The sequence below is a fragment of the Polistes dominula genome, unplaced genomic scaffold, assembly GCF_049000335.1.
Source record: "Polistes dominula isolate Pdom_NZ unplaced genomic scaffold, Pdom_raw_medaka contig_78, whole genome shotgun sequence".
NCBI lineage: Eukaryota > Metazoa > Arthropoda > Insecta > Hymenoptera > Vespidae > Polistes > Polistes dominula.
In genome coordinates, this window is record NW_028301042.1 from 1937182 (window position 1) to 2081360 (window position 144179).

The window sequence follows — 144179 nt, forward strand, 5'->3', positions numbered from 1 at the left end:
TAAGATGAGTGTATGCTAACTTACAAACTCATCTTTTCTCAAAATAACCTCGATATATTTCAACCTACGTTATAATTCGTACACACACATATACACATACATAAAAAAAATACAATTACCAAAATTTATCAAGAAAAGAACTTTTTTTTTTTTTCTCAAATTTACGACAACGATATGCAAATACTTTAAAAGGAAATGTGGTGGTGGTGGTGGTGGTGATGAGAAATAAAAAATGAAAATAATATATTCTTCACTTAATCAAAAGATAGTTTAATATTATTACCCCTATCTTTTCTTCCACGTAATAAAAAAAAAAAGAAAAAAGGGTTGAAGTAGGAAAAAAAAAAGAGTAGGTAAAAGAAACGATTCGATGAAATCATTCCAAGCTACGAAGTCATAAAATATTCGCGAGAAAGCAGAGCCAGCTAACTTTATATAGTCGTTGAAAGCTCGAAAAATGGATATATATAAAAAAAAAAAGAAAAGAAAAAAAAATTAAAATTGTCAACGTATTCTTCAATCATCTTTCACACTAATTGTCTAATCACAATTTTACTTGTATTTATACAAATTATGAACAATTGTTTTCCTTACGTATTATAACATTCACGACATTTATTATTAATTTATTATTAATTTTATTATATTTATTTATTATTTATTATTAAATTTTGTTATATATATAATTATAATTAATAATAATAATAATATTAATAATAATACTCACTATTATAAGTAATTGTAATATTATTTATTATTAAATTTATTAAATTTATTTTTTAATTATTATTACATTTACTATATTTATCTCTTATTTATTATTATATTTATTATATATATATATATATATATATAGAATAATATATATTTTTAAACGTATATATATAAATTATATTAATATAAAATAATTTGTAATAAAATAATCGAATTTGGTGTTTTATTCTTAAAATTAATTGTAATTCTTTATACACGTTTACTTTTGCAATATATTATAATATTTAATATATATATATTTATTTATTTATTTATTTGTAAATTAAAATGAATATAATTTGTTATTGAAAAATGAAGTATTTAAAAAAACAAAAAACAAAAAAAATACGTTGTATCGATCAATTAATCGGATATTCAAATTTGTCTCATTTTATATTATGTCACCTACGTTATTTCAGTAATCGCAATATATTTCAATTAACATCGTAACATAAATTATAAATAATCTCTTACGTGTGTGTACGTGCACGTGTGTATGTTAAAAGAATATGAAATTAAATGAAGATACATTAATCTCTGTTTGTTTCAAAAGATTTCTATTTTAAACGTTAAATGCACTTTATATGCACACATAACTTTATGTAATCATATTATAAATGCATATTTTAAAAATATTTATTACACCTATATATTATAAATCTGTCATGAGTGTATAAAAATTGTAAATTGATGTAATGATTTTTTAGATTTCAATTTAAAAAAAAAACCTTTTCTCATGTAAATAAACCTTTTTTTTTTTCAATGTTTTATTCGAGTGGGTTTAAATATTTGATATATACATATATATATATTTTTTTGGTGGATCATAAATTTGATTAGAATCGAGACTTATTTAACGTCAACCCTAAAACTTACGAAGAAGAATGAAAAATAAAAAAAAAAAGAAGGAAAAAAAAATAAGGAAGGGTGGATATACACGCTAAGGGTATATCCGTTGGATGAATTCCAGTAGGGATGCCCGTGGCAGCAGCTTTCGGTAGAGCTTTCAAAATGGTAGTACGATCGTGAGCTTGGTATTACAGATATTAGCGTCGCCAGTAACTCTTACGAAACGGCCTTGGCACGTTAACCGAACGAACCTACCACCCCCACTAACTTTACTACCTTCAATTTTCTTATCTTTTTTTTTTTTTTTTATTTTCTTCTATTTTTTCTTTTTACGAGCAAAATCTCTTTAAACAAATATCGTCGATCGTAACGCGTATAAATAAATAAATGATTCCTGTTTAACCGTGATTTTTCTGAGTTTCAAAACACCTAACTTTCACATTGAACTATTATTCATTTAAGTATATAAAAATGGATTGAAAGTTTGTGAAAATGATTAATTAATAATATGTTTATTGTCAGCATGAAAAAAATTAAATATCTAGTCACTGATAGAGTTCAGAATGTGTCTAATATTGGAACATTGGTCGTCCGAGATAAAATTTTGGAATTGGTCAGCAACTTTAGTTATTTATGATCGATCATAAATCAGACGAACGAAATAAACGAACAACTTAAGAAAAGAATCAATTTTAGGCAATGTGTGCTTTTATTCGATCAATAAATTACTCAGCTTTTAGTTTCTATCTAGGCGTTTCAAAATCAGGATATACAGGACAATCATCCTACCGGTAGTCCTTTATAGTAGCAAAACGTGGTCACTTACGTTACGGGCCCAAAAGAAATTTATGATTTTTAAAAATAAAATTGTTCGTAAAATCTTCGGTGTATAACGCGATGAGGAAACAGGTGAATGGAGGAAACCCCATAACGTAGAAGTACACCGACTGTATAACAAAACCGGACATCATTAACGTCGTAAAATCACGCCGAATAACATGGGCAGGTGTCACGTGGCGCGTATGGGGGAGGATCGAACGGTGCATAAAATACTGGTCGGTATAACCAATGGGAAAAGACCACTGGGTAGACTGGGACGTAGATGGGAAGACAATATTATTTCAGAATCTTAAAGAAATGGGCTACGAAAACTGCGAATGGAAGGGTCAAGCTTAGGGACGAGAACACTGACGGGATTTGGTATCTGCTGCAATGAACTTTCTAATTCCTACTGCTAATTAATAATAATAATAATAATAATAATATTATGGGTATTGTCATATGTAAATCATACGTGTTATTGTACTTTTGTTTTAAAATAATATTCTTGTAAATTATTTATGAAAAATTATTTGAATATATTGATGAATATATTGTATGCAAAAAATGTATTTTATAAAAACTATGTTTAACATTGGATAAAAATAATAAAAATTCTAGATAATTAATAAAACATTTAACTTTGAAACTAATACATTTTCAAAGTTAGAAATTTGAAAGTACAAAGAAAGTATAGAAAAGAAAAATTGAAACAATAGATTATTGACATATTAATCATCACAAATAAATCATACTGTATTTCATAAATTGTATGAAAAATCTATAAAATAATTTGTATATTTAAAATAATAAAATAAAATTACATGTATATAGTAACACGTGTAATACTCATAAATAATTAACAATATATTTAAATCTAAATAATAACACGAATCAAATTTAAGTATTAAATTTACAATTAAAGTATTAACTATAATTTTCAATTTTCTTTTTCATTTTATTTATATAACAATTATTTCGTCTAACTAAAATCAATGTTTAGATATCATAGATCAAATCCGTTTATAACGTTTATATATATATATATATATATAACACGTAGAAGAGAAGAAATCAATCCAAGAAAAAAGGTCTATGCCTTTTTCTCAACAATATTGACAAACCCGATCGGGATTTAAGGGAGAATAAAAGGTAAAGAAAAAAAAGAAACGGAAGAAAATAGAACGAGAAAAGAAGAAGAAGAACAAGAAGAAGAAGAAGAAGAAGAAAAATAGAAATAGGATAACTATAGATAAAGAAGAGATAAAAAAGAAGGTAAGATAGATAAAATAAAATAAAATAAAATAAGAAGAAAAAGAAAAATAAAAGTAAAGTAAAGTAAAGGTAAAGAAAGAGATAAAATAAGACGAGTAAGTATAGAATACTTCAATGAAGTTTCACCTTAGAGAAAGATAGAGATAGTTACATAGATAGATAGATATAGATATATATATACAGTCAAAGTAAAAGATAGAAAGAGAAACAGAAAACTAGAGAAATGAAGATCCCATCTAAATCTCACGTCTATCTTATAGTTTTAAAGAGAATTTCTAGACCAAGATCTTTACTACTTTGTAACTTCATCTACCAAGTTTAATGGTGTCGTGTATTGTGATTTTACTTCTTTTTGTGTGTACTAAACTAAAAGAGAAATGAAATGAAGACCAACAAAAAATGTGTAAACAAACAAATGTACGAACATACGAATGAAACAACCAACCTACGAGCGTACGAACGAACAGAAAACCAAAACCAAAACAAAAAACAAAAACAAAAAACCAAAACAAAAATATAAAGAAAGAAAGAGAATAATTTATTAACTAGCGAGTTTATTCCGACAGATTAATTGATATCTACTGTTCTGTTATATCCACCTACCTGACTCATACTCACACACACACATACATATAAACATACACGTGTACATACATAAATAGATACGTACATAAATAAATGGTTGATATACGAGTATATGAACGTATGGTATAAACATATGTGTTCACATATATATACATTATATAAATAAATATTTAAATGAATGAAAAAGTAAGAGCAAAAAGAAAAGGGTTGTTTATAGTAATATATGAGACACAATTTAAAATGGTTTAGTCATATAGTATAATAATCGATCTTTGAACAATTGTTACGTGAAACAATTCGTTGCACCCGCTGAGCAATAATCTCCTACGAGCAATCTCGTAATTCAGCGTAAAATAACAGATGCGAATAACAGCAGAGCTTTCGGTAAACGTGATTATTTGGTAAACGTCAGTAACGTAGAAAAGAGGGGGAAAAGGGTGAATGTAGGACGAAGGAGGTTGGGTTGGCAGCAACGATGACGACGAATTCGCGAAACCCATAAATCGAACTGAAATTTAATGTTACAAATATGGGGATCGTCAACTAAATCAAATCCTATTTTATATTGTTTAATGCAACATATTCAATTTCATTGTTAAATTAATTCAATTAATTGTACAAACACAACTCACCAAGCTCGTTCCACTTGTCAACTTTCAATGTTCCTTCCTTCCTTCCTTCCTTCCTTCCTTCCTACCCTTTCTTTTGTCCCTTCCGTTCTTTCTTCTGTCCTTTACCTTTGCTTTCGTACAACGTGAATTTTAAATATCCAAAATTGTTTTTTTTTTTTTTTTTATATTTGTTTCATTTTTTCATGTTCACTGGTTAAACAATAAACAAAAGATTAAAAGATACTTGAAAGTTTGATCGTATCTGTGTATCAGATAATTGGCCAATTGATCCATCGACTAATCAATCAATCAATCAATCAATCAATCAAGCAATCAATCAATCAATCAGACAAATCATTCGGTTTCAGTCTGAATAGTTAATCCCGAAATATAACAAAAATCGAAAAGTTCAACACACAATCACTTTGTGACATCCAAATTAATGCACTACACATATCCTCGTACTCGTTCAAACATCACTATAGTTCTACGTGTATACTTCAAATAACTATTTCAATTATTCACTAAAATCCAATTCAAAAAAAAAAGAAAAAAACAAACAAACAAAACCAACAAAAAATTAAAATTCACTTCTCGCAGTAGAATTGGATGTAAAATTGTGTCAAATAAAAAACCACCACACCCTTACAACGTCATTCAATTCTAAAAACAATCTTTACGATGTATGATGATCAAAAATATTAACAAAAGTGAATAAAAAACACTTTTACAAACAAAATTGAACAAAGAATAAAAAGAAATAAATCAAATTAGTGAATGATAATTGTCGTTAAAGTTAGAAATGAAATTGTGAAAGATATTTCTATTTAAATGACAGTGAAGTGTACTACTACTACTACTACTACTAGTACTCGTTAAATTAATTAATCACTCGGTATACGAGCGTAGCAGCCAATTTTCCTGCTGTTAAATGCAACCCTTTTCCTTTTCCAACCTCCCCCAACCCCTTACTCTCTACTTCCTATTTTTTATTTCTTTTTTTTCAACTACCCCTCAGTGGACCCGAAGTCTCTCTCGGCGTGGTTGCACTTTCACGAACCAATTCATCAACCATCACCACCACCACCACCACGAATAACTGCACACACACAAATGTCGAGTGCCTACTTTAATTGCGAATTATCGCCTTGTTGCAAAATTCTATCGCCCTTTACCAAACCCTTCAAAATAATTTACATCCAATATATACACCTATACACACATGGTTACATATACATACTAATACTTATGCATTACATTACTTGCATCTATATTCACGTAAAACCAATGATGCAAATGCAATTCATGTCTGGTAACGTCGTTCTTTGTTATCTTCTGATAAGAGGAAAATAGTAGAAGAAAGTAATAGTAGTAGTAGTAGTAGTTGTTGTTGTTGTAGTTGTATTAGTAGCAGAAAAAAATAAAAGAAGACAAAAAATACAGCAGGGGTTGCAGCATTCTTTATCCGAGTTTTACATTCGAAAAAAAATAGACAAGTTGAATACTCGATTTTTTCAAGCACTGTAAAAAAAACAAAAAAAATATACAGAAAGAGTACCACTATACACTCTTCTTCTTCTTCTCTATTCCACCATTATTCTATACAAGAATGCTCGAAGTCGATAATTAACGCTATTTTTCTTTTCGTGTATTTTTTTGTTTTTGTTTTTTTGTTAATCAAACACATACGAAGCAACGTAAAAATATTCTACTCGATTTAACGGAAGAATTTTTTATTTTTATTTTAGTTATTATCCTCATGATGAACACACCCTCGTTTTATAATGAAAACAAATGAACTGAATGATTTTTCAAAATCAATTTTACGTTGCGTTATAATTTTTTCCGAATATTGACGAAAATATGAGAGGAGAAAAACAAGTTTTTATTTAATAATTAAAAATAAACTTTATCCGAATTTATGAAAATGTGAATTTAATTAAATGAAAATAATCAATTGCTATTATAAATTCATTTAGAAAAGAAATATGAATTGAAAATGTGACTCAACACAAATTGCAAAGATTATATTCTAAAGAAATTATTGTTTAAATAAAAAAAACAATGAACATTTAATTGATAAGATTAATTAAATTTACTACCGTACGAAAACTGTACTACGAAACCGGATTTGAATTTGCGCGCGTAAATTGTAACTACGTTTCACTCAACTTAAATAGGAAATATCATACAATTCAAAACACACCCACCCTTATTTCCAACCCTTGATATAATAACAGTAAAAATGTTGAATAAAACACAAAGATTAATATGCAATAAATAATATAAAAGTGAAATGAAATAAATGATAATTAAAATGTACACGTACACATATATAAATCACTTGAATTCTTGTTAAACAACACTGACACAATGAAGTTACACTGTCATATTAAAACAAGCGCACACACAGGTTGATTTCCATCCTTGTTTTCAATATCTTCTTGTTTAAAAATCACTCCTGAAATTGTTTAACGAAATAAAATTTAAAAAAAAAAAAAACAAAAAAACCAAAGATGACCGTACAATTAAAACAAATACACTGACACACTTTGACGAGATTTGCATTTGAAAATAAAAATATTCATTTCGATCGATTTGAAATCACATAGACACACGCGTGCACACTTGTCCGTATTTATTTTTATTAAATATATTTTATTAGAATGAAATATTTAAAAAAAAAAAAAAAAAACTATTTGAAAACGTTGCTCGCTTTCGAATATTCGTATGAAATTCGAAACAAATGAATACGCGCACTGACACGAGGTAAACGCGGCGAATGCGGAGCGAGCAATGGTGGGAAGGAACGAATTCGCAACTCTCGAATCTCCCCACCACGTAGCGAGGATTGGCGAACTGAACCGAACGGTACCGACGTCAAACGAAGGTCAATGCACGCTAGGAGAAGAAGGGTCTCTCTCTCTCTCTTTCAGTCAGTACAGTACCAGACAATTAATCGCGGGAAATATAATGCTCGATCGATAACTTCCAAATGTTTCTCTTTTTATCCTTTCAGCAATAATCAAAGAATACATCCTGTATCCCTTTTTCTTTTCCTTTTTTTTTTTTTTTTATTATTATTTATAATATTCAATTTAATCTTATATAACCCATTCGTATTTTTTCTTTTTTATATAACTTAGCAATACGATCCTAAATTGGTTTTAAATAATTATCAGATTATTTTAACAATTGTTTTTATAGTATTAATTCTATTTTTTTTTGGTTTATAATTGTTTCTATTTTATTTTATAGATGATAATAGATCTATATACAGATGGTATGTAGAAAATATAAAAAAGCTTGAAAATAATAAGAAATATAATGGTTTTCGAAGACTCGACCAAAAAAAAATGTTAGGTTATAACGTATCGAAAGTATCTACGCATGAGTTCTGCGCAATTTTTTAAAATGGCCCTTTACTTGAGTTCTCAATACAGTTTTAAAATATCAAAACTTTAGAAATGTAATAATTAAAGATAAAAATGATCAAAACAGATAATTTTTTATCTCAAATTATGATATAATATGATTAATAAAGCTCGACAAAAAAAATGAAATCAATTCCACAGATTATTACATGAACTATAATTATGTAAAAAAATTTACTTTCATTGCATATATCTTTTATTCACTATATTCTTGTAATATGCAAACGAAATTCCGTATAAATTATACATTTGATAATTGACTTATATGCAGGTAGAAAAGTATAATTAATAAGTCCACTTTATTTTAAAGCTTTTCGTGACAAAAATTAAAATTAAATATTCTTTACACAGACGTAACTAAAAAAAATATAATAAAAACTTTAGATTCGATTAAAGATTTTATTAAAAAACAAAACAACAAAAAAACTCGTACAAATCTACTTCACCTTCGAGTAATAACTTGAAATTACTAATTAAGAGAAACACAAAGGGTGAAATGAAAAAAAGAAAAAGAGTCTTTCAAATGAAATTAGTACGATTTTCTATGTTCGAACAATTAAAAATACACCTGAATTTATGTACCAACACTTTGATCCTTTCAATCAGCATCCTTACTCGTACCAGACAAAACTACAAATACTTTTTACATTTTAAAATAATCCTTCTCTACAGTATCTAAAGAAAACAACGAAAAAATATTTACTGAATATTTGAAACGTCCGATTATCTAACAAACTGTTACAATTTTACAATTTAACTGTAACCAAAGAAAAAAAACTAAATATCCTTTTTACATTAACAAATCTTATTATAATAAATACAAATATATCGAAACAAACTTAAATCAAAAATTCTTACTGAATATAAAAAAAAACATTTTAATTCAACTTCATAGTAAAAACTAAAGTCACAAATAAAAAGAACCAAATGAAAGGAACAAGAATCCTAATTAATAATAAAAGAAAGAAAAGGAATATATTGATACTGGAGATAAAAATGTTTCGAAAAGGATGTATTCGCATTGGAATGACTCTCTCGAACAAGATGATCCTCTTCCCCCACTCCTACCCCATTTCCTTCGTTCTGCTCAACAACTGAGATACTACTCCCGTTGGTTGCCTGGCACCAGCATCCTCCAAAGTAAATATTTGACGAGTAGCTCCCGCTATCGCGGCAATACCCGTTGCTGATGAGGGTTGTGCAGTGTGCACCCTTGCTCCTATCCTTTCATCCACTAGCGTACTAGCGTCGAGTGTTGGTACGTCACTTTGTAAAATTACAGTTCCTAGGGTAGTTTGAAATCGTTCGTTTCACTCCATCTATCTATCTATCTCTCTCTTATTTTCTGAACGTAAAACTCCTCGAACTGGACCAATACGATCGAAATTCATATAAGCTGATCGTTTCAAACGTTTACATTCGATTCAAATCGAGACGGTTAGGTTCAATTTAACTTTGTGTCTACACCTATCTGAAAACATTCAACAATGTTTACAAATAAATCGTACAAAATTATATACATTTAATAACACACACACATAAATATGTAGATACATGTACAGATACATAGATAGAGTAACATATGCAACTATACCTGAGTAAGTCGATTTACAAGAGAAAAAAAAAAAAAAAGAGACCACAACGCTTAGGGGTATATTGCGTTCATACTGAAAGCAAGTTACATCTCGTATCCGGAAACTCTTTCTTAAGTGCGAAACAAGAAAAGTGCATTCTCGATGGTAAGTGTGGAAATCTTCAAAACCACTTCTCGGTTCGATCCTATAGAATTTTCTGGATAACATTTAAAACGTACTCACATAACTTGGTATATATTACATTCTTATATTATTAAATGTGTATTTTCACTTTATATATTTTATTTATTTTAAAGTATTATCAATGTATGATAAAAGTATTATTTACATGATTAAGTCAATTAATCATTTTCACTTATGTAAAAAGTTGAAAGTATATGAAAGTATATGAAATTCAATTGTTTCAATAATAATTATAAAAAACTAAGTATATATTTTAATTTTATATTATTATTATTATTATTATATTTTTGAATAATGAAATTTATTCTTTGACGTAATAAAAACTGTCCTAATATCAGTGTACGAATAAACAACGAAGATGTTTTCAAGCGTTCCCATTGAAATGCACTAGCCTGGATGCAACTACGATATAAACGAAAGATAGTATATATGTATATATGTATATATATATATATACCTTAGTTGGTTTTGCTCGAATCTATAAAACATAAGCATTATACTTTCTAATCTTGTAGGCTAGCGGCGAGTCTGGTATACAGCATTAACTCTCAAGGCAAATGATGCGTGGCTCATCGCCAACCAAGCAACTCTCCTAGCTATGCTTTTGGTAACTTGAACAACATTGTTTGTTCCTTACCGCTATCGACCAAAACCAACAACCATTTTCCATTGGTTGGTTTGACAATCGATCCTAAACGAAATATCTTTCGATTTGGAATTCTGCAATCTAAGATAAATACAATTGTTGTTTTGTTTTCTTTCTATTTACAAATTACAAATATCAACCATGTGTGATATTTCAAATTATGGGTTTTCTGTTAAAAAAAAAAAAAAATAATAAAAAATAAACATGCGATAAAATTTGCAACATTAGTAATTTATAAAAATATTATAAAGTATTTCGTTTGTTATTCAATTGATTCATATTTTATTTATATAAAAATAGGTATGCATGAAGTGTGTGTGTTGTTAGGTTTAATATTCTAATATTATTTATTATTATTATTAATTAATATATAACAAAAATCAAATATGAGTTTACCAATTGAAGTATCAATTTCAAATACCTGTCCAATTAACTTTTGTCCTAGATTGTATATACATTCTCCACAGATTATACACCAACATATATATATATATTCATAAACAATTTGATCGAGGAAGGAACACTGTAATTCAACTGGCAATTAAAACGATATAATCGAGAATATAGAAGGAGAAATCATAAGTAAAGGATGAGAGGGTGGTTGGAGGAGGAGGAGGAGGGATGACTAACTCACCAGAATCCAAATGTTTACCGCAAGTATAATAATTCATTGATATCTATGAATTTGACCTAATGCATCTATCTTCCTCTCTCTCTCTCTCTCTCATGATCATGGAATTCTGTTACATGGTAAAATCTCGTTTACGGAATTAAATGCACTGATGCAAACGTGATTACAGTGGTTTCCAATCGAGTACTGGAAGCTAATTCTGCTTAAGATTAGCTATGGAATTCCACACGGGTTGAAAAGAGATTTGGTATGAGGATGGGGGTGTTGGGATGAGTGGTGGCAAGAGGGTGGAGAGGGTGGTTTAAAGAGAAACGAGAGGTGGGTGGGAGGGAGAGGAAGCCCGCCATTATCACTCCCACGAAGCCACACTGAAACTTTGCTCTTATTCGTCATTAGTGTACAATGCATCGAGTCGCATAGCATGTATTTACTCTGCGGCCTAAAACTTTCCAGCAATCCACTTGAACGTTACTCGTAAAGCGTTCTGAAAGCATACACGCGCAAACACAAACACACACACACACATACATATGAATATATATGTATTTATAAATATAAGTAGTTTATTCATTTATACTTTGTTTCAATCTTCTCATTTCATTTCTTTTTTATTGTTCCTAACATAAGTCGTTAATTAATCAAACTTGACTACAACTAATGTAGTAATTATACAGGTACTTCTCCTATAATATAGTAGATAGGTTTCTATTCTATCCTATTTATTTGATCCTAGGATCAGAAATTACCATAACTTGATTATAACTTATATAAAATACTCATATGTGTGTGTGTAATAATTATACAGGTAACTCTCCTGTAATATTGTAGATAGGTTTCTATTCTATTTTATTTATTTGATGTGTGTTAAGATCAAAAATTAACCTAACTTGTTAATTAACCATACCTGAGTAATATATATGTAATACTAATGTAATAATTATACAGCTAACTTTCTTATTACATGCTAGATAGGTTCCTATTCTACCCAATTTATATTATCCTAGGATCAAAAATTAATAAAACCATAACACAAATGTATAAATACAATTACTATACAGTTAATTCTCTTATAACATTGTAGATAGGTTCCTAGAAAATGTTATGTTGAGTGAAACTATTTTAGATAAAACCCAAAATTAATTATTCATTTGCATTATTATTATAACCTAATTTAGTTTTGAAATAAACTAAGTAACCCCATTGTATTATCAAGTGCTGTAAAAATACAATGTTGCACCCAAGATGTTCACAATTTTTGTATCCCATTACAGAATCCCATATTGTAAAAGTATTACCTGTATATATATATATTAACTTATTAATTATATAAATATATAAAAAATATAAAAGGTTCTATATTTTCTAAGACCTAAAAATTGAAGGATCAAAATTGCACCAAAGTTGCACCCAAGTTTTTCACAATTCTTGTATCATATTAGAAAATCCCATATTGTAAAAATACTCTACTTGTATTTATATATTATATATTATATTATATTATATAAATATATAATATAACAAGATCTATTTTCTAAAACCTAAAAATCGAACAATCAAAATATGAATAACGATGAATAATATATGATAGTAGAAACTCATGACAATTGCAACGAAGGTGTCATTAGCAGGATGATAGCAAAGGGTAGTGGTAGTAGTATCCAACTGGTTGATATTCCTTTTGTCCCCCTCCTCCTCCACCTCCTCCTCCCCCTTCCCTTTCCACCTCACCTGTTCTTCTCTCTCTCTCTCATCCTTTAGCTACCTAACCATGACAGAGAATCGAGAGCAAGCGTATGGCTCTAGGGGTTAATAGATGGCCGATGTCACTGCACCGAGGTCAGACACTGTGTCACCTTCCACGTTCGTCATTACGAATGCAGATTGGACCTCCTGCCATTACCCTGGGCTCGGTTCTATCTAATCGTAGTCGTGGCTGACCACGAAACTTCTCGTCCGGTCAGAGAAAATTGCCCATTGTCGAACGTCAAGCATCAACGATTCTCTCTCTCTTTCTCCCTTTTTGCCCTATTCCTCTCTTCTGTCTCTCTCTTTCTCTTTCTCTTTGTCAACTTTGTGTTAGTTCATGTCATCTATTTCTATTTTCATCTTTTTTTTTTATCGTTTTTTTCTTTTGGTTAAATTGAGAACAGAATGAAATATTGGATGATATCGAAGACCATAAACTCAAATTTTATGCAATTAGTTCTATCTTTATTCCTAATCCTATTTCTGATCTCTCTTCTTCTTCTAACCTTTTTGTAGTCACTTTTTCTCTTTCACTTTAGTTCTTCAATGCTCGATCAAGATTTTATTGACCGAATGTAATATGTGTTAACGTTCTAGCAATGTTAGAAAGAAAATGACACTAGGTGGTTAACCACTTCACTGTTATTGTTTCAATTCGTTCAAATTGAATGAAATTAAGGATGTTTTAAAAGGTAGAATATTGAAAGTTAACTAGATACTTTTGATGTTTTGTAGACTTTTTTCTTATTCAACTTTAATTATATTTGTTGTCAGGTACATACATTTCTAACGAACAAACATTTTTTACTTTTTTCTACAATGTGACTCAGTTTTAACTTTCTTTACGTTTACTTATTCTTATTCTTCTTGTTGAAAAAAAAAAAAAAAGAATGGACAAGTAGTATAGAGTACAAATTGACATTTTCTTGTTCCCAAAAGAGAAAGAAAGAAAAAGGGTTAGGAAAGATAATAGTACCACTCATTGTTTCATTCAGTTTCAGTAATAGAACAGTTCGCATGATCCTACTTCAACAAATGTCACCCTCGTTATGTTTTATTCTGCGGAAGTCATATCGCAAATTGTCTCTCTTATTTCTCGAATTTTCTCCATATTACGTATTGCTATCTCTTATTATCTTTTTCCTTTATTTTTCTCTCTCACGTACATTGTTCCCATCGATTTTTGAAATATACCTGTCGTCGATATCATCTTTCTCTCTTTTTCTAATTCACTCTTACGTCATTTGAAGTATTCATCGTCATACTTTTTTTAATTGCAATACTAATTTAAAATTGAAACAATATAATTCTATATTGTTATTATAAAATATAATATTCATATTTATTACAATAATAAATCAAACATAAATTTATCAAAGTGTCCATTTTTAATAACTGTCTCAACTTATATTCTTTTTTTCCATTTATGTTACACTCAAAAGTGTTAATAATTGAAAGAACTGACAAAAATAAGAAAAAATAAAACAATTGTTGATATTACAAGCTGTTAACAATAACGCATTATAGAACACACACACACACACACACATGAGAATTATTATTTTAATTTTTTTGATTATTTCATAAAGTGGGTAACTATAATTGGCCCCACACGAAAATCGTATCTACCATGAAGAACACGTGGTATTTTCTTCCTTCCATTCTTCCTATCCATGGTGGTGGCCGAAACGATGAAAAAACGTTATGCTTCAGCAACCTTCATAACGCTTTTAACGTTTACAACGGATATTATATCGTTCTTAATTAAGTTGCTTATACAGAGAAAAAACCAAGTTGCAAGAAAACGAGTTCTTATTTTAACTTTTACCTCGATCACAAAATCGTTTTTAAACTTTGTTATTCACAATATTAATATCTTTTTTTCTTTTTTATTAACTAAAAAAATGTTCTTTCAGTCTCGTTGTTAACTTCAAATTCGAATAATATAATCGATCAAAATTATTGCAGCATCAAAGTTGCATCAGGATTTTCATTCGAATTCATTTTCAGAAATATCTCATATATTTCTGTATTTATATTAGTAGAATCTTTTTTATCAGACTAAAATATGTTTTCCATTAACATCGTTATCTAAAAAATTTTTAAATCAAATCAATCAAATCATTCAAACACAATGTTGCATATGTGCTTGACACAATGATCTAAAAGAAAGAAAAAGAATACACCAAAGAATATTTTCTACTTTTTGACCAAAAATAAAAACCACAAAATTGAACAAAATATGATAAAATCGATGCTGCATAAGCAAAAGATTGTTGAAGGGTTTTGGGTGGTGGTAGTGGGAGTATGGTTGGAGAGGGGGATGAAGGATAAATGTATTACAAGGGTAAGTTTCCGATGTAAATCCACGTAGAAACGAGATTCCAAGTAGTTTCCGGCTAAGGTATTAAAGGACTCCCCCCACGCACTCTTTGTCTCCCCCCACTCACAATAGTCCCCCTCCCCCTTCTTTCTCTCTTGGAAGAAGACGAAAGTAGCCCTTTTGAAGCGCTTGCGCGAACAAGTTACGCGTCTAGGAGGTGCCGTAATGGCCGGTTATAAGCATGAATATGTAGATGACATTTAGGGCGCAAACGGTCGCTAGGGCTGTTCAAGCACGAACTCGTACTTCTGCCCTTTTTCATATTACCGCAAAAACCCCCACCCAATACCCTCCCTACACATTGCCTTTCTAGCAACGTAACGCGTGCTTTCCTATAATATTTCTTTATCATCTCATCTATGATCTAACACAGTAACTCACACGATTTTCTATTAAATTTGTCTTCGTTGTTTTTATTGTTTTATTATTTTTATTAACAATATACCACTATGACTGATCTAATGTAAATTATAATAATATATGGTAATTTTTAAAAACACAAAATAATTTATTTAAAATCTATTAAATGTAAATTATTTCTTTTTTTTTTTTCTAAATAAAATTAGGTATATTGTTAGGTATAAAATTAGTTTTAAAATAAATAAATCATATTTTATATTAATATATATATATTTTTTGTACAACTTATGGTAAAAAATAGGTGTATATATTATATTAAATTTTTATAAGTTTAAATGTTAATTAACAAAATATATTATATTATTAATTATGTTATTATAAAATTGTGGTGTTATATTTTTAATGTTAATTAATTTATTAATTATTTGTTATTATTAATTATATTTTTGACTATCTTAATTAATTATTATTTTTCAAATCAATTATTATCTTTGTTTTCTTTTAATTTTTTATGAAACTACTTGACCTTTGATTCAATGATCAAAAAATGGATGAAAAATAACAAAAAAGGGTATAATTGAAAAGAGTGGAAACATTTAATTGCTAACTCCGACGAACCGTCCAAATAAAATAATAGAAAACGTTAAAGTGCAACGTTGACAAAGAATAATTAGCGTAACATCAAAGAACACCGCAGGCTCGTACGGTTCGTTGAAGCTTTTATGCGAACTGCAACACAGTTGCAGAGGCTCGAATTAAAATGACGTTTTCAAATTTACATCGTCATAGAAATCTCAGCTGAAGGGTTGCTGGAAATGAGAGTGGGAGTTGGTGTGGGAGGAGAGAAGGGATTTTAGTGTGCGTTTCACGCGTTTATTATTATTTTTTCAAAAGATGTCTACGAAAAACGTATCGTATTTTTTTGATATATACGTACGAGACTTGTATTTTTCTATTTTCTAAAATTCAAACAAAAGAACCTCTCGTCTAGCGAGACAACGAATTTAAATTTTAATACGAGATAGTGATGAAATAAAATGATGAATCAGATTTGCATTTTGATCGAATATAATTCAAACAATTATTACGACAAAAAATCAATCAATTTTAATATTATATTAGAAGTAATGAAATTGTTATAATGAAAAAAAAAAAAAACTAAGTTTATATTATCAGGTAAATATTCAAAGAAATAAAAAAAAAAAAGAATTTGAGTAAAAATGAAAATTGTACTAACCGATATAGAATTCAAACAATTATTACAAACTCAATTAATATTATATACAATAATTAAATAATATTTAATTATAAAAACGATAAATATTAAAAAATTAAAATAAAATACAACATTGAATCAAATAATTAAAAAAACAACGATATAAAAAAAGAAAATTAACAAATAAAACACAGAAAAGTGAACTATTGCAAAAATTGTTAAAATTTCGAGAGAAAAAAAACGAAATATATAAATTGTACCTAGAAGGTTCGATTAAATTGGCAAATCAATTTTGTTTATTTCTATTTTCACAACTTATTTTTTTTTTTTGTACAAGTTCAAGGTACGCGTTGTTCATTTTGCTAGCATTATATTGCATTAGCATAATTTCTCCAGTTTTTTTCATTACAGAAAAATCCTCGTCTCTCTTTACCGGTAGAAATAGGGGGGGTGGTGGTGGGAGATTCAGAGGGGTGGTAAAAGAGGATGAAGGGACTAAAGGGTTTAAAAAAAAAAATACGGAGAAAAGGAAGAGGAAGAGGGGGTGGGGGAGGTTTATAATCCTTCTCTCCCACGTTAAACTCTCACTTCTCGAAACAACTTTCTATACCGAACTAAAACCATTCTCCTCGACAATGCTGCCATAAATGGATTTTTCTTTTGCAATATCTATTAGCATAGTTTTTACATAATTGCAAACGATAATACCAACGAGAACTATACTACCTAACTACCTACCTACCTACCTATCTACCAACGTATATACAAAGGTTATACTTTACTCAAAGCATAAATCCTCTCCTGTCACTTAGCCAATCAAAAATAATATTATACTAAGTAATAAAAGAAAATAACAAAATGAAGTAATAAGAAAATATTAAAACGTTTTAATGAAAAAAATAACAAAATATTAATGGAATTTAATATAATGAGAAAGAAAAAGTAATTATATGAATTATTATTTAGTATGATTTTCAATGGAAATTGTATTATTGGTTATATATCATTTAATAAAGAATAATAAGAACATTATTATTACTATTATTATTATTTTTAATAATTGGCACTATAGGAACTTGAAAGTTCATTACCACAAATACCAAATACCCAAATAAGAAAATAATATTCGAAATATTTAATAGACACCCATCTAATTTTACAATTAAAATACATATAATTCCATTTAGATGTTTCTAATTTATTAATAAATTTAATATTAATAAATAATACCACAACTACAAAATGGAATACCTAAAATAATAATACTCAAAAATATATAAAAAGTAAGTTTAGGTTATGTCACATATAAACCTGAAAACAACGTGAAATAATTGAATTGTAATACAGTGTCATCTATTGAAAACTTACAGAACCTATCGACTTATATAACCTCCAAATAATAATTCCTTCAATTAGTAATAAAATTAAACTAAATAATTACAATAAAAAGTATCCTATGTATTAAATTAAAACAAATCGGTTCAGTAATTTTGAAATTCATTGAAAATCAACAATGTTGTACTGAAATTTTATATATAAAGATATACTTATTTTAGTATACTATTACATTATTATATAATACATCCATTTTGAAATATATATATATATAATTATATTATATATATTTAAATAAATTTTGTGTAATATTCTCATTCATCGTGTTTTGGATACAACATATCAAAGAGTTGTTAGACTTATATTTTTCTAGAAATGTTACTATTCGGTTGACACTTTACTAGGGTGGGAAAGGAGGGGGGAGGGGGAGAGAGAGGGTGGGGATATATATAATACCGTGTTAGATTCCGAAAGAATTATTATGGTATATAACTTTTCATTGTATGCTTTGAAAATGATAATTTACAAGCACTCTATTTATGGTTTAATAAATCTCAACATTGTTCTCTTTGTATGTGTGTGTTATATGTATTTTATAGAAAGAATGTATAAGAAAATATTCGTAAGACAATTTGAAAAGAAACATTAGTAATAAAATATTAATACAATAAGTGCAATTTAAATAATCATGTGTATTGTTATAAAACATTTGAAAAATGACAACATCTTATCTTAGATACTTTATATATTATTTTATTATTATTATTATTATTATTATTATTACTATTATTAATAACAACGATTGATTAATGTATACTTAAATTCTTCTTTGTAGATAAAATGAAAATTTGTCATAAAAATTTCATTTAATAATAAAATGTTCATTTTAACGCATGGCATAACAAACCATAGCGTAAGATAATGATTTTTGCATCAACTTTAAAATATAAATTACATACATTAACGTACGAATATATACAAATAATAATATTATTATTATTAGTATTATTAATAATATTGTTAAAATTATACTAACCTCGGAAAAGAAATAATGGGAACAAGTGAATAAACCACCGATTGATAATTTACTTGGTTTTGTACTCCTTAATATTAATAATATTATTCCTTTTTGACATTTCACTGATATTTTATAAAATGGAATGCTACTTCTGTAAAAACATTTATATTATTTACTGAACAATATAATTTTCAATATTAAAATTTAATAATTGTATTATAATATATATATAATATTATATAATAAATATAATATTATTTATATATAAAAAATCCATATTTATTTATAAATATAAATATATAAATGATGTACTTATTTTATTACAAATTTATTTTATTTTATATATATTTATATATTATATTATATATTAATATAATTATATTATAATTAAATTATATTAAATAATTAATTATATTGTATTATTTTTTATATTAATGTAATTTATAATATTTATAATTAATTACATAATATATTAATAACTATATTATTATATTATATATTAATTAATTGAATTATATTATATATTAAAAATATAATATATAAATACAAATACATTTATATTTATTCTATAATAATATTTATATATAAATATTATATATATGGATTAATTATACAAATAATATATTTATATTCATGAATGATTTTAACTTTAAACAAAATTATTATTAAAATTACGATTATGCTTACGTAGTTTGTAATATTTCTTCACTATGATCTATCAAACGTTGTCCAACGTAACATTGAAGATAAAGTATTAATATTGATCCAGGAATATAAACAAAATACACCAATGATCCACTAATATTATCCATCATAGATGATATTTGAAACATCTAAATTAAAAAACAAAAAAACAAAAATCAAAATAATATTTTAATATCAAAACATTTAACATTTTTTTCTTATTACATATATTAAAATTACTCACGTGTAAAAAATCTATTCCAATAAATAACAATGCTAATAACATTTCAATCACGTAAACTTTTTCCGACAAAGAATTGATCAAATCAACGAAACTAAAAAATATTACAAACAAATAATAAATAATTTATTCAATTAATAAATATTTTATTAATTTATCGTAAAAAAGAAATTGTTAATTAATTATAATTAAAATATAAAAATATTATTAACTGTATAGCATAAATATAACGTTTGGTTATATCCTTTAACCAATCATATTGATCATTAATTTTATCAGGAAGTAAAATATCTTCGTTTTCTTCGAATGGTCGAATCATCCTGTTACTATAAAAAAATAAAAAAAATAAAAACATCATAATCATTATGCATAAACAATATTATATTAAATATCTTATTTTAATTTAAGTTTCAATTTTTTTGTTCATTTGTTTATCACACTTACGTTATAATTTTAAACAACGTGCATGCGTGTTGTACGAATAAAATATATGTCGAGTATGATGTTATTCCAATAATTATTATACAAAATAAAACGATAATTTCGATGAAAAATATTGAAGAAAATGTCCAACCATTTGTCACATGTATGCAACATTTTATGGGTAAGGTGTATGGGAAATCACTTCTTTTATTAATTGCGTATAAAAATATACGTATGAATGTTGGTGATAGTAAAAAAATTGCATAAGAAACAAACACAACTATAATGAAAATAAAATCAATCAAAAATTACTATTATATGTATCGTATTATTAATTATAAATAATAGATGAAACAAATTTTGTTTATTAATTTACTAACAAGTGAAAATGATCGTAACCAATCTGCTTTCGTTGGCATATTTTTTCATAACAATTAAATCATTGGAATCAGTTGATTCTTGCCAATCACATTTAATGCAATCACAAACTTTTTTCAACTATAAACAAAAGAGAAAAAAGCAGAAATAACAAATTTAGAATGAATAAAGTATTAATTTTTTAATAGAGAGTAATAAAAACTAACGTTGTTAAAATTATACAGATAACCATAGTAACAAACAGCATAGCATAAACATGGTATTAAAGTATGCATCACGTCGATGATTATTTCCAATTTTGTATCAAATAGAAACAACAAATGTCCCTATAAAAAAAAAAAAAACCAAGTAAATATAAGATATATGTATTAAATATAAAATTATTGTTAATACTAAATAGCAAGACTTTTTAATATATATATATAATATAAGTTGAATATCGAAAGTATAGTTTTAAAATAATAAAATTTAATTTTAATAAAAAATTGTATATCTAATAAATTTTTAAATATATATATTATAATATATTATAATTATTTTATATATTATATTATTCGTATATTATAATATGAGCACGGTATGGCTCAGTCGGTAGAGCGCTCGATTCCCGCTCGGAATTCGCGGGTTCGAGTCCCCGCTCTCCGACATCGAACGAAAGGGGGACATGCATGCCCTGTGCTCGTCGTCGTGGCTTTTTTGGGCTCGCGGGCGTCAGAAATGATGCCATTGGGACCACCGCCACAACATTCGATGTGATGATGGGCTTTGGGGGGACCGGACTTGTGTGGCTGCACTTCGCACGAAGGACGTGGCTGCCCACGGGGACCAACCACCCAATGGATAGGTGCTCCCCGCAAGGGGCCTGGGCACACAATGGTTCAAGGACTTGTGAGCGCCCGGGATAACAAACCACACGAAAAAAAAAATTATAATATAATATATATTATTTTAATAATATAATTAATAATTATATATTATATATTTAATATAATTTATATAATATAAATATATATAAAAAAAATAATAATATATAAAATAAATTTATATATAATATAATTATTAATATATTTTAATAATATAATTAAAATAATTTATAATATTATAATAAATATAATACCCATATATTATACTATTTATTATTAAAATTATTCTACAAATATTATATTCATATTTATATAATCAATAAAATTGTTATAAATGAGTAAAATTGATGATATCATCCAGCAATTTAGTATTAAATATTAATAATAATAATATAACATTAAAAATTACCTGAGTATAAGTAGCGATGAATATAAACAAGCTAACAACAAAAATACGAACATTTCTTTTCATTTTCGATTTTTCATAAGGCCACATTCCAATCAGTGACATAAGTTGTTGATTAAACAAATAATAACGTTCCTCGAATATGTCCATGCTTTGCAAAGGTTCAACAATGATTGCAATAACATTTTTCTTTCTAAATCATTGGTAACACAACACCCTTCCTCTCTTTTTACTCAAACTTGATCAAATATTCTCAATGTTTCCATTAATAAATCAACCATTTGAAAACTATTCAGTTATTATGTTGTTTTTCTTCTTTTTTATAAAACATGAAAGGGGAACAAGAAAATAATACTCTAATCAAAATCTAATAAAAAATGAACAAGAACAAATATAAGTAAATTGAACTTAACGTTGTGAATTATCACCCCCTTTCCACCCCCATCCCCACAACTTTACACCCCTACTCGTGTATCTCTTATTACAAACTATTATAATATTCAAACATACTTTATTTCTCAAGCAATTATATACGAGGGGTTGTTCTATGTACAAGTGTATGTGTATGCAAGTTTTATTCCTTTTTGTTTTCTTTCTTTCTTCTTCTTCCTGACTAACACACTTGGTTTCTATCAAAACAGAACATGCGCAGTAAGGTTTACCATTTGTCTATAGAAAACGTTTAGATATACCTCATTCTCGATATAACTTTCAATCCTAACGTTAGTAACAGTGTTTGCTTTTTTTTTTATTATTTTCTTTGATATTTATTTAGAAATTGGACAAAGAAGAAAAGAAAAAGAAAACGAAAAATGTGGGAACATAAATATTATCATACAAGGATTATATAACATGATTTATCATCCACATCAAGAATATATGTGTATATATGTTATATTATATGCATGTAAGTATATTATTATTTATTAATTGTTAGAATAATAATTATTATTATATAATATATCAATTTTGATGTGAGTATAATGATTAATATGATTAAAATGTATCTGACATGTTTGTGTTTGATTCAATGCATGTTATAAAATTGTTATATAATATATTATATAATATTATTTTTTGAATCTTTACGATGATAATATTTATTGTATATTAATTTTGATATGTATAGAATGTATAATGATTAATATGATTGTTTATTTCAAATATTTGTGATTCAATGCATGTTACAATATTATTATATAATATATCATATAAGTACAATATAATTGTTTAATTATTATAATAATTATAATAATTATTATATATCAATTTTGATGTGTATATAATATTTAATGATTAATATGACGATTCGTTCACAATATTTGCAATTTAACACATATTATAATATACCATAACGTATGACAATGACGTGTGCATAAGCTATAAAAAAAACAAATATTATTTAAATATATAATATAAAAAATGTTGTAAAGCTTATTTAACAGAAAAAAAAATAAAAAACCAAATAATTATACTTACACGTGCTAAAAAATTTAATGAAAGTACGAATACACCATTGATTAAAATAGTACATGGTTTAACGCTTCTCATTAATAACATTATTATAGCTTTCTGATATTTCGTTGGTAATTCGTAAAATGAAACTTGATGTCTGCAGATATAATTCAATAATTATAATAATTTTATTTTTTTGTAAATGCATAACATTAAAGAAATACAATATTTCTTATCGAATATACTCACAAACTTTCTAAAACTTTTGTACTATGATCTATCAATATTTGTCCAAAATAACAATTATTAATAAGTATTAAAAAATATCCAAGGATAAAAATAACAAATAAAATAGTATCTTTCATGTTTTCCATCAAATCAGATTTATGCAATATCTAAAAATCCGTCTCATCCCACCGAAAAAATAAACCCCCAAAACAAACAAACAAACAAACAAACAATTTTAATAAATAAACAGAAAATGTTGAAAATATTTTTCTTTCTTTTTTTCTTTTTTGTCTAATATTTTCATTAATTTATTTACTTACATAAATGCTGCTTGCCATTAGTGACATAACAGAGAAAATTATTATCAGCATAGATACTTTGTCACTCATGGCGTTTATCAAATCTACCAACCTTGAAACGAAAACAAAACAAAAAAATTTCAAATCTAATAAAATGTATATTTCTAAACGGAAAAAAAATTTTTTGTTTAAAAAAATTACTTTATAACATTAACATGATATCTGACAATATCTTTGACCCAATTATATGCATCACACATTGTTGCATATGACGACCAATCATAGTCAAGATCTTTCGTATTTTTCTTCAATGGTTGATCAATTTTAAATCTATATATATATATATGTATATAAATAACATTATATAATAATTATTAAAATTAATATTAATTAATATATTATTAATTCTTAGGTAGAGTCATAAATAACTTCCTTTTTTTATGAAACAAATAATGACGTTTCTAAGACTGATAAGTGCAGCAAGACACCTTTCATGGAGTTGTTTTTTCTTTTTTGCACTCTTTGCAATTGTTCAACGTATCTATTGAATTTTGCTCCAATATTACCTTTAAAAGGTTCATCAAAGTTGGAAAGACGTCGCTGCACTCGAGGTTCATCTTTTAAGATCGTATCTCCAGAACGGAATTTTACAAAACCAATTTCTGACTGCCCTATCAATTATCAGTCCTGCACTGTATGCGCTGCATATTTTTGAAGTGAAAATTTCTTTAGAATAGGGAGTGATTTGAAAAAAATGAAACGCTTGGTTCAGGCAACGAACCGGCAGATGGCGAGGTAACGGAGCCTGTATACGGATAAGCAACGGAGCGACGGGCCGCTATGCAAGAGCCACGATTTTTATTGCTTGAATTTGAAAAAGTGTAATTTTTATCAGCTATTCAACCCAGAGACCATACCGGTGACCTTTATTATATATAGCAATAATATTATAATAAATTAATCCTACAATAATCTTACTCTTGAAACTGTGCATTCGTCTCATTCTCTCGAAACTTAGATTTTTGAAGGTTTCACTTCTAACACGTGTAATCTGCACACATGTTTTTGTATGGCTATTTTTTGAAGTAAAAATCTCTTTAGAATGGGTGTGATTTGAAAAAATGAAACGCAGTGATGCAGCGGGAAAACGAAACCGGGATGTAGTGGGGGAAAAGAAACGGACGATGTAGTGGGGGAAAGAAACGGCCTTAATACTAAGTAAGAATTCGTTTCATTCTCTCGAAACTTAGTTTTTTGAAGGTTTCACTTCAAACACGTGTGATCTGCACAAATGTTTTTTTTTTTTTCAGTTGCCACCTTAATGCTATTGCCTTGTTTCAATTTCTAAAGCATCCTACATGTCGAATATGCACTTTTTACTATCCATTTCAGTGGTTAAGAAAAACGGTTAAATGTAACATTGACTACATAAAAAATTTGACAGAAGGCTAACTGAATTCTTATCTATGTAGTGATATCGAAAATCCGTTTGTTTCGGTGACCTATAGTAGGTAAATAGAAAAAATAGATTCTATATAACCGCATCGGAAGTTACTTATGACTAGACCTAATAGAGTTAATAATACAAATAAAATGTCTACTTACATTATAATACTTAATATGGCACATGCGTGGCTTATGCATAAGAAAAATGACGTAAGTGCTACTATAGTTACCGTACTTAGAATAATTATTGCACAAATTTCTAATATTACGATAATATATAGAAATTGTTTTTTTTTATCGACTAACGATGGATCTACGGGAAATGGTAATTGAGCCAATTGTTTATCGCTAATATCGTCTGTATTGTATGATAATATGTGTAATACGAGTGGAAACAATAAAGTTATACCATACAAAAAAGTAATTGCTGAAAAAAAAAGAAACCAGAAAAAACAAAAAAGGAACAATCAACGAGATAAAGAGAGAGAGAGAGAGAGAGAGAGAGAGAGAAAGAGAGAGAAAGAGAGAAGTAAATAAAATCATTATAATCATTTTATATAATAATTAATTAATGAAATATATGTATATTATATTTATTTGTTACATTTAAAAATACTTACATATAACACCTAAAATTATTCGTTTATTTATATTAGCATATTTTTGCATTATAATAAATTCATTCTCGTTTGACAATTGATTGCAATCTGATGCAACGTGATTGACAATATTTTTCATCTGAAACATTCGAAATATTATATATATAATAAATAAAATATAATTTTATATATTATCAATCATAAATATCATTGAATAAAATTAATATATTTATTAATATTAATATATGTATGTAAAAGAATTTTAAAAAAATATATTTTATCAATATTAAATATAATAATAATAATAATAATAATAATAATAATAATAATAATAATAATATAAGGTACATACCGATTTTAATTGAAAGAGCAGACTATAATAAATAGCAAAACTATTTATAAGTGGTATGAATATTTGAAAATTTTGTACAATTGTTTCAATATTAAATTCACTCCGGTAAAAGTCATACAACTAAATTAAATGTAAAAAAAAAGAAAACAATAATATTTTAATGATGGACAAATTTCATAATATTTATCATTTAAAAAAAAAAATTAATAAAATTACAATACAATACAATATTCTATAAAATTTATTATAATTCCTAATTCTCACAATAGTTTATACTTTTATAAAATTCAAAATAATTCATAATAATTCCTAATTCACTAAAATTCATAATAATTCATAATAATTCTTAATATTTTAAAATTCAAAATAATTCATAATAATTCCTAATTCACTAAAATTCATAATAATTCATAATAATTTTTAATTCTTTGAAATTCAAAATAATTCCTAATTCTTTAAAATTCATAATAATTAATAATCCATTAAACTTCATAATGATTCCTAATTCATTAAAATTCATAATAATAATTCATAATTCACTAAAATTCCGTAATACTAGCTTATAATTCACTAAAATCCATAATAATTCATAATTCTCATACATAAATATAATTAAATGAATATAATAAAAATATACCTCAAGTATGATGCAACAAATAAAACAAAGACTAATAACAATAACACGACAAAATATTTCCAATCGTTCTTGATAAGGCCATAAACCGGTAAGTAATAATAATCGATGATTCAATTCGTAAAACATACAAAAACTAGTTGTTACAGTTTCCGATGACATGGCTACGTTGCTAAAATGTAACTGACAATGTTATTCTTCAAAAACACTGGTATAAGTATCTTATTATATATTCCACAATTATCTAATTATTTGTAAAAAAAAATGAAAATAACAAAAATTATTTCAAACTGTCAATCATATAAAGAATACTATATATATAATAAATCAAAATCGATATGGAAAATTATACGTCTATTCACATAATGACTATTAAAATGACTATAAGTATGAGAACAGGTGTTTGGTTTTCACACGAACACTGAGTTAAGATACTTTTATTCGTTTATATTTTTTATTTCAAACGAAGCATGCGCAATTGATTCGAAACCTTTCTCATTTGGTTGTAAACAACCATTATGGAATAATCCTCGTGCAAAAAGGTTCATCATTTTTATACTTGATCAAGTGTTTTAGAAAACTGATAAGTTTGTTAGAAAACAAAAATAATAAAGATGAAACATAATAATCTGGTATGTATTATATATAATCAATTCAATTATTAATTTATTTATAAATGATAATATAAAATATAATAATTATAAAATATTAATATAAAATAATCATGTAATGTAATCATGTACAGTAATAATTCTTGTGCAAAAAGGTTCATCATTTTTATACTTGATTTAAGTGTATTAGAAAAATGATTAATTTGATTTAAATAAAATAAAATTATAACAATAATTCAATAATGAATTAAATTATACAAATGATAATAATTATAAAATAATAATTAAAATATAAATATAATAATTGAAAAATTAATCATCAAATTATACGTTCATAATTTGAATAAGAGAACAAATATTTCAATAATTTTCAAATACTATTCTTACATGTGTATAAACATAATAATTAATTAATAACATAATATATTTGAACGATAAATCTTTTTATTGCACTTAAGATAAGATAAAAGATAAATTATTTAATTGGTCAAATTTCATTTATATAGCAGTCAATTATAATTTCATTAAAAGTTTGTGTTCATGACCTGATGCTGTAAAATACTGTTGCAAAAGAAAATGCCCTTTGTAGTAACTAAAATAATTAACAAATTAATTATTAATTAAAAAAAAAAAAAGACGTTTGTTAACGATAATCTGTTTTTTAATTTTTGTATTAATTATTGTTAATTACCGCAGCAAAAGATTCGTTAGATGATACAAACAAACCACCTATAGAAATGTAACATGGTTTCATGCTTCTCGACATCAAAAATAAGAACAAATTTTGTGTTTCTACAGATAATAGATAAAATGGTACTTGACACCTAAAATATAAATTAAATATATATATATATATTTTTTTTTGATATTTAAATTAACAAATATATAATTGTTGAAATATTTAATATTCTTACAATTCTTCGAAAACATTACTACTGTGATTCAACAATTCTTGTCCAATGTAAAAATAAATATAAACAATGAAAAGTGAACCAATTACAAACATAATTATTTCAATATCTTGAATCATTTGTTTGAAATCCGTGGTTAATTGAAGTACCTAAAATGACAAAAAAAAAAAAGAAAGAAACAAAATTCAAAATGAATTTATTCAATTAATAAAATTATTAGAATAATTTAAAATAAATTTAAAATAAAATAATTCAATTAATACAATTAATAAAATAATTTAAAATAAACTCCAAATAAAATAATTCAATTAATAAAATTAATAAAATTAATAAAATAATACAAAATAAATTCAAAATTCAAAATAAAATAATTCAATTATTAAGATTAATAAAATAATTTCAAATAAATTCCAAAATTCAAAATTCAAAATAAAATAATTCAATAAGTAAAATTAATAAAATAAATTCAAAATAAATTGAAAATAAAATAGACAATCATAAATAAACATTCAAATATTATATAATTATTATACAATATATGAAATAATAAAATTACTTACACAAACGAAATTTAAAATGATTATTAAAGAGAATAAAAATGTTGTCAACAATAATAACATTTTGGTAATAGCATTAAGAAAATCCATTAGCCTTGAAAAAAAAAATAAAATAAAATAAAGAAACAAAAGAAAAAATTTAAAAATTAAATTCCTCTCCTTTCACAACCTATTTTAATAAAAAAAAAAAAAATTATAATAAATTATATTAACTTGGTAGCCCTTTTATAACGTCTGATAATATCAACTATCCAATCATATTCATTTAAAGATTTTTCATGACAAAAGTCATCCTTGATAAATGGTCGTCGTATTTTCATTCTAAAAAAAAAAAAAAAAGAACAAAAAAACCATCATATAAAATTAAAATAAATCCATGTAATTTAATGAACAATTAATTTAATTGACAGGTTAGAAAAAAAGAGATAATTTATGAATTGTTTATAATTAAAATACGTACATTACTATACTGAATTGACCAGAGATGTGAAATATAAATGACAAATACGTTGACATACATATCATTGTTATTGTTAATACTATATATAATATTAATATTTGATAAATAAGTAAACAATAAGATAACGAGCCAATTTCAGTAATATTATCCAAGGATAAAGGTAATGTTAAACGTGGATTATCAAGTGAACCTAAATGATACAAAATAATTGTTAAAATTGATGGAAATGTTAATAACACGAACTGCAGATTGAAGAAAACTGCAACAATCGAAAATACAAATAAAAAAATGTAAAAAAAAATTTTATCTATTTTTTTTTTTTTTTTTTTAATAAAAATTCAAATAATTCTTACCAATAAAAAATATTGTACAATATTTGCCCAGTTTAGTATATTTATTTATAATATTAAGTTCCTCGTCATCCAAAATGGATTTGTAATCTTCTTTGATGTGTTCATAAATTAATGTTCTCTGAAAATAATATCTAATTATAAAAACGTATACATATGTAAATCGATTAAAAATTAAACTAAAGTTTAGAAAAAAAAAAAATAACAAAAATAAAACAAATGATACCAACTATTTCGACGTTAAAATAAACGGACCAAAATATGGAAAAAAATGATAATCCGCATAATATTCTTTGTAACAATTTGATCAGCAACTCCAATTTATAATTCATCGTGATCAATCGATAAAACTGCAATTAATACAAAAAATCATAAATACGAAATATAATAAACTTTAATATTAATACTTAATAATTAATTTTAAATATATATATATATATATATATATATATATATATATATATATATTTTATTATATAATAATATTTATATTATATATAATAAAATATATAATATTATTAATTAAAATTAAATATTATTACAATAATAATTAATTTAATTTATATTATAATTTTAATATAAATTATATTACACAATTTGATTATTATAATTATAATATTATACTATTAGTTAAATTATATATTATTATTCATTATAATTAAATATTATTTTAATTATAATTAATTTAATTTATATTATAATTTAATATAAACTATATTACATAATTTGATTATTATAATTATAATATTATAATATTAATTAAAATATATATTATAAACAATTTTATTTATATATATATATATATATGAAAACGATTTAATATTACCATTTGAAAAAAACCTGGTATACTGCTAATGAATATTATCCTAAAAAATATAGAACGTTTAAATGAACTTATATCAGATAATACACCTAAAGTAAATCCAACAAATTTATTAGTATAAAGATAATGTCTTTCGTATGAGTTTAATGCTTTCAGTAACATGTCGAAATATGAAATGAATTTCAAATGAAAGAAAGAAAAACATGAAGAGAAAAAACACTTACACTTTTCAATCATACATTGTACATAATAAATCTCGTCATTCAATTGGTTATATCTAAAACTCGATATAAACAAATAAAATTATAATAATCTAATCGATAAAACAATCATTCACAATAATCCTAAAACTATTGATTATTATTACGGTTATCTGTGTAGAATATATATAAAATACACATGCAAAAGTATTAATGTGTACTTTACATGATAACAGGTGTGTTGTTCCCAATGATTAAAAAAAAAAAGGGTTGTTTTACACCTGATATTTGTAATTTTCAAAAGACATGCGCAGAAGTTTCATTTCATTGAAATCATTGTCATTCGTTTTCAAACCACCGTGCAGTGCACACTTATTTTTTTTTGTTTTTTTTTACAAAGATTCAGTTAATATTTTTGTGTTTTCATTTGATTTAAGAAAAATCCTTGCTCGTGTATTTTTTTTTTTTATTATAAAAGTATAGTGCAATTATTTGAATAAAATATATTTAAATGAATAAAACATTGTAATTAATGTTTCTAATATTACTGTGATTTTTTTTTGTTAATAAATAAAAATATGTTATTTTTTTTTTCATTTTTATTACTGATACTAAAATGCCAGTGGTTTTGTTTGATTTTTTCTTTTCAATTGCACTAAGAAATATGAACATTTATATGAATTATTTATCTTGTGAATAATTTACTAATTAATTCAATTAACACAGGCAGATTTCATTCATTCAATGTAAGTTGAGCAAATAATATTTTATTTTACATAAATAATTTAAATTTTTCTACATTTTTTTATTTTTTATTTTTATTCTAAGATAATTATTTTCCAATTTAATATATTCATGTATTATTATTAATTAATTTTAATACATACATTTAATACATACATGCAAAAGTCAAAATGTGTACTTTACAGTATGTGTGATAACAGGTGTGTTGTTCCCAATGATTAAAAAAAGGGTTGTTTTGTACCTTCCACTTTCATTTTCATAGAACATGCGCACAAGTTTCATTTTATTATAGTCATAGTCATTCGTTTTCCAACCATGGTGCAGTAAACTTATATTTTAAAACATATCAGTGAACATTTATGGTTTATTTTCTTCAATAAAAGCTTTGCTTTTAGTTTGTGTATTGGTGTTACCAAAATAGTGCAATTATTTGGATAAAGTACAGTAATGATTATAGTGTTAGTATGATTATTTGTTTAAATAAATGAAAGTATGATATTCATACTTTTCAACTGTCACTTAAATGAAAGTGACTATATTTGAATTTTTTGTTTATAAAACGAAAATACTGTAAGAAGTCTGAGCATGGTGTTGATTTATTTAAAAAAATTTTGTAATAATTATTATTAAAACCACGTGAATTTTTTTCAATCAAGGTAAAATTATTTAGAAATATTTTATTGTACAGTATAAAAGCAACATCAGTCGTAATTGATTAATAATAATGATTAGAAAATGTTTTAGTATGTACATTAAGACTGAAATATTTAATTTTGTTAAATAATAATTTAAATAATACACTTAAGAAACCAATAATAATATTATTCAAAATTGTATGCAAATACCAACATAATTTATATGAACAATGTCATTTTATTGCACATATAATTAAATATACCTTCAGTTTTCAGTTCTGAAAACTGTACACCTGTCTCCTTTATTTTTTCTATTACTATTGTTTCATGATTTCATACTGTAAAATACAGTTGAAAAAGAAAATGTTTTCTGCATTAACTAGAACAAAAAATTCAATTATTAATAACAACAAATTGTATTACTATTAATATTGTTTTAATATATTCAAATTAATATAAAGTTCAAATATTATTTTATTATTATATAAAATATGTTTAAATTATACCGCTGACAAAACTTCGAGGGATGATACGAACAAACCACCGATCGAAAGAAAACTCGGTTGCATGCTTCTGGTTATTAAAAATAAAAATAACTTTTGCGTTTTTATCGATAACATGTAAAACGGTACTTGACATCTGTAAATAAAATAACAATTATATGTTAACAATTTTTTGAAAATTAAATTAACAGATATAAAAGCTCTGAATTATTTTAGACTTACAATTCTTTAACAACGTAATTACTGTGATTTAACAATTCTTGTCCGATGTAAAAATAAATATAAACGCTAAACATAGTAAAAATATTGAAAATAAACATTTCAATCTTTTCGCTAATATTTTGCAAATCAACAGATAATTGAAATATCTATAAAAAAAAAAAAAATTAATATTCAATGACAAATAAATCCATTTCAATATATTTATATCTTAATTTATTTTAATCGAATATATATATATAGTAAATTGTAACAACATACAAAATAATACTACAATTAAAATGAAATATATAAAATAATAATACAAGAAAAAATATAAAAATTAAGATTAGTTGAGTCATACGAAAACCTGAAAAAAAAAAACTTGAAATAATTGAATTGTAGTACAGTGCCATCTTTTAAAATTGTACAGTACCAAGAGGCTTAAATTACCCTCTACATAATAAATCTTTAATTTTGCGATAAAAAAATAAAAAATAAACGCAATAAAAACTATCCTATGGACTAAGTTAAAAAGAATTTAGAAAAAAATTTATATATATATATTCGATTAATCACGTAAAATATGAAAATTAAACTTACGCAAATGAAATTGATCATGAGTATCAGAGTTATAAAAAAAATTGTGATCAATAAAATGATCTCTGTTAAAGCATTGGTCAAATTGACTAATCTTCAACAAAAAAACAAACAAGAAAAATGACAGAGAAATAATAAAAAAAAAAAAACTACTGTAATCAACTTTGTTTTTTTGTAATTATTATTCACTAAAATTAGAATAAATTGAACTAACTCGGTAACCCTTTTATAACGTTTAATAATATCGATGATCCAATCGTATTCATCCAAAGATTTTTCAGCATTCAAATAATCATTGACAAATGGTCGACGTATTTTCATTCTTAAATAAAATATCTAATGAAATATATATTATATTATTTTTACCTTAATACATAATTATTTGTTTAAATATTAAAAAGCTTACGCAATAATTTTAAATTGACTAAATGCATGCAGTAAAACTACCAAATAGTTTGACATACATATGGTAAACACCATAATTCCAATATAGAATAGCACTAATTGATAAACAAGTTGACAAAAATATCGAAATCCTATTTCAGAAGCACCATTTAAGGATAATGGTAGAGTCAAATGAATATCATCAAATATACCTAAGTAATAAAAAATAATTTTTACGATAGATGGAAATGTTGCCAACATAATGTACAAATTAGAACAAACTGTAACAATGAGAGAGAGAAAAAATTAAAATAGTCCGACAATTTTTATTAATTATATTACTATGGAAATAATGTTTCTTACCAATTATAAATATTGTATAATATTTACTTTGTTTAGCATACTTTTCAATAATATTTAATTCCTCGTTATCGGATACTAATTCATAATCTTTCTTAATATGAGAAAAAACTAATGTTCTCTAAAAATAACATCCATTAATTCATACGTAATTTACAAATAAATACAAAATAATATATAATATTATAGAAAAAAATATATATATATAAATAATAATAACCGTTTCGACGTAAGAATATAGAAACCAATAAAAGCTATAAAACAATAGTGATGCTAATATTCTTTGTAACAATTTGATCGTCAATTCCAATTGAAAATTTATCGTCAAAAGCTGATAACACTGAAATAATAAAAAAAACCACACAATGTAATACTGTAATACAATAGAATAATAGTATAATAGTACTATGTAAATTTTTGTTAACTTAAAAATCAAATTTAATGAATTTATGAATATAATTAACATAATACCATTTGTATAAAAAATGGTTGAGCACATATGAATATTATTAGGAAAAGAGATGAACGTTTAGTTGAATTTATATTAGGTGATATACCAATAGCAAAACAGACAAATTTTTGTGAAAAAAGAAAATGTTGTTCGTATGAGTATATTGCTTTTAAAAACATATCAATGTATACGTAACGTTTACTATAAGAAAGCAAACATCAGACTAACACATTGCTTTGTTTTATGTGTTCCCATTTGTCTCTAAGTGAACATAAAAAATGAATTATAATGATCTAATCAATACAAAATTATAATCTTATCCCCACTTATTATAATTAGGGTTACTTGTGTAGAATAAATACATGCAAAAGTAAAACTGTATACCTTAGAATGTATGTGATAACAGGTGTGTTATTCTCAGCAATTAAAAAAAGGGTTGTTTTGTACCTTCCACTTTCATTTTCAAAGGACTTGCGCACAAGTTTCATTTTATTATAGTCATAGTCATTCGTTTTCCAACCATGGTGCAGTAAACTTATATTTTAAAACATATAAATGAACATTTATGGTTTATTTTCTTCAATAAAAACTTTGCTTTTAGTTTGTGTATTGGTGTTACAAAAATAGTGCAATTATTTAGATAAAATAAACTAATGATTATAGTGTTACTATGATTATTTGTTTAAATAAATGCAAGTAGGATATTCACACTTTTTCACTGTCACTTAAATGAAAGTGACTATATTTGAATTTTTTGTTTATCAAACGAAAATACTGTGAGAAGTCTGAGAATGCTGTTGATTTATTAATAAAATTTTTGTAATAATTATTATTAAAACCACGTGAGTTTTTTTGATCAAGGTAAGATTATTTAAAAGTATTCTCTGTGTAACTTATTATACATAAATTAAATTCTTCATTTTCTTCTTACACCCGGTCATATCATTGAAAACAGAACTATTTTAGAATCCATATTTTAAGGAACAGTATAAAAGCAACATCAGTTGTATAATTGATCAGTATAATATAAACTAAATATATGTTTTAAATAAAATAATGACAAGAAAATGTTTCAGTACGTAAATTATTACTGAAATACTTCATGTTGTTAGAATATAATTTGAATAATATATTTAAGTAATCAATAGTAATATTATACAAAAATTTATGCAAATACCCTAGCATAATTTATACGAACAATGTCATTTTATTCCACATATAATTAAATTCACATTTACGTTTCAATTCTAAAAACTATAAACCTGTCTCCATTATTTTTTCTATTACTATTGTTTCATGATTTCATACTGTAAAATACAGTTGAAAAAGAAAATGTTTTCTGCATTAACTAGAACAAAAAATTCAATTATTAATAACAACAAATTGTATTGCTATTATTATTATTTGAATATATTAAAATTATTTAAAATATAAAATATTATTTTATTATTATATAAAATATGTTTAAATTACCGCTGAAAGAACTTCGAGAGATGATACGAACAAACCACCGATCGAAAGAAAACTCGGTTTCATGCTTCTGGTTATTAAAAATAAAAATAACTTTTGTGTTTTTATCGATAACATGTAAAACGGTACTTGACATCTGTAAATAAAATAACCATTATATGTCAACAATTTTTTGAAAATTAAATTAACATATTTAGAACTCTGAATTATTTTAGACTTACAATTCTTCGAAAACGTAATTACTGTGATTTAACAATTCTTGTCCCATGTAGAAATAAATAAAAATGCTAGACATAGTAAGAACGTTGAAAACAAACATTTCAATCTTTTCGCTAATATCTTGCAAATCAAAGGATAATTGTAATATCTACAATAAATAAATAAAAATATATATTCAATGACAAATAAATCTTTTTAAATATATATTTATATCTTATTTTATTTTAATCGAATATATATATATATAGTATTTTTAACTATTTAGTAAATTGTAACAACATACAAAATAATACTACACTTAAAATGGAATACGTAAAATAATAATACACGAAAAATATATAAAAATTAAGGTTTGTAGAGTCATATGTAAACCTGAAAAAAACTTGAAATAATTGAATTGTAGTACAGTGCCATCTTTTAAAATTTTACCGTACCAAAAGACATAGATAAACTCTAAATAATACATCTTTAATTTAGCGGTAAAAAATAAAAATTATCCTTTGTACTAAGTTAAAACAAATTTATACAAAATTTATATATATATATTCAATTAATTACGTAAAATATAACAAATTAAACTTACGCCAATGAAATTGATCATGAGTATCAGTGTAATAAAAAAAATTATGATCAATAAAATAATCTGTTTTAATTCATTGATTAAATTGATTAATCTTTAACAAAAGACAAACAAGAAAAATGACAGAAAAATAATCAAAACACTAATGTAATCATATTTTTTAAATATATTATTCACTTATGAAAAACTATCATAAATTTAACTAACTCGGTAGCCCTTTTATAACGTTTTATAATATCGATGATCCAATCGTATTCATCCAAAGATTTTTCAGTATTCAAATTATCATTGACAAATGGTCGACGTATTTTCATTCTTAAATAAAATATCTAATGAAATATATATTATTTATTTTAAACTTAATACATAATTATTATTTGAATGTTAAAACACTTACGCTATAATTTTAAATTGACTAAATGCATGCTTTAAAATTACCAAATAGATTGACATACATATGGTAAACACTATATTTCCAATATAGAATAGCACTAATTGATAAACAAGTTGACAAATATATCGAAATCCTATTTCAGAATAAACATTTAAGGATAATGGTAGAGTTAAACGAATATCATCCAATATACCTAAGTAATACAAAATAATTATTACGATAGATGGAAATATTGCTACTATGATGAACAAATTAGAACAAACTGTAACAATAAAAAAGACATTATTATAATAAGACAATTTTTATTAATAACAATACTAGGTAATTAATGTTTCTTACCAATTATAAGTATTGTATAATATTTGCTTTCTTTAGAATACTTTTCAATAATATTTAATTCCTCATTATCAGATACTAATTCATAATCTTTTTTAATATGAGAAAAAACTAATGTTCTCTAAAAATGACATCTATTAATTCGTAAGTAACATAAAAATAAGTAACAAATAATATAAAATATAAAACAAAATATATAAATGATAATAACTGTTTTGACGTAAGTATATAGAAACCAATGAATGTTATAAAACAATAGTGTTGATAGGATTCTTTGCAACAATTGGATCATCAATTTCCATTGAAAATTTATCGTTAACAATTGATAACACTGAAATAATAAAAAACAACAAAACGTAATACTGTACTTACAGTATATTATTATAACAGAACTATGGAAATTTTTGTTCACTTAAAAATCAAATGTAATGATTTTATGAATATATTTAACACATTACCATTTGTACAAATAATGGTATAGTACATATGAATATTATTAGAAACAGAGATAAACGTTTTTTTGAATCTAGATTAGGTGATATACCAATAGCAAAACAGACAAATTTTTTGGAATAAAGAAAATGTTGTTCGTATGAGTAAACTGCTTTTAAAAACATATCAATGTATACGTAACGTTTACTATAAGAAAGCAAACATCAAACTAACACATTACTTCGTTTTATGTGTTCCCATTTGTCTCTAAGTAAACATAAAAAATAAATTATAATGATCTAATCAATACAACATTATAATCTTATCCCCACTTATTATAATTAGGGTTACCTGTGTAGAATAAATACATGCCAAAGTAAAACTGTATACCTTAGAATGTATGTGATAACAGGTGTGTTATTCCCAGCAATTAAAAAAAGGGTTGTTTTGTACCTTCCACTTTCATTTTCAAAGGACTTGCGCACAAGTTTCATTTTATTATAGTCATAGTCATTCGTTTTCCAACCATGGTGCAGTAAACTTATATTTTAAAACATGTCAGTGAACATTTATGGTTTATTTTCTTCAATAAAAACTTTGCTTTTAGTTTGTGTATTGGTGTTACCAAAATAGTGCAATTATTTAGATAAAATAAACTAATGATTATAGTGTTACTATGATTATTTGTTTAAATAAATGCAAGTAGGATATTCACACTTTTTCACTGTCACTTAAATGAAAGTGACTATATTTGAATTTTTTGTTTAGTCTGAGAATGCTGTTGATTTATTAATAAAATTTTTGTAATAATAAATAATAAAACAACGTGAGTTTTTTTGATCAAGGTAAGATTATTTAAAAGTATTCTCTGTGTAACTTATTATACATGAATTAAATTCTTCATTTTCTTCTTACACCCGGTAATATCATTGAAAACAAAACTATTTTAGAATCCATATTTTAAGGAACAGTATAAAAGCAACATCAGTAGTATAATTGATTAGTATAATATAAACTAAATATTTGTTTTAAATAAAATAATGACAAGAAAATGTTTCAGTACGTAAATTATTACTGAAATACTTCATGTTGTTAGAATATAATTTGAATAATATATTTAAGAAATCAATAGTAATATTATACAAAAATTTATGCAAATACCCCAGCATGATTTATACGAACAATGTCATTTTATTGCACATATAATTAAATATACATTTACTATTTAATTCTGAAAACTATACACATGTCTACTTCATTTTTTCTATTACTATAGTTTCATGATTTCATACTGTAAAATACAGTTGAAAAAGAAAATGTTTTCTGCATTACCTAGGACAAAAAATTCAATTATTAATAAAAACAAATTGTATTGCTATTATTATTATTTGAATATATTCAAATTAATTAAAATTAAAAGATTATTTTATTATTATATAAAATATGTTTAAATTACCGCTGAAAGAACTTCGAGAGATGATACGAAAAAACCACCAATAGAAAGAAAACTCGGTTGCATGCTTCTGGTTATTAAAAATAAAAATAACTTTTGTGTTTTTATCGATAACATGTAAAACGGTACTTGACACCTGTAAATAAAATAACAATTATATGTTAACAATTTTTTGAAAATTAAATTAACAGATATAAAAACTCTGAATTATTTTAGACTTACAATTCTTCGAAAACGTAATTACTGTGATTTAACAATTCTTGTCCAATGTAGAAATAAATAAAAATGCTAGACATAGTAAGAACGTTGAAAACAAACATTTCAATCTTTTCGCTAATATCTTGCAAATCAAAGGATAATTGTAATATCTACAATAAATAAATAAAAATATATTCAATGACAAATAAATCTTTGTAAATATATTTCTATCTTATTTTATTTTAATCGAATATATATATATATAGTATTTTTATTTATTTTGTAAATTGTAACAACATACAAAATAATAGTACAATTTAAATAAAATATATAAAATAATAATACAAGAAAAAATATAAAAATTAAGATTAGTTGAGCTATACGAAAACCTGAAAAAAAACTTGAAATAATTGAATTGTAGTACAGTGCCATCTTTTAAAATTGTACAGTACCGAGAGGCTTAAATAACCTCTAAATAATAAATCTTTAATGTTGCGATAAAAAAATAAAAAATAAACGCAATAAAAACTATCCTATGGACTAAGTTAAAAAGAATTTAGAAAAAAATTTTTATATATATTCGATTAATAACGTAAAATATGAAAATTAAACTTACGCAAATGAAATTGATCATGAGAATCAGTGTAATAAAAAATATTGTGATCAATAAAATGATCATTGTTAAAGCATTGGTCAAATTGATTAATCTTCAACAAAAAAAAAACAAACAAGAATAATGACAGAGAAATAATAAAAAAAAAAACTACTGTAATCAACTTTTTTTTTGTAATTATTATTCACTAAAATTAGAATAAATTGAACTAACTCGGTAACCCTTTTATAACGTTTAATAATATCGATGATCCAATCGTATTCATCCAAAGATTTTTCAGTATTCAAATGATCATTGACAAATGGTCGACGTATTTTCATTCTTAAATAAAATATCTAATGAAATATATATTATATTATTTTTACCTTAATACATAATTATTTGTTTAAATATTAAAAAGCTTACGCAATAATTTTAAATTGACTAAATGCATGCAGTAAAACTACCAAATAGTTTGACATACATATGGTAAACACTATAATTCCAATATAGAATACCACTAATTGATAAACAAGTTGACAAAAATATCGAAATCCTATTTCAGAATAAACATTTAAGGATAATGGTAGAGTTAAACGAATATCGTCCAATATACCTAAGTAATACAAAATAATTTTTATGATAGATGGAAATGTTGCCAACATAATGTACGAATTAGAACAAACTGTAACAATAAAAAAGACATTATTATAATAAGACAATTTTTATTAATAACAATACTAGGTAATTAATGTTTCTTACCAATTATAAGTATTGTATAATATTTACTTTCTTTAGAATACTTTTCAATAATATTTAATTCCTCATTATCAGATACTAATTCATAATCTTTTTTAATATGAGAAAAAACTAATGTTCTCTAAAAATGACATCTATTAATTCGTAAGTAACATAAAAATAAGTAAAAAATAATATAAAATAAAACAAAATATATAAATGATAATAACTGTTTTGACGTAAGAATATAGAAACCAATAAAAGCTATAAAACAATAGTGATGCTAATATTCTTTGCAACAATTGGATCATCAATTTCCATTGAAAATTTATCGTTAACAATTGATAACACTGAAATAATAAAAAACAACACAACGTAATACTGCACTTACAGTATATTATTATAACAGAACTATCGAAATTTTTGTTCACTTAAAAATCAAATGTAATGATTTTATGAATATAATTAACATATTACCATTTGTACAAATAATGGTATAGTACATATAAATATTATTAGAAAAAGAGATAAACGTTTTTTATAATCTAGATTAGGTGATATACCAATAGCAAAACAGACAAATTTTTTGGAATAAAGAAAATGTTGTTCGTATGAGTAAACTGCTTTTAAAAACATATCAATGTATACGTAACGTTTACTATAAGAAAGCAAACATCAAACTAACACATTGCTTTGTTTTATGTGTTCCCATTTGTCTCTAAGTGAACATAAAAAATGAATTATAATGATCTAATCAATACAACATTATAATCTTATCCCCACTTATTATAATTAGGGTTACCTGTGTAGAATAAATACATGCAAAAGTAAAACTGTATACCTTAGAATGTATGTGATAACAGGTGTGTTATTCCCAGCAATTAAAAAAAGGGTTGTTTTGTACCTTCCACTTTCATTTTCAAAGGACTTGCGCACAAGTTTCATTTTATTATAGTCATAGTCATTCGTTTTCCAACCATGGTGCAGTAAACTTATATTTTAAAACATATCAGTGAACATTTTTGGTTTACTTTCTTTAATCAAAACTTTGATATTGGTTTGTGTATTAGTGTTACAAAAATAGTGCAATTATTTAGATAAAATAAACTAATGATTATAGTGTTACTATGATTATTTGTTTAAATAAATGCAAGTAGGATATTCACACTTTTTCACTGTCACTTAAATGAAAGTGACTATATTTGAATTTTTTGTTTATAAAACGAAAATACTGTGAGAAGTCTGAGAATGCTGTTGATTTATTTATAAAATTTTTGTAATAATTATTAATAAAACAACGTGAGTTTTTTTGATCAAGGTAAGATTATTTAAAAGTATTCTCTGTGTAACTTATTATACATGAATTAAATTCTTCATTTTCTTCTTACACTCTGTAATATCTTTGAAAACAAAACTATTTTAGAATCCATATTTTAAGGAACAGTATAAAAGCAACATCAGTTGTATAATTGATTAGTATAATATAAACTAAATATTTGTTTTAAATAAAATAATGACAAGAAAATGTTTCAGTACGTAAATTATTACTGAAATACTTCATGTTGTTAGAATATAATTTGAATAATATATTTAAGAAATCAATAGTCATATTATACAAAAATTTATGCAAATAGCCCAGCATGATTTATACGAACAATGTCATTTTATTGCACATATAATTAAATATACATTTACTATTTAATTCTGAAAACTATACACATGTCTACTTCATTTTTTCTATTACTATAGTTTCATGATTTCATACTGTAAAAAACAGTTGCAATAGAAAATGTTTTTTGCAATAACTAGAATAAAAAATAAAACATTAAAAAACATCGAATATTAAATATAAAACAATGTTATAATTAATAGTCAATATATTATCATTGAATAATGAATAATATTTATCATTTATTTTAATATTTAATAATTTGAAGATAATATGTTTTTAATATTACCGCAGAAAATACTTCGTGCGATGATACGTATAAGCCACCAATCGAAAGGAAACTCGTATTCATGCTTCTCGTTATCAAAAATAACAATAATTTTTGAGTTTTTACAGATAAAATGTAATACGGTACTTGACACCTGAAAAATAAAATAACAATGACACGTGAGAGAAATGTATATTGATGATTAATTTGAAAAAGTATATCTACGAATTTTCCTAAACTTACAATTCATCGAAAACGGAATTACTCCGATTCATCAATTCTTGTCCAATGTAAAAATAAATAAAAACACTAAACATAGAAACCAATATGAAAATGAACATATCAACATTCTCGCTTATGTTATTCCAATTCGCCGATAATTGAAAAATCTACAAAAAAAAAAAAAAGAAAATAAAGTTGTTAATTTCAACAACAACAACAACAAAATGTTCTAATTATTATGATGAATATTATAATTATTCTATACTTACGCAAACGAAATTTAAAATGATCATTAGCATCAAGAAAAAAATTATAATCAATAAAATGATCTCTGATAAAGCATTGATTGAATCGATTAATCTCCAACCAAAAAGAAAATGAAAAAGACAAATTATAATACAACATTTTTGCAAAATCATATTATTTTTTTGGTTTATAATTATTATCATTTATTCAAAAAAAGAAAACAAAACAAATAATCTTAAGTTAAACTAACTCCATAGCTCTTTTGTAACGTATGATGATATCGATGATCCAATCCCACTCGTCCAAAGATTTTTCATTATTCAAATGATCATTGACAAATGGTCGACGTATTTTCATTCTAAAATAAAATATCTAATAAAATGTATATCATTTATTTTCACGTAAATACATAATTATTTGTTTAAATATTAAAACGCTTACGCTATAATTTTAAATTGACTAAATGCATGCTGTAAAACTACCAAATAGGATGCAATACATATGGTTAACACTATGATTACAACATAGAATACCATAATTTGATAAACAAGTTGACAATAGTATCGAAATTCTACTTCAAAAACATCATTTAAGGATAATGGTAGAGTTAAATGAATATCATCAAATATACCTAAGTAATAAAAAATAATTTTTATGATAGATGGAAATGTTGCCAACATAATGTACGAATTAGAACAAACTGTAACAATAAAAAAAAAAAAACATTAATATAGTAAGACAATTTTTATTAATTAAACTACTAAGTAATTAATGTTTCTTACCAATTATAAATATTGTACAATATTTGCTTTGTTTAGTATATTCTTCAATAATATTTAATTCCTCGTTATCAGATACTAATTCATAATCTTTTTTAACGTGAGCAAAAACTAATGTTCTCTAAAAATAACATCTATTAATTCATATGAAATTTATTAATAAATACAAAATAAATAAAAATAATAATAACTGGTTCGACGTAAGTATATAGAAACCAATAAATGCTATAAAACAATAGCAATGCTAATATTCTTTGTAAAAATTTTGTCGCCAATTCCAATTGAAAATTTATCGTCACAAGCTGATAACACTGAAATAATAAAAAAAACAACTAAACGTAATACTATACTTACAGTATAATATTATAACAGAACTATGTAAATTTTTGTTAACTTAAAAATCAAATTTAATGAATTTATGAATATAATTAACATATTACCAATTGTATAAATAATGGTTGAGTACATATGAATATTACTAGAAACAGAGATAAACGTTTATTTGAATCTATATTAGGTGATATACCAATAGCAAAACAGACAAATTTTTGTGAAAATAGAAAATGTTGTTCGTATGAGTAAACTGCTTTTAAAAACATATCAATTGATATACTTAACGTTTACTAGAAGAAAGCAAACATCAAACTAACACATTGATTTGTTTTATGCGTTCCCATTTGTCTTTAAGTGAACATGAAAAATAAATTCTAATGATCTAATCGATACAACGTAATTATCTTATCCCCCACTTATTATAATTATGATTATCTGTGTAGAATTGATACTATTCTCAATATTACAAAACTTATACCTGACAGTGTGTATGATAACAGGTGTGTTGTTCCCAACAATTAGGGAAGGGTTGTTTTCTACCCTCTACTTTTATTTTCTAAGAACATGCGCACAAGTTTTCTTTCATTGCAATCATAGTCATTCGTTTTCCAACCATGGTTGAGTACACTTACTGTTAAAAATGTCAGTTGATACTTCTACTTCATCTTTCTAATGAAAAATCTTGTTTTTGGTTAACTTGTGCATTAGTGTAAAGAAAATTGTGCAATTTTTTTTTTTTTTTTTGAAAGAGTACATTACATTGTAAGATAAATTAAAAACTAGTATTTCTAGTGTTACTGTGATTATTTAATAATTAATAAATGAAAGTGAAGTTATAAATGATATTCATTCGTTTTCATGATCATTTAAATGTAAGTAAGTACATACATTTGATTTTTCTTTTTTTCAAAAGAAGTCAACTAAACACTTCATTTTATTACATCTAATTAAAAAATTCTTCTGACTATTTAATAATTAAATATCAACTTAAAAGTAAATGCAATTGTTGATGAAACTCTTGGATTAATTTAAAATAATTATTATAAGTTTAAAAGACTATACAATTAATAGTTTAGAAGTAAACTAAACACTTTATTTTATTACATCTAATTAAAAAATTCTTCTGACTATTTAATAATTAAATATCAACTTAAAAGTAAATGCAATTGTTGATGAAACTCTTGGATTAATTTAAAAAAATTATTATTGGTTTAAAAGACAATAAAATGAATAGTTAAAATTAAAATCCTAATTCATTTGAGAATGAACTTTCCTATACCTATACACATAATCATTCTAGTAATATAAAAAACAAAAATATTCTGATTACATACATCTGAATTACAAAACGAAAAGAAAATCTGACAATGAGTAAAAATATACAATTAAAGTAGATTGAAACATGTACTACTTTGATGTGACAAATATAATATATAATACTAACATAAATATAAGATCAGATGTTAGTTCATAATGATTACCTTCAAACGAATATTCATCTTGAAACGAATACAAAACATACTTTCTCATTTCAACGAAGCATACTTACGTAAATCAAAAGCATTACACAGTGGTGCTAATGTAAACAAGCTTATCAGTTGTCCTTGATCAGTTTATAAGAAACTCTATAGATTTGTTTTAAAATAAAACAAACATAAAACTATGTTTTCATATATACATTATGACTGAAATCTTTCGTTATATCGAAGAATAATTGAAATATTATTTTGAATTGATACCCTCTCACACCCATTGTGAAATTATTTAAAAAATATATGTGAATATTATGATATATATATATATATATATATATATATAAACAATTTCATTTTATTGCTGATGAGATAAAGTAAACGTTTATTTTTCAATTCTAAAATCTAATGTTTACAACTGTCTATTTGATTTTGACTATTATTTAGTCTCATGATCTGATACTATAAAACACTGTTGCAAATGAAAATGCTTTTTGTAGTAACTAGAAATAATATATCAATAATTAATACAAAATATACTAGAAATATATATTGTTTAAACAATATGTTTTGTATTACCGCAGCAAAAACTTCATGAGATGATAGATATATGCCACCAATAGAAAGAGAACTTGGTTTCATGGTTCTAGTTATTAAAAATAATAATAACTTTTGAGTTTTTACAGATAGCATGTAAAAAGGTACTTGACGTCTGTAAATTAATGTAAATTTTATACGTCATAAATTGTATAATTAACATTATATATGAATGAATATTATATGATCATCATTACAATTCTTCGAAAACATTATTACTATGATCCAATAATTTTTGTCCAACGTAAAAAACAATGTAGACTTCAAATATACAAATAACTGTATAAGAAATCATTTCAATATTATCACCAATGTGTTTCAAATCAACAGATAATTGAAGTAACTGTAAAAAAAACAAAAAAAAATTGTATATAATCCTACATAAATAACTAATATGATACATAACTTATAATACATAATAACTACTATGTATATATTGTAATCAAATATATTCACATATAATAACTAATATAAAATTAATATTTATACAAGAAAGAAAATGTATTACTTACACAAACAAAATTAACAATGATTTCTAGCATTGAAATAAAAATAGATACCAATAATATCAACTTGGATACAGCATTTAATAATTCTATAAGCCTTCAACAAACATGAAATTCAAAAGAAACAATATTAAAAACAAATCTTCATTATTTATTATTATATTGTAATAATTGTTAAAATCAAAAAATGATAATCAATTGAACCAACTCTGTTACTCTTTTATAACGTTTGATAATATCAGTGATCCAATTAAATTCATCGTCAGATTTTTGAAAAATATTCAAATCATCTTGCATGAATGGTCTGCGTATTTTCAATCTAAAAAAATTGAATAATAATAATAATTATATATATAAATATAAGATTATATTTTTGTAATATTTATAAATTAAAATACGTACATTATAATACTAAATTGACTAGAAGCGTGCTGTACTGATACCAAAAATGACGATAATATTAATATCGTTATACTTAATACGATAATTAATATTATTATTTGATAACAAAATAAACAGTAATGTACCAGGCCTACATCAGAAACAGTATTTATCGATAATGGTAGTGTTAAACAAATCTCATCAAATATACCTAATTGATATGCAATAATATTTAAAATTGATGGAAGTGATGTTATCATGATGTACAAATTGGATGTTACTGAAACAAAGGAAACAAACAAACAAAAATAAAATTTTACTTATTACAACAATAATCAAATATTATTATTATTATTATTATTATTATTTATAATATAAAATATATTTTATTATAAAATTAAAAAACTATATGTTTTTCACCTATCATAACCAATGAATAATATTTGCTTTGTTTCGTATACTTTTCAATAATATTTAATTCATCGTCATCAGTAACAAGTTCATAATCTTCTTTAATGTGTTCAAAAACTAATGTCATCTGTAAATAACCATCTATGTAATATCAATATGTAATACAATGAAATGTGTATAAATTAATGGAAAATGAAACAATATTGATACTAACTGTTTTAAAATTCAGAAAAATATACCAAAAAAGGCAACCAAATAGTAATGAAAATAGTATTCTTTGTAACAATTTGATCAACAATACTAATTTAATATTTGTCATGAAAAATTGATAACACTGAAATCAAATAAATGTCCGTTCAATTTAAAACATATCATTGATTTATGAAAATAATTAACATTACCATTTGAAACATTACTGGTAAGATGAATATGAATAGACTTAAGAAAATGAGCAAACGTTTGAACAAATTTATGTCAGGTAATACACCTAAGGTAAATGCAACAAGTTTTTTCGAATAAAGAAAATGACGTTCATATGAGTATAATGCTTTCAAAAACATATCAAATGTATCAAATGTTTACGACAAGAAAGCAAAGAACAAACTAATATTACTTCCCTTTCACATGCATTAGAAATTGTCTTCAAGTGTGGTAAATAATACTCAATATATGAAAAATTTATTATAATGATCTAATCAATACAACAACCCTTCTTATTCGCACTTATTATAATTATTGTTACCTGTGTGGAATTGATACTGTTCTCAATAATAAAAAGTTATACCTGAAAATGTGTGTGGTGACAGGTGTGGTGTTCCCAGCAATTAAGAAAAGGGTTGTTTTTTACCCTCTACTTTGATTTTCAAAAGACATGCGCACAAGCTTCATTTCATGAAATCACAGTCATTCGTTTTCCAACCATGGTACAGTACACTTATATTTTAAAAATGATCAGTCAATTTTTGTACTTTCACTTTCTTCATGAGTAATCTTGACTTTTGCTAACTTGTGTATTAGTGTTAGAAAAAGTAGTGCAATTATTTGAATGATTCTAGTGTTAATGCAATAATTTGTTAATAAATAAATAAAAGTATTCTATAAAGTACTATATAAAGTATTATATAAAGTTTTATAAAAGTGTTAACTTGTTTTCACTTTCACTCTAATGCAAGTGAATACTTTTGATTGCAACCCAAAAATGTGAGTATTTTATGGAATAATTTAATGTGACGATTACTCATTAATTAATTTGAAGAACACTCATGTTATTTTGAATAAAAGTACGTTCAAAATTCAATAATATTTTACTTAACATTCATAAATATAGTTGTTCATTGTTCATTTCTATTAACTTCATTATATTTCATTATATTTCATTCATTATATTAACTTAATTATATTTAACTTACATTTTATTATATTCGATTAATTATATTTAAATTTAATTGTTCATTTTCCATTTCTATTAACTTTGTAATCTTCATATTTAAAATAAATAAACAAAAAGTTATACATACGTTTAAATATAATAAAAATGATATTAATCAAAAACTTCTTTGTTTTACAAACATCATTTGTAATTAATCAGTATAATAGAAACAAAATATTTATTTTAAATAAAATAATGATAAGCAAATTGTGTTTTCTCATGTATATAATAAATATGATATTTAATATACTGACAAATTTATTTAAGTAATATATTTAAGTAGAAAATTTTCATATTATTCAAAAAAATTATGCAAATATCACAATGGTGAATATAAACAATGTCATTGTATTGCACATCACACTAAGTATACATTTATTATTCAATTCAAAATGATTAACAGCTGTATATTTCATTTTCGTTATTACTTGATTTCATGATTTGAAACTGTGAAAAACAGTTGCAAAAGAAAATGTTTTTTGCATTAACTAGAACAAAAAGTTCAATTATTAATAAAAACAAATTGTATTACTATTATTATTATTTGAATATATTAAAATTAATTAAAGTTCAAATATTAATTTATTATTATATAAAATATGTTTAAATTACCGCTGACAAAACTTCGAGGGATGATACGAACAAACCACCGATCGAAAGAAAACTCGGTTGCATGCTTCTGGTTATTAAAAATAAAAATAACTTTTGCGTTTTTATCGATAACATGTAAAACGGTACTTGACACCTGTAAATAAAATAACAATTATATATCAACAATTTTTTGAAAATTAAATTAACAGATATAAAAACTCTGATATATTATAGACTTACAATTCTTCAAAAACGTAATTACTTTGATTCAACAATTCTTGTCCAATGTAAAAATAAATATAAACGCTAAACATAGTACCAACTATGAAAACAAACATTTCAATATTCTCGCTAATGTCTTGCAAATCAACAGATAATTGAAATATCTGAAAAAAAAATAAAAAAATCAAAAATCAAATGTCCAATCAAAAATAAATCCATATTTAAATATATACATTTTTTTTAATTTAATCGAATATATATATATATATATATATATATATATATATATATATATATATAGTGTGTTTAATTATTTAGTAAATTGTAACAACATACAAAATAATACTACAATTAAAATGGAATACATAAAATAATAATACAAGAAAAACTATAAAAAAATAAGGTTAGTTGAGTCATATGTAAACTTGAAAAAATACTTGAAATAATTGAATTGTAGTACAGTGCCATCTTTTGAAATTGTACAGTACCAAAAAACTTAGATAACCTCTAAATAATAAATCTTTACATTAGCGATAAAAAATAAAAAATAAACGCGATACAAACTATCCTATGTACTAAGTAAAGAAAAAACATATACATATACAAATAAATATATTTATATATTCGATTATATATATATATATATATAAACATGACAATTATACTTACGTAAATGAAATTGATCATGAGTATCAGAGTCAAACAAAAAATTATGATCAATAAAATGATCTCTGTTAAAGCATTGATTAAATTGATTAATCTTCAACAAACAAACAAAATTAAAGAAAAATTATAAAATCACTTTTGCAATAATATATATATATATATACATATTTTTTTTAAATTATTATTCATTCAAAATAATTATCCTAAATTGCACTAACTTCGTAGCTCTTTTATAACGTTTTATTATATCAATAATCCAATCCAATTCATTGAAATGTTTCCAATTATTGAAATGATCTTTTATAAATGGTCGTCGTATTTTCATACTAAAAAAAAAAAAAACAAACAAAATTATATAAGACCAGATTTATCCAGGTAATTTAATTAAATTTAAAAACATATATATTGTTTAAACAATAAACACTTACGCTATAATTTTAAATTGACTAAATGCGTGTTGTAAAATAACCAAATATATCGAAAAACTGATAATTAATATTGTAAGTCCTAAATACATTACTAATAATTGATAAATAAGTAAACAATAATAACGTAATCCTATATCAAAAACACTACTAAAATAAAATGGTAATGTTAAACGAATATCATCAAATATACCTAAATAATACAAAATTATTTGTAATATTGATGGAAATGTTATTAACATGATATAGAAATGGGAAAGAACTGCAACACAATGTAAAAATATTAAATATATCAACATAATTTGTAATATTAATTACAATATTAATGAATTAATTATTCTTACCAATCATAAACACTGTATAATTCTTGCTTTGTTTGGCATACTTTTCAATAATATTTAATTCCTCGTTATCCGTAACAAGTTCGTAATCTTTTTTAACGTGAACAAAAACCATTGTCCTCTGGAAATAAAATCTCTTAATTGTTAATCAATATTTAATTTATAAATAAATCAAAATAATGTTTAAAAAAAAAAGAAACATAAATATGATACTAACTAATTCAACGTTAAGAAAAAGATACCAATAAAGGAAAACAAAACATATTGAAGAAAATATTCTTTGTAACAATTTGATCATTAATTGTAGTTTTAAATTAGTCATAAACAATTGATAACACTGTAATCAAAATATAAAACAACGTAAGTGTGTGTACACTTGAATAATAATAATAATAATAATCATTCAAAAATTTGTTATTAACTTAAAATCAAAATCAAATGGATTTTGTAAATATGATTGAAAAAACATTACCATTTGAAAAAATATCGGTAATGTAAAAATAAATATAACTGTAAAAAATACAAAACGTTTTTTCACATTAATGTCAGGCAATACACCGATAGCAAAGTTAACAAATTTTTGTGAATAAAGAAAATGTTTTTCGTATGAGTATAATGCTTTCAAAAACATAATGAAGTATCATCTAACGTTTACGATAAGAAAGCAAACAACAAACTGACACATTATTTCTATTTTATGCATTATAGTTGTCTATGAATAGAGCACCCCTAATATTTATTATCAAAAATTTATTATATAATGATCAAATCGATAAAACAAAATAATTCTAACCTCATTTATCATAACTATGGTTATTAGTGTTCTTTCACAATATTCAAAAGGTATACCTTGCAAATGTGTATAGAAACAGGTGTTTTATTCTCAGTAATTAAGGAAGGGTTGTTTTTCTACCCTCTACTTTGATTTTCAAATGACATGCGCACAAGTTTCATTTCAATTCAGTTGGTAGTCATTCGTTTTCCAACCACAGTACAGTTCACTTATTTTTATAAAATGTCACTGTATATTCTCACATCATTTGTACATCTTGATTAATATTAACTTGTGTATTAATTTGACGATAAAAGTATAATAATTTGAATAAGATCAAATTTAAATAAAGTATTTTAGTATGTGTGTGTGTGTGTGTGTGTATGATGGTTTACTAATAAATTAAAATACAGTATAATATATTTTTCATTTTTTTTTTTTTTTTGAAAATGTAAATGAAAATATGTTTGATTTTATTTTACGTGCAATTACTTTTGTTAAGAGTGTATATTTAATAATAATTATTTAAATAAACAAACAAGTGGATTTTTGTTTTTTACGTACAAATAAGGTGAGCAAACAATATTTTATACTTACAGAATTTTAATTGTTCAATTTTCAATTTTACTGTCACCATTATTTTTATATATTTAAATGCAAATAAATAATAAATGACACACACACAGACGTACAAGTAAAATAAAAAATAATCATTTAGGTACGTGTTTATGTAATAATAATAATTTATAAATAAATGAGGTATTAGTTTATTAAATAATAATAATTAGAAATAATTTGCAAACAAATTTTTTCGAACTATTATTAATAAACAAATAACCTTGTAGTATAAACAATTATTTATCCAACTCGTAAAAAATAATTGAAAATAAATATTATAATTGAAAAGAGCATTATTAAATTAACAGAGTGTGCAAATTAAAAAATATAATTTTTTAAACAAATATTTAACATAACAATATCAACAATTACTTTAATTATCTATGGGGAAAAAAATGAATAATCTAACAATAAAAAATAATGTAATATAAAAAATAGTATAATACGAAAAAAAAAATATTTTCAATTGATTGAAATTGTTAAAAATGATTAGAAATACAAAAATCTAATTGTTATAAATAAAATACAAATACAACAATGTGTGTTTTCGTATTTAATATATCAATCGTGCAATAAACAATTGTATTAAAATTAAATTCAATCATTTGTTCACATACCATATTTATATTAAACAATAAAACATGCGAATAACATCAAATATAATTCAATGATGATAATTTTTTTGTGCTCGTCTGATCAATTTTTTATTTTTTAATTCTAAAATTTACAATTATACATTTTGACTATATTTTCTAATAATTATTATTTAGCTTATTCATGATTTAATACTATAAAATACTGTTGCAAAAGAAAATGCTTTTCTTAGTAACTAAAATGAAAGATAAATCGTTAATATAAAAATACATTCAAAAAACAAAAAACAAAAAACAAAAAAATATGTAAATTGTTTAAACAATATGTTTATATTACCACAGCAAAAACCTCGTGAGATAATACGCATAAACCACCAATTGAAAGTGAACTTGGTTTCATGCTTTTCGTTAGCAAAAATAAGAACAATTTTTGAGTTTTTACAGATAACATGTAAAAAGGTAATTGACGTCTGAAATTAAAAAAAATATATATATATATTATACATAAAAGTTTTTAAATAAATAATAATTATAAATGAATATTCTGAGTCTCTTACAGTGCATCGAAAGTAGTAGTACTATGATTCATCAAATTTTGTCCAATATAAAAAAAGATGTATGCAATAAACATAGAAGCAAATATGAACATTATTATTTCGATATTTTCATTCATTTTGTTCAAATCCATTGAAAATTGTAGTATCTAAAAAATATATTCTATATACATATATATATACTAGGTTGCTTCGGTCACTCGTTTCTGTAGTTTTGTTATAAAATGTTGATTTAATATAATTCTAAACTATTTAATAAATTATAACAACACAAAGTCAAATACATAAAATAATAATACTCGAAAAAAATGTAAAAAGTAAGGTTAATTATGTCATATGTAAATTGAAATAATTCAATTGCAATACAGCACCATCTGTTGAAAGTTTACAGTACCAAGAGTCTTACATAAACCTCTAAATAAAAAATCCTTAAATTAGTAATAAAAAATAACAAATAATTGTTATGATGAAAACTATCCAATATGCTAAGTTGAAAATAAAATAAACAAAATTTTATTAAATATCGATTCAGTAGTTACGTAATTATATATGTAAATAATGTAATAAATCATATAAATGTAATAATATTAATAAAACATTTATTACTTACACATATAAAATTTAACGTGATTACAATCATCAAGAAAAAAACTGAGACCAATACAATCACTTCTGTCATAGTATTCAATAAATCGATTAACCTTTAAGAAAAAAACAAAAAAAAAAACAAAAAGAAATAAAAAAAAAACATAATTATAAACAATTTTTTTTGAACTAACATTTTGGTTATTATAAATTAAACAAAAACAAAAATTATAAATAATTTCGACTAACTCCGTAGCTCTTTTATAACGTCTGATTATATCGATCATCCAACAACGTTCGTCAAATGTATTTTCATTATTCGAATGATCCTTTACAAATGGTCGACCTAGTTTCATCCTTCAATGAAATATCTTGTAAAATAAGGTTATTTAAGATATATATATATATATATAAATCACATATTATGCATCTAATTAACATAATGAACACGTACACTATAATATTGAATAAACTTGAAGCATGCTGTACCAATACCAAATATGATGATACACTGATAATATTTATTGTAAATATTATATACATTGCTATTATTTCATAAATAAGTTGACAATAATATTGTAATCCAATATCAAATACACCATTAATAAATAATGGTAATGTTAATTGAATATCATCGTATATACCTAAATGATACAATATTATTTTTAATATGATTGGAAATGCAATCATAATGATATACTGATGCGAAAAAACTGCAAAAATGATATCTCCGTATGAAATATTTTTATTTTAATATTACAATACTAATGTAAAATATCAATTGTTCTTACCAATCATAAGCAATGTATAATATTTACTTTGTTTAGTATACTTTTCAATAATATTTAATTCCTCGTTATCCGTAATAAGTTCGTAATCTTCTTTGACACGTGCAAAAATGACTATCATCTAAAAATAAGATTTATTAATATAAACATATATATATATATATATATATATATAAATTTTAAACTAATACAAAGAAATAATAATGATACAAACTGTTTTGACGCTAAAAATAAGATAAGAATAAAAACAAAGGAAACATAATGCTGGTAATAATTTTTGTAACAATTTGATTGTCAATTGTAATTGAAAATTTGTTGAGAATAGTTGATAAAACTGCAATATATAAAATGAAAATAATATTTAATTAGTATATTCATATATAACAGTATAAGAAAATTGATTAATCATTCAAACAAATAATAAAATTGATTTGTAAACATCGATTAATCAATTACCAATTGATAATACACTGGTAGAAGATAAATCAGTACAAATGAGTAAAAAATAAAACGTTTCGTTAAATTAATATTAGGTAATATACCTAATGCAAAGGTAACACATTTTTTTGAATAAAGAAAATGATGCTCGTATGAGTATAATGCTTTTAAAAACATATCAATATATCTAACGTTTACTGTAAGAAAGCAAACAACAAACTGACACATCATTTCTGTTTCACATGCAGTCCAAATAGTCTTCAAGTGAACATGAAAAATAAATTATAATGATTTAATCAATAAAGCATAATAATCCTAATCTCACTTATTATAATTAGGGTTATCTGTGTAGAATAAATACATTCAAAAGTCAAACTGTATACCTTAGAATGTATATGGTAACAGATGTGTTGTTCCCAGCAATTAAAAAAAAGGGTTGTTTTGTACCTTCCACTTTCATTTTCAATGGACATGCGCACAAGTTTCATTTCATTTGCAATCATAGTCATTCGTTTTTCAACCATCGTACAGTAAACTTGTTTTCAAAAATGACAGTCTATATCTTTACTTAATTTTCTTCATTAGACATTTTCTTTTTGATTAATTTGTATATTTGTGTTTGACAAAAATTGTGCAATTTATTTTGAAAATAAAACAAATAACGTGAAAGAACATTTGAAACTAGTGTTATAGTGATTAATTAATAATAAATAAATACAAGTATATGATATTCACTCGTTAACATTGTTTAACAAAATTGCAAGTGTAAGTGCATAATACATTTGACTTTTTTTATTTTTTATTTAACAATAATAAACTAAATATTGTAAAATTGTTTAAATAATATAGTTTGTACATGAACGAAGTTCTTTTATTTGCACATAAGATAAGACATATGTTTTTTCTTTTCTATACAAAATCTAATAAGTGTATATAATACTGTATTTGATTTTCATTATTTTATTCGTTTCATTATCTCATACTATAAAATACTGTTGCAAAAGAAAATGCTTTTTGCAGTAACTAGAATGAAAACATAATGTCAATCATTAATAATAAAATGAATTTAACAGTATATATATATATATTGTTAATACAACATATTAATTACCGTGGCAAAAACTTGATTGGTAAATGTGTATAAACCACCAATCGAAATACAACATGGTTTCATGCTTTTAGCTATTAAAAATAAGTACAATTTTTGTGTTTTTACGGATAACACATAAAACGGTACTTGACGTCTGTAAATGAAATTAACATTAATAATAAATAAAAGTTAGAAATTCAATATAAATTGTCAATAAAATAAAAATGTTGTAATATTACAATTCTTCAAAAGTAATAATACTGTGATCTAATAACTTTTGTCCAACGTAAAAATAAATATAAATAACCGAAATAGAAAATACAACGACAACGATTAATTCAATATTTTCGCTCAATTGTCTCCAATCATCGGATAATTGAAAAATCTACAAAATTTATTCTATAATACAATAGAATTCTATTTTAATATACTTTATGTACAAATTTAATCAAAAGTTTCATGTCACTTACGCAAAAGAAATTTAAAATAATATATAGCATCATGAAAAAAACTGTTATCATTAATGTCTTCTCGCTCATATCATTATACAAATCGATAAACCTGTAAAAAAGAAAGAACAACAATTAACAAACATTCAAAATATTAACATTTAAACATATAGAATTATCCAGCCCCAATGTGGCTTTGATATTAAAAATGTTGATTTCATTTAATTCTAAATTATTTAATAAATTCTAACAATACACACAAAATAATACCACAATTATTAATAAATTAATAAATACACGAAAAAATATATAAAAAGCGAAGTTAGTTAGTTGTGTCATGCAAAAATCTGAAAAAAAAAAAAAACAAATTGAATTGTACTACAGCACCATCTGTATTTCTGTTGAAAACTTATAATACCAAGAAACTTAGATAACCACTAAATATAACAAATCTTTAAATTAACAATAAAAAAATAACAAATAATCGCGATAAAAATTATCCTATATATTAAATTGAAAAAAAATCGCACAAAATAAATCGAATTTCATTAAAATTGTTTCAATAATTTTGAAATTACTAATGGACAAACATATTTGTAAAACTGAATTTGTATATATAACGATATTTATTCTACATACTCGGTGACTCTTTTGTAACGTGTAATTATATCGATGATCCAATCGCACTCATCATACAATTTTTTATTATTAAAATGATCATTGATAAATGGTCGTCGTATTTTCTTCCTAAAAATGAAAATATCATCTAATTAATTAATTGGAAACTATACAATTGAATATTTCATTATTAAAATATTAAACACTTACAATATAATACTGAATTGACTAGATGCGTGTTGTATAAATACCAAATGAGTCGATATTAATATTATAGTAATTGTTATTACAGTATATAAAACTGTTATTTGATAAATAAGTAAACAATAATATTTTAATCCTAAATCAAATGCATTGCTCAAAGATAATGGTAATGTTAAACGAACGTCATCAAATATACCTAAATGATATGAAATTATTTTTATAATTGATGGAAATGTTAATATTATAATATACGAATTGCAAAAAACTGAAACAATGCAAACAACACATAAATATAACAATAAAAATTGTTATTATATTAAAATATTAACTAATATATTTTTTTAATCTTACCAATCACACAAAGTACATAATATTTGCTTTCTTTGGTATACTTTTCTATAATATTTAATTCCTCGTTATCAGTAACAAGTTCGTAATCTTCTTTTATGTGATCATGAACTAATGTCCTCTAGGAATAAATTCTATTAATCAATACACGCGTATATATATATATATATATATATACAATTTAATAAAAAATATATCTAATATACGAATGTAGAAAAGAATACAAACTTTTTCAAAGTATAGATATAAAAATAGATAAGCACTGAGAAAACATAATGCGAAAAGTATTTTCTGCAACAATTTGATTTTAATTTCTAATTTAAAATTGTTTGAGAAAAGTTGATAAAACTGTAATAAATATATAAAATTAATCAAATTATTAATAGAATATGTCGACATTTGTGTTAACTTAAAAACAAATGATTTATGTATATATATATATTACCAATTGAAAGAGTAATGGTAAAATACATATGAATATTATAAAAAAGAAAAAAGAACGTTTAGTTGTATTTATGCAAGGTAATACGCCTAATACAAATGAAACAAATTTTTTCGAAAACAAAAAATGTCGTTCGTAAGAGTGCAATGCTTGTTGAAACATATTGAAGTATATTAACGTTTACAATAAGAAGGCAAATAACAAACTGTTTAAAATGACAAAGCAAACAAACACATCATTTCTGTTTCACATGCATTCCAGATTGTCTTCAAGTGAAGATGAAAAATAAATGATAATGAATTTCATCGATAGAGCATAATAATCCTAATCTCACTTATTATAATTATGGTTATTTGTGTTTTTGCACAATACTACAAAGTTATACCTTACAATGTATGTGGTAACAGGTGTGTTGTTCCCAGCAATTAAGAAAAGGGTTCTTTTCACCCTCTACTTTCATTTTCAATAGACATGCGCACAAATTTCATTTCATTTGCAATCATAGTCATTCGTTTTTCAACCATTGTACAGTACACTTATGTCTTACTAATGTCTCAGTGTTAACTTAATCTTAACTTAACTTTTTTAATTAAACATCATCTTGTTTTTTGTTAACTCGTGCATTAGTGTAACAAAAATTGTGCAGTTATTTAAAATAAAGTAAATTGCAAATGGAAGATCAATTAAAAATAAGTGATTGAAATATTTTGATATTATTTTTTTTTTTTTTTTTGGTAACAAACAAAATATAATATATTTTTTATTTTTTAAATAATCTTACAATAACAGAAATACTATAATGTTTCGATAGAATGAATAATTTATTTCCTAAGCTGTGACACAATTTAATTATGTTTCAATTTTTCTTAATGCTTTTATTCATGATCTTATACTATAAAAAACTGTGGCAAAATAAAATGCTTTTTGTAGTAACTGAAATTAAAAAAAAAAAAACATATCAATCATTAATAATAATAATAATAATAAAAAAAGAAGAAATACTCAAGATAATTTCTTAAAAAAAAAAAACACCATGTATATTACCGCAGAAAAAACTTCGTGTGATGACACGTATAAACCACCAATCGAAAGAAAACTCGGTTTTATGCTTCTCATAATCAAAAATAAGAATAATTTTTGCGTTTTTACAGATAACATGTAAAACGTTAATTGTCGTCTAAAACAATTAAAAGACAAATATTATTAATTGCAAAATTTTTAAATGAACATTAACACTATGACGTCTAAACGTGGCTACACGTTTGTGCCATGCGAGAATTTGTGGGTAAGTGTTGGTGGTGGCTTCACGTTGGTGCCATGCAAAAATTATTGGATAAGTGCCAGTGGTTCCACGTTGTTGCCATTCGAAAATTATTTAAATTAGACGTAGAGACGGCATTGTGTTAATTATAAATAAATTATTCTCTGAGTATTACAATTCGTCAAAAGTCGTCGTACTATGATCCATCAACTTTTGTCCATTATAAAAAAAAATATATACAATAAACATAGATGATAGTACGTAAACTATTAATTCGATACTTTCACCCATGTTATTTAAATCCATAGAAAATTGTAGTAACTACAAAAATATATAAATATATATATATATATATTACAATTACTTTATTTCTTTTTATAAATATATTATATTAATTAATTAATAAGACAATTATTACTTACACAAACGAAGATTAAAATAATTTGTAATGTCAAGAAAAAAACTGCTACCATTAAAATCATTTTCGTCATTTCATTTAATAAATCGATAAATCTTTAACAAAAATAAATCAAAATAAAACAATCATAAAACTAATCTTAATTATATTTATAATTTAAAATAATCATGTAAACAACAAATTATAATAAATTATACTAACTCGGTTACTCTTTTATAACGTTTGATAATATCAATCATCCAATGAAATTCGTCATAAGATTTTTTATTATTAAAATAATTCTCTCTAAATGGTCGACGTAATTTCATCCTAAAATAAATTAACAAATTAAATAAAACAATTTAGTTAAAAGTTAGAACAAATATTAGTTTATATATATATATATATATATATATATATATATATATATATAATTAGGTATAAATATTATTATATATTATAAGTTTATTAATATATTAATAGGTTAATATATTAATAATTTATTTTACATATACATAAGAACATATATTACATATACAGTTCATATATAAAATACATACATTATAATACTGAATTGAGAACAGGCATGTTGTACTAATACTAAATACGATGATATTATTATAATCACCATTTGTATTACGATATATAATACTATTATTTGATAAATAAGTAAACAATAATATCGTAATCCTATATCATAAACATCATCCACTGATAATGGTAATGATAAATGAACATCATCAAATATACCTAGTTCATACAAAATAACTTTTATGATTGGTGGAAATATTAATATTATGACATACAAATTACTGAGCACTGCAACAATTAAACAAAACAAAAAAACATTTTTTTTAATCTTTTAAATACAATTATTATTAATTACAATTTTAAATAAATCACAATGATTCTTACCAATCATGAATATTGTATAATATCTGCTTTGTTTAATATACTTTTCTATAATATTCAATTCTTCATTATCAGACACAAATTCATAATCTTCCTTCATATGTTCAAAAATTAAAATTGACTGAAAATAATATCTTGATCAATTAAAATAAATAATACAATCAAAATTGTACTAATACAAATGAAACCAATATTGATACAAACTGTTTTGACATTGAGTAGAGTATACCAATAAAGGCAAACAAAAAACAATGCAAATATTATTTTCTGCAACAATTTAATCTTCAAATCTATCCTAAAATATATCGTATAAAATTGATAAAACTGCAATTGAAAACAAACAAAAAAAAAAAAAACCCCAGCACAATGTTAGATATACATTTTAATTGTTCTGTTCACTTAGAATCAAATAATGGATTTATAAATAAGATTAACATTACCATTTGTAAAATTAATGGTAGGATGAAAATGAATATTATTGAGAAAATAACAAAATGTTTTGTTAAATTCATTTCAGGCAATACACCTAAGACAAATGTAACCAATTTTTTTGAGAATAAAAAGTGTCTTTGGTATGAATACAATGCCTTTTGAAACATGACAGAGTTAATTTAACGTTTACCATAAGAAAGCAAAAAACAAACTGACACAGTATTTCTATTTCACATGTTGCATTCCAAATTGTCTTCAAGTGAACATGAAAAATAAATTGTAATGATCAAATCGATACGAAATAAATCCTAATCTCACTTATTATAATTATGGTTATTTGTGTCTTTGCACAAAATTACAAAGCTATACCTTGAAATGTGTATGGTAACAGGTGTGTTGTTCTCAGCAATTAAGAAAAGGGTTGTTCTTTTCACCCTCTACTTTCATTTTCAATAGACATGCGCACAAGTTTCATTTCATTCAAACCATACTCATTCGTTTTCCAACCATGGTAGAGTACACTTATATTTTTCAATCAACTGGTGAATACTTTAACTTGATTTTTATAAAGGTAAATTGTGCTGTGCTATATATTAACCTTTTATATTTATGTTACAAAGATAGTAATTAATATATGAATAATTGTAATTATTATTTAGGAATAGTACACATTAATTGTAGAGTTAATATTGAATAAGTGATATTAGTATTACTATGATTCTCTGTTTGCTTATAAATAAAAAAACACAATAGTTATGATTTTTTGAAATGATTATTTTTAAATAATCTGACAATTATTAAAACTTAAATAGTAATACATAAGATAGTACTATAACGTTTAAAACGAATAAATATTTGATTCTTTAGCAATGACAATTTGAAATATGTCTCATTTATTATTATTCTTACTTTCATTCATGTTCTGATATTATAAAATACTGTTGCAAATGAAAATGCTTTTTGTAGTAGCTACAATAAAAAAAAATTGATCATTAATAAAAAAAAAACACATGAATTTGAAATATATTGTTTGAAATAATATGTTTATTACCGCAGCAAAAACTTCATTGGAAAATTCGTATAAACCACCGATTGAAAGAAAACATGGCTTCATGGTTCTATTCATTAAAAATAAGTACAATTTTTGAGTTTTTGCAGATAACATGTAAAACGGTATTTGACGTCTGTAAATAAAATAAACACTAATACTAATTAAAATGTTATCAGTTGAATAATTTATTTCAAATGAATATTTTCAATATTACAATTCTTCGTAAGTTGTAGTACTGTGATCAATCAATTTCTGTCCAGTATAAAAAAATATATATACACCAAACAAAAGAAAAGTTATTTTAAATATTGCTTCAATATTATCGACCATACCGATGTTATTCAAATCAACAGAAAATTGTAATATCTAAAAAAATATATTTCATTATATAATTACAATTAATTAATATTTAAATATATTATATTAACTAATTAATAAGACAATTATTACTTACACAAAAAAAATTTACAATAATTTGTAGCATGAAGATAAAAATGGCAAACATTGAAATCCACTCTGTTATAGAATTTAATAAATCGATAAACCTTTCACACAAAAATTTAAATGATTAATAATTATACTTAATTATCTAATATATTAATAATAATGCAAACGAAAAAATTAAAGTAAATTGAACCAACTCGGTTACTCTTTTATAACGTTTGATAATATCAATCATCCAGTCACAATCGTCGTAACATTTTTTATTATTAACATTATCCTTGATAAATGGTCGATGTATTTTCATACTAAAATAAAATAATTTCTTTAAAAAGTCAAAATATAAGTGTATTGTTCATAAATCAAATACGTACATTATAATACTAAATTGACTAGAAGTATGTTGTACTATTACTAAATACAACGACAATATTAGGATACTCATATATACCGATATATTTATAACTAATATTTGATAAATAAGTAAACAATAATATTCTAATCCAACATCAAATTCGTTGCTCATAGATAAGGGTAATGTTAAATGAATATCTTTAAATATATCTAAATGATATAATACAACTCTTGAAATAGATGGAAATATTACTATTATGGTGTACAAATTGAAGCCAACTGCAACAAGTGAAAAAAAACAAAAAATTAAAAATCTTTCAACATAATTATTATTAATTACGATTCTAACAAATATTCATTATTTTTACCAATCATAAAAGTTGTATAATTTTTGCTTTGTTTAGTGTACTTTTCTATAATATTCAATTCTTCATTATCTGATACAGATTCGTAATCTTCTTTCATATGTGCAATAATTAAAATTGTCTGAAAATAATATCTTTACAAGTCAAAATATATGATACAATAAAAAAAAAAGAAACAATATTAATACAAACTTTTTTGACATTGAGAAGCATGCAAATATACAAAATACCATAGAAAATGGAAAAAAATATTATTTGTAACAATTTCATCATCAATCGTAGTTTTAAATTTGATGTTAATAGTTGATAACACTGCAATACAAAAAAAAAATAAAAAACAATACTATATGTTATAGTGCACATTAGCATAATATATTGTATTAACTTAGAAACTAATTGTCAATTTATAAAAATGATTAACATTACCATTTGGATAAATTGTGGTACCATACAAATGAATATGATTGACAAACAAACGAAATATTTTGTTAAATTTACGTCAGGCATTAAACCTAATGCAATTATAACAAATTTTTTCGAAAGGAAAAAGTGACGTTCGTAAGAGTATAATGATTTTTGAATCATGACGAAGTATTTTATGTTTACTGTATGAAAGCAAATAACATACTGACACATTATTTCTATTCTATACATTATAGTTGTCTAACAATAGAGTATCCCTAATACTCAACATAAAAAATTAATCATAATGATCGGATCAATACAACATAATAATCCTAATCTCACTTATTATAATTATGGTTATCTGTGTCTTTGCACAATATTACAAAGTTATACCTTAAAGTGTATGTGGTAACAGGTGTGTTGTTCCCAGCAATTAAGAAAAGGGTTGTTTTCACCCTCAACTTTCATTTTCAATGGACATGCGCACAAGTTTCATTTCATTTGCAGTCATAGTCATTCGTTTTTCAACCACGGTGCAGTACACATATTTTTTAAAATTGTCAGTGGATATTTGTAAAAAAAGATAAACCTTTTGCTTTTTGTTAACTTGTGTATTAGTGTTACAAACATAGTGGACTATTTATGATTTGGGCATTGAACACGTGACTTAGAACAATTAATTTTATTATTACTATGATTCTGATTGCTAATAGGTAAAAAAGAAATTATGATAATCATTTTTTGAAATGATTATTTCAAAATAATCTGACAATCTTAGATTGTAAGAAAATACTATACTGATAATATACTATACATTAGATAATACTATAAGGTTTTAAGCGAATAAATATTTGACTATTTAACTATAACAATTTGACGTATGTCACATTTATTAACATGATTTTTATTTATGTTTTAATACTATGAAATACTGTTGCAAACGAAAATGCTTTTTGAAGTAGCTAAAATAAAAAAAAAAATAAAAGACAATGTAATCATTAATAGAAAATAAATGTGAAATATATTGTTTAAATAATATGTTTATTACCGCAGCAAAAACTTCATGAGAAAATTCGTATAAACCACCAATTGAAAGAAAACATGGTTTCATGGTTATATTAATTAAAAATAAGTACAATTTTTGTGTTTTTACAGATAACATGTAAAACGGTACTTGACGTCTGAAAATAAAAAAAAATAAAAAACCACTTATAGTAATAATTAAAATGTTATCAATTGAATAATTCATTTAAATAAATATTTTCAATATTACAATTCTTCGTAAGTTGTAGTACTGTGATCAATCAATTTCTGTCCAACGTAAAAACAAATATAAACGGCAAACAAGAAAAAATTTATATTAAATATTGTTTCAATATTATCAGCCATGTTATTCAATTCAACAGAAAATAGAAATATCTATAAAAAAAAATATTTTATCATATAATACAACTTTTAATTCATTTTTAAATATATATTATATTAACTAATTAATAAGACAATTATTACTTACACGAACAAACATTAAAATAATTTGTAGCATGAAGATAAAAATGACAAACATTGAAATCCACTCTGTCAAAGAATTTAACAAATCGATAAACCTTTCACACAAAAATTCAAATGATTAATAATTATACGTGTTTATCTAATATATTAATAATAGTGCATAAGAAAAACTATAATAGATTAAACCAACTTGATTACTCTTTTATAACGTTTAATAATATCGATAATCCAATCACATTCATCGTAACATTTTGTATTATTAACATTATCCTTGATAAATGGTCGACGTATTTTCATACTAAAATAAAATACATTATTTAGAAGTAAAGATATATGTGCATTGTTCATAAATCAAATACGTACATTATAATACTAAATTGACTAGAAGCATGTTGTACTATTACTAAATAAAACGACAATATTATGATATTCATATGTATTGATATATTTATAACTAATATTTGATAAATAAGTAAACAATAATATCCTAATCCTACATCAAATGCACTGTTCATAGATAAGGGTAATGTTAAATGAATATCTTTAAATATACCTAAATGATATAATACAACTTTTGAAATAGATGGAAATATTACCATTATGGTGTACAAATTGAAGCCAACTGTAACAAGTCAAAAAAAATTTAAAATCTTTCAACATAATTATTATTAATTACGATTCTAACAAATATTCATTATTTTTACCAATCATAAAAATTGTATAATATTTGCTTTGTTTAGTATACTTTTCTATAATATTCAATTCTTCATTATCAGACACAAATTTGTAATCTTCTTTTATATGTGCAATAAGTAAAATTGTCTGAAAATAATATCTTTACAAATCATAATACATGATACAATAAAAATGAAACTTATGTAAAAAAAAAGAAAAAAAGCAATATTGATACAAACTTTTTTGACATTGAGAAGCATATACATATGCACAAAAGCATAGAGAATTGAAAACAATATTATTTGTAACAATTTGATCATTAATCGTAGTTCTAAATTTGTTGTTATTAATTGATAACACTGCAATACAAAAAATAAAAAACAATACTATATATCATAGTGCACATTACCATAATATTGTATTAACTTAGAAACTAGTTGTCAATTTATAAAAATGATTAACATTACCATTTGGATGAATTGTGGTAGCATACAAATGAATATGATTGACAAACAAACGAAATATTTTGTTAAATTTACGTCAGGCAATAAACCTAATGTAAATGTAACACATTTTTTTGAAAACAAAAAGTGTCGTTGATATGAGGATAATGCTTTTTCAATCATGATAAAGTTATTTAACGTTTACTATAAGAAAGCAAACAACATACTGACACTTTATTTCTATTTCACTTGCATTCAACACTGTCTTCATGTGAACATAAAAAATATATTGTAATGATCTAATCGATGTAAAACAACCTGTCATAACAATTCTATAGCCTGTGATTATTAATATAGCTACTTGTGTAGAGTACATACATGCAAAAGTAAAAATGTGTACTTTACAATATGTGTGATAACACTTGTGTTGTTCCCAGCAATTAAGAAAGGGTTGTTTTCACCCTCTACTTTCATTTTCAATGGACATGCGCACAAGTTTCATTTCATTTACAGTCATAGTCATTCGTTTTTCAACCATGATAGAGTAAACTTATTCTTAAAAATGATTGTGTATATTTTTAATTCATTTTCTTTTTGGAAAACCATAACTTTGTGTGAACAAGTGCATCAGTGTTACATAAATTGTGAAGTTGTTTTAAGTAGTGTAAATTGCAATGGAAAAAAAAGTCAAAAACGAGTCATTTAAGTATTTCCGCATGATTTTATCGCTAATAAAAAACAGTATAATAAATAATCATTTTTTTAATCATTTGACAATATCAGAACAATTCTAAAGTTTTAAACAAATAAATATTAATCCTTAGTTATGACAATTTCAAGTATGTTTGATTTATAATTATTATTTGTATTTATGATCTTATATTATAAAATACTGTTGCAAAATAAAATGCCTTTTGCATTAGCTAGAATTAAAAAAAAATCAATCACTATTCAAAAAAAAATACTGAAAATAATTTCTTTAAAAACACCATGCATATATTACCGCAGCAAAAACTTCGTGTGATGAAACGAATAAACCACCGATAGAAAGAAAACTCGGTCTTATACTTCTCGTAATCAATAATAGGAATAATTTTTGACTTTTTGCAGATAACATGTAAAACGATACTTGACGTCTGAAAAAATATACGTCAACTTTATAACTTATATTTGTTTTTATTAATATTATTTTTAAATGAATATTCTGAGTCTCTTACAATTCATCGAATGTTGTAGTACTGTGATCCATCAATTTTTGTCCAATGTGAAAATATATATATACACAAAACATGGATGCAGCTATGAAAACATATATTTCAATATTATCGCACATGTTAGTCGTATCAATTGAAAATTGTAATATCTATAAAAAATATCTTGAAATAATTTTATATTGAATTATATAATTATATTTATTTTTAGTAACATTTGTTACTCACACAAATAAAACTTAATATAATTTGTAGCAACAATAAAAAAACTGGTACCGTTATAATCCTCTCTAGCATAGCATTTATTAATTCTACAAACCTTTAACAAAAATTATTATTAAATCTTATATCAAATTTGTTAACAAAATAAAAATATAAAAAAAATTATTAATCAATTATCGAATATATGAATTAAATATTTAAATTTAAATATTAATATATATTATATGTAATATAATATAATATAATATAATATATAATTTAAATAAAACTATAATTATAAATTTAAATATATATTATTCCTAAATAAATTATAATTTATATATTGTATTAAATTATAATAATCTTTAATTAAATATTATTTTAGTAATACTATAAACCAAAGAATGTTATAGTAAATTACACCAACTCAGTTACTCTTTTATAACGTTTGATAATATCGACAATCCAATCGCATTCGTCATAATATTTATGAATATTAAAATTATCCTCGTTGAATGGTCGACGTATTTTCATGCTAAATAAAATTATTTATTTAGTAGACAAACAATATGTGTATTGTTTATAAATAAAATACGTACATTATAATACTGAATTGACTAGAAGCATGTTGTACTATTACTAAATACAACGAAAATATTATGATAGTCATATGTATTGATATATTTATAGCTACTATGTGATAAATAAGTAAACAATAATATCGTAATCCTAAATCAAATTCACTGTTCATAGATAAAGGTAATGTTATATAAGTATCATCAAATATACCTAAATGATATGAAATCATTTTTAAGATAGATGGAAATGTTAATAATATTGCATACACATTGCCCAAAACTGCAAAAAGTTAAATATATTAAAAATATTCAAACACAATTATTATTAACACATTCCATGCCAATTCCTATTTACCTGATTTGTAAATCAGACCATTTAATTTTGCTTCAACAAAATCAACCATTACATTTAATTATTAATTATTATAAATATAACAATTGAGCAAACTTATGTGCTTTGTGTTATACTGCATTTTGTATAATGCATCAATATTTTATTAGAAGTATTTTTTTATACAATAAAATTTGTTATAACTCACCGATGGTACACGTGGCTTGAAGAACAAGTTTAACGTGTACCACTGGTGATACACGTAGCACGGAACATGTTTAATACAAGTCTAACTAAATTGAATATTTTTACCTATCATACACATTGTATAATATTTGCTTTGTTCAGTATACTTTTCTATAATATTTAATTCCTCGTTATCCGTAACAAGTTCGTAATCTTCCTTTATATAAGTAGTAATTAAAATCATCTGAAGATAAAATATACGTAATTATATTTAAATACATGATTTGGTTAAAGTTTAAATAATACAAATTACAACAATATTAATACAAACGTTTTTTACATTTACAAGTATATACAAACTAAGTAAAACAACACATGTTGAATAAATTACTTTTTGTAACAATTTGATCGTTATTTGTAGTTTAACATTTATCGTTATTAATTGATAACCCTGTAATTAAAATAAAATAACAACACAACGTTAGAATACGCATTAATAGTACATCAACAATTTGTCTGTTCATTTAGAAATAAACAAAGAATTTATGAAAAATCATTAACATTACCATTTGTAAAAGTAATGGTAGGAGGCAAATGAATATGATTAAGAATAAAACGAAACGTTTGGTTGAATTTATGTCAGGTAATATGCCTAATACAAATGTAACATATTTTCTTGATAATAAAAAGTGTCGTTGATATGAGGATAATGCTTTTTCAATCATGATGAAGTTATTTAACGTTTACTATAAGAAAGCAAACAACATACTGACACTTTATTTCTATTTCACTTGCATTCAACATTGTCTTCATGTGAACATAAAAAATATAGTGTAATGATCTAATCGATGTAAAACAACCTGTCATAACAATTCTATAATCTGTGATTATTATTATAGTTACTTGTGTAGAGTACATACATGCAAAAGTAAAAATGTGTACTTTACAATATGAGTGATAACACTTGTGTTGTTCCCAGCAATTAAGAAAGGGTTGTTTTCACCCTCTACTTTCATTTTCAATGGACATGCGCACAAGTTTCATTTCATTTGCAGTCATAGTCATTCGTTTTTCAACCTTGGTAGAGTAAACTTATTAATAAAAATGTTTGCGTATACTTTTAATTCACTTTCTTTTTGGAAAACTATTACTTTGTGTGAACAAGTGCATCAGTGTTACAAAAATTGTGCAGTTTTTTTAAGTAGTGTAAATTGCAATGAAAAAAAATAAGTCAAAAACGAGTCATTTAAGTATTTCCGCATGATTGTTTCGCTAATAAAAAACAGTATATTAAATAATCATTTTTTAATAATTTGACAATATCAGAACAACTCTACAGTTTTAAATAAATAAAAATTAATCCTTCGTTATGACAATTCTAAGTATGTTTGATTAGTAATTATTATTTGTATTTATGATTTTATATTATAAAATACTGTTGCAAAATAAAATGCCTTTTGCATTAGCTAGAATTAAAAAAAAAATCAATCACTATTCAAAAAAAAAAATACTGAAAATAATTTCTTTAAAAACACCATGCATATATTACCGTAACAAAAACTTCGTGTGATGAAACGTATAAACCACCGATAGAAAGAAAACTCGGTTTTATGCTTCTCATAATCAAAAATAAGAATAATTTTTGACTTTTTTCAGATAGCATGTAAAACGGTACTTGACGTCTGAAAAAATATACGTCAACTTTATACTTCATAGTTTTATGACAAATATTACGTTTCAATAAATATTCTAAGACTCTTACAATTCATCGAATGTTGTAGTACTGTGATCCATCAATTTTTGTCCAACGTAAAAATATATATATACGCAAAGCATAGAAGCAACTATGAAAACATATACTTCAATATTATCATACATGTTTGTCGTATCAATTGAAAATTGTAATATCTACGAAATATATCTTGGAATAATTTTATATTGAATTATATAATTATATTTAATTCTGTCTTTTTTTTTTTAGTAACATTTTGTTACTCACACAAATAAAACTTAATATAATTTGTAACAACAAGGCAAAAACTGGTACCATTATAACCATCTCTAGCATAGCATTTAATAATTCTACAAACCTTTAACATAAAAATTATAAACGTTATATATCAAAACTTTATTATATATATATATATATATATTTAATATAAATATAAAATAACAAAATAAATAATAAATTACCTACTATATTAATTAAATACTTAAATTTATATTTATATTTTTATAACTAATAATACTATATATTATTTATAATAATATATATATAATAATGAAATATAAATTTAATTCATAATTATTCTTATATTTCAATTATATATTAATATAGAATATATAATATATAATGGATAATATATTTGTTTTTATATATATATTAATCATAATACATATATAATTAATATATAATATTTAATTTAAATATAAAAATAGTTATAAATTAAATAATTATTATTATAATAAATTATAAATAATGTTATACTAAATAATAATAAGCTTTAATTAAATCATATTTTAATAATACTATAAACCAAAATGTTTTAGTAAATTACACCAACTCGGTTACTCTTTTATAACGTTTGATAATATCGATAATCCAATCACATTCGTCGTAACATTTTTTATCATTAAAATAATCCTTTATAAATGGGCGTCGTATTTTCATTCTAAAATAAAATTATTTATTTATACTAGAGTAATAACATATATATATATATATATTGTTTATAAACTAAATACGTACATTAGGACACTGAATTTACTAGTGGCATGTTGTATTAATGCTAAATACGACGATATTATTAGAATACTTATGTACATCGTAATATAAATTACTATTATCTGATAAATAAGTAAACAATAATATCGTAATCCTACATCAAATTCACTGTTCATAGATAAAGGTAATGTTATATGAGTATCATTAAATATACCTAAATGATACGAAACAACTTTTGAAATAGATGGAAATGTTAATAATATTATATACACATTGCCCAAAACTGCAAAAAGTTAAAAATATTAAAAATATTCAAACACAATTATTATTAACACATTCCATGCCAATCCCTATTTACCTGACTTGTAATTCAGACCATTTAATTTTGCTTCAACAAAATCAACCATTACATTTAATTATTAATTATTATAATTATAACAATTGAACAAACTTATGTGCTTTGTTTTTTACTGCATTTTGTATAATGCATTAATATTTTATTAGAAATATTTTTTTACACAATTAAATTTGTTATAACTCACCGATGGTACACGTGGCCTGAAGAACAAGTTTAACGTGTACCACTGGTGATACACGTAGCACGGAACGTGTTTAATACAAGTCTTACTAAATTGAATATTTTTACCTATCATACACATTGTATAATATTTGCTTTGTTCAGTATACTTTTCTATAATATTTAATTCCTCGTTATCAGTAACAAGTTCGTAATCTTCTTTTATATGAGTAGTAATTAAAATCGTCTAAAAATAACATTTAAACATTCACGATTTGTTAAAAGTTTAATTAATACAAATTACAACAATATTAATACAAACTGTTTTCACATTTAGAAGCAAATACCAATAAAGAAAATTAATGGATGTTGACGCTAAGAATTTTTGTAACAATTTGATCATTATTTGTAATTCAACATTTATCGTTAATAATTGATAACCCTGTAATGAAAATAAAATACCAACACAACGTTAGAATACACATTAATAGTACATCAACAATTTGTCTGTTCATTTAGAAATAAACAAAGAATTTATGAAAAATCATTAACATTACCAATTGTAAAAGTAATGTTAGGAGACAAATGAATATGATTGAGAAAAAAACGAAATATTTTGTTATATTTACGTCAGGCAATAAACCTAATGTAAATGTAACAAATTTTTTTGAAAACAAAAAGTGTCGTTGATATGAGGATAATGCTTTTTGAATCATGATGAAGTTATTTAACGTTTACTAGAAGAAAGCAAACAACATACTGACACTTTATTTCTATTTCACTTGCATTCCACATTGTCTTCATGTGAACATAAAAAATATATTGTAATGATCTAATCGATGTAAAACAACCTGTCATAACAATTCTATAACCTGTGATTATTATTATAGTTACATGTGTAGAGTACATACATGCAAAAGTAAAAATGTGTACTTTGCAATATGTGTAATAACACGTGTGTTGTTCCCAGCAATTAAGAAAGGGTTGTTTTCACCCTCTACTATCATTTTCAATGGACATGCGCACAAGTTTCATTTCATTTGCAGTCATAGTCATTCGTTTTTCAACCATGATAGAGTGAACTTATTCTTAAAAATGATTGTGTATATTTTTAATTCACTTTCTTTTATGAGAAACCATTACTTTTTGTTAACAAGTGCATTAGTGTTACAAAACTTATGTGGTTGTTTTGGAAGAGTACGTTACATTGAAAGAATAATTATAAACTATTGTTTTTAGTATTACTGTGATTACTGTATAATAAATTAATAAAAGTATGATATTCGTTGTTTTCATCGTCACTCAATTGAAATTATTTGGAAGACTATAATACAAGCATAACTAAAAATTACTTTTTCTAGTGTTACTGTAATTATTTAATAATGAATAAATAAAACTTGGCTATGTATTTATTGTCATTAACCATCAGAATGCAAGTAAGTGCATTTGATTATCTTTTTTGAATCAAAGTCAATTAAACAATCTGATTTTAGTGCTACTGTGATCATTGTATATACAGTGTAATAAAAGTATGATATTCATTCGTTTTCATTGTTTAACAAAAATGCAAGTGCATGTGCAAAATACATTTGATCTTCCTTTTTGTGTGAATAAAAGTAAATGAAACAATCTTATTTCAGTATTACGGTGATCATTAAATAATAAATAAATAAAAGTATGATATTCATTGTTTTCATTGTCACTGAAATGAAAGTAAATTAATTGGATTATCCTTTTTTTTGAATAAAAGTAAACTAAACAATTTATAATTATACAAATAATATAGTTTATATATGTAAACCAAACTCTTTAATTCCACATATAATAAGACATACTTTTATTTTTCCATATAAAATATATAAATTATACAGTAGTATGTTTCATTTTAATCATTTTTATGTTTCATGATCTGATACTGTAAAATACAGTTGCAAATGAAAATGCTCTTTGTAGTAACTAAAATATAAAAAAAAATATAATCATTAATAAAAAAAGAAAAAAAACATGAATTGGTAATATATTGTTTAAACAATATGTTTATTACCGCAGCAAAAACTTCATGGGAAAATATGTATAAACCACCAATCGAAATATAACATGGTTTTAGACTTCTCGTTATCAGAAATAAAAATAATTTTTGATTTCTTATAGAAAACATGTAAAATGGTACTTTACGACTGCAAATAAAAACAAATAAATATTACGCATCAAAGTTTTAAGATTAAATAAACAAAATATACAAAATCTTACAATTCATTGAAGGTAATGGTACTGTGATCCAACAATTTTTGTCCAACGTAAAAATAAATATATACGGTGAAAAAACAAAGAATCATGAAAATTATCAATTCAATCTTATCACTCATGTTTTTCGTATCAAAAGATAATCTTAACATCTAAAAATAAAAAAAATAAAAACAAATTAATTCGTATAATCCTACACATATAAGTAATATATTATTATATAATCATTATATAATAATTTATATAAATTATTAATCTAATTACTTACACAAATGAAATTTACAATTATTTGTAACATCATGAAAAATACTGATACCAATAAAATCTTCTCTGACATCGCATTTATTAAATCTATCAACCTTTAACAAATATAAAAATTATTAATAATTTTAATATAAATATATAATAATTAGTAATTATTTCATATATAATTAATAATAATATAAATTAAATCTCAATTAAAAATATAAATTTATATTTAAATTTAAATATTATTTTTTATGTTCAATATTGAATAATATTATATATAAATATTATTATTATAAATATAATAATATACAATATAAAATATTATAAATTAAATATTCATTTATTATATATAAAGTAAAGTAATAATAATAATAATAATAATAATAATAATAATAATAATAATAATATATTGGAATCTCTAGCACTTGAATACGCTACCTAGTGGCTAAATTTAGAACTAGAGCAGTAAGGAGGAATTGCTGACAGCTGATTTAAACTACACAATATTTATGTGAAAATATTTATATTTTTAATTTTATGACTTGCTTATTGCAAAATTTTTATTGCTTGGTTTTGTGCAAACAAATTGAATAATTTCTTGCAATGTAAGTTTCATTTTATTTCATTTAATTACAAAAAAATTATAATAATAATAATAATAATAATAATAATAATATAAATAAAATATAAATAATAATGTTACACACGTTGTTCTCTATTTTGATTATGCAAGTAATGGACAGCATCTCATCCACTCTCTAATTCATATTTTTGCCGCTAGGGTAAGCCACACCCCTGCCAGAGATCCCAATATTATTATTACAAATTATTAACACTAGATTTACGGATGTTTTGTTCATTATTTTTTAATGACGTAATAACATTGTTTGAATAAAGGATTGAGTAAAGGAATTGAACTAATATTTACGTATATTTCATTACGTAACTAAAAACCAATAAGTTTTCAAAAAATAGTATTTAAATTTTATAAATATATAAAATAATCAAATGTTCAATGAGTCAAATTGGCTCAATTCGTAAATCTAGTGTTAATACTGTTATATAAAATAATAATAATTCTTAATAATATCTAATATATTTTAATAATAGTGTACACCACAAAAAAAATTTATAATAAATTAAACCAACTGGGTTACTCTTTTATAACGTTTGATAATATCGATCATCCAATCACATTCGTTGTTAAATCTTTTATCATTAAAATGATCTTTGATAAATGGTCGACGTATTTTCATCCTAAAAAAAAATGAAATAATATATTTATAAGTAAAAACATATGTGTGTATTGTTCATAAATTAAACATTTACCTTATAATACTGAATTGACTAGAAGCCTGTAATACAAATACGAAATACGATGATATTATTAGTACCATTATTGGTACTATCATAAATAATATTATTATTTGATAAATAAGCATACAATAATATAACAAGCTTATATCAGAATTATCATTCATAGTTAAGGGTAATGTTAAATGAATATCATCGAATATACCTAATTCATACAGAATAACTTTTATAAGAGTTGGTAATGATATTATCATCATGTACCCATAGGAACAAACTGTAACAATAATGCAAATAATAATTACACTTATAAATATACAACTTTGATTCATTTCAATTATTTATTTATTTATTTTTTTTTTTTTTTTTTTAAATAATTCTTCTTCACCTATCATTATGATTGCATAATATTCACTTTCTTTCGTATATTTTTCAATAATCTTTAATTCCTCTTTATCCGATACTAATTCATAATCTTTTTTAACGTGTCCAAAGATTTGTTGGTTCTAAGAATAAATTCTATTAATATAATATAATATATAATATATAATTAAGAAAGACAAAATTCTACAAACTATTTCGGTGCATAGGTATAAGAACCATTGTATACAAAAAAAGCTCATTGCTATAATTAATTTTTGTAATAATTTCGTAGCCAATTCTAATTTAAAATTCATCATGATCAATTGATAACACTGCAATAAAAAAAAATTAAACACAATAAACATCAACAAAACGTAATGCAGTATCACTTGAATAATAATTTTGATATTTTTGATTTATATTAATAAATTATATAATAATTATTTTATCACTTAAATAATAATGTTAAAATTATTTTATACTAATCAATGTTATAATAATTATATTTTGATTATTATTATATTATAACTATTATTTTTAAAATAATATTTACAATAATTATTTTACAACACAATAATAATAATAATAATAATATAAATCATTTGAATATTTCTATTTGTCACTTAGAAAAATAATCAATAATGTAATATAAATTTTTTCTTAAATTATATAACAATTACCATTTGTATAAATAATGGTAAACAAAATATGAAGAATATTAGAAAGATAGAAAAGCGTTTAGTCGAATTTGTATTAGGCAATACGCCAAAGAAAAACTGAAAAAATCTACTTGAATAAAGAAAATGTCGTTCGAACGAATGCAATGCTTTTTCTAACATATCATTCAAACATATAATTATTAACGTTTACTACAAGAAAGTTAAAAACAAACTAACCACAATTTTTTTCTATTTCACATGCATACCAAATTGTCGTCTTCGAGTGAAGATGAAAAATAAATTCTAATTACATAATCGATAGAATGTAATAATCCTAATCTCACTTATTATAATTATGGTTATCTGTATTGAAGTACATACACACAATATCACAATGTTATACCTGACAGTGTGTATAGTAACAGGTGTGTTGTTCCCAGCAATTAAGAAAGGGTTCGTTTTTTACCTTCTTATTTTTATTTTCAATGGACATGCGCACAAGTTTCATTTTATTGCAATCATTGTCATTCATCTTCAGACCACGGTGCAGTACACACTTATATATATATATATATATATATATATATTTTTTTTTAAAAGATTCAGTTAATATTTTGTCTTCAGTTTATTTAAGATATATCTTTGCTTGTGTATTTTGTGTTACTAAAGTATACTGCAATTATTTACCTTAATAAGATAAAACTACAGTAGATACAAATTGTAAGAAATAATCTTAGTGTTTCTGTGACTTTTGGATAATTAATAAAAATATGTTTATTTTATTTTTATTAAAATGTCATTGGAATGCACATGATTATGTTCAATTTTTGGTTTTGTTTTTTTTTTTTTTTTTTTTAATTGAAATCAAAAATATATGAACATTTAAATGAATTGTTATAATTCAATATATTTATAAATTAATTTAAATTATACTTTGATTTTTTTTTTTTTACATAAAATTAAGTTCACAAACATCCCCCTCGACTGTCGAATTATTTACAAATATTTGCAAATAACATGGTGTATATGAAAACTTTTTTTTGGATATATATAAAACAAATTCATTTTATTGCTGATAAGATTAAGTATACGTTTATTTTTCAATTCTAAAATCTACGATAATACAACTGTCTATTTCATGTTGACTATTAATTACTTTCATGATTTGATACTGTAAAATACTGTTGCAAATGAAAATGCTTTTTGAAGTAGCTAAAATAAAAAAAATAAAAAACAATGTAATCATTAATAGAAAATAAATTTCAAATATATTGTTTAAACAATATGTTAAGATTACCGTAGCAAAAACTTCGTGAGATGATACGAATAAACCACCGATAGAAAGAAAACTTGGTTTTATGCTTCTGGTTATTAAAAATAATAATAATCTTTGTGTTTTTCCAGATAACATGTAAAACGGTACTTGACGTCTGTAAATTAAAGTAAATTCTTGTACTAATTAAAATGATATCATTTAAATAATTAATATATATATGTAGTAGGAGAGTTTTAAGTGTCGCAGATGTAGACGAACAACTAGTATTCAATTCATTTCTTTATATTTTATTTTCTGGAAAGGAAAAACTCTATTCAGAGACTAAAAAAAAAAAAGATTAGGAAGGCCATAAAACCATAAACAAACCTAAAGATTATCAAGATATATTGGTGCAATAAAAACCCTTTGTGCAGTGTCGAGACCCTTTGAGGAATTTCGGATTCCTATGTAAACATATGTGATATACCATAAAAAGAGATAACATTCCGATATTCTAGATCAAGTTTCTTTATGCATAGTTCCCACTATCGAAAACCATAGGCTGTACCCCCGTCGGTTGACTATGGGGTGGATCCTTATGCTATTGGTCAATAAGATTCGTAAGCTCGTTCCCTCTCAAAAGGGATGTAAGTCATTTCTGATATAAAATACGTGGAAAGAAATAAGAAGTGAGCCGTAGTCGGAGAAGTAGTCTTAGTCTCAGTCGTAGTCGTAGTCGTAGTCTTAGTCTTAGTCTTAGTCTTAGTCTTAGTCTTTGTCTTAGTCGTAGTCTTAGTCGTAGTCGTAGTCGTAGTCGTAGTCTTAGTCTTAGTCTTAGTCTTAGTCGTAGTCGTAGTCTTAGTCGTAGTCGTCGTAGTCGTAGTCGTCGTAGTCTTAGTCGTAGTCGTAGTCGTAGTCGTAGTCACAGTCGAAGCTGTAGTTAGTCATCAGTCGTAACAGTCGCAGTTGTATTATAAGTCGTTATCAGTTGTAAAAATACAGTCGCTCATCTAAGTTGTAACCGTAAGATTGTGAAACTATTATTGTACTTTTTCTAATACCTGTTTTAAATAAATCGTATTAGTAGGATTAAACTGGGTGTATGTTCACCTCGCACCTCTCACTCTAAATAAAATTCCCTACATATATATATGTATGAATATTTTAAATCTCTTACAATTCTTCGAATGTTGTAGTACTGTGATCCAACAATTTTTGTCCAACGTAAAAAGAAATATATACAGTAAACATAGATGCAACTATGAAAACAATCATTTCAATGTTTTCACTCATGTGTTTCCAATCGACAGATAATTGTAATATCTACAAAATATATTCTATTATTTATAAAAATTCTACTGCAATTCTTTTCTAATATATCATATAATTTTTTGTATGAAACATTTGTTACTTACACAAATAAAATTTAAAATAATTTGTAGCATTAAGAAAAAAACTGCCACCATTAAAATCATCTCTGTCATAGCATTTAATAAATCGATAAACCTATTTAACAAAAATTATTTATTATTAATAAAATATTATTAATAATTTGAATTTTAATATAAAATAATTTATAATTATTTTTAATACGTAAATTAAATATTGAAATTTATATTTAAATTTAAATATTAATATATATTTATATAAATTACTTATAATAATAATAATAATAGTAATAATAATAATAATTTGTTTAAAATTATTATTAATTATAATAATAATAATATATATTATTATTTAAAAAGTATATATAATGAATCATTGTTATTATAAATTAATAATAATGTTAATTATATCTAATATTTTAATAATAGTGTACACCACAAAAAAGTTATAGTAAATTACACCAACTGGGTTACTCTTTTATAACGTTTGATAATATCAATCATCCAATCACATTCGTCATAACATTTTTTATTATTAAAATGATCATGAATAAATGGTCGACGTATTTTCATCCTAAATGTTCAATTTAATATACAATCAAATCATTTATTATATTTATTGTTTATATATTATCAATACGTACATAATAATACTGAATTGACTAGATGCGTGTTGTATTAATACCAAATATGATGATGTTATAATAATCGTCATAGTTAATACGATATATAATACTATTATTTGATAAATAAGTAAACAATAATATCGTAATCCTATATCATAAACATCATCCACTGATAATGGTAATGATAAATGAACATCATCAAATATACCTAGTTCATACAAAATAACTTTTATGATTGGTGGAAATATTAATAACATGATATACAAATTGGAGAAAACTGTAACAATTTAAATGTACAAATATAAAAAAAATTGTTTTCTTATTTATTATAATATTATTCAAATCATTATTGTTTACCTATCATAAGCAATGTATAATATTTGCTTTGTTTAGTATAATTTTCTATAATATTTAATTCTTCATTATCAGAAACAAGTTCGTAATCTTCTTTGATATGTGCAAAAATTAGTACAGTCTGAAAATAACATTTATCAGAGAGAGAGAGAGAGAGAGAGTACAATGATTTATTTAGAAACTTTAACTAATGTAATAAAAAATTAAAAAAAAAAATTTTTTAAATCAGAAAAATTATACTAACCGTTTCAACATAAATATATAGAAACCAATAAATGCAAAAAAAACATAAAGTTGGTAATATTCTTTGCAACAATTTGATCGACAATTCCAATTTAAAATTTGTCGTTAATAATTGATAACACTGTAATTAAAAATAAATAATAAAAAATATAAAAAAAAATAAAACAATAAAGGTACACTTTAATAATAAAAATAAATATTAAATATTAATAGTAAAATAAATATTACCAATAATTTGTATTAACTTATGAATTAATACACAATTTAATAACTAAGAAACATTCAACATTACTATTTGAAAAATTAATAACACTGCAATTAAAAATAAAAAATACAAAACAATGCTACACGTAATAATGCACTTTAATAATAAAAAATAAATATTAAATATTAATAGTAAAATAAATATTACCAATAATTTGTATTAACTTATGAACTAATAAAACAATTTAATTACTAAGTAACATTCAACATTACTATTTGAAAAATTAATAACACTGTAATTAAAAATAAAAAATACAAAACAATGTTACACGTAATAATGCACTTTAATAATAAAAAATAAATATTAAATATTAAATATTAATAGTAAAATAAATATTACCATTAATTTGTATTAACTTATGAACTAATAAACAATTTAATTTAAAACATTTAATCATTACCATTTGAATAAATAGCGGTAACATGCAAATAAATATTATTATGAAAAATATGAAACGTTTAGTTGCACTTATATTTGGTAATACACCTAAAACAAATGTAACCAATTTTGTCGAATAAAGAAAATGTCGTTCGTATGAGTATAATGCTTTCAGAAACATGTCGAAGTATGAAATGAAATTCAAATGAAATGAAAGAAAAAAAAAACAAAAATCTTAAAAGAAAAACTTACACGTTATATTATGTATTCTAAATTGTCTATAATTTGGGTTACCCTAATACTCAACATGAAAAATAAATTCTAATGATTTAATCGATACAAAATAATAATCCTCACCTCACTTATTATACTTATGGTTACTTGTATTGAGTACATACATGCAAATGTCAAAATTGTTTACCTTACAACGTGTCTATGAAATAACAGGTGTTTTATTTTCTCAACGATTAAAAAAAGGGTTGTTTTGTTTGTACCTTCCACTTTTATTTTCTAAGGACATGCGCACAAGTTTTATTCAACTTCAGTCATAGTCATTCGTTTTCTGACCACTGTACGATACACTTATTTCTTTTTTTTTTTTTATTTAAATGATCAAAGAATATTTTTACTTCACTTTATCAATAAAAAAAAAAATCTTGCCTTTTGTCAAATTGTTTATTGGTGTTACACAATAATAAAGTGAAATTATTTAAATTAATTATACTACATTCAACCAAAATTTGTAATAAATAATTCGAGTGTTATTGTGATTATTAATTAATTAATAAATAATGGTATATAATATTTATACACATTATTTTTTTTTTTCAGTGTCAATTAATCCATGCGAGATCCACTTGCACAATAGTGAGCTTTTATTAATTATTTTGAATAAAGTATTTGTTAAAATAATTTTTTTGTTGCATTAGTAATATCTTTAAAATATTGACAAACAAAATTTGACATTGCAAACATTGACAATATAATAAAAAAAAAAATAATAAATGGTTTCTGGGAACCGTGTTGGATAAAAGTCGTGGTCTCGAATCAGTTAAATACAAATAAATATATTTAATCTTTTTTTTTTTTTTAATCTATTTTCTTGTAAAGTGCATTTTTAAAAATGTGAGAATCTGTGGTTGATTTATTTTTTTTAACAACACTTGGATTTTTTAGGATAAAATGATTAAGGGTATTAAAAAATATGTTCAATGTAACATGCATAAATTGAATTCTTCATTTTTTTCATATTTTTTTTTTGTTCTTTCTTTCCTACTAACATCATTATATCTTCATATTAAATATAAATTAAATATATACTTTTTGTATCCATGGAAGTAATTCAATTTTCTATTTGTATATACATATATCTATCATTGATTCTATTATTCTATCACACTTTTGTACTATCATTATTTCGACTACTTCATTTTAGGGGATATCAATATTCATAAATTTTTATAAACCATGCAGAAAGAGAATGCCTTTTGTAATAACTGTAAAATCATTATTCTTATTAATATTTATTTATATATAAGATAATTATTAAAAATTGTTAAAGCAATATTAAATCTGTTTTTTTTTTTTTTTTTACCCCAGCATAAACTTCGTGTGACAAGTCTGCTAAACCGCTAACAGAAAAACTGCTCATTTTCATACTTCTCATGATCACAAATAACAAAAATTTTTGTACATCAATTGAAAAATCATAGAACGGAATTTGACATCTGTAATAATTAACAAAATTCATCAAACGATATGTTATAATTGCAATAATAAATAACAACAAAAATTTATAAATACAATTACGTACTTAAAATATAAACCCAAGTAATAATAATAATAATAATAATAGTAAACAAAAAAAAGTTGAATTAATAATTCCTTACAATTCTGTGCACGTTTCTACACTACAATCAATCACACGTTGTCCAACGTTAGATAACATAAAAACATTTAAAAATGTTCCCACAACGTATGCGCTAAATTCCCCAGCTAAATGTATATTTTGCCAAATTTCGGATACCGTTAATATCTAAAAAAAAAAAAACAAAAAAACAAAACAAAACAAAGATATAATTTCTTAATATAACAATTTAATAATATGGGCCGCTTATTTTGAAAATGGCCTGACTTCATTTTCAATCGGCTCATACATTCATTGCAAATATAAAAATATAAACGTGTCTTTTTAATTAGAACAAAGAGTAAATATATATATATATATTAGGGTGGGTCAAAAAAATCAATTATTTTTTTTTTTTTTACAAGTGTCACGGAAAAATGGGTTGCTAGACACCTTAAAACAATTCTCACCAAATATGAGCTGTTAATTTTAATAGGAAGATCCTCCGCATCGCAGTTTTTTATTTTTTTTTTTTTTTTTTCAGTCTAATAGAATAAAATTCATACCTCATCATTAATTGATTGTACAGAAAAATATTCTGGACAAATTTTGTAGGAAATTTAATGCTCTACAAAAATGGTATCTTATATTTTTTTTCGTAAACCTCACCATTTGCATGATATTGAAGATTTAAGTTCGATTATTTTCAAACAAATTTCATTTTTATTTATGAAGTTTATAACTCGACAATAAATGACTATTATAAAATGCTCAATAGAAATTTTTGTAGGAAATTATGTGCTCTATAAAAATGGTGTCTTATGTTTTGGCGATTAAATTATGCGTTCAAAAGATTATTCATCATCAAACTTTCATGTGTACTGATTTCTGTCTCTCTGAATATCTTCTTATTAAAATTAAGAGCTCAAATTTGGTGAGAACTTTTTTAAGGTCTCTAGCAACCCATTTTTTCGTGGCATTTGTAAAAAAAAAAAACATAATTGATTTTTTTGACCCACCCTAATATATATATTCATGAGAAATAAATGAGGTTAATATTTTACTTACTACAATTAAATCAATTGCAATGATTAACCCAAGACCGGTCAATTCGATCAGACCACAATATTCATAGATATTGTTTAATAAATCGACAAGACTTTATAAACAAACAAAGCAAACAATAAATACAATGACAACAACAAAATGTATAATAAATTGTAAGCCTGCTTATTTTTTTTTTCTTATTTTTTAATTAACACGTTCCCTGCCACGTGATGTATCCGTTTGTTTCAAGTACACTTGTTTGCTTTGTAAAAAAAAAGAAATTATTTAAGATTAACAATTATTAAAATATTAATTAATATTTTATATGGCAGATAACGTGTTAATTGAAATAATTTGTTTTTTTTTTTTTTTTTTTAATTAAAAATCAAACATTTTGTTTTTACTATGACTAACTAACTCCGTAACTCTTCTATATTGTTTTGCTATAGCAATCATCCAATCGTAATCCTTCATTGATAAATTTGCATTTTTATATACACTTTTGTCTATTGCATTATCCTTCATAAATCTTTGACGTATTTTATATCTAAAATGTTTTATCATATCTTTAATTTTATATCTAACATTTATATTTAAATGTTGATAGACATGAGACAAAAAAAAAGATAATAATTAAAAAAATAATACAATAATATACAACTTGTAGAAATTTTTTTTTCAAAAATAATATAATAAATATTATGTTTTCAAATAATAATATTAATAATAATAAAATACATACATACATACATGATAATTTTAAATTGACTACGCACATGATTTGCAAATACTATAAATACCATAGTACTCATCCAGCATAGAGTTACGGCAATCTGGAGTGCTATTAATTGATAAAAAAACAAACTAAAATATAAAAATCCCCCATTGGAGATATTTTCAACTGGTAATGGTAATTTTAAATTAGAATTATCCGATGTATCAAATAAATATAAAATAATATTAGATATACATGGATATACTAACATACAGTAATATATATTCGAAACACCTGAAACAAAATTTAATAATAATAATAATAATAATAATAATAATAATATTTTACAAAACAAAAAACAAAGTAAAAAACAAAAAAATTAAAGAAAAAGTTCATCGTTATTATTATTATTTACAATAATAATTATTATACAACTTACCTACGATAAAATACCAATACATTTTACTTTGATTAACATAACTGTTCATAATAATCATTTCTTCTTCATCTGTCATACACTCGTAATCAAATTTCACATGTTCTACAGCCAATTTTAGCTAATAATTTAAAATAATTTAAAATATAATATATTTGCAATTGTTTATTTTTTTACATATACATATATTATGAAAAAAAAAAAAAAAAAAAAAAACAAACAAACAACGTAACTTTTAATAAGAAAAAGCTGAAATTCATACGAACTTTTACGTAGTTATACAGATAGGTATAATACATGATAAATATGCATAAAATAGAAAGAATATGATGTATAACTTTCATAGTAGTATGCACTTCGACTTCCAACATGATTATTTGATAAAACTGTAAAAGTTATAATTCATTTGTGAAATAAAATATAATACAATTTTTCATTTTTTTTTTTTTTTTTTTTACAAATAATTTCATGTATAATACATTCTTGTAATTATATTTTATGTTTTTTTTTTTTTATCTTATACAAAATTCTATTTTTTTTAATGTATATATACATGTATATATAAAATATATAATGAGTTTCTAATTAATTATAAATAATTTTTTTTATATTTTATATATTTTTTTTCTATTGGTAAATATTTTTTTTTTTTCTTATAGAAAAATTCGTATTGAATAATAACCAAGAAAAAAAAAAAAGAAGAAAAAAACAAACAATATAAATATTATATATTATATAAATATTAAATATTACATATTATATTATTAATATTATTAATAATATAAATTATTTATATATATATATATATATTATAATGAGTTTCTAATTGGTTATAATTTTGTTCAATAATTTTTTTATTATATTTATTTTCTATATTTATTTTCTATATTTATTTTTTTTTTAATATTTTATATTTTTTTCTCATAGAAAAATTCGTATTGATTAATAATCAAGAAAAAAAAAGAAAAAAAAACAAACAATATAAATATTATATATATATATATATATATATATATATAATAAATTGCTAATTGGTTATAATTTTTTTTTATATCTATACTTTAAATATTTATTTATTTTTTTTCTATTTTATACTTTTTTTTATTCGTAAATATTTTTTTTATATATAGAAAAATTCGTATTAAAAAATAATCAACAACAACAACAACAACACAAAAAAAAAGAAAAAACGTTACCTGATGTAAAAATCCTGGTAACAGATAAACCGTAATGGTAAATGGTTTAATAATAAATTCATCCCTCGAGCTTATTGATGTATTCAAAAATATGAAGAATTGTACTAATTTATTGGAAAATAAAAAATGTTTTTCGTAATAGGTAAGACCTTTCACTGGCATACTTGTATACTAAAGTTTATTTTACGTTAACTGTACGATAATACAAAACGTATTGAACATACTATTAACTTCGATTCCATACCATTTTCAAATAATAATAATAATAATAATAATAATAATAATAAGAAAAAAAGAAAAAAAAAGAAATAGTTTCATTTATATTTGAACGAACCAATTTGATAATATTATCTAAAAATGGTCAAGTTAAAAAGAACATCAAATTATCTAATCGATATATACGATTGAACTGTAATAGAAATGATAAGAATATTTTCAAAATACACACACTTTTCCATTAAATAATTATACCAATGTTTCGTATACTTCTTTTTTTTTGTTGTTGTTGTAATTGATGAGAAGTTTCATAGTTTCTAAATGAGAAACAGATGTTTGTTTTCTCAAGGGGTTGCATTGTATCTTCTTCTATCTTGTTTTTTCTTTATTTTTTTTTTTTTTTTTTTTTCAAAGACATGCGCAGAAAGATTTATCGACTTGTTACTCCTGTTTGTCATTTCATATCAAACCACCAAACGAAACGGTTCTATAGAAGTACGTATATATATATATATATACAGTAATATATACAGTCACATTGTATAATCTTTCGATTGATTATTTTCTTTGTTTTTTGGTATTTTTTTTTTGTTTCTTCAATTGCATTATGATACTTTTAAAAAATCTCCTAGAATCTATATATTATATTACATAACATATTATATTTATTATATTATGTTTACTAGTTAATTATTTTTATAATAATTAATTTTGAAAAATATAATAAAGTAAATAAGAATGTTTTGTTATGTGATACATCATTGGAATAATTTAATAAATGGTGAGTTTTTATTTAATTTATTTCTTTTTTTCTTCAATCGCATTTATAATATATTTTTAATAAATCTTAGAATTTATATATCACATACATTTATATCTTACACACATATATATTATGTGAAATTATTATATTATATTAATATTATTATTATTATTATATTTATTTGATTATATTTATATATTAAATTACACGAAATGCTTTATAAATATTATATTTACCAGTTAATTTTTTTGTAATAAATAATTTCGAAAAATATCATATCATATACATTACATTACATTACATCAGATGCTTTAATAATATATTTACTAGTTAATTATTTATAATAATTAATTTGGAAAAATATTACAATCCAAAAAGAATTTTTCTTATGTGATACGTCGTCATTGCAATAATATATCATGTGTGTGTGTGTGTGTGTGTGTGTGTGTTTTAAATAAAGGATAAGATTTTTCTTATAATATAAAATATACCAAAATAGATGTAAAATATTAACTGATGATAATACTTCAATGAGATCGTTAAATCGAAGCACATATAAAACCAAACAAACATCTAAAACTGATTTAATATTATTTTTACACACAGTATAATGGGGAATATATCCCATCAATTTTTTAAACTATATAACAAAGTGATATATATATATATATATATATATATATATATATATATATATATAATGATTGAATTCAAAACCACGAATACCTTTTGATATATTTCCTATTGAATTAATCTATCTCGTAATAATTAATAATTGATTTTAATCATTATTAAATTATTCCTTTTAAATGAAGCTAAATATTAATCAAAAGTTACCTTTCAACTATTAAACTAACCTAAAAACTTAACTAACTTAATGAAGTATTTAACAAAAGTTAAGTACTATTACCACTTTAACATTTTATAATCAAATTAATGCTGTACAATAAAAAAAAAAAAAAAAACATTTAATTACAATTTAAAATAAAATAAAAATAATAAACAAAATATATCAACAACAACAAAAAAACAAATTAAATATATCAAATTCGTAAAATCAAAATTGTCCTATATAATTTCCCTTAAAAGAACAATGTAACCCTTTGTATGGTGAATACTTTTAACTAAAATGTTTCGTAAGAACGAAATAATTTATTATTAACCAGATTATAATAATAAATTATATTTATTAATTATTGTTTTTGCATCTGTGAATATAATTTAATTAATTAATATAATTATTAAATTATTTAACATAAATATTATCGAACACGTATATACTTTGAACAATAAGGTTAATAATTTTTACTAAACGCATATATACGTCCATAGCACTTAAAAGGGTTACATAAAAACACATTATTAACAGCAACAAACGAAACATTGTGAATAGTATGATCCTTTGTCACACAATTGTTTCTTAACAATACGTAAGAGAAAGGTATTGTTTAATGGTTTATTGGAATTCTAGAAGACAATCGATGACAATAATCTCACACACACACACACACTCTCTCTCTCTCTCTCTCTCTCTCTCGTTGTTAACATCCCAGTTGTGAACGTTGCTTGGCAATAAGCGATCAACTACGAGACGAAAACGGAACAACACAACACACACGACGATCATCGACACCAACCACACATGTTCAATCCCTTTCGCTTTAACCCCAGCCCATCCCCACCACCACTACCTCCACGATCACCTATCCACCCTCAAGCAAGCAAGCAACCAACCCTTCCCCCAGTTTCTCAGTTTCTCACTTACTCAATCTGACCCTATCGATGGGCGGTTGGCTTTGTCGTTGAGCTATACTACTTTCAACGTCAAAATACCCTACGAAAGGGCTGCTGCATTGTTGAGAAGGGTTGGGAAGTGAACGGGGAGGGAATGGAGAGGGGAGGGGTTGAATATCTCTACGTTATAGGTGTCTCACCCTTAAACTCCCATGAGAGAGAATAGACAGGGTAGATCGTAGGAGACAGGATAATAGGAATGATAAATTGTACCTGACTGCCCTTTGCCTTTCACCTTTGACCCTTCCTAATATATATGTATGTATGTACGCATTTTCTTACTAGGTATTCAAATAAAAGTAGAATGTTTTCCTTTTAATTACAAAAACCTAACCTCCTCCTCCTCCTCCTCCTCCTTATCATTGATTTAAATTAGTTAATTTAAAAGGGAAAATATTGATTATTATATTTATTATATTATTATACAAATATATAATATAATAATTATATTTGTATGATAATATTTTATTATATGTTTATTACTATATTATTTTAATTATTATAATTATTATATTTAATATATATATATATTAATTATAATTTTACACATATAAAACTGAAATATAATTTTTTACAAACCATACGTTGGTTTTTATAGTTACACAATGATATATGTATATTTAAACATTAATTCTGTCCCTTTTTAATCAACCCATCATTCAAACAACTTTTATAAATCATGAAAAAATATAATTAACAAAATATCAGTCAAAATCAAATATTAATTTAAAAAAAAAAAAAAAACAAATAAAGCTATTAAACATTGATTTGTTTTAGGAAAACAACATTCGACAACTATGTGCAATTCGATTGGAATTAAAAACAAAGAAAAAGAAGAAGAAGAAGAAGATAGGAAAGCAATAAGGGAAGAAGGGAATAAGGGAAGAAGGGAATAAGGGAAGAAGGGAATAAGGGAAGAAGAAGGAAAGGAAATCGAAGAGAATAAAAAGGGTTTTGATTTAGATTTACTATAACTACGATTAAACACAATAATAGTAATAGAAACGTTGACTCCGAACTGAGGGTGGTTTGTTTCCTAAGCAATGAGAATTCAACGTTTATTACGCAACCACAATGAACGACAGTACTATTTCCCACACTCTCACCCCCACCTCCACCCATTCACATATTCACCCCCTCCCCAATCCATCCCCATTCAACAAAGGATTCGCATTGAATTCTCGTACAGGAAAAAGAAATCGGGAGTTGTCGAAACATTAGTACGTGTTCTTGCTCTATACGTGTGTAAGTATGTGTAAGTATGTGTAAGTATGTATGTGTGTACTTATGAGAAAGAATAGATCAGACAAATAGTTAGAATTGCATAAAAAGAAGAGTAAAAGAAAAGGAAAAAGAAAAAAACAACACTTTTTAAGCGTTTTATGTTAAGCGTTTCATGATAAGAGTTTCATGTTAAACGTTTCATGTTAAGTGTTTCATGTTAAGTGTACTCGAGACTCCTTCACGAGGCTCTTTCATAAAATTCGTTTACGAGGCTCGAGTATGCCTAACGCGATACGCTTAACGCGAAACGCTTAACATGAAACACTTAACATGAAACGCTGAATATGAAATGCTTAACATGAAACGCTTAACATGAAATGTTTAACATGAAACGCTTAACATGAAATGTTTAACATGAAACGCTTAACATGAAATGCTTTAAATGAAACGCTTAACATGAAATGCTTAAAATGAAACGCTTAACATGAAACACGTAACATATAGAAAATAAAATAAATAAATAAATAAAGAAAACAAAAAGAAAGAAAGAATAAAAAATGCAATTCGTCTTATTTTTACACGTTTTTAAATTTACGTATCTATATATATATATATATATATATGTATATATGAATTTATGTATATGTGTATGTATGTTGATTATTATATAGGCATATAGAAAATGTCGCTTGGATTAACACAAAGAGAATGAAAGAAGAGGTTGGGTAGGAGAGGAGAGGAAAATGTGGGGGTGGAATAGAGATGGGATATACAAAGCCTGTTTTCCTTAATTAAGAGAAGCGTACACGTCAAAGGATGCAAGAATGCAAGGGTGCAAGGATGCAAGTAAAGTCCAATTCAAAATTATTACATGAAAAATACAAAAAATATAAAAATAACGAATAAACATCGAATAATATTACACTTCAAATTTATTCTATATAATTTAAATAAAATCATATATAAAATAATTCAAATTAAAGTAAATATTTTCATATATATATATATGTATATAATTATGTAATATTGTATGGTATATATATATACATATATATTACTATAATATATAGGATGTATATAAAGTTCCAGTTAAACAGTGTCAATCTTATTCTTAAAAAAGAATGAAAAATATTTTTTGAAGTATCACATAAACCATAAGTCGTTTAAATTCTTCCCCATATGTATATATGTATGTATGTGTGTATGTAAGTATGTATATAAAATGAAAATAAAGTTAAGAAAAATAAAAAGGAATTTTCCTTTCAAGCTCATATAATTTCATATAAAATCAACGAAAACGATATCTATTTTTAAACCCATATCTATATACATATATATATTCTCTCTCCCTCTCTCTCTCTATATATATACATAGAGAGAGAGAGAGAATATATATATTTTCAATTTTATATATCCTATCTAGTATAACTACTTAAATGCGCTATGATTCCCTCGTAAATTTAACGATAACGTATCTAATATAAAAACGTTCGAGATCTGAATTCTTTTAAAAAAACAAATAAAAAGAAATGTTATTATATTATAAAAAATTTTTCTTATAGGTAATATTGATTGTTAATAATAATAAAAAAAAAAAAAAAAGCAAAAGATATAAAACACACATAAAATAAAACAATAACAAAAAATATAAAGAGATAGAAAGAGATAGAAAGAAAGGAAGAGAGAAAGTGAGTCATAAAATATAAAAAAAAAAAATTAGAAAAACAAAATAACAATAAAGACAAAAGGAATAAGAAGAATAAAAAAGGAGAAAATGAATTTTACAAAAAATTAAAAAAAAAATAGAGTAATATTAATTTGTCATAATAAAAAAGAAAACACACACACACATACACAAAACAAAACAAAATAAAATAAAACAATAATAAAAAAAAACAAAATAGATAAAGATAGAAAAAAAGAAAGAGAATGTGAATGATAAAATGTAAGAAAGTAAAAAAACAAAATAAAAATAAGAATGAGAAGAATAAAAAGAAAAAAAATGAATAAAAAAAAAAATAATATAAAGTATATATATATATATATGTATACACCGTGAATCGAAATAGAATTTTGAAAGCATGAAGAAGACGACGACGAGGACGACTATGCAAAAGGGTTGAAAGTACCAACCTGTATAAAATCGTTGCTTGCCAACTAAAAGCCATTTCACCCTTTCCCCCCTACCCCCTTTCTCGCTCTCTCACTCTCTCTCTCTTTCCCACTCTCTTTCTCTGTCTTTCACTCTATCTACAAGCTTCGAAAGCGTTTACTGAATGCACCACACTGGGATGCATGATGCAAGCTGTGAATGTTACGATGGTATCACATATATATATATATATATATTCCTTACCATGTGTTGGTGTGAAAACGATGGGATCTCGAAAAAAGCGTAAGGTAAAACGATTTAAACGTTTGAAACTTTTGCAAAAATCTCATCCCTTTCTCTCTCACTCTCTCTCACACACACACACACACACACACGCACACTCTTTTTCTCACTCACTCACGTGAACCATTTCTAACTCGTCTTTGCAGTCTTCTAAAATGCAAAACTGCTCAACACGAAACAAAACGAGTACAGAAGAACACCCATGACGATCATGACGATCATGACGACTACCATGACTACTACCATGACTACTACGATGACTATTACGACTGTGAGAGATGTACGAATTATTATTCAACTCGTATATTCCCCTAGAGACGATGCAAAATTTTCAATGGTAAACATTTAAAAGAGATAGAAGCTATTACAACCCATACGACCTTCTGAAAAAATGGTAAAAGAGAGAGAAAGAGAATGATAGAATGTGTAAAAGGGTGAAGGGATGATAAAGTGTGAGAAAAAGTAAAAGGTAACTGACCTAAGTAAATTCGAATCGGTAAATACAAAGTTGACATTTTAACCACACATAATTACAAATCAATTTTTACACCGTTAAACGAATTATTTTTAATTGCACCTATTTATGTATGTATATGTATCTGTATTACTTATATTTTTATTATTATTTTATTATTGTTACTAACATTAGGGATTATTAACATTTAAATATCGTTTCTTTCAATTGCAGATTAGGTAGTATTAAAAATGGTAAAGATTAAATTATCAAAATGGTTATTAAAATGTAAATAAAATTGTTTAATTGTACAGAAACTCAGTGGTGTTGTTTAATAATCTATATAGTATCAATTTCACCTGAATATATCCTGCAGACTATTCGGAAAAAAACCTCACTACTTTTCGGAAAAAACCTCACTACTTTTCGGAAAAAACCTCACTACTTTTCGGAAAAAACCTCACTACTTTTCGGAAAAAACCTTTCGGAAAAAACCTCACTACTTTTCGGAAAAAACCTCACTACTTTTCGGAAAAAACCTCACTACTTTTCGAAAAAACCTTAATACTTTTCGGTAAGTTCGGTAAGTTACCGAATAGAGTACGGTAAGTTATTATAAGAGGTTTATTTCGAAAAGTAGTGAGGTTTTTTCCCAAAAGTAGTGAGGTTTTTTCCGAAAAGTAGTGAGGTTTTTTCCGAAAAGTAGTGAGGGTTTTTTCCGATAAGTCTGTAGGGTCTTTCCGATAAGTCCGTAGGGTCTTTCCGATAAGTCCTACGGACTTTTCGGAAGTACTTTTCAGACTTTTCGGAAATACCCTATGGAGCTCGACGGAAGGTGTTTGTGCATTTCTTGCATGCACAGAGTTTTTTAGTTACCATACATTTTGTAGCTACCTTAAGCAACTTGTTTCATTTTTTTTTAATTGAGAACCTGCCTACTGTGTAGTATGTTATATATTATATGGTAATAACACGTAAAATAATTTTTGATAGGGATAACAATATTATAAGAATAATATTATAAAAAAAACAAACCCTACAATTATCTTACACCTGATATTCTGCATTCGTCTCATTCTCTCGAAACTTAGTTTTTCGAAGGTTTCACTTCTGACACGTGTGATCTGCCCACATGATATTCTTTTTTTTTATTTTTATTTTTATCGAATACCAATTAAAGCCAGTTTTAAAATCACCACACTGTGATATTATTTATGCTACGTACGAGAGGGACTTTCGCATGCCTAGGCGCGTGCACAGGACACGTAACGAGGTGATTAATTACCACTTTTTTTTAATCCATGGTATATCATTTATTCCACAACACATCATAGTAAGCTCTCAAGGATCTACCACGAATACATCAACGATATTCCATGTTTTTCTTTTTTCACTGTTAATAATATACGTGTGTGTTTTATCATGAACAAAAATTAAAATTAAAAAATTTCAAGATTCTCTATGGTGGTTCTCCTTTTGGTTACACATATTTGAAAATATTATATTTTATAATTTATAAAATATTAAAAAGTATGTAATAATTAATTAATTTATTATCAAATATTTATTTGAAATATTATTTATATTTTTCTAATTTTAATATTTAATTTAATATTTAATAATATAATAATTCAAATATTTATTTAGAATTTTACATAAACAAAAATAAATGTATTTTTCGATAATCCTAACAGAGAAAGTCCCCCTCCCCAAACTCCTCAAAATAATCTTGACGCAACTTTGACGAAACTAAAAAGGGGAAAAGATAAATCGTTTTATTGGGTACACCATTTTAAAAATTAATTATTGTTATTATTTAGACATGTTAATTGTTAATGTAACGACCACATTTTTCTTTTTTCTTTTTTTCTGTTTTTTTTTTCATTTATTTTATTATAATTTACATTTTACATTTTTTTATTTTCTTTTTTTCCTTGAGAAATACAAAGAAATAAATTTAGTATCTGTCTCACGTGTGTGAAACAAATGTAATTTAATTTAAATTGAAATCGAGTAAGAAGAAACAATTGGATCGATTGATGTTAAACGATTTAATGAAGAGGATAAAAAGTCAATTTATAAACAAAAGGAAAATGAAAAAAAAAAAAAAGAGAGAGAAAATGGGAATGATTATATCTGCTGTTATAGGAAACATTTTAATCATTTTTATTAGCCAATTTGCAAACAACCGAATAGCCAATTTGCGAACAACAAAATAGCCAATTTTTCAACTCTGACAGTTTAATATTTATTTTTCTAATTTCTCTTTATTTCGAAATTTTTTGGTTTTTTTTTTTTATGTTGGTAACTTTTAATTTGAATTAGATTTGAACGAACACAAATTTGAAAAACAAAAAATAGAAGAAAACAATGGAAAGATAAAAAAAATGGAGAACACATGGAATAATCGCGAGAGAAGATTAGAAACAGCCCCAACCCATCTACCCCTAACCATCACACCCCATCTTACTCTTCCTGTAGTGTCTTACAAGTTGGATTATTCGATGTTTAGCACGAACGTGTTTTGATTTCGAAGTTACCCCCTGAGGCAACGTCGAATGGAAATGGAGATTAGATCGAAACATGGATGGAATTGGGTGAGATAGCTTGAGGATAGGTTTGAGATCTTAAAGGATCAAAATGATAAAAGTGAATGAGAGAGTGAGAAAGAGAGACAAAGAACATTTAATAAAATAAAGAATGATAAAATAATGATTAAAAATGTTATACATGTATCCACCTCCAACAACACGGTTTCACATTGACACGATTTACATTTTGCGGCAATACCCCCAACAACACGGTTTCTACTAACACGACTTCGCAATTAAACGATTTACAATTTGCAGGAACCCTTTTACAACACGGCATTCTATAAAACTGTTTTCTCTCTTTCAAAAAACCTTTGTACAACACTGTACTTCTACAGCCGCGGCGAAAAAACGGAAGGCGCATCATTTATAGTCCAAGAGCTGAAGTCGAACGCATAATTGCGCACGCGGCGCGCTTTTGTATCGACTGCTGACGGCGTATGTTAAATAAAAATTCAGGCTGACTATGTGTTTTTTTTTTTTAATTTTTCCTATCATTAATAACTTGTATACCAATTTTGAGATTTTAAAAAAACTGTTGCGACATACATGGTTTTTTTCACAACTTTGAAGCCTTCCCCTCGCTAATTGCAAAAGAAACTGGCTGACTGACGGCAGGCTATTGCTATACACCCTAAATACTACATAATATCGAAATATCAGGTTTTCGAAAACTGTTGCATTTTTTTGCCACTCACCCCTACCTGTCTATATGGTTAAGATCTTCGTTACCGACGTTAGACAGATGGCGTTGTAGGACATATAAGCACCGTGCGAAGTCATGGTAGGGGAAGCTGAAACGGACACTAGCGCACGCAGTGGATAACTTTGGCAGTAAAAGACGGTGTTTTTTTATCAACTCTAACACGTGTGATCTGCAGCACACATGTTTTTTTCTTTTTTTTTTTTAATTTCTTTTATAAATCAACTTGTTATCCTTCAACAAGATAAAAACAATTTAAAAATCTTCAACGAGATAAAAATTCGAGGTAAAATAATCAAAATTGATGAAACTACATTTTGATTAACCTTTAGAGTTTCATTAAGATCTTTCATACCTTTGAATTTTTCGACAAATGATAGGGGTAGGACTAGAAGGGCATAGGGCTTGTTATATGCCCTAGAAAAAAAAATTAGAAAAAGAGAAAAAAAAGCCAACAACGCAGAAGAAAAGATAGAAAAAAAAAGCCGACGAGAAAAAAGGGGAAATAAATTGGTCGGAGATGATAGGTGTGGGGGTGGTTGGTGTAGGGGGTGGTTCAGGTGGAGGAAAAAGAGGGTTGAAGAAAGAACGGATTTCTCAGTATAAATGGATGGAAGAAAGGTGCAGATAACGAATAGATCTTCGGGATAGAGATTGAACGTTGAGGATTCAATGGCGAATCACTTTCTTGATACTCGTAGCTTGAAAAAGACAATAATACGTTGGTGGTAGTAGTAGTGGTAGTGGTGGTGGTGATGGTGATGGTGGGTGGTGGTTTCTTCATCCTTTCTTCGACTATTTCTAAATCCGTTGTTGCAATTTTACTATTCCTCTCCTTTCATCGTCTATTTCTCATTCTATCTTTTATTTGCTCTTATTTTCTTGCCTTTCATTTTCATTTTCTTTCTTTAACACCCCACCATCAATTTTAATAGAACATTTCATTTTGTTCTATTTGTAAATTTAGAATTTATACAAATAATTTTCATGAGAATGTTTTAATTATTTGTTAGGTAGTATTTATTATTATTTTTTTGTTTTTGGTTTATTATTTTTGTTTGTTTTCTTTTTTTTTTGTATTTTGTATTTTGTATTTTGTATTTTGTATTTTATTTTGTGTTGAAAATTAATTGATTTTATTTTATTATGAAATATCATTATGTTTTTCTTTTGCATTATTAACAAACGCGAATGTTTAAATTATTTCTAAAATATTTATTATTATTTTGGTTTTTTTTTTTGTACTTTGTATTTTATTTTGAAAATTAATTTATTATATTAGAAGTATATATATATATATTGTTTATTTATTTTATTATATTTTATTATATAATACAATTATATTTTATTGCATCATTAACAAACGCGAATATTTAAATTATTTCTAATGCATTTATTATTATTTTTTAGTTTATTATTGTTGTTTTTTGTATTTCCTTCAAATATAATAAATAATTCTTTTTTTCTATTATTATTATTATTATTATTATTATTATTATTATTATTATTTCTATTTTAATAAATTTATACTCTTTGTTAAATATATTATACATTACATTATTTTTTAATTAACAACAGTAAAGATTTAACAAAATATTCTATTGAAATATAATCAATGATCTTTTTACTATTATTATTATTATTATTACTATTATTTGTCTAAAATTTCTTTAACATTTTTTGTTTGTTTAATTTTTTTCATTTTCTTCATCTATATAAATTATATTTATCTCATCTTATCTCGTTTCATGGTTTATTTTATTCCGATTTTCGAGGAAATCTTGGAAATACTTCATGAAATATTACGTTTTACCTTATACAGTAAGAAGTAAGATAAATAAATAAGAATAACAAGTAAAAAGAAATATATCGAAGTTAGTTGAATAATGTTTCAAGGAATACATTTTGTTTTCCTGTCATCATCAATATATAAACCTCTTTTCTCTCTTTTCTCTCTTTTCTATCTTTTCTCTATCTTCTCTCTTTTCTCTCCTTTTCTTTTTCATTTTTATTTTTATTTTTTTTTTTTTTTTACAGAATTTTTAGTCTATTTTTTTTATTCGTTTCTATCTTATTTTTGTGGGAAAACAAAAACAAATGAAAAATCTTATCAAATTTCGTTTTTTTTTAAACCAATTAAACTGTGACATCCTCATTTGAAAGCGTCCAACAATTTGTGTCATCAGAATCGAATCCATGACGAGTATATTCGTCAGAATCGAATCCATGACGAGTACATTCGTCAGAATCGAATCCATGACAAGTATATTCGTCAGAATCGAATCCATGACGAGTATATTCTTTAGAATCGAATCCATGACGAGTATACTCGTCAGAATCGAATCCATGACGAGTACATTCGTCAGAATCGAATCCATGACAAGTATATTCGTCAGAATCAAATCCATGACGAGTATATTCTTTAGAATCGAATCCATGACGAGTATACTCATCAGAATCGAATCTATGACAAGTATATTCTTTAGAATCAAATCCATGACGAGTATACTCGTCAATCACATTTAACTGATCAACGAAACGAATCAAATGAAATGAAAAAAAAAAAGTTATATAATAAGTTAATAACACAAAAAGGTGTGAAAAATTCTGGGTTTTTTTTTTTCCTATCTAATCACGTGATATTTTCAAGGTGAGAACGTTCATTCAACCATGAACAGTAAGCTGATCGTAATAACAATTTTTTTCTTACTTTTTTTTTATGGATCATTAAGGACCGCATTATGAGCTACTTTACCGCGGATAGGATTAAATTAAATTCTATTTTAGCAAAAAATAAAAAAAAATAATTGAAAGAGAGTAAGTGAGAGAGAGAGAGAGAGAGACAGTGAGAGGGAGAGAGAGAGAGAGAGAGAGAGGAATAAAAAGTTCGAGTATTATATTTGAGTGGAAACTCGAAACGGTAAAAGTCCACGTGACTAACGAAGCTCGTCTTAATTGGATTCTTTTTTTTTTTTTTTTTACTTTCGTTAAATACTATAATTAACTTGAACAATTTTTTTGTGTGTGTTTCTTCTTTTTTTGATCTTTGATACTTGACAAAAAAAAAAGTAGAAAGCGAAATAAAAAAAAAAAAGGAAGAAAAAAATAAAAAAAAATAGAAACAGAAAGAAAAATATAAAAAAAATTAAAAAAAAAAAGAAATAGAAAAAGAAAAAAAAAACCAGAAATAGAAATAGAAAAGTAGAAAGAGAAAGATATAGTAATCACATAAGATCATAGTTTATTTCTTTCTACTATAAAGTTAGTATCTCTTTCTCTCTTTTATACTTTATCTATCTTCCATCCTTCCTTCCTTCCTTCCTTCCTTCCTTACTTCCTTCCTTCCTTCCTTTCGTTCATTCGTGTTCTATCACGAGTTGGAAAGTACGAGTAGAAGGGGTGAAAGGATCTCCGCGAATCGACCATTTCCGGTTTCCTTCTTGCACAATGCAAGTCGCGTACTAAAAGGAAAATGACCATGCGCACGTCTTCCTTCCACTTCTGATTGGAAAACTAACCAATTGCTTTGGGAAAAAAGGTTTAAGCAAAAAAAAGAAAAATAAAAATAACCACCCCTCACACCCATACACCACCCACTTTCCTCTATCTTTTTTATCATTCTTTTATTCTATTCTTTTTTTTTATTTTTTTTTTTGCTTCTCTTTATCGAGTATCAAAATTGTAAAAAGTATTCCAATTAAAATGTTAAAAATATTTTTCTAATATTTTATATCAATTAAAAGTTAATATTAAAATTATTAATATAAAAATAATATTCCGTATATTATATTAATTAGAATTTTATATTAGAAATATTTATAAACATAGAATTACATATTAATTAGAATTTTATATTAGAAATATTTATAAATATATATTTTAGTATTTTATGTAATTTAGAAATTTATATTAAAAATATTTATAGATATATATATTGGTATTTTATATAATTTAGAATTTTATATTTAAAATATTTATAAATATATATTTTAGTATTTTATAATAATTAAAATTTTATATTAAAAAAATTTATAAATATATATTTTAGTATTTTATATAATTTAGAATTTTATATTAAAAATATTTATAAATATAGAATTACATATTAATTAGAATTTTATATTAAAAGTATTTATAAATATATAATTTAGTATTTTATGTAATTTAGAAATTTATATTAAAAATATTTATAGATATATATTTTGGTATTTTATATAATTTAGAATTTTATATTTAAAATATTTATAAATATATATTTTAGTATTTTATATTAATTAAAATTTTATATTAAAAGTATTTATAAATATATATTTTAGTATTTTATATAATTTAGAATTTTATATTAAAAATATTTATAAATATAGAATTACATATTAATTAGAATTTTATATTAAAAATATTTATAGATATATATTTTGGTATTTTATGTAATTTAGAATTTTATATTTAAAATATTTATAAATATATAATTTAGTATTTTATAATAATTAAAATTTTATATTAAAAATATTTATAAATATATAATTTAGTATTTTATAATAATTAAAATTTTATATTAAAAATATTTATAAATATAGTATTCTATATTAATTACAATTCTATATTAAAAATATTTATAAATATTTTATTGTATTCTATGTGTTATAATTAGAATTTTATATTAAAATATATTTATAAATATATTATAATATTCTATGTTAATTACAATCTTATATTAAAAATATTTATAAATATATTTTAATATTTTATATAATTAAGAATTTTATACTGAAAATATTTAGAAATATAGTATTCTATATTAATTACAATTCTATATTAAAAATATTTCTAAATATTTTATTGTATTCTATGTGTTATAATTAGAATTTTATATTAAAATATATTTATAAATATATTATAATATTCTATGTTAATTACAATCTTATATTAAAAATATTTATAAATATATTTTAATATTTTATATAATTTAGAATTTTATACTAAAAATATTTATAAATATAGTATTCTATATTATATATATATATATATATTTACAATTTTATATTAAATACTTATAAATTACATATTCTATATGTTACATATTTAAAATGTTATATCAAAAATACTTATTTAATTATAGTATTCTATATTTTGTCAGAGTCTTGTCAGGATTGCATTAAGTGTTTTGTTCAGGGTTTTTTTTTGTCAGGGAATTGTTTCTCAAGTTTTGTTCAAAATTTGTATCAATATTTTGTTCAGGTGTTTTAATCAAAGTCTTGTTCAAAATTCCAGGAAGAGATTCATAAAATATTGTTAAAGCAAACAATTCACTATCCAAATAATAAAAATCGTATAAAAACAAAGTGTTCATTGTATAAAATATTTCATTTAATTTTTATTAACGTGAGACCCTTATATAGTCCCATTTCAGATATACGATCACTGATCCCATAAAAACGTTCCTATCATAAAACCATACTAAAACTAATACTATTTATTAGAATAATTTAATAGAAATAATAATAATAATATTTGAAAATAATACAAATCCTAGAGAGTGTGTATTGTATGAGTTTCTTGAATGCTTTCTTTGATGGACAATGTAAGAGCACAAATATGCTTATCTCTTGCAAACAGTTAAATATAATGCGTTGCTTTTTCCTAGATATGTTATGTCGTCACGATTAAACGTATAACCGAGAGAAAGAGAAAGAGAAAGAGAAAGAGAAAGAGAAGATGATAGAAATGAAAGGGTTGTATGTTAACGATACGCAAGAGGCACAAGCGTGTTTGTTGCAAGATAACGCGTTTACTTGGCAAACGTGTTGGAAAAGAAAGAACGATGATAACAGAAAATACGACCTAATTTTTTTCCCTTTTTTTATATATATTTTTTTTTTTTATTATTCTTTCTACTCACTCATAGACACACACACATATAAACAAGAGCATACGCTAATTCGTTGTTTATTTTTTTTGGTATTTTTTGTTCTAACCTTTATCGGTCCTAAGTGTCACGTGGGAAAGTAACTTATACAAATAAAAATATATGCATATATGTTATTTAATATTAATTTTGTAATTTTTTATAATATTTAGAATACTATATTTGTAGAAGTATTTTTAATATCAAATTCTAGTTAATTTGTAATACTATAATATATATTTACCAATATTTTTAATATAAAATTCTAAATAATATAAAATAGTAAATTATATATTTATAAATATTTTTAATATAAAATTCTAAATTATATAAAATACTATAATATATTTATAAATATCTTTATATTATAAAATTCTAATTAATATGTAATTCTATGTTTATAAATATTTCTAATATAAAATTCCAAATTATATAAAATACTATAATATATTTATAAATATCTTTATATTATAAAATTCTAATTAACATAGAATATTATACTATACTTATAAATATTTATAATATAAAATTCCAAATTATATAAAACACTATAATATATTTATAAATATCTTTATATTATAAAATTCTAATTAACATAGAATATTATAATATATTTATAAATATTTTTAACATAAAATTCTAATTAATATAAAATACTAAAATATATATTTATAAATATCTTTAATATCAAATTCTAATTAATACATATACTATACCATAATATAATGTACTGTAATATAATGTTAATAATAATACTATACTATATTATTTATTATTAATAAAAATTCTTCGATATATTTACCAATAATTACTATTACTCCTTTAACAATATAGCATAATAAAATAAAAAAACAAAAAACGAATAAAAATAAAACAAAACAATATACATAGGTGAACGTACGTAAAACACGCGTATCAACGAGATCGTAAAATCGTAAAATCGTAAAGACATAACCCAATCCACTTCCTAACCCCCAACCTCATTTCACCCTGTTCCGTTTCCTTACCTTTTCCCCTTCACACCCTTTAAAGACTCACCCTTTTCTCGAAATACATTGACAGTTAAGAGAAAGGAAATTTCACGAACCCTTTTCAAGACACAACTTGAAACGAGAGATCGTAGGGTTACAATTTAAAATACAAGAACAACCCCTTCTTCCCATTTAACATCTACCCCCACCTGCCACCATAACCAGGATATTCTCGTTTCAAACGATACTTCGTCGTCGATTGATTCTCCTTAAAGTTTGTCTCTTTTTCATCACTATCATTCTCTATTTCTCTCTCTTCTTTCTTCTACGTTTCATGAGTAGCAAGGATAATAAAAGACGAGATGCCGTAAAACCCCATAAAACTTGATCGTAAACCTCTTTTGCTTGTTTTCTATCTTATGACTAAAGAATTGAAAAAGAAAAAAAAGAAAAAAAAAAAAAGGACAATTTGAACATTATTTCATCCCACAAAATTTGTTCACAAAGTCTCTGACACTTTTTTTGTTACAAAAAAAAAAAAAAAAATTACGAACAAAAAAAGATCAACACAAATTAAATGTTCATCAAATATCATTTAATTTAGATTGTAATTTTATAATTTAATTTTTAACAAACATTTTAATATATATATGTATAATCTTAATGTATATAAATTACGTGTCACACACACACACGTTGTTTGTCCGCAATGAACTCCTAAACTACTGAACCGATTTTAATAAAATTTCACACACTGTGTGCAATTTCATCCAACTTGAAAGATAGGAAGTTAATATCTCAATTTATAATCGCAATATTATTTTATTAATCGCGAATTATTTGTTTATTAACAAAGAGTCATGATTATCTCAGTTAGTTCGATAAGATTCTAACAGATGGCGGTATAAAGTAATTCGTTGATTTAAAGACGTGTGTATCGGACTGATTGTGACACCCCTAGTCATTTATAGTATTATATTTAATATATTTAAAATGATTATAAATATATATATATATATATATATATATATATATATATATATATATATATATATATATATTTAATTTATTTGTATATAAAAAATATATAGTTAAATTTAAAATATAAAATATCACTTCAAATAAAATCTATATTTGTATTAATTTATATAAATATATAATAATAATAAATAAATATATAATATATAATATATATTTATATATTAATTTATTATAAAAACTATTTTTTTGTTTTTCTTTTTACAATATTTCGATTTAGTTCATTTCAATAACTACCACCAACACTTATATTATATAAAAGTACAATTATCTTAAGTTTTAATTGGCAAACTAAAATCCCTTCAAATATTATATTCAACTTTCTAAATATCTCTCTCTCTCTCTCTCTCTCTCTCTTTTACTCTCTCTCTCTCTCTCTCTCTCTCTCTCTGACACCATTGATATAATAATAATTATATTCTTTGTTTTATAAATTAATTTCAATTCTCAGTAGGGTAGATATTATCCCACTTGGTGATTCCTTTTCCAACTACCAATGAAGAAAAATAAAAATAAAAATAAAAATAAAAATAAGAAGACGAAGATGAAGAAGAAACTAGATAGGAATAAGAGTGTGTTTATGTATGTGTATGTGTATGTGTGTGTGTGTGTGTGAGAGAAAGTGAGATAGAAATAGTCCTTTACTTTTCCTTCAATTAACCGGTAATGGATTAAACTGCTTATCTTCTTTCTCTTAGTTCTCATCGAAATACCAAATCCCAGGGTTGCATTGCCATCCAAGCAAACAGCAGCAACGTCATCGTTAATTTCAACTTGATCTACTCTCTTCTTCTTCTTCTCTATTTCTCTTTATCATTCTCTTTCTCGTTTTGACACCTTCTTCTATTTCGAATATTCGACTTTTCAAAGATCTATCTTACAAAATTTCATTGCCAAACTCTCAACACTATTTATGCGATGTTGATTTAACGTATCTTAACTTTTGCAATCTTTGCTTTTATAAACCACAAAACATTTTAACATTTTATCATCTGATGAAAATTCGTTTCTGTGAAATAATCTAATGATTCGTATAGAAAAAAACACGTGTGTGTGTGTGTGTGTGCGTGTGTGTGTGTGTGTGTGTATATAGAAAAAGAGAGAGAGATAGTTAATTAACAAAATAAACTGACACCATGAACCACCTTTCTAACCCAAAATTGGTAGCCAGCAGATTACTGCTTTCTCATTTAGAGCTTTTATCGTTCATGGGATCCTTTCCTATTGCGAAATCTTGGATAAAAAGAACAAAATATAAAAGTAAGAAGTAGAAGTAGAAGAAGAAGAAGAAGTAAAAGAAGTTGAATAAAACAAATCTTACAAATCGAAAGAATTGACTCGAAATTTCGTATCAATTTATTATTTTAATTTATATTACAATTTGAAGTATCATAGTATGAATCATAGTATTGAGTTGATAATAATAATTCAAGGATATATTATAAAAAAAAAATCACTATAAAAATAATTCATTAAACAATAAAACAAAAAAAAGGTAGAATATCTACATATATAAAATATGTATGTAAAAAAATATAAAATAAATATACCAAAAGAAAATAATATAAAATTGGATAATATATTGTATAATATATTTATATAAATATGGTAAGTATAATAGCTCAGTGGATAGAAGTGGACAAGTGGATAGTGTGACCGTTGACTCAAGAATCGGAGATCGAAGGATCGAATCCCACCAGTCTTAGAAAAAAAATATATATATATATATATAAATATTTTTAAAATTTCTATTAAATTATAATATATTATATAATAAAAATATTACACAAAAAAAACATTATATAAAATTATATTATAAATATAATTATAAAAATATATAAATAAAATATGTAAAAATTATTTATAAAATTACAAAATATATATATAATATAAAATATTTGAAAAAAACAGAATTAAATAAAATTACAAAATACATAGAATATAAATATGTATAAAAATTATCTAAAATTATAATATACTATACAATGAAAATATTACAAAAACTAACAAAAAAAAAAATAAGACAATATACTATATATAATAAAAATATTTACAAAAAAAAAAATCATCTAAAATTACAAAATATATACAAAGATATATAATATATAAATTCGTATTTATACAAATTTCAAAATTATATAAAAACGAAATGCTTTTGTAACTACTGATGGTCAAACATATACAGATGAAATCCGTACAGTTGAAAATGGTAAACGTGACGGATTATTCAGGTCATTGCTTAGTGAATCTAACAGATATCCTGCCAAATCTCCTCATTTCATGAATTCTCGTTGTACTATAACCAAATGAGAGAGAAAGAGAAAAAGAGAACGAGAGAAAGACAAAGAATGATATTTAATACCAAACGAATTCGGTAATACTAACACAAAGAGACCATGAAAGTGAAATTAGGTGGGTGAGTTGGGTGGGTGGGTGTTAGGTGGAAAACGTGTAAATATCATTCAATTGTTTATGTGCATACATACGTGAATGCGTGATCATGTGAGAGTGTGTTTGTGATGTTTCGTTGCATTGATACAAATAACATTGAAATCAAAAGTAAAAAACCATGCTTGGCAAACACCACAAGCTTAAAACTAACTATCGTAACGTGTACCGAGTAAAAAAAAAAAAGGGCTACGACATTTCTCCATTTTTATTTTATTTTTTATATTTTATTTTTTATTTGTTCGAAAGAAATGCACCAAAGCAGCAGCAACATCGTGTGGTATTCATTGCAACAAATAAATCCTCTATTCTATTTTTCCCCCCTCTTCGTATTTATCTCAGTTTTTTATTTTTATTTTTTTATTTTTTTTTTTATTAGGTCGTCCCAAAAGTTTCGTCTTTTTATTTATTTGCTTTTGTATTTTTTTTTTTTTTAAATAATTTTACTCTAGCACAATATTTTTAATGTTGAATAATATACAGTAAAGAAAAAATGTAATATATAGAATAGATATCGATATTATTTATTAAAATAAATAATAATTTAGTTGCCAATTTAATAAATGGAATTAGATCACATTCAAAATAAACGCCTCATTTGTTTTTTTTTTATTTACACGTGTATTATTTTGTTTTATTTTATTTGATTATTCAATGAAATCCAATGTAATTCCTGGAGAGAGAGAAAAAAGAAGAGAAGCAAATGATTGATTTTCTCAACTTAATTTGATCAAAAGTAAAAGTACGTTTTGTAAAAATAATCGAAATAATATACGAAAAGATAATTCTAGAATGAGAAAGAGAAAGAGAAAGAGAGTAAATAGAAAAGTGTAGAGAAAGAGAAATACAATAGACTGTTATAAGTGCGTCAAAGAAACTCACGTTAAATCCTTCAAACGTGCAATTTCAAAAGCTCGTCACGTATTGTTCGGTATGTGAGCACCGTTAATGCATTATAAAGCTCAATATAGACTCTCTCTCTCTCTCTCTCTCTCTCTTTCTCTCTTTAAACTTTTCCACCTAAAATGACGAAGAGAATAACGAAATACTAAATTCAAACCTGCGTTATTGCACACATATAATAATAATAATCAAGATTCTTGTGTATGGAAATTTATCAAAGGTATTTAATCAAAATATATTCTTTATATGTGTATGTACTTTTATTCCTATCTCTTTCTATATCTATCTATATATATATATGTGTGTATAAAAAGAGAAAGAGAAAGATCTAAAAGCATGGAAAATACAGTTAAAAGGTTCAAAGATAAAGTGAAAAGGGAACATTTTATTGGTTATTGCAGAGATACGATATTAATGTAATTATTATCGTTCTTATCGATCCTACCAACTTATATACATGTATATATAATAAGTATATAGTATTTTTACAAACTTTAACCCAATTTCTCTTATCCAAACGAAGCACGCTCCGAAAATCATACTTTCACCTACCCCCCCCCATCCACCCACCCACCCATTTTATACATGAACAACCCCAGACCCTTCTTCCCATCACCCCTCAGTCCCCCTCATTTTGCCTGGCCACTTCATCAGACCTATTCCCACCTCAATTCGTCCCTCCTCCTCCTCCTCCTCCTCCTCCCACTTTTCTCGTGTTCGATAGGTGTTTGCATTCCGGAATCAATTGCGTTAGAGATTACCGCGTTTGATTCAATTCCGAGTTCCTCGTTGAGCTTAATTTATTATCGTTTTCGCCTAACGGCCGAACTGTTTGCTTCCTCCTGCTCATATATGCATATATATTTATACGTATGTATATGCATGTATGTGTGTGTGTGTATGTATATATGTATTTACATGAAAACAGCATGTGAACATTATGCATGCACGTATATACGAGATATGAAAAGCAAGGAGTGGTGGAAGGGTGATAGTAAGGGGTAGGAGGTAAATGGGTAGATGGGTTGGTGGGTGGATGACCGATGATACAAAATGTTTAAACAGCACGATGATTTTCCATCGATGATTACCACCATCATTGAAATATGTGTATCATTGCGAATTTTATAGATCATTTGGATCATTTGAAAATTCTTACCAATTTAATCATTGTTCAATAAATCTACGTAACCTTTTTGCAAATTAACATAATTCATATGTCGAGTTGCAGTATTCTTTGCAATACTGAAGAATGTATTTTCATTTTTCAAAAGGTTCTTTTTTTTTTTAAACGGAAAGAAAAAAAACTAATCAAAGTATAAAATGAGAGGATTAAAAATCTGACTCACGCACGCACGTACTCACTCACTCACGTAAAATAAAATTAATCCTTTTAATTGTTTTTGCATTTATTATTTATACAGTTTTTTTTTTAGTTATTTTCGTTCTCTTCTTAAAACGAAAAATAAAAAAAAAATAAAAATATGAAAAACGTTGATCGATTTTGATCGAATTCAAAACATAAAAATGGTGAGTGAAAAGGTTGAAAGATCGAAGAGGGGATGCAGGGGGTGAAAAAATGTAGAGGGGGCAATTATAATCAACTGCGTAAGCTTTCAACTGGTAGACTCGATTGATCTGTACGAAACTGATCGGTGAACATAAAACGAGATTATTTCGAATGGTGCGAATATTATCGCTCTTTGCAAATACGAAAAGTGATCTCCCATTGTTCTATTTTCGTCGTGTTATATCGTACCACTCTCCCCCCCCCTCCTTCTCTGCCTCAGCCTCCCCACCACTATCGTTACTACCATCAGCGCCAATAGAAACGAATACGACAGGACGACGATGATCCAATCACGTAACGACGCGTGTATATTGGCGGGAAATATCGTCAAATCGTACTTCGGGATTTCGTTTCATTTCGTTTCGTTTCGTTTCGTTTCGTTTCGTTTCGTTTCGTTTGAAAACTTTGCGCCCACTTGATCTCACCCGTTTTATATATATATATATATATATATAAATACGATTTATGAACGGTACCCAAGCTTCGACGTAATTCGGTCAATGCACTGCGAATGCATTTTACTTTTGACAAATTATATTGAAAGAAAATATTCAATCATGGAAAAAAAAAAAAAAAAGATAAAACTCATATCAAAGAAAATTTGTTTTTCATCTTTTTAATTGAACGTCATAAGGAACTTTTTTTTATTTTCCTATATTAGAGGTGTTTTGATTTTTTTTTTTTTTTAGTTATGTTCACACAAATATTTTCTTTAATTATTATAAATAATTATTTATATAATTAAATAATAAATAATTATTTCATAAGTTGTATTTTATTATTTTATACTATTTAATAAAATATATTAATAATAAGTAACAATAATTTTATTTAATATAATTAAAATTAAAATTATTATATAATTGTAATTTAATAATTACGATGATTCTAATATTTCATTTAACCAAATTATTTTTTCAAATAATTAAAAGACTTCACAGTTAATTCGTCGTCCTAGGGAATTAAACATTCTCAAATCCTCAACCTTGAATATTCTTTTATATTTCATCAGTCTGTTCATACCTTACAAAGATGTTCCAAAAAGGGAAGTAAATTTTCATGAAGGTGATACACATGGTCGTCCATTTTGGGATCTAGGGAAGAGTTGGGATAGTGATGATGGTGTTGGTGTTGGTGATGATAGGTGTTTGTGTTAGTGGTGGTGGTAGTAGTAGTGGGTACAATGAATTCTTCTACCTTGCATCGCAATGCGGAATTGCACGGGGTCGAGGAGAGGTTGACGCCAAGTCCTCGGCAATTAACACCAACGTTTAATTAAGCATCCTACTCACCCTACCAACCCAGGTTCCCCCTATACCCCCACACTCCCCCATAGCTTTGGTGAGCACAGACGCTAGCTTGATATTCTCACATAGCTAAAAGCAAAGATATATCGTTACTACTAACGATTATTCTAGGAGACAAGGACGTTCGTAGGATCTCCAGGACCTTCTATCCTAAAGGTTAAGGGTCGAGTCTGTCTTTTAGACACGCTTTGAATTAATGGACCTCGATCTTTCCCTTTAACTTCTATCCCGAACTCTACACTCACAACCACCTTCCTTTATTCTTTTTGAGTATTTTCATTTATCTGCTAAATGTTTAATTCTAATGTTTCAATGATTGTAATATGTTCATGACATTTTATGTGTTCAATTATTTTTGAGTAATTTATATTTAAAGTTTAATTAAATGTGGTGGAAAATGTTTGATTTAAATATTCAAGAACGAAATATTAGAGAGTGAGAGAGATAGTTTTATATATATATATATATATATATATATATGTATGTTTTTAATTTTTATATTTAATAAAATATAAAATATATATAGTTATAATATTTATCATTTAATTTTATTTATTATAATATAATATAATATATATATATATATATATATATATATATATATAATAAATTCCATTTATAATTAATAAGTAATATTTTGATATATGAAATTTTTAAATACTATAATAATGTTATTTAAAATCATTTATATTTAATATTATTTTATTTCATATTATATTAATATTAAATTTCATTTTATCTCCAATTTTATGAAAATATTTTTTATAATAACTTTCTATACAAAATATTATTATTATTATTTTTTAATCGATTTTTTTCATATAAATGAAGTATCAAAAGAAGAAATCTTGTTTTACACGTGCATTTGATCATTACCAATAAACATAAATGAATATATATTTATATATATATATATATATATGGTGTATGTATAATATGTAACTAGAGGTAAACTATAAAACCTGTTTTTGCTAAAGTAAATACGACAATTACGAGCACCATAGAAGGTTTGGGGCTCAACTGAACATTTGAAGCGTGATCGCGGCCAACGTTGTAATCTCTTACGAACACGTTGATCGTGTAAATACCGCGTCCTCGTTAATTAACATTGCGATAACTACTAGAGAAGCAATCTAACGGAACTTTATTACGATACTCTCGCGGACATTCGAATACGCACAAGACCAAAGGAAACATTTGCACCGTTTATATACTAATAAATTTCCACGAACGTTGTTACGTTTAAATTCCTATCATTTGCACGATTTGTTTCGAAAAGATATTATTAACAACAACCAATACGAATTGACGATAGACGATAAACGATTAGATCGATAGAATTCGATTCGAAAGTAACAAAAAACAAAAAAAAAAGAAGAAGACAAAATGGAATAAGAAAAATGAGAAGAAAAAAGAAAAAAAAAAGCAAGAAAAAAATATATTGGCCAGGCGTGATCACATTTCGAGAAAAAGGGATTTTCCACGATTATTTTTCTTCTTCTATGTCGAAATCACGGTTGGTTATGGTAGAATTGTTCCCCTGATTGCCATAAAGTATCTTTTATTGCTCGCTTATTGCTGTTTAGGTCCGTTCGATGGGTTATTCCATTCCCTTTCTTGGGACACCCTTTTTCACATGCTTTACACTAAGATCTCTTAACAATTTCCCTCAATTCCATCATACCCTTTTATGTTTTTTTCTTCTCTTTTTTTCTTAAAAAAAAAAACAAAATAAAACAACAACTATTTCTCCAAGTATCGTTTCACATTTATGTTAATGTTTCTTTTTATTTTTCTTTGTTTGTTTGTTTGTTTGTTTTTTTTTTCAAAAATATCAAAGGTTTTAATTATTTTCATTCATTTTAATATATATATATATATATATATATCCACTTTTATCTTTTTCTTTTGTAAAAGAAGAGAAAAAAAGTAAAAAGAGAGAAACATATAAAGAATAAAAAGCGTAAAAAGTAAAAAGGAAAAAAAGAGATTGAGTATAGTAAAAAAAATAAAAAAAAAGGCGGATCTAGTTGAACAAAACGGTTGTTGGAGGTATGGGTAGCAGGTGTAGAAGAATAAGTAAAGTGGTAAGTAAGATGTATTCTCGTGTTTTCCGTGTAATGATATGCGGCATGTATGTAAAGTAAGTGAAGTATGTAAGTACATACGTGACACGAGCTCTTAGTTTGTATTTTTTTCTTCTTTCCTCTTCTTTCTTTTTTTAAAAAGCTGTTACTTTATCTATTTCTCTTAAAAAAAAAAAAATAAATAAATAAACTAAAAAACAAAAGCATAAAATAGAAACAAACAAAAGAAGAGAAAAAACACACAAAAAAAAACAGATTTGTCAGAGACAATCAAATGAAATATCCAAAAATGAGATTGGTGTTGTGAGTAATTTGCGGGTATTTTGTGGTTAATTTGTGGGTAAGTTGGAGGTATTTTGTGGTTATTTAGTGGGTAAGTTGGAGTTAATTTGTGGGTAAGTTGCGGGTAAGATGCGAGTAAGTTGGGAGTAAGTAAGTTAAGAGTAAGTTCAGGATTGCTTGAGGGTAAGTTGGGGGTAAGTTGGCGGTAAGTTGGGGGTAAGTTGGCGGTAAGTTGGCGGTAAGTTGGCGGTAAGTTGGCGGTAAGTTGGCGGTAAGTTGGCGGTAAGTTGGCGGTAAGTTGGCGGTAAGTTGGCGGTAAGTTGGCGGTAAGTTGGCGGTAAGTTTGAAGTAAGTTGGAGGTAAGTATTTTGTGGTTAATTTGTGGTTAAGTTGGGGGTATTTTGTGGTTAATTTGTGGTTAAGTTGGGGATATTTTGTGGTTAAGTTGGGGGTATTTTGTGGTTAACTTGTGGGTAAGTAGGGGGGTATTTTGTGGTTAATTAGTGGGTAAGTTGTAGTTAATTTGTGGGTAAGTTGTAGTCAATTTGTGGGTAAGTTGCGGGTAAGATGTAGATAACTTGGGAGTAAATAAGTTAAGAGTAAGTTCGGGATTGCTTGAGGGTAAGTTAGGGGTATGTAAATTAAGAGTAAGTTCGGGGTTGGTTGAGGGTAGGTTGAGGGTAAGTTGTTTCTTAAAAATATCTGACAGAACTTCTGTTTGTATTGATAACGTGTCTTATTTGCGGTAATGTATCCTTACACGCGTATCTTTGCATGATTGTATTTATGTATGTGTGTATGGTTTGTAGATGCGTATTGAGTATGTGTTTGTGCGTAATGCGCCTCGTGTGTCAGGATCAGCCTGTCCATAACGCATCCTCCGATATCTCTCGGCGTATCGGAGCTTGTGTATCTAAATGAAGGATCGGTTAGGATCAAGGGGGATAGTGAATACTGAATCAGGAACATGTTAGTTTCTCCTACCACTTCTTCACCCCCACTGTCTCTCTCTCTCTCTCTCTCTCTCTCTCTCTCTCTTTTTAATTTTAATCAGATATTTATTAGTTTGGTTGATAATATTGGGTTATACTTTCATTTTGAAATTGTTAAAGACACCTGTATGCTTCTTAGAATTTAAAAGGTGATTATAATCTACTGATAAAGATGATTATGTTTTATCTTGAATGCTATACAAAGTTCGTTTATTACTATTATTATTATTATTATTAATATTATTATTATTACTATTATTTGAACGTGAATAGGTTTTTTTATTTAATTTTATTTCTTGTCAAATTGATAACGATGATAATTATTTTATGATATACAGGGTGTCCTATATAACTACTGTATTCACAATTTTTCAAATACATGCAATAATTCGGTGATTTCACTCATTTCATTATGGTGAAATATTGTTTTCCTAACCAATTATTATTATTATTATTATTATTATTAATATTATTATTGTTGGTTAAAAGGAGGAATAATGGGGAAGGGTGTGGGGGTGAGGCTTTGAATGGTAAACGCTGAAGAACGTTTAACCCAACGATCCGTTTATATTCGCTATCAGAATGGTGTACTGTTAGCTCCGAGCTATTCGAAATAGCTTCCTGCATAGAAAATACCCCCAAAATGTCCTGTACAGCTTGCTAGCCCAATTTTCTATGTAAATTTTTCAACCGGGATAATGCGTGTTATTCTCTCTCTTTCTCTCTCTCTCTCGTTCTCTCTTTCTCTTTCCCTTTTGCTATATGGTCAGCTAGGTAATTTGAGTTTTTGACAATGATCAACAAAAATCAACAAGTTTGTTAAACAATTTCAAATGATTCGACCCAGATCATTTTTTTGTGTTCATTTGTTTTTTTTTGTTTCTTTTTTAAATAATAATAAATAAAAAAATCTAATAAATTTATTATTATAAATATAGTATTATATAGTTAATATAATTTAATTTTGTCATTTTATTCTAGTATCAGAATATGTGTTATGTATCTATCAACCTAACTTTAACCTAACTTTAACCTAACTCCAACCTCTTACCACTTACAACAACTGTTACTCTCTAACCAATCGAACAAGGGATCCTATAAAAAAAAAAAATGACGAGAAAAAGTAAGAGGATCAATTTTCGAAGGTCGTTGCATCCGACTTACTTCCTTGCATCGTATCCGTTAAACGATGTGAACCTTCTTTCAAACAGCACCCCACCCACTTTCAACAGCACCCAACCTTCAACGTTCACGTAAACGAGAATATGGCAAGAAAAATAAAAAAAACGAGACTAAAAAAGGGATAGCTAGGAGTGGGAGTGGGTGAGGAGGGGTTGGAATGTAGTGGGGTTGCACTGGGGGTAGAGAGTGTGTGTGTGTGTGTGTGATGATGTTGTGAGTGTTGTGTGAGGGTATGGTGAGAATGGGGAAGATGAGTGTGTGTTGTAAGGATGTAGGAGGGACGTGTGAGAGGTGTAAGACGCTTTTATGGGTGTAAGAAGGGGTTGTGGGGAGGGGGAGGGGAGAAGAGAAGATATAAAAGGGTGAGAATATTGTAGGCAAAGGGAAGGAAGTGGAAAAAGAGATACTTCAGACACGCAAGATGGAAAACGAAGCACTTCTCGACGTATATAAACAGACGCTTGTTCGCGTGTACCGTACGGTACAGTACGGTACAGTACGGTACGGTATAAGGTACGGTAACGTAAGGTAAAAGTATATTCAACGTACGATAAAACTCCACGACTATGAGAAATTAGACGATTTTTCATGAAAATCGTCTTTTACCCGTACCTTCACCGATTCTTCTACACCACCCTACCTCCACCACCCCCCCCCCAACCCAATGTTAGAAAAATACGAAGAATTTTTCCGACTATCCTATCGAGGGGGTGAGAGGGGAGGGAAGGAGGTAAGAGAGTCAAGGTATCACATGATATCTCTTGTCTATTATTGTATTTGTGTATGTATATATATATATGTGTTTTTATGTGTGTTATGTATTATATATATATATATACATGTTTTGCTTTATTTTTATCGAAAGATTCCGTTAACTCCAATGTAAACGCTCCAAGGGAAATCCTTGAGGTCCTTTTTACCATCTTACACATTTGTTTATTTTCTTCTTCTTCTTCTAACTTTTCATTTTTTCGTTTTTCTGTTTTCTTTGGGGTTTACTTTAACACGTTGCCGCACACTTTTATTTGACGATCGTGCTTAGAAATACGAAGATCGGACGGTTATAGCCGTCATTTGCGGCAATGGGTTAACAATAAGAAAATCACCTACACACCATTTTTATATGTTCATCATGGACAACTTTTAAATACGTATCGAAATAAATTAAACAAGTTACTAAATTTTCTATTATTATGACAAATACAATAAAAGATGATAATTTTGAAATGGGGAAAAAAATAAGCAAATCATTTTCTACATTTTTGATACATTTATATATTTCAAACCTTAAATTTATATACGAGCGCCGTATATATCCGGCATCTATTGAAAACCTACGAGGAGTACGAACATTAGACATATATTTCATAGAAAATTATTTGTAATTATTAAACAAAAAAATCATCAACTAAGGAACGAGACTTGTTAGAAGAAAAAAAAAACAAAACCTCATCATTTTATTAAATAAACATTGAATTTAATCCTTAAAAAAAAAAAAAGAAGAAATCTTCATATACAAAAAGGATACAAATCAATCACACAACACACGACGTTTATGTTAACATTTCTTTTTTCTTCTTTGCACATGTCTCGCACGTTTGACAAAAACCATTTGGTTTTTGTCTAGAAAAAACAAAAAACAAAAGCTTTGAAATAATAATAAAAAGAAAATAAATATAATAAGGATTTATCATCAGACAAGGATGAAGGATAATCAGATTAGTAAATAAATGATCTCTTCGTGCATAAATACGTCTTATAGTAACAAGTACGTTAGTTGTAGGTAACGAACCGACATATACAAGAGAAGTTTCCAAGATAGAAAGAGAAAGAGAGAAAGAGACTAACAGACAGTGAGAGTGAGAGTGAGAGAGAGAGAGAGAGAGAGAGAGAGAGAGATAGAGATAGAATGAATTCCTTCGTTGTCGGCATCCTCGTCGGTCGTAGTTCCTAAGCTCAGCCGCGTGTTTTGTTACTTACCGAAGATTACCGGCTTACAAGAAACCCCGACAGAAGGGTGTAGAAGGGAGAAAGGGATGAAGCCTACATCCACTGTCTTATCCTCATCCTCTGCTTCTTTACTCTACTGGTGCAACACCCTAACCATCACCACCACTATAACCTACCACTATAACGTACCACTATTACAGTGACGGATCGAGTCCAACTCAAACCCCCAACCTTTCACCACCCTCAAACAACTGTTAACAACAATTTTTCTATGTTATTGTTTTTATCAAACTCGAGTTAAAAAAAAATAAAATAATTCCAAGTTTTAAACTATAATGATCATCGAATTGTTAATACTTTTGACGTACAATCTGACAAATGTCATTCATTTTTTGACTATGTGTGTGTGTGTTTGTAGAACTTTGATGGTTATTATTGACATGTTAAAAATTGTCACTGATTGACAACACCGTATACAAATTAATTATTGAATTATTTTATTTATTTGTTCTTTTAATTATTATTATTATTATTTATTAATACATTAATATATCAAACTGTATATATATATATATATATATTACATACCAATGAACAAATTTTATAATACAAAATTATCAAGTAAATTCCAAATTAAATACCATTTTTACAAAATAACATTAAATAACAACGTCCCATCATCTAATTACATTGTAACATTTATATCAAAAAGATTAACAATTACCAAAAAAAAAAAAAAAAAAAATTTATCAAAACTCCTCATACAATTAACTAAAATTTATAAATAAAAAAAAACACCACATTCTCATTCCCTATCCTTGGGGGAAAAAAAAAAAAAAGAAATATGAAGATCTCGAGTCTGTAAATTTCTCAGACATTTCTAGGGTGCCCACAAGATACAAACGTTTAATCCGCCACTGTGTACAATCCACCTACTATTGCATTCTATCCGTTCACAGTCTTACTAACCCCCACCCTGCAACATTCACTATTTTCCATCGACCTTAAACCCCTTTGGGTTTGGTCGAAGAAGGCCCGTTATCACGTTTTCTATTCCTCCGTCTTTGTCCAAACCATCTCGTAAAACGTGAGACCATGTAGACCCCCACTCCCCCTAAAAAAAAACAGATAGATAGAAAGAGAAGGGTGATTCCAACTAGGTTTGAAGATGTGGGGTTGAAAGTGGGAATGGGAGTGGGAATGGGTTGGTAAGGGGATAGTTGGTTAGACAGAGAATGAGAAAAGGATTGAGGAGCAAAAGGAAGATGTGGAAGTGGATGTGGGAGTGGAGGTGAGGCTGGGGGGAGGGGGGTTGGAAGGAGGATAGTTCGTTAGATAGACAGAGAAAGAGGGTTGACAAGGAAAGGAGGAAAAAGGGGGGGAGGGATATAGAATAACGTCCTTAAGCATGCTTACTGTCGGAGACCTAAAATTGGGAAACGATGTAAATCACTTAAGCAACGAACGCACTTGCACTTGCACTTGCACTTGCACTTGCACTTGCACTTGCACTTGCACTTGCTGTTGCACTTGCACTTAGTCGCGAAGGACCTCAACCTGCATGAGAGTATATTCTCTCTCTAAAACCGTATTTCTCTAGAATTTAACTCTCTCTCTCTCTCTCTCTCTCTCTCTCTCTTACTCTCTTTATTTATCTCTTTCTCTTTCTCTCTTTTGTATGCTGAAATTTCAAAGAAGCAACCCACAACTAACTGTTTTGATATCTCAACTGGAAAAAGATATTATCTTTTGTTACTTTGAATTTTCCTACCGTCTCGTTATTATTATTATTTTTATTATTGTAATGTTAATAATAATAATAATAATAATAATAATAATAATAATAATGTGTAAATAATGATGTGAGAAAGAGAAAAGGAGGGGGAGAGAGGGGTGGAAGTAAACGTAAATAATTTTCTAATGAAATACAAGCTGTTTCTTTGAAAAGCATCATTTTGCATTTATTAATTTATTGTTTGTTGCATCTGAGGGATTACGATAAAGGGTTTTTTTGGTTGTTAAGTAAAATAAAAAGGAAACTTGAGTTTACAAAATGTGAATAAAATGTAAATTACTTATTAATCCTTTTTGCATGTGTGATAAAAATTTTTTCGTTTGAAATATTATCATAGATTTGAATAAAATAACAAAATACAATAATGTATTTATTTATTAATAAATAAATTTATTATTAAAAATAGAAATAATTTATTATTGTTAATAATAATGAATTATTAACAATAATTATTTAATTATCAATTAATATTAATATAAAACAAGTATTTAATCGAATTTGTTTCCTTATTATTTATTTATTTAAATTTATATAAATATTAATTATTATATAAATATTAATTTATATATATATATATTTAATTTTATTTATGTAAATTTTTTTAAATTAATTTTCTAAATTCCAAATAAAACATTTAAAATCACTGAAAAAGTGTTCTGTGTGGTAAAATAAAATCCAAAATATAATTCGTAATTGAAAATGGTTAAAAACTCAAACCCAAATTCTTCTTTTCCTTCTACGAATTTGTCTCTATTTGTTATTTTTTTTTATTTAATAACAATTGAATAATTTATAACCAACACTTTCTAATTGAGAAATGCAAAAATGCTACAGCTATATTAAAATTGTATTTAAATAAAAAAACAACATTAACAAAAATACATCATTAAAATCAATCTCCAATTAAATAATTGTTCATGTTCTAATGTTCAAATACAAACTTAATAAAGTTTGAATATATTATCTAACTAAGAGGGAAACGAAATTGCATAAAGATAATAGATAATAGATAATAGATTAGAAAAAAGACTCACGTAAAAGAAAACGACAAGTGCATACCACACAACAGGACAGGACGGCAGTTACATTTACGAGTAAGTAGAGTGTGTGTTGGGTTGGGGGTGGGTTGGTTGTTGGTACACGCTCGAACGCCTCACTGATGGTGGTAGTGGTTGTGCAACCCCCCGGCACAAAAAGAACAAAAAAGAAAAACCAGAAAAAAAAACCGGTCGTATGTGTCGCTTTTCTTCTTTTTTTTTTTCTACCAAACCCCAAACCTTCTCACCCCCTCTCTCTCTCTCTCTCACCCCTAACACCACTCTCTTTCCCCGTCTTGCTTTTCTTTTTCTTTCTCTCTTCTTTTTTCTTTTTTTTTTTTTTTTTTACCACACCACCTAACATTTTCATTGGCTCAGAAATCGATTGTGGAGGGTGCTTTTCGGAAATCGATAGCTCTCAACGGTTATCGCAAAGGCTGACCTAAACCGCACCATTGTTTCCGGTTACGAGGTCGAAGGGTACTACGTTCGTTGTGTGGGGTATTATAGTCATGATACCTAGTACCCCCTCACCCCCCCCCACCTTCCCCCCAAAACCCCTGAACCCCTACCCCACCTACCCCTTCCATCTATAGTCGTGGTATTTGCCAATATAATTCCGATTATTAACAAGGCACCTTCCTATGGGTACCTTTTCTTCCCCATCTCTCCCTCTCTCTCTCTCTCTCTCTTTCTCTCTTTCTCTTTCACACATACACATGTACACACATATAAACACATACATACATGTTTTGATAATAACCGGTATTATGGTACAATATACATTGTGTTTTGCTTAAAGTTTGTTACAAGAAATTTGCAAATGTGTTTAATTACTTTAAGAAAATACATCGAATGCAATCGAATGCAATCGATTCAATTATTCATTCTGATTTATTAGTATGTATATTTATATGTATATGCATATTGTATATGTATATGTATGTGTAAATTTAAATGTAATATTTCAACGAATTTTTTTATTTATCTTCCTCTCTCTCTCTCTCTCTCTCTCTCTCTCTTTCTTTATCTTTTCTCTTTTCTTTCTTTTGTAATACATGTAACATTTAATGAAAAAATTTGAACCTTAATTTGAAAGATAATTTTAAAGATAATTTCAATAATTATGATGAGGAGGAGGAGGAGGATGAAGAGGATGAGGGGAAAATTATTGAAATATTTCTAGATGATGAAGTTAACAACATTCTTTTAAAGAAATAAATTACTTGAAAAACATTTTCTACGTATATTATACTTGTGTGTGTGTGTGTGTGTGTGTGTGTATATATATTATAAAAGATGAAACGAAGATAATTTTCAACTTAGATACTCGAAATACTTTTCTACATGAAATATTAACCGCAAGAATTTAAAGAATTTCAATTATTTAGCAAGAAATATAATAATATATGTGTTGACTGTAATAATTACGATGAAAAAGTTGACCATGTAAATGTATGTATGTATGTATATCTATGTGTTATCTATCTAGTTATTTATCTATTGATCTGATATATAAAAATGTATGTAAAATACATGAATTAAGTTTCATGTATCCTAACAAATTAGTATCAATGTATTATGTATCAAAATCTGATAAATAACACGTATATGATAATGTGTAAGTATGAATGATTAGAATTATCTGACAAACATAAAACAAGTAAATAGATAGATAAAGATAGAATGAATAAAATGAGATATTTAGATAAAACAAGAAAATGGCATATTAATATCTGGTAATATTTTACTAGTTAAATTATAAAAATAAAATAGTATGTGAGTTATATTTTATTAATTTTTTCTTTTTTTGTTTTTTAAATCAAACATACAAAGTCTACCAAAAAGTAAATGAACAATAAATGATAAGATTTATTTTAAAATTATCTACCTATATAATTAAAATTATATTATAATGAATGAAATTTTACATTTTACATTACACAATAATAAAATACAAAAGTATACAAAATTGTATAAGAAAAAAAAAAAAACAACACAAAGATTAGAAAAAAAAAAAAAAGAAAAGAACCAAATAAAAACCTATGAAAATAAAACCAAATCTTCATCTTATCTTACCATTTACTATTCTCCAATTTTTTTTTTTTTTGCTTTTCTTTTCATACCTTATAAATTATTATAAATAAATTATCATAAGATTTATTTGCATATTAATTACATAATAAAATAATATAAATCAATAAAATTGTATACAGAAAAAAAACAAAAATAACCAAAAAATTAGAAGAAAAAAAAAAATCAACAGTGTAAACCATCAAAATAAAACCAAATCTTAATCTTATCTTATCATTTATCTTTCTTCACCTTTTTTTGTTTATTATTTATACCATACAAATTGTTACATTTAAATAACTTAATTTAAAATTAATTATATATGTACCAAATAGTAGAATTTCTTAGATGAATTTAAAAAAGGTAGGATATCAACTAACATTTAATCTTCTTCAATAAAAATGTGATCAAATTACTTAATAAAGATATTCTTTATCTACATTTATATACATATATCTCATTTGATCTATCTATCTGAATAAATCAAAGCACTCATATAGTTGAGTCAGCTTCACAAAGTGGTACCTCTCACTTTTGATTAAATGTATCACGAATGGCAAGAAGAAAAATGACCTTACGTTTCCACTAAAGGACTTTCTCTCACACACACACACATACACACACATATATACACTCTCTTTTTCTCTTTTTCTTACACTTTACTAAAGCTTTTTCTTCTTAACATCAGACGAAGGACGATCATTTTTAGCCCCCATACCACCTACACCCCACCTACTACCACCCCATCACCTCTTCTTCTTCTTCTTCTTCTTCTTCTTCTTCTTACAAATTTTTCAGTAGGATTTTACGATTCGCATGGAATCCATGGTGAAAATGTTGAAGACCAGTAGCAGGTAGAAAGTATCACCAGGTCGAGATCAATCCTCCAACTTTCTCTAGCTATGGTTCAGCATTTTTCGATCTCTCCTTTTCATTCTAACAGACACCGCAACGAAGCGTGAAAAAGAAAAAAGAATGTGAAGTGAAGTGAAGAGAAGAGAAGAGAAGAGAAGAGAAGAGAAAAGAGAAGAGAGAAGGATCAAGAAAAGTCTTTCACGTTGACGATGGAAAAGAATTTAATCCAAATTGAAGAATAATATCGTCCTGTTAATCCTACGAGCAGAAAGATCAACCCATCCCCATCCCCATCAGAGAAAGAGAGAGAGAGAAAGAGAGAGAAAAAGATAGAAGATAGAAAGAAAAAAAAATGTGAGAAACTACGAGGAAGGGTGGAAAGGTGAAGAAGGGTGGAGATTGAAGGGAAAAGAATGGAGAGATTTAAATATTTCTAAATGACGATTTCAAGCTAGGATGAAGTAAAAAAGAATAGGGTAATGGTGGTGGTGGTGGTGGTGGTAGGGGGAAATGGGGGAAATGGGAGAAATGAGGGTGGAGGATGAAGGTCGGTTGGAAAGAAAAGGTGATGAAGTTCCTCCTCCTCCTACTCCTCCTCCTACTCCTCCTCCTACTATTCGTGTAGAGCTTTTATAACCTTCTCTGTCTATCTTACACAATTACCTTTACCTTTATCTTCACCCTTATTCTATTCCTTTTTTTTGTTGTTCTATTCTACAGTTCTACACACAACTCTAGTTTCTTCATTTTCTTTTTCAATTCTTCATTTATTTATTTATTTATTTATTTATTTATATTTTTCTTCATTTCATATGTAGGATTTTTATAACTTTCTCTGTCAATCTTACACAATTATGTTTATCTTTACCCTTATATTAATTTTATGGTAGACAGGAAGAGACATTTAAAGGGTACTAAAGGTTCCCTACAAATTTACAATAATACGAAAAAAAAAAAAAATAGAGTGCAACACGTTTTATTATTTGACTCAACCATCAACACACCACGATTGTTAAACGAATTTATCTACGAATTGTTATGTTAAAAATATTTGTATATTTAAATGTTAATATAAATAATGTATATTTAAATTATTATAAATATATTCAACGTTTTATATGAAATGTTGAAAAACTATTATACAAATGTTTAAATTATTTTAAATATTGAATGTTTTATATCATAACATTTTAATATTACTATAAATATTCAATGTTTTATATGAAATGTTGAAAAACTATTATATAAATGTTTAAATTATTTTAAATATTGAATGTTTTATATCAAAACATTTTAATATTACTATAAATATTCAATGTTTTATATGAAATGTTGAAAAACTATTATACAAATGTTTAAATTATTTTAAATAATATTAAATGTTTTACATTAAACGTTGAAATTATTCTAAAATGTTAAATTTTGCATATCAAACTGAATGAAAATTATTTTTCATTTAAATTTTTCGACTTGTCGACGAATCAAATTAAATCTTTGGAAAAAAAAAAACCCTAAACCCTCATATTTTTTCTTTTCCTCTCTATTTTATTTTTTTTTTTTTTTTTAATAATTTAACTCGTTTTTTAACGTTGGTAAGTAAAAGTAAACGATGAGAATTGCATACGTTTATGAATACAATAAAAAAAAAAAAAAAGAAAAAAAAAGATAACAGAAACAAACTAAAAACAAGACCAAAAAAAAAAATAGAGAAAAAATGAACAACTACGAAAAAAAAATTAACGGGAATAAAAATGGAAGCATAATTACCGTGAGATTTTAAATTAGAAATGAACGTTTGCCGTTCACCATGAGATATACAGAGGGGAAAAATTGGAAGAGAAATAAAATCATTCGTCATAACGTTACGTTGAAAATTACAGTTAAAAATTTTCCCTATTGGTTATTTTTTCATTCTTCTTTTTTTTTTTTTAATCGTTATACTGTTACGAGTATAGGATTTTTTATTGCCTTTTTTTGCCTAGATCAAACTACCCTTTGTTACCATATAACCTATGGTTAATTCTGTTTTATTATTTTCTATGAACAATAACCACCCTCTCCTTCCTCACCACTTTCCTTTTCTTCTTATTCTTTGACGTATTTTTTTTCTTTTCCTTTTTCTTTTTTTTTTAGTAATTTTATGTTTCCCCTTGACCGTTCGTTCGTTCATTCGTTCGTTCATTCGTTCGTTCGTTCATTTTTTTTTTATCCTTGCACCATCGTGCGTTAAATACCACGTGTGCTATTTATATTCCTACGCACATCATTCCAGGGCTTATTCAAGGTATATGCGTTCGATTAAAAAAAAAAAAAAAAAAAAAAAACACAGACAAAAAAATTCTACGTCGGAGATCAAAAGCGGTAGAATTTTGTTCATTTTATTTTGGATTGAAAAAAAAAAAAAAAAGAAAAGTTTCACGTTTATATTTAAATATTAACTCGAAGAAGAGAATGTGGTGGTGGATATTTCGTTCAATTTCGTTTTCAATTTTTTTTTTTACTACTCTAAAGTTTTAATTTAAAATACTCTTTTTGATTTCTTTCTTTCATTTTATTTCTTTTCTTTTTTTTTTTTTTTTACCCATACGATAAAGAAATAATAAAAAAAAAAAAACGAGAGAATCAGACTAATGCAGAATATCATAAGAAGGATAATTGTAAGGTTTTATTTGTTATAATATTATTATTATTATTATTATTATTATTATATTGTTACCACATTCAAAAATTATTTTACATTTTATTGACTGAAAATATACATTACATATTAAACAGTAAGGAAGTTCTCAATTTGAAAAAATGAGACGAGTTGCTTATGCTAACTAAAAAAAAGGTATGTTAACTAAACACCTACACAATAAATAACAAAAAAAAATTACAATAAAAATTATAAATTTATTATTTTACATTTCAATTATATATATAATTAAGAAAAATTAACCCACAATATATAAATAAAAAATTAATACAAATAACATATATACATATATATAGAAATGTTACTATATATAAAGAATATGTATTACTTGATACAAAATATTAATAAATTAATAAAATTATTTAACAACACTAACACAACGATTTATTTTTGATTAAATAATAAATTTTGTAGATAATTATGAAAACCTTAATACACTTAAATCCAATCCTAGGTGTCAACGTATGATTTTATTGAACAAATTAATTAATTTCAAGACAAGATTGATCTTCGATATGCGAAGAGAAGGAGAATGAGAGAGAGAGAGAGAGACAGGTAGTATGGGTTGACATAGTGTTCGATATATATTCCACCGGTAATACCCGTCAATGGAACTCAATCGGACAATGCATCTGATAATTACGTACGTTTCCAATTAACATCGTTATCGTGTCTAGGTTACAATCCCCGTTATAATTTCGTAACTTCTATACTTAAATATCGTCATTCGTTGTATTTTACTCTAATGGTCATCGTTAAAAAACCAACAAAAAAAAAAATAATAAAAGGAATAACCAATCCAACAAAAAAATTCTACGTTCCATCGATTGTTTTATTTAACATTAATATCGTTGAAATATTTTCTTGCAAATTCTCACCTTCAATTTTATCAATATGTTTACAATAGATTTTTCTTTCAATAATTATACATCCTATATATTTATTATTAATAATAATACTCTATATCTATATATATCTACATAATATTTAGAACACACGAGATATATATATACATTTGTTTATTTATTCATAAAATTAATAATAAATTATAAATAATAACGATAATAATGAATAAGATCATTTTGAAGTATCATTGATAATTAATAAAAAAAATACAAACGTCATTTATAAACGAAACAAAATGAAACAAAAAATAAAACCGACCAATTAACGATAACAAAAAATAAACAAAATACAGAACCGCAGTAACAACAACACTTGTACAATTGTCAAACAATATTTCACAATAATTAAAGATAATTTTTATTATCCGAGAATAAAGTACACAGGGGCGTGAGAAAATAGGAGGGGAGTAAGGGGGGGTTGGTCGTGGAAGTTGAATTAGAGGGGGGCTTAGGGTTGGTAGCTTTCGACACGAGGCTTGAAAATCTCGTAGGGGGTGTGTTGTCGAACCTCTAGGGTGGTAGATGAGGGGTAGGAGGTTGAACTGTATGTAAAGGGGGTATAAAGGAGGAAGCCACGAAGCCGTTCGCAGTTGAAGCTCGAATTGATCTGGGAATTACGAGGCCCCCAATTAAATTTCTCCGTCGAACTGCCAGTGTGATTCGAAATCGATAGCCCGGTCTGCCTCGAGTGACATCGAGTAATAACATCGATGAGTTGATTGGTCGGTCGAGCACCACGAATAAAAAAAAGGGCGAAATTTCATTGACTTACCCAGTGAAACCTCTGATGCAAAAAGCACCCAATTCCACCCCTCATACTCCTCCTCCTCCTCCTCCTCCTCCTCCTCCTCCTCTTCCACTACCTACTCATCTTTCTATTTCGTTTAAATGTGATAATGCTGATCACAAAAAAAAAAAATCACTAGAAAAATATTTGTTATAATATGTTACCGTTTAAGGTATATCTATCGTTGAATGGTGGGTGGGTTGTTGCATCGTTACAAATGGAAACTCATTATAAAAAAAAAAAAAAAAGGAAAACTAAATAAAAACCATAAACCATAAGAAAAAAAAAAAAAAAAAGAAAAACAAAGAAAGCTTGCAAGAATAGTAAAGAATAGAAAAACTAGTGCACAAATATAAAACACAAGGCAAAGTAAAATTAAAGTTCAAGTAAAGTAAAAGTAAAGGAAAATAAAACAAAGTGGATAGAAAGTGAACGAGAATGAAAGAGAGAGAGAGAGAGAGAGAGAGAGAGAGAAACAAAAAGTATTTGTAATAGTAATACTAGTAGTAGTAGTAGTAGTAATAGAAATACTAGTAGTCTATTTGGTTGTTTCTATTCGGGCAGCTAGAAATTTGACTGAAACTATTTAAATCCTAGACGATTTGTGCGTACGTACGTACGTACGTACGTGTTCCACGTTATTCTAAAGGAAACTATGCGAAAAGTATGTTGAACATTAAATGAGCAACGGAAAAGGGGAGGAAAGAGAAGAGTTGGGGGGAGGGGGAGGGTGGTTTCCCGAAACAGAAAGAGAAAATGAGAGAATGAGAAAGAGAAAGAACAATGCAATGGGTGTTGAGAAAAAGGGTCGGGTGAGAAAAGTCGGGTTAGGGAAAAAGTTACTCAAAAGTATGTCTTATCGTTCTCTCTCTTTCTCTCTGTTTCTCTCTTTTTCTCTCTCTTTTTCTCTTTTATACTCTTTCAAATTTGATCGTTGAAAAACATAGCACGAAGTGCTCGTCAGATACGTAAACCGAATAAATTTGACACTCTATGGTGGCCAACGAATTGAGACGACAAAATAGAACAAAATAAAGAGAGGAAAAAAAAAGAAATAGATAGAAAGAGAAAGAGAGAGAGAGAGAGAGAGAGAGAAAGATAGATAAATGAATTTATATTTTTTCTTCTTTTTTTTTTTTCTCAACAAAATATTTTTCGACAGATTTTTAATTCACACGTTGAATAACGTTGAAATATTTTGTTCAATCTTTTTAATTTTTATTTTTATACACGAACAAATCTTTTATCAAAGTTTCAGACAAACAATTTTTTTGTTTTGTTATTATATATAAAAAAATACATTTTATATCTATTTATCTATATATTTATTTATCTATTTTTTGTAATGATTATTTTCTTTTTATTTTTTTTTATTTTTTTTTCAATAATTCATTTATTTTCTTATGTAGAAATTTTAATCAATGTTAGATGAAAAAATGTTCTTTTGTTATATACAATACATTTTATCTATCTTTTCTAATGATTATTCAATATATTTATGTATATATATTTATTTATTTTTATTTGGGGAAAAAATCAAAAATAGAAAATAAAACTAATCGATAAATCGAAAAAAATAACGACGAATACCATAAAGATAATTTTTATTTAATTTGGTTATACTGTTGTGTCAGCAAAGTTACGAGTTTGCTGAGAGACACGCACCTATTCTCTCTCTCTCTCTCTCTCTCTCTCTCTTTCTCTTTGTAGCTATCTATCTATCCAACCATATCCATCTATCTTTCTCTCTCACTTTGACCGGTCTGCGATCAATGCTAGCCGCGAATTATTCAATGTTATCGTTATCATAAATTCGACCAAGCTCTACCCGCCATTCGACCAGCACCGAAATGATCCTGATAAATTATCGAATCGACCTGGCTTAACCAAAAACAGAGAGAGAGAAAACTAGAGAGAGAGAGAAAGAGAGAGAGCAAGAGAAAGAAAATGAGTAGTAGTAGTAGTAATAGTAGAACGTTGAGAGCAAAAATAAGCCAATAATTTAACATGTAACACAATTTTTGTTTGAATATAAAATAATATTCTTAAATGTTAACTTTATTTTACATTATATATAGATATATATATATATATTTATTTATTTATTTATTTAACTAATCAAAATGTTTTTAAAATTTTATTTCAACATTTGTTAGATATTTTTTTCCTTTTTGTAATTTAGAAAATGTATTCGATCATTTTGAATTTCATTATTATTAATAAATGTAACGAGAGATAGTATTATTATTATTTTAATAATATTTTTTCATATTTGTTGTAATTTTATTTAGAAATTGATTTGATCACTTTTTGTTTGTGTACCTATTTATTATTATTATTATTAATTATAAATAAATGTTATGATAATATTACTATTCTAACAAAATATTTTTTTAATTAGTAATATAAATATGTTTATTCAGGTGAACGTCGAATGACGTATACCTAAGTAAACGTATTAAAATTAACGAGAATAAATTGCAAAGAAAAAAGAAAATTAAATTGTATGTATTTGTATATGAACTTATAGATGTTAAATATATATCTGTGTATATGTGTGTGTACCTGTTTACACATGAGCAACGTGAGTAATCGAGTAAAGGAAAAACATATCGATCGATTATGGAATCAGAACATTTCCCTTGGTAAAACGTGAAATCATTCGTAGATAGATTAGAAAGAAAAATATTCACTTATTTTATATGTACATACGTATCTACATAACTACCAATATTTTATATTCTTCTCGGGATATATATACACACATACACACACACACGTACACTATTTTGGCCATTGAGAACGTTCACCAAATTCCACGAGATTTTCATTCGATTTTATTTTCATACTTTAATATCTACTCTGTGATTCTTTCTTTTTTTTTTTTTTTGTATTTTTGTATTTTTTATTTTTTTTTTCAATTTTAGAAACAAAATTATACTTGGTAAAGTTTAATTAGCAAATTATTATAATGATCATGATGACTTAAATAATTTCTAATCTTGGGAAAATATATTAACATAAATCGATACAATTCTATTCGGAATTCTATTGAATTTTATTTATCATTTGTAATTTGTTAAAAAGTTGTTTATTCATTGTTTTTTTTTTCTTCTTCTTTTCTTAATTTATTAGAAAATATTAAAAACAAAAATTATACTCTCGCAAAATTTGATTAACGAATTAATTAGCCCATTATCCAAAAAAAAACTTTCAAATATTTTGAAATATTCAAACAGATAAAGCACAAAGTAAACAAATTTCATCAAAAACAATCATAAATCCAATAAAAGAATTTTAGCAAAAAAAAAGTTTATATAATTTTAAAGTTAAATTATAAATATAGTTAAATATACAGTTAAATAATAGTATAATTATAGTTAAATATAGTTAAATTAGCAATAATTATAAGTATAGTTAAAAATGATATCAACGAAAAAAAAAATCAATGTATCGAAAAACGAGATTACTTTTTTTTCAACGATCCTTTCCCATTTCTTTTCTTTTCTTTCTTTTTTTTTTTTTTAATCAATTTTACATGAAGAACAATAAAGAGAAATTATACGAAGGACGAGGGTTGGTTGATCGTTTAACACGTCAATCATTTAGTATGATTTAGCGTTTGAAATACGATTTGTGAGAGATGAAACTCTACTTCTGCCAGTCAGTTTTCCTCTTTCTCTCTCTCTCTCTCTCTTTTTTTCTCTCTCTCTCTCTCTCACTTTCTCACTATTTTTCTCTCTCAACGATAAATAATTTGGGGTTGGCCATTGCATTTAAAAGCAGCATCGTATACGTGTCTTCCGTTTTTTAGATTGACACTTAAATTATTTTCATCGGATTGAAACACAAACACGTGCTTATTATTAATAGTATTATTATTATTATTATTTTTATTATTATTATTGTTATTTTATCATTTAAATATATAATCGTTTATTTAGAACACACCTATCGTATTATTGATCTCTTTTGTTCTCTTTAAAACAATATCAATTCATTCTAAATTATTATTTGCGACATGAAAAATTGATGATCGAATTAATAATACTAACAATTTTTATATAATACATATTTATATCTCAGATGATATTTCACGTATAAAAAAGAAAAAAAGAAAAGAAATAATATTTAATTGAATTGATTAAAATAGGTCCCAGGGATGTTATCGATAAGAATTTGTAACGAAACACATTAAAGTTTTAAAAATACACAAAAAGAAAAAAAATATTGTTATAAATAACTCGATTAAATGTACAGATATAAAAAAAAAGAAAGAAATAAGGAAAAAATCTTGTAAAAATAAATTACAAAAGGTTGACGTTATCGGTCATCAGACACGTAAATAATTATGACAATTTAAACTGACACACTGACACGAAAATATTTTCTCCTATCATAGAAACTACCTAATTAAAATAACAAAAAGTATGCAAAATTGTTCTATGTCTGTCACAAATGTTATTACAAAAATAAAACCACTAAATTCTTCCCCCCCCCCTTCATATCATCAAATATATTTAAAGTTATATTTATTATAGAATTTAAAATAATTATTATATTTAATATTTAGTATTTAAGTGTGTGCCTTCAGAAATGCATTTATACATGTAATTTACATGGCAGCCATTTAAGGCGCATAATTAAACAAAAAGCTAATAGGTTTGATGTTAAATCCAACGATGATAACCTGTAACAAAAAGAAAACTATATTAATTATAGAATCAAGTGAGATGCAATAGCCTGACATATGAATCGTCCAATTCGCAGATGCACTTTTCAAATTGAATTCTCTATTTATTTTTATCAAATTTCTATTTAAAGTTGCTATAATAAAATTGAATTTAAACGCGTGAATTGAAATTGACATAAAAACAAAAACAAAATAAAAAAATAAAAGTACAAATATTTAGTTAGCAGAAAAATATAAATATATTTATATATAGAAAAGAAAAAATTACAAATTTAATAAAATCCGATCAAAGTGAAAAAACTTAAAGACAAAAAAAAAGAGAGATTACTTTAATATTAAAAAGACGATAATTAGGTTTAAAAATGTAATAAAAAGGGAATTTAAATATTTTGACTCGAACTAAACACATATGCATCTTTTTGACGATATAGACACGCATTTGGTGTCCCAAGGAGATGGAATGGTCCATCATCTCCAATTACAACTAGAAATTAATGACGAGCAAAAAAGTACAACAATAAAATATAAAATATGACTAAAGAGCCATTCTCTAAAGGTTCAAACTTGCTGTTGAACCTTTGAAAATAACTCAATAGCTTGTAGTTGCCCTCTTGAGCCACAATTAAGTGGGGGCCTCTTCGGCATTAAGCCTCTTCTTTCTTCATTCTATGAAAACTGCATTTGGACATTTCCTAAGTGCGAGCAAGATAAGATCTTTCATACTAATTTTGCAAATGAGCTCGTATTTTATTATGTTTCTAATTCTCAATTATTACAAAATTAATTTACATTTCGCGTTCACTTTTTTACCTCGTGGATCATCAATGAACTTGGAGTTCATTGACCATACACGAGAATATTTAATCGAATGTCCAAGCAGATAATAATTTCCCTCGATGACCTAATAACACTTCGCACTATTAACGTCGAGTAGTAAAACCGAATTGAAATAAAAGGTGCAATAAATGTAATGCATTTTCTTGTAACACTTTCATTTCATTAATATGTAAGCTGTAAGACGAAATCGCGATAGTGCGTAGTGCTAATCCTGAAATACTTAAAACTAAGTATCAAATGCATCAAAGAATTTGCGAATTTGATTCGACTCTATCTCGTTCGAGATAAAATCGAAGTAGAAATTAATCTTTCAAATGGTTACAAATACCTTTGAATCATGATACATAATAAAGATCACAGAATAGTTACAAAATAAATTAACAAATCAAGCATAATAGAATGAGATGATCAAATTTTGTAACAATTCTGTATAAACCAGGAGGCGGAATTTCCACTCCGGAGTGGAAGCAAGAAATCTAATGCCTTTCCTGGATCCTACCTACTTAAAATTAAAGTTTTCACAGTCATTCAGAGAAGTATGCTACCTGCCTGCCTATTATCCATATTTTTACCCATTTTAAGAAAAACCATACATACCCACCCACTCACTCCACGGTTCTCACACATACCACCAGGGTGCAAAAGCCTAAACTAGAGAGCATGCCCCGGGGCACCTCCGACACCCTAGTTCAACCACGTTTTATAAACTTATATGCTAATGGGTATACGTACGTTTTGCTGTAATCGACTGTCAAGGCTAATGATTATTGCATAAAAAACTAAAGCAAAAATACAAGTATACACTAGTATATATGTATGCATACTAGTAATATACAAGTATATCAAAGTTTCCACAAATATATGCAGTAACTCTACTATGCAAACGATTATCAAAAAAAATGAGAAATATTTAATATAAATATAAGAATGAAGATAGATATGTAGAAGTAATGCTTTAAGTATTTAATGATGTATTAAATGAATAAAAAAATATCGCGTAACGATGTACAATACACACTACCTAATACGCACACACAGGTGTAAAGTACATCGTGCAATCACTAGCACAATAACAGCCGCCAATAGGGGAAAATACTAAAACTAAACCCACGCTAACTGTTTCTCACCCATACGTGTAACACCTGGGCACACGCATAGATGAGAACGCAGAAAGTATGGGGGGGAGAAACGGGGGATTAGTATATTAGAAGCTGAAAATCCTGATCTAAAAAATATGATTAAGACATAAATACATAAATACATTTGTATAAAAATTCAGCTAAACGGGCTAAGGACTCTACAAGTCATTTGGTGAATAATGACTTAAACAAGCGAATGAAAAAAAAAAGATACCCCATATGAAACAATTATAGTTTCGAGGTAAGGATGTATTAAAAGACTCTACCATAATGATGGATATTTTTTGCAAACCTCGGACGACTCCTTTCATTAAGTTGGCTGTTCTAATTAAAGAACTGGGCTTTTTATAGCCGCCACTTAATTGCCAGAGTCTATCCGTTCGCGAAAGGGGTTTGTCTTCTTGCTCATTTATTTATAATATCAAAGTATTGATATATCAAAATTAATTTCGATTAGATAAACTATGTACGAAGAAATGCATGTAAGACATTTATTACATGCTTTTAACACGTAATAAAAAAGAGAGTGCATTTATTAATTGCATTATAAATTAAATGAATTTAACCGATGAGACAAGAAAACCTATCCTGAACTAATAATAAAACATACAATAAAACATATAATAAAACATACAATTTTCATGAGTAACTCCTAAAAAGGAATTACTCATGTGCTCGTCAATAATTTATTTAAATAATTACAACCAGTAACTTGTGCCGATTGGGACCTTTCATCCTCGGCATGATTGAGCACTGGAGGGACTTTAAATAAAAACTCACGGTTTAAGAAGTTCTGCGATGGCTCCAAAACACTCCTACTTCGCAGCAAGTATTGTAGTCTGACAATGGAAGACGATACTCGATTTGCCATTGAAGAAGATCCATCGAACATCCATCGAAGAATTCATCCAACATCTTTGAAAGGAAGAAAATCCATGGTTATATCTGTAAAATAAAATAGAACAAAACGATAAGTTATCTGGAATATTAACCAAAATTATATAAAAGAAAATCGAATAAAATGTAAATACTAATGAATACTTACAATGCATTCCAAGGAGATGCAGCTCTATTGCACCATGGTAATGCACCTCGCGTGAATCTAAAAACGCGGTATAAACGAAAATAAGAAACTATAGATGAGTTTCTTATAGCGAAACCGAAATTTTATTATACGACGAACAACACTGACTCTAATTCGCGTTTGATTTTAACTTATTACTCGCCCGATCACTGATTATACAACTAATTCAAAGACTGCATTGCACGCAGTTTGATGATACCACCATAAACACTGCACATATTGCTTCGCTCACTATTGCAATCTGAAACTGAAATAAAAAACAATACTATAAATATCATTACTATTACAGAAAATTATTAAAATTTTTGAGAAATTATTTAATACAAAAATATACTCACTTTAAATCTTTATTGATGAATGGCACAATGTGTCTCCAATCCTTAGGATAACGATGACAATGCACAAATAATGACTATAAAACTGCATTCAATGCAATTAATTCAATTAACACTAGATTTATGGACTGAGCAAATGTGATTCATTTCAAACTTTTTTGTTACATATATATAAAATAGAAATATTTTAATTAATTGTAATTTAATAAAATTTAAATTTAATTAATTTAAAAGTAGAATATTTTTTAAAAATATATGTTAATTTTTAATGCTGCAATGAAATATGCATAAATATTAATTCCTCTCCTCTACCCACTTTATCATTTAAACAATGTTTGTAAATTTTTAAAAAATAGTGAACAAATCTAGTGTTAAACGAATTTCTAAATGAATTTAATTAATAAAATGTGAATACCATTCCAACGATGATCTAAAACACAAATAAAAAAAAGATTATATAAATCTTTGTTATATAAAAATTACTATAATTATTGAAAAAATGTTTCATATAAAAATTGACTTACGTTTTTTCTTCATTGATGAATGCACGATGGGTCTCCTACCCTTAGGATGACGATGAGCACACGTTTAAACTTAATAAAAGAAACTTGCGAGTTTCTTAACCGAGCAAACGAAACTTTAACATGCGACGATCAACACTGAATCTACTCTTTTGTCGACTTTTTTATATTTTATTTTAACACGATGCAACACACGAGAACCTCATTGCCTACGCGCTCGATTGCAATGATTTTCTGAAACAGAAAAAGAAAAAGAACAATTAAGATCATTGTTGTAATAAAAATCAATTGAAATTATCATAGAAATGTTTGATAGTAAAATATACTTACTTTTAGTCTTCGTTGATGACTGCAGGATGGGTATCCTACCCTTAGGATGACGATGTATAAAATAAAATGAAATAAAATGTCTGAAAAGCTGAAACATACTAAAGATTATATTACAATATTTCCTGTCAATCATTTCTGAAGGCAGAACACACACGTTATAAGATACTATATCATAAAGAATCAATGTTAAATATAATTCAATAAAGAGTGTAACCTAAAAAGTAAATCGTTTTTTATACCATTCAATCTAATGAACATCTTTTTAAAGTATTAAAATTAACACGATAAGGTTAGAAATAAAATTATTCAATAATTTACTGTGTGTAGTTACTTTTGACGATCTTAACATGTCAAAAGACGAAAGGGAAAAGAGATACATTACTACGTTTAACCTTGGTAGTGCCGAACTCTCGGTGCTCGGGGGTACTCGGATGCTCGGGGGTACTCGGGTGCTCGGAAGTACTCGGGTATTCGATGCTCGGTGCTCGGTACTCTGTTGTTTTCTTTTGTTTTCAACTGTTTCTTTTTTATTTTCATCTCGAGAATTTCCTAGAAATTTATGAATACATTTGACTACCTGGAAGTCGAATGTTTGTATACTTTTTCTTTCTTTCTCGTTTTCTCTTTCTGTTGCACTTCTTTTTGCTTTAAAATAAAGTGATAGATTTACCTCGATAGTTTAGTCATTACCCCGATGTAAAAGAAAGCACGATTCTTAGATTGAGTATATGTATTCATATTGGATTCTCCCAACGCTTGGAAAACTAAAATAAGTAAGAAATAAAATTACATTAGTACAATATTAAGAAAATCAAATATATGAGAGTACGTATACGAGTTACCTATACTTATGTATATATGCCTATATATATATATATGTATATGTGACAGAAATCAAATTTATTACGATATACGATTTTTGAATACGTAATTATGAAAAATAATTAATTGGAACATTATTAGAGATGATAAAAAGTATTGATACCATGAGAAAAAGATAAAAATTAGACGAAATATTATAAGTTAGCCATAGTGAGATATGGCGGGAAACCGAGAAATGTCGGACAATTATATTTTCACGGATATCTTTCGAAATTTGTATTTTTCAGTTTTGAAAACACTCACGTATAAAAATCATGCTTTTAGTTATCGTTTAATATATAATTTAAAGGTTTAAACGTTAGAAAAAATCTTTTAATTACCTGATATCAACGGACGACCAAATCTGCTGCAACTACTATAGATGACAAATTCAAAATGGTGGTCACTTCTCCTTCGCGGTACGTTGGTGGCAGATTGCTGACGTTTCATTGGCTAATTAGCTGATTTGTTATTTCGGACTTGAAATGACCAATCATAAGATTCATCACGCACACAAGCTTAACCACCACACGTACGTATAACTCGTTTTTCTCCTACAACAACGTTAAATTCCACATAATATAATTTATTTATAAACAATATTTTAACAATAATGAATAAAAATAAAGATAATGTTAACACTGTGAAAACTTTATCGAATCGTATAGAAGAACACAACCGTACAAAAGAGAATCGTCCGTTTATATAGAAATGCATAAAACAATTGATATCTTTCTCTCAGGCATGCCACCATAAATTATATCGATAAATAAAAAATTCGCGGGAATGATCTGCATTATCGATTAATTACTGACGCGCTAAATTCAATATTTTCTAATACACTTTACTTATATTACAGGAAATTTTTGTTCACGAATCTTTAATGCGCAGAAATGATAAAATAATTATTTTAGAATAAAAAAAGTACTTAAATCTGAACGTTATAATGTTCAATTTTCTTTATTAGAAATATTATTACCATTGCACGCATGTTCAACATTCGAAAATGTCATATAAACATCATTGAATATATGTATTTTCATATGCATTTTCACAGAAGACAAAAGCTCAGTCTGAAGGGAAATTTCGAGGAAGACGGTGCAGCTAACATATACACAGTGTTTCTAAATTACAATACGCATTCTTTTCGATTATTTAACAATTATTTAAGTATTCTAATACACTCTTCTTATATTTCAGACTTTTTTACAGTATGTAAATTTACATACACCTTACACAACTATTAGCATACATTAAATATTAAATAATTTTAAACTGATAATTTTTTAAACAAAAATATTACCATACAGGATATCACTGAGCATGAGTTAGACAATAATTAAATTAAAATGGAGAAAATGTTCAAATTAGAACGTTATAATATTGAGTTTTCTTTATTAGAATTATTATTACTGTTGGATATATACTTAACATAAAAAAAGTCATATAAACAACTTTCTAATCAAAGTTTTGTTTTAGAGAACAACACCTCAGTCTAGAAGTGTATTTCGAAGAGGAAGGTACTTACAAATTATATTCCGTACTTTTAAACAATAATCGATACTTCTTTCGATTAATTAACAATTATTTTAATATCCTAATGCACTCTTCTTATATTACAGCATAATTTAACACTCGATGTCATCACTGTTCATGAACAATAAAATACTTACTTTAGAATAAATAAAATAATAAAATCTGTACGTTATAATATTGAATTTTCTTTATTAGAATTATAATTACCGTTGCAGAAATAATCAACATAAGAAAAATCATAAACAACTTTCTAATCAATGTTTTGTTTTAGAGAACAACAGCTCAGTCTATTAGTGTATTTCGAAGAGGAAGGTACTCCGAAAATATATTCCGTACTTTTAAACAATAAGGGATACTTCTATCGATTAATTAACAATTATTTTAATATTCTAATACATCCTTCTTATATTACAGCATGATATAACACTCGATGTCATCACTGTTCATGAACAATAAAATACTTACTTTAGAATAAATAAAATAATAAAATCTGTACGTTATAATATTGAATTTTCTTTATTAGAATTATAATTACCGTTGCAGAAATAATCAACATAAGAAAAATCATAAACAACTTTCTAATCAAAGTTTTGTTTTAGAGAACAACACTTCAGTCTATTAGTGTATTTCGAAGAGGAAGGTACTCCGAAAATATATTCCGTACTTTTAAACAATAATCGATACTTCTATCGATTAATTAACAATTATTTTAATATTCTAATACATCCTTCTTATATTACAGCATGATATAACACTCGATGTCATCACTGTTCATGAACAATAAAATACTTACTTTAGAATAAATAAAATAATAAAATCTGTACGTTATAATATTGAATTTTCTTTATTAGAATTATAATTACCGTTGCAGAAATAATCAACATAAGAAAAATCATAAACAACTTTCTAATCAATGTTTTGTTTTAGAGAACAACAGCTCAGTCTATTAGTGTATTTCGAAGAGGAAGGTACTCCGAAAATATATTCCGTACTTTTAAACAATAAGGGATACTTCTATCGATTAATTAACAATTATTTTAATATTCTAATACATCCTTCTTATATTACAGCATGATATAACACTCGATGTCATCACTGTTCATGAACAATAAAATACTTACTTTAGAATAAATAAAATAATAAAATCTGTACGTTATAATATTGAATTTTCTTTATTAGAATTATAATTACCGTTGCAGAAATAATCAACATAAGAAAAATCATAAACAACTTTCTAATCAAAGTTTTGTTTTAGAGAACAACACTTCAGTCTATTAGTGTATTTCGAAGAGGAAGGTACTCCGAAAATATATTCCGTACTTTTAAACAATAATCGATACTTCTATCGATTAATTAACAATTATTTTAATATTCTAATACATCCTTCTTATATTACAGCATGATATAACACTCGATGTCATCACTGTTCATGAACAATAAAATACTTACTTTAGAATAAATAAAATAATAAAATCTGTACGTTATAATATTGAATTTTCTTTATTAGAATTATTATTACTGTTGCAGAAATAATCAACATAAGAAAAATCATAAACAACTTTCTAATCAATGTTTTGTTTTAGAGAACAACAGCTCAGTCTATTAGTGCATTTCAAAGAGGAAGGTACTCCGTCAATATATTCCGTACTTTTAAATAATAATCGATACTTCTATCGATTATTTAACAATTATTTCATTATTTTAATACATCCTTCTTATATTACAGAATAATTTAACACTTGAAGTCATCACTGCTCATGAACAATAAAATACTTACTTTAGAATAAATAAAATAATAAAATCTGTACGTTATAATATTGAATTTTCTTTATTAGAATTATAATTACCGTTGCACACATGATCAACATATATGAAGTCATATAAACAACTTTCTAATCAATGTTTTGTTTTAGAGAACAACAGCTCAGTCTATTAGTGTATTTCGAAGAGGAAGGTACTCCGAAAATATATTCCGTACTTTTAAACAATAAGGGATACTTCTATCGATTAATTAACAATTATTTTAATATCCTAATAAATCCTTCTTATATTACAGAATAATTTAACACTTGAAGTCATCACTGCTCATGAACAATAAAATACTTACTTTAGAATAAATAAAATAATAAAATCTGTACGTTATAATATTGAATTTTCTTTATTAGAATTATAATTACCGTTGGACACATGCTCAACATAAAAACATGTCATATAAACAACTTTCTAATCAATGTTTTGTTTTAGAGAACAACAGCTCAGTCTATTAGTGTATTTCGAAGAGGAAGGTACTCCGAAAATATATTCCGTACTTTTAAACAATAAGGGATACTTCTATCGATTAATTAACAATTATTTTAATATCCTAATAAATCCTTCTTATATTACAGAATAATTTAACACTTGAAGTCATCACTGCTCATGAACAATAAAATACTTACTTTAGAATAAATAAAATAATAAAATCTGTACGTTATAATATTGAATTTTCTTTATTAGAATTATAATTACCGTTGGACACATGCTCAACATAAAAACATGTCATATAAACAACTTTCTAATCAATGTTTTGTTTTAGAGAACAACACTTCAGTCTATTAGTGTATTTCGAAGAGGAAGGTACTCCGAAAATATATTCCGTACTTTTAAACAATAATCGATACTTCTATCGATTAATTAACAATTATTTTAATATTCTAATACATCCTTCTTATATTACAGCATGATATAACACTCGATGTCATCACTGTTCATGAACAATAAAATACTTACTTTAGAATAAATAAAATAATAAAATCTGTACGTTATAATATTGAATTTTCTTTATTAGAATTATAATTACCGTTGCAGAAATAATCAACATAAGAAAAATCATAAACAACTTTCTAATCAAAGTTTTGTTTTAGAGAACAACACTTCAGTCTATTAGTGTATTTCGAAGAGGAAGGTACTCCGAAAATATATTCCGTACTTTTAAACAATAATCGATACTTCTATCGATTAATTAACAATTATTTTAATATTCTAATACACTCTACTTATATTACAGGAAATTTTTAACCTCAGAGTCATCACTGCGCATGAACAATAAAATAATTACGTTAGGATGAAAAGAATGTTAAAATCTGTACGTTATAATATTGAATTTTCTTTATTAGAATTAAAATTACCGTTGCACACATGATCAACATATATGAAGTCATATAAACAACTTTCTAATCAAAGTTTTGTTTTAGAGAACAACACCTCAGTCTAGAAGTGTATTTCAAAGAGGAAGGTACTTACAAATTATATTCCGTACTTTTAAACAATAATCGATACTTCTTTCGATTAATTAACAATTATTTTAATATCCTAATGCACTCTTCTTATATTACAGCATAATTTAACACTCAAAGTCATCACTGTTCATGAACAATAAAATACTTACTTTAGAATAAATAAAATAATAAAATCTGTACGTTATAATATTGAATTTTCTTTATTAGAATTATAATTACCGTTGGACACATGCTCAAAATAAAAACATGTCATATAAACAACTTTCTAATCAATGTTTTGTTTTAGAGAACAACAGCTCAGTCTATTAGTGCATTTCGAAGAGGAAGGTACTCTGAAAAAATATTCCGTACTTTTAAATAATAATCGA

At 25.2% G+C, this 144179-nt stretch overlaps 6 protein-coding genes and 3 long non-coding RNA genes across 19 annotated transcripts in view; 1 reads left to right on the forward strand and 8 right to left on the reverse strand.

The window, feature by feature from the left end:
• The window catches only part of LOC107066761 (TWiK family of potassium channels protein 18), a 269165-nt gene extending 261486 nt beyond the window's left edge, over positions 1 to 7679 (reverse strand). For 4 of the 9 annotated variants that reach the window (XM_089175082.1, XM_089175073.1, XM_089175080.1 and 1 more), the window contains exons 1-2: positions 7222 to 7679; positions 4914 to 5416 (exon numbers count right to left, since the gene is read on the reverse strand). The gene's annotated coding sequence lies outside the window, so the exon portion shown is untranslated. Of the gene's footprint in view, positions 1 to 4913; positions 5556 to 7221 lie in introns of all 9 variants that reach the window. The other 5 variants (XM_089175081.1, XM_089175078.1, XM_089175076.1 and 2 more) reach the window with 5 other exon arrangements.
• A 16068-nt stretch (positions 7680 to 23747) lies between these two features.
• Positions 23748 to 27609, reverse strand: LOC149031727 (uncharacterized). Its single transcript, XM_089174910.1, has 7 exons — positions 27579 to 27609; positions 26022 to 26220; positions 24618 to 24746; positions 24438 to 24528; positions 24139 to 24284; positions 23897 to 24046; positions 23748 to 23814 (listed from the first exon to the last, which is right to left on the reverse strand). The coding sequence occupies exons 1-7, from the start codon at positions 27607 to 27609 to the stop codon at positions 23748 to 23750; spliced, it is 813 nt and encodes a 270-aa protein (XP_089031036.1).
• A 987-nt stretch (positions 27610 to 28596) lies between these two features.
• On the reverse strand, positions 28597 to 31321 carry LOC149031728 (uncharacterized). Its single transcript, XM_089174911.1, has 4 exons — positions 31163 to 31321; positions 28973 to 29118; positions 28750 to 28882; positions 28597 to 28650 (listed from the first exon to the last, which is right to left on the reverse strand). The coding sequence occupies exons 1-4, from the start codon at positions 31319 to 31321 to the stop codon at positions 28597 to 28599; spliced, it is 492 nt and encodes a 163-aa protein (XP_089031037.1).
• An 8527-nt stretch (positions 31322 to 39848) lies between these two features.
• Positions 39849 to 41573, reverse strand: LOC149031729 (uncharacterized). Its single transcript, XM_089174912.1, has 4 exons — positions 41427 to 41573; positions 40341 to 40486; positions 40122 to 40254; positions 39849 to 39997 (listed from the first exon to the last, which is right to left on the reverse strand). The coding sequence occupies exons 1-4, from the start codon at positions 41571 to 41573 to the stop codon at positions 39944 to 39946; spliced, it is 480 nt and encodes a 159-aa protein (XP_089031038.1). The 3' UTR covers positions 39849 to 39943.
• A 1196-nt stretch (positions 41574 to 42769) lies between these two features.
• LOC149031730 (uncharacterized) lies at positions 42770 to 95409 on the forward strand. Of its 3 annotated transcripts, none has more exons than XR_016177430.1 (3): positions 42770 to 42964; positions 91823 to 92290; positions 92941 to 95409. It is a non-coding gene; the product is annotated as an uncharacterized LOC149031730 (long non-coding RNA). The 3 variants fall into 3 exon arrangements; XR_016177428.1 differs by lacking the exon at positions 42770 to 42964 and adding an exon at positions 53215 to 53547; XR_016177429.1 differs by lacking the exon at positions 42770 to 42964 and adding an exon at positions 73050 to 75133.
• LOC149031731 (uncharacterized) lies at positions 43368 to 44333 on the reverse strand. Its single transcript, XR_016177427.1, has 3 exons — positions 43827 to 44333; positions 43605 to 43737; positions 43368 to 43451 (listed from the first exon to the last, which is right to left on the reverse strand). It is a non-coding gene; the product is annotated as an uncharacterized LOC149031731 (long non-coding RNA).
• On the reverse strand, positions 47085 to 50985 carry LOC107066738 (uncharacterized). The gene is made up of 6 exons (XM_089175037.1): positions 50791 to 50985; positions 50572 to 50704; positions 48526 to 48675; positions 47430 to 47575; positions 47215 to 47347; positions 47085 to 47138 (listed from the first exon to the last, which is right to left on the reverse strand). The coding sequence occupies exons 1-6, from the start codon at positions 50886 to 50888 to the stop codon at positions 47085 to 47087; spliced, it is 714 nt and encodes a 237-aa protein (XP_089031163.1). The 5' UTR covers positions 50889 to 50985.
• On the reverse strand, positions 68453 to 72511 carry LOC149031732 (uncharacterized). Its single transcript, XM_089174903.1, has 9 exons — positions 72218 to 72511; positions 72005 to 72137; positions 70582 to 70699; positions 69960 to 70149; positions 69788 to 69895; positions 69388 to 69478; positions 69166 to 69311; positions 68952 to 69084; positions 68453 to 68871 (listed from the first exon to the last, which is right to left on the reverse strand). Exons 1-9 carry the CDS (start codon positions 72331 to 72333, stop codon positions 68818 to 68820), a joined length of 1089 nt encoding a protein of 362 aa, XP_089031029.1. The 5' UTR covers positions 72334 to 72511; the 3' UTR covers positions 68453 to 68817.
• Positions 95410 to 138530: 43121 nt separating the features above from the next.
• Positions 138531 to 139545, reverse strand: LOC149031733 (uncharacterized). The gene is made up of 3 exons (XR_016177462.1): positions 139339 to 139545; positions 138807 to 138900; positions 138531 to 138685 (listed from the first exon to the last, which is right to left on the reverse strand). It is a non-coding gene; the product is annotated as an uncharacterized LOC149031733 (long non-coding RNA).
• Positions 139546 to 144179: the final 4634 nt, after the last annotated feature.

What these genes read in the sequence shown, in the direction of transcription:
- LOC149031727 (XM_089174910.1), bottom strand. Translation starts at nt 27,609, where the DNA reads ATGTCATCGGAAACTGTAACAACTAGTTTTT. An exon ending in TAATGGCAAGCAGCATTTAT is followed by an intron (nt 24,285 to 24,437) that starts GTAAGTAAATAA and finishes ACGGATTTTTAG; the next exon opens with ATATTGCATAAATCTGATTT. An exon ending in CGTGTAAGTATAATTATTTG is followed by an intron (nt 23,815 to 23,896) that starts GTTTTTTATTTT and finishes TTTTTTTTATAG; the next exon opens with CTTATGCACACGTCATTGTC.
- LOC149031728 (XM_089174911.1), bottom strand. Translation starts at nt 31,321, where the DNA reads ATGTTACTGAAAGCATTAAACTCATACGAAAGACATTATCTTTATACT. An exon ending in TACCAGGTTTTTTTCAAATG is followed by an intron (nt 29,119 to 31,162) that starts GTAATATTAAAT and finishes TTGTCATTTTAG; the next exon opens with GTACTTCAATTAACCACGGA. An exon ending in AGTAATGTTTTCGAAGAATT is followed by an intron (nt 28,883 to 28,972) that starts GTAAGAATATTA and finishes TTTATATTTTAG; the next exon opens with GTGTCAAGTACCATTTTATC.
- LOC149031729 (XM_089174912.1), bottom strand. Translation starts at nt 41,573, where the DNA reads ATGTTGGCAACATTTCCATCTATCATAAAAATTATTTTGTATTACTTA. An exon ending in AATTACGTTTTCGAAGAATT is followed by an intron (nt 40,255 to 40,340) that starts GTAAGTCTAAAA and finishes TTTTATTTACAG; the next exon opens with GTGTCAAGTACCGTTTTACA. An exon ending in CTCTCGAAGTTCTTTCAGCG is followed by an intron (nt 39,998 to 40,121) that starts GTAATTTAAACA and finishes TTTTTGTCCTAG; the next exon opens with GTAATGCAGAAAACATTTTC.
- LOC107066738 (XM_089175037.1), bottom strand. Translation starts at nt 50,888, where the DNA reads ATGTTTGTTTTCATAGTTGGTACTATGTTTAGCGTTTATATTTATTTT. An exon ending in CCCTCGAAGTTTTGTCAGCG is followed by an intron (nt 48,676 to 50,571) that starts GTAATTTAAACA and finishes TATTGATATTAC; the next exon opens with ATAGATGGTTATTTACAGAT. An exon ending in TGATAGGTGAAAAACATATA is followed by an intron (nt 47,576 to 48,525) that starts GTTTTTTAATTT and finishes TTTTTTTTACAG; the next exon opens with TTACTTCAATTATCTGTTGA.
- LOC149031732 (XM_089174903.1), bottom strand. Translation starts at nt 72,333, where the DNA reads ATGTATGATAATATTGAAGTATATGTTTTCATAGTTGCTTCTATGCTT. An exon ending in TTATATTAAGTTTTATTTGT is followed by an intron (nt 69,312 to 69,387) that starts GTGAGTAACAAA and finishes TATTTTTTATAG; the next exon opens with ATATTACAATTTTCAATTGA. An exon ending in ACTACAACATTCGATGAATT is followed by an intron (nt 69,085 to 69,165) that starts GTAAGAGACTCA and finishes ATATTTTTTCAG; the next exon opens with ACGTCAAGTATCGTTTTACA.